Source organism: Mesoplodon mirus, assembly GCF_964341445.2.
Source record: "Mesoplodon mirus genome assembly, chromosome: 3".
Taxonomy (NCBI): Eukaryota; Metazoa; Chordata; class Mammalia; order Artiodactyla; family Ziphiidae; genus Mesoplodon; species Mesoplodon mirus.
This window is the reverse complement of record NC_138978.1, coordinates 175,839,383-175,983,561: the sequence shown is the minus strand read 5'-3', so window position 1 is coordinate 175,983,561 and position 144,179 is coordinate 175,839,383. Positions and strand designations below refer to the sequence as shown.

The window sequence follows — 144,179 nt, the reverse complement described above, 5'->3', positions numbered from 1 at the left end:
TCTTTTTGAATTATGGTTTTCTCAGGGTATATGCCCAGTAGTGGGATTGCTGGGTCATATGGTAGTTCTATTTGTAGTTTTTTAAGGAACTTCCATACCGTTCTCCATAGCGGCTGTACCAATTCACATTCCCACCAGCAGTGCAAGAGTGTTCCCTTTTTTTTTCCACACCCTCTGGCTGGGGAGATTAATGATAACTTACAATGCATTTCAATTCTTCTCCCCCATGACACTCAATTTTCTAAATCAATAACAAACACACTTTCCACGTCAGAGGATTTCACTGTTACTATGACGGCAAAAAGTTACCCCAAAACATGGTGCCTTTGAAGCACAATAATCATGCATTATATAATGTATTATTCCTCACTCTTTCTGTGGTCAGAAATTCAGACCAGGTATAGAATGGCTTCTGATCCACAATATCTGGGGCATCAACTGGAAAACTCCAAGGCTGCGGGCTGGAATCGTCTGAAGGATCATCCATTCGTACTGTATGACAGCGATTGATGCTTGCTCACGGCTGGCGGCTGGCTGCGGCTGTCAGCCAGGGTATCTGCATTGGACCCCTCCCTCTATGTGGGCTGGATTTCCTCACACATGACGGCTGAGTTCTAAGGGCAAGTATCCCAAGAGACAAGGAGAAAGAGATGGAGATTGTATCTTTCGTGTGGCCTAGGCTTCAAAGTCACATATTTAGTGGCATTCTGCCAAACTCCAGTGCTTGAGGCAGTCACAGGTCCCTGTTCAGGTTTATAAGGAAGGAACAGAGATCCCACCTCTCTTTGGGAGAAGTGTCAGGCTCATTGTAAGACAAGCACGTAGGATGGGATAAATGTATAGGTAGAGCCATCTTTGGAAGATACAGTCTGCCCCACTGTGCTTCTAGAAAGTTATCGGAGATTCATCTCCTAGTTGCTACATGGCTTAAATTTTAATATATTTTATTATAAATATAATATCTGCTCATATAGAAAACTTAGAAAAATATGAAAAGAAAATAGTCCAGTCCAGTCCTAATACCCAAATAAGCCATAATTAGAGAGGATTAAAGTGTTTGTGTTGTCACATATACCATTTCCCCCTGTGGTTTCTTTTTTTTTCCTTTCTTAATATTTATTTATTTATTTGGCTGCACTGGGTCTTCATTGCGACACGTGAGATCTTTAGTTGCCGCATGCAAACACTTAGCTGGGGCATTTGGGATCTAGTTCCCTGACCAGGGATCGAACCCGGGCCCCCTGCATTGGGAGCTCAGAGCCTTAGCCACTGGGCCACCAGGGAAGTCGCCCCCCCCCCACCACTGCCTCCACGCTGAGGTTTCTTTCATTGCCTTTCCCTCCCAACTTTTCATGAAGATTTTGAAAGAGTAGTTTCAAGAACATCCATTTGCTCTCCACCTAGGTTTAGTAAATATTAACATTTTGCAATATTTGCTTTATCTTTTTTTCTTGCTGAACCCATAGAAAGTTAATTTCAGATATCACGATACTGCCTCAACATATTGCTATTACAACATGCATCTCCTGAGAGTAAGGACATTATCCTAAACAATCACAACACCATTATCATCTAAGAAAAGTAATAGTCTCATAATGCTATCTAATATCTATTCTATATTAAAAATTCTCCATTTGCTTCATTTTTTTTTTTTTTTTTTTTTTTTGCGGTACACAGGCCTCTCACTGCTGTGGCCTCTCCCTCTGTGGAGCACAGGCTCCAGACGTGCAGGCTCAGCGGCCATGGCTCACCGGCCCAGCCGCTCTGCGGCATGTGGGATCTTCCCGGACAGGGGCACAAACCCGTGTCCCCTGCATCGGCAGGCGGACTCTCAACCACTGCGCCACCAGGGAAGCCCCATGACCATCTTTTATAGCTTTTTAAAAAACAAATCAGGATCCACTCAAGGTTAACATTTGGCCCCTGGGTGACTTTGGCGAGTTTCCTGACCTGGCTCCTGTGCCTCAGTACCCACGTCTGTCAGATATGCACTTAGCGATAAGATCCCTGTCCACCCACGGAGTTGTTGTGAGTATCACATTCATTCATTTCAACTGATATTTATTGGACACCTACTGTGTGCTGGACAGCAGTGCTCTCATGGAGCTCACACTCTAGACAGATGATAGAATAGGCTTTGAAAGTTAACAGTGCTATATAAATATAGGGGATTATCCTTTTAAAGAACTGGAACAAATCTTGAAAAAAAATCTCCTTTATACAAAATAAAATGGATTTGGATTAAAATTAAATTATTCCTGTTCTGTATAGGTGATTGTCAAGCTCAATGAAGAGATTAGTAGCACTGAGCAGAGTGACAACTTTGGAGTTTAGACTGTAAACAGTTTCTTCTGCTTCTAATGAAATAAAATTATGTATATGCATTTCATCACATAATATTTATTAATTTTGACTTTCTCAGTTATTATTTTTCTAAATACTTAATAAGCAAAAAAAACCATATTAGAACATGGAGATGGTGAGACACACAGAGGTTAGAGCTGGAAGGGGCTTTAGAGGTCATCTAACCCAGATTCCACATTTTTACATATGATCTCATCAGTGATCATTTTAGAGGAATTTGCATGAATTTTAAGGCTCTAGACACACATAGTTTCCGTATGTAGAAGCCCAATTTCGAAATCCTGCACATTAGATAAGACAATCCGAATCTTGCATTATCCTAATCTTTGTTCCTCATCTCCCAGTTACATGGATTTTCTTGTTAGTCCTGTGAGAGCTGAATGGTGTGACAGTGTAACAACCGTGGTGCAGTGGTGCTTACCAGTCTGGAGATCTATCTTATGCCGCTAGAAAGGTGATGGATCTTCTTCAGCAATATGGGTTGAACTTAAGCAAAGGTAAAAGAGATCATTTTGGAGCCTTTCCCTGGAACAGCTGACAAGCATTGCCTGTTCCTGTCCTTGGCTCTAAGCTGCTGGGCAATGTGGTTGGCGAGCAGATGCCAACACTTGGGGATTTTGTTCTCCTGGTTTAACAGTTCTTAGCGCTGTTGGCTCTCAGGGAAATTCAGGACAAGCTCCTTTTGTTACTATTGGGTTGGCTTGACTGGCATGAGGGGTCTGGCCAGCTGAGGACAAATTGATGTCATTTGTTCATTCATGTGCTGGTGCCCCTGTATTCAGGAACAGTTGTTCTATGGATGGCAAAAGTGGAGGATTTCAGGATTTATGATAAACCTGAATAGTCAGGGACTTCCCTGGTGGTGCAGTGGTTAGGACTCCACACTCCCAATGCACGGGGCCTGGGTTCGATCCCTGGTCAGGGAACTAGACCCCACATACATGCTGCAACTAAGAGTTCACACGCGGCAACTAAGGAGCCAGCAAGCCGCAACTAAGGAGCCTGCCTGCTGCAAGTAAGACCTGGTGCAACCAAATAAATAAATAAATAAATATTTTTTTTAAAAAAACTGAATGGCAGTCCTTTTGGGACTCCTTAGGGACTTAGCCATGTCCCATGTGTTACACTTACCCTGAGTTTTAGGTTTCTTTATTTTTTATTACTGAGGATATTCTATAGGCTTTCTTAAAATAAACAATCAGCATCTAGATCCAAATTTACAATCTTTGATGATCTTCCAGAACTTAATGAATAAAACAATAGCTAGCAATGCTCCATTAACGCATTTAAATATACTGGAGTGTGCCAATGTCCTCTTATGCCTCTCTCCAAAGGAGGCTTGTGGTTTGAGCATATGATGATAAGGAAACATTCAGTACAGTAGAGCAAACCCAGTATTTAACCAAGATTCCAGGAATGTGACAAAAGCTGGCTATACAGAACCCTTGGAGAATGGTGGTGGGGATGTCTGCCTTCGAAAGTATGACCAAGGCATGGTCAAATCCTTTTCCCAGGTCTTCTTCGGCATCGCTAAGAAAGGCAATAATTTCCAGAAAGAAGTTGCTGAATACCGTTGGGGGTGGATGGGGAGGTGAATTAAACATAAAGAATAAAAGAAACATAACATCACTTATTCAATCATTCATTCAATGACTATTCACTGAGTATCTAGTATATGCTGGAGACAAGCAGTGAACAAACTTTAGAGAAAGCTTGTAGCTTTTAATACCCTTTGCTTTATCAAAAAGGCAAAAACAACTTGCAAAATACAGGGGACAGAAAAGAAAATCTGAAAAGTATCACCTGTGGTCCTTGTTCTCATGGAGTTTCCATTTTAGTGCTGAAGGTGGTACTTGGGAAGCTAGAGAGTAAGTAAACAAATGAGGATGAAATATGTTAGCTGGTGCTATGAAGAAAAGCAGGGTAAGAGGATAAAGAATGAGGGAGGAGGCAGCTTCCCTGGTGGTGCAGTGGTTGAGAGTCCGCCTGCCGATGCAGGGGACACGGTTTCGTGCCCCGGGCCGGGAAGATCCCACATGCCACGGAGCGGCTGGGCCCGTGAGCCATGGCCGCTGAGCCTGCGCGTCTGGAGCCTGTGCTCCGCAACGGGAGAGGCCACAACAGTGAGAGGCCCGCGTACCACAAAATAAAATAAAATAAAATAAAAAAGAATGAGGGAGGAAAAGGTGCACTTTAGGTGGTATGGTCAGGGAAATCCCCTCTGCTGAGGCCCATGGACCTCACTCTGTCCTTTCTAGTCTCAAAGGGCTAACCTAACTTTGCAAGCACCTGGTTTACCAGGCCCCAAAGTCATCACATGGAGGATCCTTCATCTAGAAACCCGTTTTGTAGACACCTTGGGTCCTTGTAGTCAAGGAGCAGTGCTTCCCTGTGGTTGACCTGAGGCTTGCCTCTCAGTGCCAGCTTCCGGTCTAGGAGCCTGTATTCCTAGGGCTATTGTAACAAATTACCACAAACTGGGTATTTATCACAACTCTGGAGGATAGGAGTTCAAAATCAAGGTGTCAGCAGGCCCTACTTCTTCCAAAGCCTCAAGTGGAAGATCCTTCCTTGTCTTTTCCAGCTTCTGGTAGCCTCAGGTGTTCCTTGGCTTGTGGCAGCATCGCTCCAATCTCTGTCTCCACCTTCATATGGGCATCTTGTCTCTGTGTCTCTGTGTTTCTTCTCTTCTTATAAAGACACCAGTCATACTGGATTAAAGAACCCACCCTACTCCAGAATGAAAACATAACTATTTATATCTACAATAACCCTATTTCCAAATAAGGTCACATTCTGAGGTACTGGGGTTAAGATTTCAGCATATCTTTTAGGGAGGACACAATTCAACAAATAACAAAGACCAAGAGACCAGCCAATTTGGGAATTCTCTGGTGGTCCAGTGGTTAGAACTCCATGCTCTCACTGCCCAGGGCCAGAGTTCAATCCCTGGTTGGGGAACTAAGATCCCACATGCTGTGTGGAGCAGCCAAAAACAAAGAGTCCAGCCTATTGTTCCCAAAACAAATGACTAGGCCATGGGTGACTGATATGAAGACTGAATGGGCACAAACGCTGAGGATGTCTTAGTACCTTTGTATGATGACAACTGTATGACAGTACTTTGCATACAATACAAATTGCACACATTTTGTGACAGGAGGATGATTAGGTCAGGCTCTTGGTTTATTACTAACTATATGTTTATTGGTAGTAAACAAGGAGAATCTGGATTTGAAGAAACTAGGGGTATCTATTTAATCTTCTTAAAGTGATCATAAGAATAACTAATACTTCTTGAGTGTTACTACTTGCTAGGTGCCAAGTTCTGTCCTAAAGTGTTTTATGCATGTTAAATCATTTAATTTTTGCAATAACCCTAGAAGTTAAAACTATTGTCTTTTTGTATTTTGCAAGTGAGGAAACTGAGACATGGCATGGTTAAGTAACTTGCCCAAAGCTACTCAACTGGGATGTGACAGAGCCCTATGAGCAACAAAATGTTGGTAACCTTTGCAAATCCCTGTAACTTGGATCTGTTTCTGGATTGGAAACATTATTTTAAAAGGATTATGCATAATCACAAAGGGTAGCAAATCTGAATCTCTTCAGTGATTATTTTTAAACCATTCAAGAGTCCATCTTAGTTATATTCAGACATCAATTTTGTCTTTCTCCTAAAAGATCACAAATAATAAAATAAAGCAAAAGCAAGAGGTGACTGGATAAGGGAGGTGAGACATACTCTCCTCTTAATGCAAAGAGCCTTTCACGTTGAGTTATGTCAACAGCTGATTCATTCATTTGGCTTCCAATAACTGAAACCTAGCCACTTAAAAAATAAAACACAAATGCCACCTCTTCTTATGGTGTGAGATAAAGAAATACTACTTAAGCAATAAATTCTGAAGCTGAACTGCTTAGATTCCCTATACATTTAACTGTTATAAAATGTACCTTTTATACATTTATATTAACAGACCCACAATTGTTGGTATATAATTGATAGTTATATTATATAATAGAGTAGTAATTTGATTTTTTCCATTTGTATGCAATATGGTAAAGACATCACAAGTTCCACTGACCACATACTCAATAGCAAGAACACATAGGGGAGGTGAGAGACCGTTGAGGAGCTGAGAAGCATCCGTCACTTTGGGGAACATGTAAAAATAAGAGCATTCAGCTCAGTCAGGAAGGAAAGGCCATGGTTCAAGGGAGAGCTCTTTAGGAGACGTTAGTCTCACTACTTCTAACATGACTGGATTGAGCCAGAGTTCAAATTTTCCTGCTTTTCTCAGAATTAATTTAAAGAAAATATGGTAATATGGTATTCTTATTTTCGTTTTTATCAGCAGGGTCCTTCTATGTCATTACTCCCATCTTTAATTATTTTAGAGTTCTGGAGCTGCTGTTACTTTTAGAAAACTTTTGCATATGGTTACTGTTTCCCTATATATTATGCCAATATTCTTCTTCTTTTTTTTTTTTTTTTTTTTTGCTGTATGCGGGCCTCTCACTGTTGTGGCCTCTCCCGTTGCAGAGCACAGGCTCCGGATGCGCAGGCTCAGCGGCCATGGCTCACGGGCCTAGCCGCTCCGTGGCATGTGGGATCTTCCCGGACCAGGGCATGAACCCGTGTCCCCTGCATCAGCAGGCGGACTCTCAACCACTGCACCACCAGGGAAGCCCTATGCCAATATTCTTGCAAGTATCCTTTAAGCTGGTGAAAATGAAGGAAGAAAACTAATATTTGTTGAATACCTCCTATGTGTTTGGCACTGTTCTCGGTGTTACATAGCATATGTAATTTAGTTCTCATAACAACTCTATGAAGTAGGCACTACTATTATCCCAATTTACAGATGAGAAAATAGGTGCCTAGAGAGGTAAGGCTTGGAGTCTTCAGAGTACTGAGGTGAATGGCAGGATATAAAATCCTCACCTTCTTGCTTCTCTTTCCTCTGTGAGCCTGTTGCTGGGTTATACTTGCTGGAAAAGTTTGCTGTTAGTGCCAAATTGTGCAACAATAACAACAACAAAATAACAAAACAAACCACTATTTATTGTACACCTAGCATTCCAGGCACTTTACATGCATCACCATTAATTTTGTTCCTATAATAATAGCCCTATGAAGTGGGTATTATTTTCCAATTTTATTGCTAAGTAGCCTGGGCCAGAATGTAAATCAATGCACAGCTTCCTTCATTGAGAAAGTTTTCGTTTGAAAGAAAAAGTCAGTGTGCTTAGTGACATAAATGATTCCATATTCTGGCACTAGTTCCTTATCTCCTTGAAGATTTGTCCAGACTGTCTGAAGATCACACTTGGAGTAGCAATGGCTTAGACAGATCAGGTAAATCACTCACGGTCTCATAGGTAATGGGTGGTAGGGACAGGATTCCAACCGAGGTCGACTGCTCTTTCCCAATACCACACTGTCTTCCCAGTGTTCAAGGAATGAGGTACTGGCCTCTGCAAACAACTCTGCAGAATGCACTCTCTTCCTTGTGCTTTCTCTCTCCCATTCCTTGCCACAATTTCATAGTATATATGTTATATGAGGAAAATAATACCTATTGTAAATGTTGCATTAGAATTATAGAAGACTGAAATTCGTACATAGTAATTCATGGAGGTGAGAACAAGGTATTGCCCAAGAAATTAGAATAAGGGAAATAATAAACAAACAACCCGATTAAAAACTGGGCAGAAGACCTGAGTAAACATTTTTCCAAAGAAGACATACAGATGGCCAACAGGCACATGAAAAGATGCTCAGCATCACTAATTATTAGAGAAATGCAAATCAAAATCACAATGAGATATTACTTCACATCCACCAGAATGGCTGTCATCAAAAAGTCTACAAATAACAAATGCTGGAGAGGGTGTGGAGAAAAGGGAACCCTTGTTCACTGTTGGTGGGAATGTAAATTGGTGCAGCCACTGTGGAAAACAGTATGGAGGTTCCTCAAAAGACTAAAAATAGGGACTTCCCTGGTGGTCTAGTGGCTAAGACTCCATGCTCCCAACGCAGGGGGCCCAGGTTCAATCCCTAGTCAGGGAAATAGATGCCACATGCATACCACAGCTAAGAGTTTGCATGCCGCAACTAAAGAGCCTGCATGCCGCAAATAAAAAAAGATCCTGCATGCGGCAACGAAGATCCCGTGTGCAGCAACTAAGACCTAGTGCAGCCAAATAAATAAATATTAAAAAAAAACTAAACTAAAAATAGAACTACCATATGATCCAGCAATTTCACTGCTGGGTATATATCTGAAGAAAACAAAAAACATTAATTTGAAAAGATACATGCACCCTAATGTTCATAGTAGCATTATTTACAATAGCGAAGATGTGGAAGCAACCCAGATGTCCATCAATGGGTAAAGAGGATGTGTTATATATATACAATGGAATACTACTCAGCCATAAAGAAGAATGAAATTCTGCCATTTGCAACAACATGGATGGACCTAGAAAGTATCATGCTTATGAAATAAGTCAGACAGAGAAAGACAAATACTGTATGTTTTCACACACACATATCACTTATATTTGGACTATAGAAAATTAAAACAAATGAATATATATAACAAAACAAAAAGAGACTCACAGATATGGAAAATTAGTGGATACCAGTGGGAAGAGGGAAGGAGGGGAAGGGCAAGACAGGGGTGTGGGATTAAGAGATACACACTACTATGTATAAAATAGATAAGCAACAAGGATATGTTGTAGAGCACAAGGAAATATAGCCATTACTTTGTAATGCCTTGTTTTTTTTTTTTGTTTTTTTTTTGTGGTACACGGGCCTTTCACTGTTGTGGCCTCTCCCGTTGCGGAGCACAGGCTCCAGACGCGCAAGCTCAACGGCCATGGCTCATGGGCCCAGCCGCTCTGCGGCATGTGGGATCTTCCCGGACCGGGGCACAAACCCGTGTCCCCTGCATCGGCAGGCGGACTCTCAACCACTGCGCCACCAGGGAAGCCCTGTAATAACTTTAAAGAGAGTTTAATCTATAAAAATATTGAATCACTATGCTGTATGCCTGAAACTAATATAATATTGTGAGTCAACTATATTTCAATCAAAAAAAATAAACAAAATAAGGAAAATAAGATTGCCCTCTGAAAATCAAACAGATGAGATCCACACGTATCATGGATAGACTTGACCAACAGTGAGAATGAATTAAGAGATTGTATGAATAAATGTTTCGTTGAGAGGTGTGGAAACACCCAATATACTAGTCATAGTGACCTAGAAACAATCTCAGGGAGACCAGCCTGATTGTTTCATCAGCAAAATCCCGATCTGTTGTACTGGGCTTTGTCTGATTGACCTTGTACTCAGACTGGTGATGGTGAACCTAGTGTGGGAAAGGAAGTCAGGGACATGGAGTTGGGCATGTTTATCCAACACGGACTCTCCTCTGTTGTGAGGCAATTATGAGTCATCAGGCTTCTCAGGCTTGGATGAGATCTGACTCAAAACAATGCTCCCTTCTGAACTTTGATTTTGTGTTCACCAAGTAATCTTTTGATTATTCTGTTTCCCAGGTACCTCACTATCAGAAAAGAGGGTGCTCTGGATATGAGTTACAGGGACCTTAGTTAAAGCAAGAAAATATCCACTATAGTATTGTAATGTATTGTAAATGAATACATTAGAATTTGGGTTTATATATGAGCTTCTTATGAGTGTGATTCCTACAAGTCAGTCTCCTTGAGACAGAGGAGCTCTCTAGGAGTCCTGGCATGGCCACGTTTCTGTACCTCCAAGGCCAAGACTGGAACCAGGCTTATGGTGCGGTCACCCTGAGAGGGTGTGCAGGGGCTGCCAGCCAGGTGCCATCTCTCTCCTCCCCCTTCTTTTCAACTTCAAAAACAAGCACAGTGGTTGGCTGTATAAATGCCAGGAAATACACAAAGGTCAAAGAGGTAAGAAAACTTTTCAGAAGGCTAAAAGTGAGTAAGGAATCAGATGGCATAAGAACTGAGAGAATGATAGGAACTACATTTAAAAAAAAAAGAACCACATGATTCAGAAAAGTGACACAAGGAATGAACAAGCTTTAGAAGAGAATGAAAGTATTGATAAAAACCATGTTGTTGGGAGACCAGAGGAGAATTTCACAGCGTACATGAAGGACTCTATCCTGTCGAGATAGGTGGATCCAGAAAAAATCAGGAAACGATCAGGGTGTCCATGTGAAGAAAACCTAGGTGGGGGAGTGGGGATCAGGAGAGTCAAAAGGCAGTGACATGAGGATGGTGGCCCAACTGTCAACAGGTGGAAGGGTTTAGCATTTTCCATTTTCATTGTTCACTCTTTTAGGAAAGACAGTCAACTGCAAAAAAAAAAAAAAAGAAAAAAATAGCTTAAACACCAACATTTATAGAATTATTGCGAGCTTTAGATTTCCATCACCTTTTTGTGGTCTAAAACATCTCAGGGCACTAAAGATTTGAAATTGCAATAGACAGGAGGACTTCTCTAATTGAAACAAGTCTTCAATCAGAAACTGTCAAGCTCCTCAGCACAAACCATACCCAAGGAGTTCCTCAGGGAGAACTGTGAGCTGCTTTGAAGAGGGTCCAGCAGAAGATCTGCCTCTGCTTGAATACAGTGTCTGGATTGCTGGTTAGGAGGTGGATCACTATGAGGTGTAAATTAAAACCCATCTCTCACAGAATCTATTTTTAATTGATATCATTTATTCAAAAAAAAGTGAATACCTACTAGACACTAGGTACCTTGCTGAGTGTTGTGGAAAAAAGATGTCAAAGACATTGTCCCTGCCCTAACAGAGCTCACAGTGTAGTGAGAAAGATAATTTATAAAGAGTAATCAGAATACAGGGTAGTAGGTACTGCAATGGATCCTTGAACACTTTCTTATTTCAAGGCAGCAAGTTTCTCAACTATCTGCAGATAGCAACATCATTCATTAACTTCCTTTGTCTGGAGTACCCTTTCTATTAACTTGCTGCCAACACATCAGATAATAGCAGCAATTTGGTGTAAGATTTTTTTTTCTGGTTCATTAAGCTGGAAATGTTGTTTCTCTTTCATATCTCAACTGTGTTTTGTTTCCTGTCTAGTTACCCATGTTGATGTTTTAACATGGGCAGGAGAATAGATTTTATTTACATTGCTTGCAGTTGTGTCATAAAGGATAATTTATTTTCTTCTAGTTGAAAAAAATGAGAGACAGGGACTTTGATCAGAGGCAAATGAGAGACAACCTGGGGGTTGCCTATCTAGGTTTGCCCAAACTACACACAACTTTGAGCAAAATTCTTATTGAAACAAGCTGGATTTGGTAACTTCTAAGGGTCCTCTGACTCTGATAATCTATGAAATTATTATTTGATAATATATGAAATTATATATTAGGCAAATTAACATTAAAAAAATCAAGGACCAGCAAATTGAAAAAATCTTAATACAATGATGGAATGTAGCCTGTTATTTTTGTAGAACAACTCATCCAAAAAGACAGAGAAATCTGTTCTATACTGTCACATATTGTTCTTATTGATACAGCTTAAATAAGTCATCTGATGTCCAACAAAGTGTTGGCAATAGCAAATATTTGGTAGAAGTTAAAAATTTACTACATATTTTTACACATAATCCTCACAACAGATGAGGAAACTGAGGCTTGGATAGTTTAAGGTCTTTGTCCATGGATGCACAGATAGCAAAGGGTCACATCAGAGATCAGGATTCACATTTACAACTTCTCCCTCTGAATTTAGTGCTTTTTATGTTTCAACAAACTGCTTCCCAAAGTGCTTCATATATTCAAAGAAATTCTCAGGAGACTGCTGCTTTAAACCACATGCTGGAGGGGTTGATCCCAGTGCATTCATGTTGAGGCTCGTCCAGAATGGGATGCGGCTCACTCAGGCTGATACTGGCCTGTGAGCCCCTGATGGTCTGGGGAGAGTTGAGGGTTGACATAAAGTTGGGAGCTACTGTCTCAGATCTCCTCTTCTCTAGGAGGTTGACATTACGCAGGTTTGAAACGTGCTAGGAAAACTAGCAAAGGAAAGAAATGATTTTAATTAAATAAAATTTAAAAAAGCACTTGGTTTTTAAGGACTCCAACTGTCATGGAATGGTTTATTGAGATTTCATCTATGTTACAAATGGTTTCCAAATCAGCTGGAATTATTCTCAGATGTGCCGAAGTTGGTTTTTACACATCACTTTGTCCTTTTATGTTTCTGCAACACAACTCCATCTAAGTCTTATAGTATTAGTACGACTGCGTTTTACTCTTTGAAATCTTTATGATCTTCAAATTGAAAGACTCTTGATCTTCTTTTCTAATCTCTGAACACTGTAACTCAATAAGACAATAATTCTTACACAATGGTTCTGGTGTGTCCCTCCCTACCCTCCATCCCCCTTTCTGGTTTCCACTGTCTACCCTGCTGACGAGATAGCTCCTCATCCTTATTTACTAAAGGTTTACCAAGTGCCTATTTTTCCAAAAGCTGCTCCATTGATGAGACAACATATGTTTGTCTGAGATAGGATGAAAAGATTACATAATTGATTGCTGTGTCAATCACCCAAAGAATGTAAGAACCTTCTTATGATACAAAAATATAAGTGCTAGGGGAATGTGGGTAACAAGGGTGTGTTTTGTCATTCATTCTTTTAACCAAAGCACTGTATTATAGTTAATATCTGAAATTTGCCAACTGTACTAAACTCTCATGTCTATAATCTGTGACAAAGGTAATGAAGGGTAGTTATCTAACTTTAAATTTAGACCCTTTAAAATAAGAGAATGCAGAATCAGAAGAACAAAAGAAATCTGAGAGATTATAGAGCTGTTGTCCAAAAACGCTCCAAATATAAAAGTGACAAGCCTGCTTTAAAAGTGCCTTTTGTCCAACTGGTGGGAAATAAGTTTGTGATCCAATGAATTCTAGTGAATAAATGGCTTGACCTAAACCAGAATGTGAAACTAAAATATTCCTATGACAAACTAGTACACTGAACTGAGGGTTCATTATAATTATCGATAAGATGCTTAAGAAAGAGTTGTAAATCTCTTTGATTTTAAAGAATTTTTATAAAAATATTTCAACCAAAAAGTAATTTGTCAATTAATTATGTTGTCCTGATTGCATTGCTGAGGGACACAGATATTGGTCTTGCCAAGCTTTGTATCCCCAGAGCCCTAAGTAATGACTAGCCCATGAAAAGCATTCAATAGATATTTGATGGCTGAACAAACAAATGAGTGAATGACAGGGAACTGAAACAAAATAAAACTATTCTGAAAAATACAGGTTGGAATCTTAAGGATGTAATTTCGGTTTCATTGAAGTTCTGTATTGTTTTCTTCACTAAACAAGAATTATGTGGTCTGCTAATAAATAATTCACTTCTAAACCCTAAAGGTCTTTGACATTCAAACTTATTTTCAAGAGAAGAATGCTCTAAGACAGGGGTCCCCAAACCCTGGGCCGGTCGGAGGCCTGTTAGGGACCGGGCCACACAGCAGGAGGTGAGGGGGGGGTGCGAGCGAGCGAAGCTTCATCTGCCGCTCCCCATCGCTCCCCATCGCTCGCGTCACCGCTTGAACCATCCCCCCCTTCCCCCCGTGGAAAAATTTCTTCCACGAAACCAGTCCCTGGTGCCAAAAAAGGTTGGGGACCTCTGCTCTAGAGCATGCTGAACTTTATTCTGGGCATTCCACTGCTGGCTCTCCACTTAGGGCATCCTAGTTGACATCTTGTTTCAATTTTCAGACTTTTCATGGTGAAAAATTGATACCGTGCCACCTATGCTTTTCTTCAATCAAATCTAAGAAGTCTACCTGAAATTTATTAAAATGCCATTCAGAGGACCCAAGAAGGAGTAAAGATAGAAAAGGAAAAAGGAAAAAAATCCCTATAGTCTATAATATAAACCATGTAGAGATATTGTTTTGACTAACAAATTAAAATGCTTCGAAAACTTACGAAGCACCATGTAAACATCACAGTTCATATAGGACGTGCAAGCTCAATGGGATTCAACTAAATTCACAAGAAAAAATAAGACTGAGAATCCACCTAATAAACTAGGCACGAAGCATTGTTAAAATGGGTGACCTATTCCCTCAGTGGAATATCAGACTTGACTTGTTCTCATTTCCATCACTTTCCAATGCTGTAGAGCCAACTTTTCTTACCCACCTGGTTTCCTTAGAGGCAAGATGCTTCAGGCGAGAGACTTGTGACTTGTGAACAATACTTGCAACACCATTGACTAAAAGAAGCATAAAAACTATTATGTGGCCCCTGGAATTTGGCATAACAATGCTCTAAGGCAAGCATGAGTCTTGAGGAATTAAAGGTTGAAAAATGAAAAATGCAATGATATGTGAGTACATAACCTGTAGCTACCCATAGCAGAATTTCAAGATCCATCATTGACAGTGTTCTTTGGGGTTAAGGAACAGAGAAACCATAACCGTGGTATTTTTAGTTAAAACATACAGATTTTTAAAGTAACTTTAAAAGAGGAAGATGTGAAAGAAAGGGAGAGGTAGAAAGGGGAACAATTTTTAAGAAGAAATTAAAATGTGGTACCATGTCTGTGACAAATATTACCAGTGTTCAGAGAAAGAAAGAAAATCTGTGGCATTTTTGGGGTACCATTCATGAAAAACAATTTTCAACTGCATAAAAGACTATATTTTAATGGCAGAAAAATATTTGTATTGCTTTTCTTTAAAAACTTTAGATTTGATTCAATGTCTATTTTTTAAACAAAACAAGTATAATCTGTCCCAAAATATTTGTGGCAAATCATTTGACAATCTGTTTCCCCCTCTATAGAACGAGATGTTTAACCTAGAATATCTCTAGGGTCCCTTTTAATCTAATATTCTATATTTTGCTTTTTGAATGGTGAAATCAATAAATATATACTCATTCACTAAAAAATTATTTTAGCACTTATTTATATGCTGGCCACTATGCCATCACTGGAAATGTAGTAGGGAACATGAAAAATGACTCTTCACTCACCAAGTTTATTGTCAATTGGAGAAATCAAGGTTGGGGTACTCCTTGCTATAAAAAATCATCTCCACAAAATTGATGAAAATGTGGCTGTTGACAGAGGCACCGCTTCTATGTGAGACAGAGAAGCTCCGTTTTGTTGTTATTGCTAAAATATCAAGGTTTTTCCCCATTACTTTGCAAAACAAACAAGATCTAATTCAGAACATTTCAATGAGGTTCCTTTTTTTTTTTTTTAAGATTTTCAAGCCACTCATTTCTTTTTGTTTTCTTTTTTTCCCATTTATTTATATATTTATTAGGCCACACTGTTCGGTATGTGGGATTTAGTTCTCCAACCAGGCATCAAACCCGCGCCCCCTGCATTGGGGAAGTCCCCAGTGAGGTTCTAAATTCTCCGAAATTAGATGGCTGTCTGTTGCTCCCAGGATGCTGGATTGGTACTGAAACAGCGTCTCTTGAATAAAACATTTCAAATGGAAGCATGAGGGTCCACACAAGTCGTTTTCATTTTCTAGGCCTTTTACCAAAATAACAAATGACTGATCATATAGGTAGAAAGGAAATGAAGTTCTTTTTTTTTAATTTAATTTTATTTATTTTTTTATACAGCAGGTTCTTATTAGTTATCCATTTCATACATATTAATGTATACATATCAATCCCAATCCCCCAATTCATCCCACCACCACAACCACCCTCTGCCACTTTTCCCCCTTGGTATCCATACATTTGTTCTCTACATCTGTGTCTCAATTTCTGCCCTGAAAACTGGTTCATCTGTACCATTTTTCTAGGTTGCACATATATGCGTTAATATAAGATATATTTTTTCTCTTTCTGACTTACTTCACTCTGTATGACAGTCTCTAGATCCATCCATGTCTCTACAAATGACCCAATTTCATTTCTTTTAATGGCTGAGTAATATTCCATTGTGTATATGTACCACATCTTCTTTATCTGTTCATCTGTCGATGGGCATTTAGGTTGCTTCCATGATCTGGCTATTGTAAATAGTGCTGCAATGAACATTGGGGTGCATATGCCTTTTTGAATTATGGTTTTCTCTGGGCATATGCCCAGTAGTGGGATCACTGGGTTATATGGTAATTCTATTTTTAGTTTTTTAAGGAACCTCCATACTGTTCTCCGTAGTGGCTGTATCAATTTACATTCCCACCAACAGTGCAAGAGGGTTCCCTTTTCTCCACACCATCTCCAGTATTTGTTGTTTGTAGATTTTCTGGTGATTCCCCTTCTAACTGGTGTCAGGTGATACCACATTGTAGTTTTGATTAGTTTCTCTAAAAATTAGTGATGTTGAGCAGCTTTTCATGTGCTTCTTGGCCATCTGTATGTCTTCTTTGGAGAAATGTCTATTTAGGTCTTCTGACTATTTTTTGATTGCATTGTTTGTTTTTTTAATATTGAGCTGCATGAGCTGTTTATTTTGGAGATTAATCCTTTGTCCGTCGATTCATTAGCAAATATTTTCTCCCATTCTGAGGGTTGTCTTTTCGTCTTGCTTGTAGTTTCCTTTGCTTTGCAAAAGCTTTGAAGTTTCATTATGTCCCATTTGTTTATTTTTGTTTTTATTTCCATTACTCTAGGAAGTGGGTCCAAAAAGATCTTGCTGTGATTTATGTCAAAGAGTGTTTTTCCTATGTTTTCCTCTAAGAGTTTTATAGTGTCTGGTCTTACATTTAGGTCTCTAATCAATTTTGAGTTTATTTTTGTGTATTGTGTTAGGGAGTGTTCTAATTTCTTTTTTTACATATAGCTGTCCAGTTTTTCCAGCACCACTTATTGAAAAGACAGTCTTTTCTCCATTGTATGTTCTTGCCTCCTTTGTCGTAAATTAGGTGACCATATGTGCGTGGGTTTACCTCTGGGCTTTCTATCCTGTTCCATTGATCTCTATTTCTGTTTTTGTGCCAGTACCACATTGCCTTGATTGCTGCAGCTTTGTAGTATAGGCTGAAGTCAGGGAGTCTGATTCCTCCAGCTCCATTTATTTCCCTCAAGACTGCTTTGGCTATTTGGGGTCTTTTGTGTCTCCAAACAAATTTTCAGATTTTTTGTTCTAGTTCTGTAAAAAAATGCCACTGGTAATGTGATAGGTATTGCACTGAATCTGTAGATTGCTTGGGTAGTATAGTCATATTCACAATATTGATTCTCCGAATCAAAGAACATGGCATATCTCTCCATCTGTTTGTGCCATCTTTGATTTCTTTCATCAGTGTCTTATAGTTTTCTGCATACAGGTCTTTTGTCTCCCTAGGTAGGTTTATTCTTAGGTATTTTATTCTTTTTGTTGCAGTGGTAAATGGGAGTGTTTCCTTAATTTCTCTTTCAGATTTTTCATCATTAGTGTATAGGAGTGCAAGAGATTTCTGTGCATTAATTTTGTATCTTGCAGCTTTACCAAATTCATTGATTAGCTCTAGTAGTTTTCTGGTGGCATCTTTAGGATGCTCTATGTATAGTCTCATGTCATCTGCAAACAGTGACAGTTTTACTTCTTCTTTTCCAATTTCTATTCCTTTTTTTTCTTTTTCCTCTGACTGCCAAGGCTAGGACTTTCAAAACTATGTTGAATAATAGCAGTGAGAGTGGCCATCCTTGTCTTGTTCCTGATCTTAGAGGAAATGCTTTCAGTTTATCACCATTGAGAATGATGTTTGCTGTGGGTTTGTCATATATGGCCTTTATTACGTTGACGTAGTTTCCCTCTATGCCCACATTCTGGAGGGTTTTTATCATAAATGGGTGTTGAATTTAGTCAAAAGCTTTTTCTGCATCTATTGAGATGATGATATGGTTTTTATTCTTCAATTTGTTAATATGGTGTATCACATTGATTGATTTGCATATATTTAAGAATCCTTGTATCCCTGGGATAAATCTCACTTGATCATGGTGTATGATCCTTTTAATGTGTTGCTGGATTCTGTTTGCTAGTGTTCTGTTGAGGATTTTTGCATCTATACTCATCAGTGATATTGGTCTCTTCTTTTTTTGTAGTATCTTTGTCTAGTTTTGGTATCAGGGTGATGGTGGCCTCATAGAATGAGTTTGGGAGTGCTCCTTCCTCTGCAATTTTTTGGAAGAGTTTGAGGATGATGGGTGTTAGCTCTTCTCTAAATGTTTGATAGAATTCACCTGTGAAGCCATCTGGTCCTGGACTTTTGTTTGTTGGAAGATTTTAAATCACAGTTTCAATTTCATTACTTGTGATTGGTCTGTTCATATTTTCTATTTCTTCCTGGTTCAGTCTTGGAAGGTTATACCTTTCTAAGAATTTGTCCATTTCTTCCAGGTTGTCCATTTTATTGGCATAGAGTTGCTTGTAGTAGTCTCTTAAGATGCTTTGTATTTCTGCAGTTTCCATTGTAACTTCTCCTTTTTCATTTTTAATTTTATTGATTTGAGTCCTCTCCCCCTTTTTCTGGATGAGTCTGGCTAAAGGTTTATTGATTTTGTTTATCTTCTCAAAGAACCAGCTTTTAGTTTTATTGATCTTTGCTATTGTTTTCTTTGTTTCTATTTCATTTATTTCTGTTCTGATCTTTATGATTTCTTTCCTTCTGCTAGCTTTGGGTTTTGTTTGTTCTTCTTTCTCTAGTTCCTTTAGGTTTAAGGTTAGATTATTTATTTGAGATTCTTCTTGTTTCTTGAGGTAAGCTTATATAGCTATAAACTTCCCTCTTAGAACTGTTTTTCTGCATCCTACAGGTTTTGGATCATCATGTTTTCATTGTAGCTTGTCTCTAGGTATTTTTGATTTCCTCTTTGATTTCTTCAGTGATCTCTTGGTTATTTAGTAGCATTATTTAGTCTCCATGTGTTTGTGTTTTTTATGTTTTTTTCCCTGTAATTGTTTTTTAATCTCATAGCATTGTGGTCGGAAAAGATGCTTGATATGATTTCAATTTTCTTAAATTTATTGAGGCTTAATTTGTGACCCAGGATGTGATCTATCCTGGAGAATGTTCTGTGTGCACTTGAGAAGAAAGTTAATCTGCTGTGTTTGGATGGAATGTCCTATAAATATCAATTAAATCTATCTGGTCTATTGTGTCATTTAAAGCTTGTGTTTCCTTATTAATTTTCTGTCTGGATGATCTGTCCATTGGTGTAACTGGGGTGTTAAAGTCCCCTAGTATTATTGTGTTACTGTCGATTTCCCCTTTTATGGTTATTAGCATTTGCCTTATGTATTGAGGTGCTCCTATGTTGGGTGCATAAATACTTATAATTGTTATGTCTTCTTCTTGGATTGATCTGTTGATCATTATGTAGTGTCCTTCCTTGTCTCTTGTAACGTTCCTTATTTTGAAGTCTATTTTATCTGATGAGTATTGCTACTCCAGCTTTCTTTTGATTTCCATTTGCATGGAATATGTTTTTCCATCCCCTCACTTTCAGTCTCTATGTGTCCCTAGTTCTGAAGTCAGTCTGTTGTAGACAGCATATATATGGGTGTTGTTTTTGTATCCATTCAGCGAGCCTGTGTCTTTTGGTTGGAGCATTTAATCCATTCATGTTTAAGGTAATTATTGATATGTATGTTCCTATGACCATTCTCTTAATTTTTATGGGTTTATTTTTGTAGGTCCTTTTCTTCTCTTGTGTTTGCCACTAAGAGAAGTTCCTTTAGCATTTGTTGTAGAGTTGGTTTGATGGTGCTGAATTCTGTTAGTTTTTGATTGTCTGTAAAGCTTTTGATTTCTCCGTTGAATCTGAATGAAGTCCTTGCCAGGTAGAGTAATCTTGGTTGTAGCTTCTTCCCTATCATCACTTTAAAAATATTGTACTACTCCCTTTTGTCTTGTAGAGTTTCTGCTGAGAAATCAGCTGTTAACCTTATGGGAGTTCCCTTGTGTGTTGTCATTTTTCCCTTGCTGCTTTCAATAATTTTTCTTTGTCTTTAATTTTTTGCCAATTTGATTACTGTGTCTCGGTGTGTTTCTCCTTGGGTTTATCCTGTATGGGACTCACTGAGCCTCCTGGACTTGGGTGGCTATTTCCTTTCCCATGTTAGGGAAGTTTTTGACTATAATCTCTTCAAATATTTTCTCAGGTCCTTTCTCTTTCTCTTATCCTTCTGGGACCCCTATAATGTGAATGTTGTTGCATTTAATGTTGTCCTTGAGGTCTCTTAGGCTTTCTTCATTTCTTTTCATTCTTTTTACCTTACTCTGTTCTGCAGCAGTGAATTCCACCGTTCTGTCTTCCAGGTCACTTATCTGTTCTTCTGCCTCAGTTATTGTGCTGTTGATTCCTTCTAGTATGTTTTTCATTTCATTTATTGTATTGCTCATTTCTTTAATTCTTCTAGGTCTGTGTTAAACGTTTCTTGCATCTCCTCAATCTTTGTCTCCATTCTTTTTCTGAGGTCCTGGATCATCTTCACTCTCATTATTCTGAATTCTTTTTCTGGAAAGTTGCCTATCTCCACTTCATTTAGTTGTTTTTCTGGGGTTTTATCTTGTTCCTTTATCTGGTACTAAGTCCTCTGCCTTTTCATCTTGTCTCTCTTTCTGTGAATGTGGTTTTCCTTCCACAGGCTGCAGGATTGTAGTTCTTCTTGCTTCTGCTGTCTTCCCTCTGGTGGATGAGGCTATCTCAGGAATGAAGTTCTGAGCTGGGCACATACTTCCTTTTAATCTCTGCAACAGCTCTGCAAGGAAAATAAGTAACATTAGCCTTTCTTTTTAGATGAGAAAACAAGCTGAGAAACTGAAGTAATTCCATTAAAATCATGTTGCTAGAAAGTAGTGAAATAGATTAAAACCCTAGTTTGTTTGGTTCCAAATAACCATGTTCTTTCCACTACGCAGTGCTTCCTCCAGTAATGGAAGGCTTTGAAGCCATTTTTACCAGTCCATCCTGTGGAACACTAATGAGGCAAAATGTTCCACAAGCATAAATGGATTCATGCCATGGTCAAGTAACTTTGAGAAATGCCAAGCATGTTAAAGACAGTGAAGTATTACATAAAAGAAATGTTTAATTTTATTTAGTCCCCTTTCCCCCAAACTCATCTGATTACCAAACACAGATTTTTTTTCATTTTAACAGTTATTAACATCTCTGGAAAGTAAAACAATTCGGCATATGCTCAAATCACTGAAAAGAGAAAAAAGGAATTAATGAGAGCTTTAAAGTGGAAATTTGGTTTACAAAGCAACTGAAATAAAAAACTAGCAGTTATGGGCTTCCCTGGTGGCGCAGTGGTTGAGAGTCCGCCTGCCTCTGCAGGGGACACGGGTTCGTGCCCCGGTCCGGGAAGATCCCACATGCCGCGGAGCGGCTGGGCCCGTGAGCCATGGCCGCTGAGCCTGCGCGTCCGGAGCCTGTGCTGCGCAACGGGAGAGGCCACAGCAGTGAGAGGCCCGCGTACTGCAAAACAACAACAACAACAACAAAAACTAGCAGTTATGAGGGAAGCATTAAAAAAAAGTATAAGATACAGTCTGCTCTCATTGTAGCTGGGAGATGGGGGTGCTGGGTGGATGGAGGGAGTCTGAGGCAAAAGGGGAAACAGACATAAAATAATATGCACAGCATATATTCTGTGTGAGTTCTTAGTGATTAATATGTGCTGAATTTGAGAAGATTTGTGAGAGAAAAGAGACTTGAGCTGCACCATTTTCAGTGGAAGACACTGAAAGGGAGAAACATGTTTGGAGGAAAGTGAAGAAAAGATTCTCAGAAACTACATAAGGTAACAAAATAGGACAGGTAGTGTTGGTCCAGATTATAGGCAATCATACAGAAAACATACCAGCATTCTGTCCTAATTATGTAAAGAAAGATTAAAATCTGAAAGGTCATTTTAGAAAGTCAATTAATCTGGATAATAAGTATGATGTGACAGATTTTTGAATTTTACAACTGGCAGGGCTCTTAGAGCAAAGTTAGCAAATGTTTGTCTAATGAATCCATTGAACCTCTAATCCAGCCATTCTTGCTCTCTAAATCTGATAACCGAAGCCCAGAGAGGTCACTTGATTTTCCTAATGTCACACAGATCATTAGCAGCACACCTGAGTTGAGAACTCAGGTCTTCAGACTACCAAGAAGTACAGCACCCATGAATTGGGCATAAAATGGTGCCAAGGAAAGGAAGTGTAGAAAGGGGAACAAAGCAAGGACATGAATTAGCACATCTGACTGCAGAGTAGTTTCTGTTTGAAGAAGTCTAAAATAATTAAGACAAACAACCAAAAACCTTTTTAAAAAAATAAATTTATAAATTTATTTATTTATTTTTGGCTGTGTTGGGTCTTTGTTGCTGCTTGCGGGCTTTCTCTAGTTGTGGCAAGCAGGAGCTACTCTTAGTTGTACTGCACGAGCTTCTCACTGCGGTGGCTTTTCTTGTTGCAGAGCACGGGCTCTAGGCGTGCCGGCTTCAGTAGTTGTGGCACGTGGGCTCAGTAGTTGTTGCTGGCGGGCTCTAGAGCGCAGGCTCAGCAGTTGTGGTGCACGGGCTTAGTTGCTCCATGGCACGTGGGATCTTCCCGTGTCTCCTGCACTGGCAGGCGGATTCTTAACCACTGCACCACCAAGGAAGTCCCCCAAAACCTCTTTTAACTCCTTCTCCACCACAACTTAGCCCAGTACCTTTTGCAAACAAATGTCACGTTCAGAGGTTGCTGTCAATAAAGGAACAAAAATTATGGGGAAAAGGATATTACATTTCTAAAAGACAGCCTTTGACAAAAAATATACGGGAAAGGGCAACAGAAAAGAATAAACTTTCCTGATTAAAAAAAAACGTGGCTTGCTAGAATCCTACCTCTACCTCCCATTATAATTCTTTTATTTGGAATTTACTATTGTGGATATATTCCACACGTTTGAAGAGTGTGTGGTGCTGGGACTTACTTCAAAGATACTAACAACAAATAGAAGAAATTCCACAGTGGAATGACCAAACGATGGAATGACCCAATTCCACAATGGAATGACCATGGAATGGTCACCCAGGCTGACCAAACACGCAACACTGACTTGGGGTAAAATTTTGACTTAGAAGATTAGACTAGACCTCGTGAACATCTCTGGCCGCGAAAGCACGCTCAGATGTTTAAAAATACAGAGGAGAGGGAAAGAAGCGTTTCCCCAAAAGTCAGGCGCCCACTTTAGGCACGGAAAGCCGGAGCAGGGAGAAAGAAAAACACCAAAGGCAAAGATTATCATTCGGCCGCCGGCAAGCGGAGCCAGAAGATAACGCGGCGACTCTCCCGTCACATTAGACACCTGTCGGGATCGCTACGCGGGCGCTACTTCAGGTACAGACTACCACTCCCAACTCCGCGCTGGGCCCAAGGGCTGGGCGACCAGAGCGGTTTAACGCGCAAGGCATTGTGGGTTTCGTAGTCGTTCTTCCCTTAAGCTCTTTGGAGATGGGGAGATCCTATTTTACAAAAAGGACCTGCCCTTCCCCACCCTGCTTCCCTTTCCTCCCTTTCCCTCCCCCACCTTTTTTCGCAGAGATTTTGAAATTCCCGCAGAGCCGGCGCCCAAGGCCGGAACACTCGCGAGAACTCAGGTCCTCGCGCCGCGATCTCTTTTCCGTCTCCCACTTCTCTCCGCCCTTCCCCGCCCCTCCCCTCCCCTCCCCTACTGGTCGTTTGGGACTGTGTCGGGCGGGTGGTAATGCGCAAAGAGGAGCCAGCGCTGCGCGAGCGGAGGAGACAGAGTCGCGTGGGGAAGGGACTCGGGGCCGCGGCGCAGGCAACAGCTGCGTTTTAGTCGCTGAGCGGTCGGCCGGCCTTTTGCCGGCGAAGGCGCTCGCGGGGGTTGTGCGGAGGTGTGCGCGCCCTGCCGGTGTGCGCGCCCTGCCGGTGGCGGCTGTCTCTTGGGAGATGCTGTGACGGACCCGCGCGGGAGGAGCTCTCGCCTAATCTCGCGCCCCCCTTGACTCGGCGGCCGCGGCGGCTCGGTCACCCGCCCTTTTCAGGTAGTGGGAAGGAAAGGAGGGGGTTGGGCCGGGACGGTGGAGGGCGGGTCGGCGCGGCCTGGGCCCGGAGCGGCGGCCCGGCTTCTCCCGCTGCGCCTGGCCCGCCGGGCCCTCCGCGCGCCGGGCCTAGGCCGGGCTTGTGGCTGCTCAGCGAGCAGTAGCGGCCCGGCTCGCGGAGCGGCCCGACTCGCGGAGCCGGCCCGAGGGGGCGAATGCGGGCGTTGGCGGTTGCGGCAAGCTCCAGGGCTCCGGGAGTTTGTTATATAACCTCGGCGGAGCGGCGGCACATGGCGGCGGAGAGGCGCCTCGGGGTCCAACCCGGCTCACGCCCTCCCGGCGGCCTGGACCGCGGCGCCTCTCCTCCACTGTTCTTTGGTGCGGTTGAGACCTTGGCGGGCCTCCCTCCGGGGGAACCTGCTGGTACTTTGAGTCTGTCTTAACATTGGTGTGTGGTCCACAGGCTCCTGGGCCTGGCTGGGGTGAGTCCCGGGCGGAGAAGTTTGCCTCGTGATTTGAAAAGTGCAGTGAATTGGTTCCATAAAGGAGATTTAAAATAACTGTACATCTTGGAGTGGGTATTAATTTGCCTTGCTTGTGCCACCTGGAAACTTGAGGACGATTACTTTTGTTACTCGTGGACTGGGGGGCGTGGGGAGGTTAATTTGTTCTCAAAGCCAACGAGGTTCAAACTAGCCGTTATTATCTTTTTTCAAATGGGCAGTTTGAGAAGATACTTTATAAGAACCTGGGTCCTTGAGGATAAAATACAGGTCTCTTGGAAACTCTAAACTTGAGTGTATTCTTAAAATATCCTAAAGAGCCAGTAGATGTTAAGGACTGTCTTTAGTGAGCTTTCATTAAGTGTGTAAGGAGAGAAGGAATTAGGGTAGGTTTACTTATTTTGGAGGATTTGACTAGGGATGACAAGCCCAGCTCAAGTTAGTGTTTGAGGGATGCTCTGAGTGTGTTAAGCGCTAGGGAAAGTCTACATTCTCCCCGTACTGTAATTTTTGATTCTAACTTTTCAATAACCTAGTGCCAGAATGTCACTGATTTGCAGAACAGCAATAATTACCAAAAAAAAAATTTTTTTTTTCTTTTTTAAAGATTGTTATACAGCAGTTTTGGGATGGACGCATCTCGATACACAAAACATTCTTTCCTAACCATAAAAATTTTCCGGAGATTTTTCGTTTTCTTCTTCAGAATGAAGTCTCATTTCCCTAGGTTAGGTCAGCGGTCTCTACAGTAAATCTTGTCTACTGTCCACCCTCAACTATTCACGAATTTATGCTTCGGCTATTCCAGAATCATCCCCAATCCTGGGCCCATTTTCTTGAAGATGTACTTTAATGTTCCTTTGCTCCTGTCCTTCAGCCTGGAGTGCCATCGCTGCCTTTTTCAAGTTTTCAGCTTCCAAATCCTCCTTAGCTTAAATGCCATCTTTTCTATACACTCTTTCATTTCTCTTTATCCCAGTTCTTTCCTGGGATCTCACAGAATATACACTTTTATTGTAGCATTTATTTTCATGGTTGATTATGTATCTCCTAGAATGTAAACTCCTTGAGGTCAGAAGTAGGTCATCTTTCTGTCCTTGCATTCTCTTCCCAACGCAATGTTTTAAAAGTAGTTCGTGATTGGTAACTGTTTGAATTAAGTTTGAAAGAACAACTGCTAAAAGGCTGGACGTTTCTGGGTCCACGGCTAGTTTACATTTATATCATAATTCTTAGGATTTTTTTTAAAGTAAAAATACATACAAAATGTTTTGTAGAAATGTTCGCTCAGTATATGGTGCATTATAATGATTGAACAACTAGATTAGAGCTTTATTTTCTGTTGTGGAGTTTAGCAGCCTTCTAGGATGTGTGTATTTCACACAACTGATTTTTCGTATTGTGTCAATATCTTTCCTAGTACTTTTGCAAATTTTGCTTCTTAACATTGAAGCAATGTATACTTAAAAATAAGTGGGATCCAATATTAAGCTTTTATTTCTTTTTAAGAATCAATTTTTTTTTTTTTTTTTTTTTTTTCTTTTTGCGGTATGCGGGCCTCTCACTGTTGTGGCCTCTCCCGTTGCGGAGCACAGGCTCCGGATGCGCAGGCCCAGCGGCCATGGCTCACGGGCCCAGCCGCTCCGCGGCATATGGGATCCTCCCAGACCAGGGCACGAACCCGTATCCTCTGCATCGGCAGGCGGACTCTCAACCACTGCGCCACCAGGGAGGCCCCAAGAATCAATTTAATTAATTTATTTATTTTTGGTTGCATTGGGTCTTTTTTGCTGCGCACGGGCTTTCTCTAGTTGTGGCGAGCGGGAGACTACTCTTCGTTGTGGTGCGCGGGCTTCTTATTGTGGCTTCTCGTTGCGGAGCACGAGCTCTGGGCGTGCGGGCTTCAGTAGCTGGGCTTCAGTAGCTGTGGCGCGCGGGCTCTAGGGTGCACGCTCTGTAGTTGTGGCGCACAGGCTTAGCTGCCCCGCGGCATGTGGGATCTTCCCGGACCAGGGCTCGAACCCTTGTCCCCTGCCTTGGCAGACGGATTCTTAACCACTGCGCCACCAGGGAAGTCCCTGAGCTTTTTTTTTTTTATACACTTTATTTTTTAGAGCAGTTTTAAGTTCACAGCAAAATTGAGAGGCAGACGCAGAGATTTCCAGTATACGCTTTCCCTGCTCCTATTCATGCATAACTTCTCCCATTATCAACATCTCCTACTAGACTGGAACATTTGTTGCAGTTGATGAACCTGCACTGACACATCCTTACCCAAAGTCCACAGTTTACATTACTATTCGTTCTTGGTGTTGCACGTTCTGTGGATTTGGGTCAATGTCTAATGGCATGTATCCACCATTATGATATCATTCAGAGTAGTTTCAACACCCTAGAAATCCTCTGTGCTCCCCTCTCTGCTAATTCCTGGTAATCACTGATCTTTTTGTCTCCATAGTTTTACTTTTTTCAGAATTGTCTTATAGTTGGAATTATGCACTATGTAGCCTTTTCAGATTGGCTTCTTTCACTATGTAATACGCATTTAAGTTTCTTCCACGTCTTTTCTTGGCTTGTAACTCTTTACAGCACTACATAATATTCCATTGTTTGGATGTACCACTGTTTATCAGTTCACCTGCTGAAGGACATCTTGGTTGTTTCCAGGTTTTGAAGATTATTAATAAAACTGTTAAAAATACCCATGTACAGGTTTTTGTGTTTTATATAAGTTTTCAGCTCCTTTGGGTAAATAACCAAGGAGCGTGATCACCAGATCATATGGTAAGAATAATGTTTAGTTTTGTAAGAAACTGCCCAACTGTCTTCCAAAGTGGCAGTACCATTTTGCATTCCCAGCATCAATGAATGAGAGTTCCTGTTACTCCACATTCTCACCACCATTTGGTTGTTGTCAGCGTCCGGATTTTGGCCATTCTAGTAAGTGTGTAGTAGTAGGTCATTGTTTGAATTTGCATTTTCCTGATGACATAAGATGTGGAGCATCTTTTCATGTGCTTATTTGCCATCTGTATATCATCTTTATTGAGGTGTCTGTTAGATCTTCGGCCAGTTTTTAATTGGGTTGTTTGTTTTCTTGTTGGGTTTTAAGAATATTGAGTTTTTAAAACTTGATTTTATTTATTGTTCAACATGTCTTTTCCTGTCCCTGCTAGTATCTTGCTATCCTAATACATGACATGTTTAGGACCTGTTAGTTGCAAGACATTGTGACCCTCTGGAATTCACAGGAATAAGGTATGATTTTTGTCTTTTATGAATTCATAGTATTGTGGGGAAGACTGGCAAATACAAATAATGGATTTCAAAAATTATTTTTAGGATTGCTAACATAAATGTGGAAAGAAGTGAGCTCAGAGATGAGATTAAATAGGAAAAGGATTGATCTACCCAGAGCACACTGGGAATCTAGTCCTTAAATGGGGCTTTGGCAGAAGGAGGTAGAGGAGGGAACAGCATAAATAAAAGAATGAATATGCGAGGCAATAGCAAACTGATGAAGGAAGGAGCGTGGGGAGACAAACATTGTAAAGATAGTCTGAGACTGCCAGATTGTGGAGGGCCTTGATTACCTGTGGCTGAAGATGTCAGTTTTTATATTCAGTAAGGGAGTCATTGAAGGTTTTTGTGAAGGGAGTGAAAATCCATCTGTGCTTTATAAAGACAGTGGACAATATTTTCACTGAAATTAGGCACAATGTTCTTGCTCTGCCTATCTAGACCTTGGAAGGATTTGAAACTTTGTAAATTACTTTTTAGAGGTTGCCAATACTGACATGTCAGGCTAGGACTGTACTTAATTTTGTACAGTACTGAACATAGCTGCTTAATGTATTTTTGTGAAGACGTATATATAGGTATGTCTTTATATAAGATGTTCTTTCTAATATAATTTTTAGAAGTTCTCTTCAGTGTGCTTAAAATGTTGAAATTCACACTATAAATATGGGATTTGAAAGGTCTGGAAACCAGAAGCCAGTTTTTGCCCTATACATTCAAAGCCTAACTTCTAAATTTGGAAAACTTTTTCTTTCACTCACTGAACATTTTTTTGAACTCCTGTGTGTCAGAATTGACCCCTTTATTGTTATGAAATGATCCTCTTTATCCCTGGTAATATTCTTTGCTCTGAATTCTACTTTTAAAAATAAATAAATAAATAATTAATTAATTAGACTGTGTCAGGTCTTAACTGTGGCATGCAGGATCTTTGTTGCGGCACGCGGGATCCTTCATTGCGGTGCTTGGGCCCTCTAGTTGTGGTGCGTGGGCACCAGAGCTCGTGGGCTCAGTAGTTGCAGCACTTGGGCTCTCTAGTTGTGGTGAGTGGGCTCTAGAGTGCATGGGCTCGGCAGTTGCAGTGCACGGACTTAGTTGCCCTGTGGCATGTGGGATCTTAGTTCCCCGAGCAGGGATCAGACCCGCGTCCCCTGCCTTGGAAGGCAGACTCTTAAACACTGGACCACCAGGGAAGTCCCGTGAATTCTACTTTGACATTAACAAGCTGCTTCTGCTTTTTTTGATTGTTAGCATGATATATCTTCCATTATTTTACTTTTAACCTCTCTAAGCTTTTTATTTAAACTTTGTCTTGCTTTTTTATCCAGTCTGACTGATCTTTGCTTTTTAATTAGAATGTTAAAGTCATTTTGTTAATGTAATTAGTGATGTAATATGGTTAGGTTTCAATCTACCATCTTCCAATTTTTTTATTTGTCCCACTTGTTCTTTTTAAGGTTTTTTATTTTATATTGGTGTATAGTTGATTAACAATGTTGTATGAGTTTCAGGTGTACAGCAAAGTGATTCAATTATACGTATACATGTACCTATTCTTTTTCAGATTCTTTTCCCATTTGTTCTTTCTCTCTTTTTATCCCATTTTTTGGATTAACTTTTTTTATGTTGATATTTTATCTTTCATTGTTTTATTATATCTGTGTGTGTGGTGTTTATTTTAAGGTTTCTAGTGTACACCTTTAAATTACTGTAGTCTATTTTCAAACAACATAGCATTTCGTGTATAGTGTAAGAACCTTGTAACAATACGCTTCTATTTCTCCTCTGTAGGCCTTTGTGCCATTGTGTCATTTGTTTTCCTTGTAAATATGTTATAAACTCCTCAATATATTGCTGTCACTTTTGCTTTGAATAGACAATTGTCTTTTAAAGAGATTAAGATTAAGAAAAAAAAAGTGTTTTGACCTTTTTTGGAGGTCTGTATTCTTTTACGTAGATCCAGATATCCATCTGGTATCATTTTGCTTCTGCCTGAAGGAATTCTTAAACATTCCTTGTAGTGCAGATCTGCTGGTGGCTGTCTTTTCAGTTCTTCTGTGTCTGAAGCGTCTTTCTTTTGCCTTCATTTTTTTAAATTTATTTTTTAAAATACTTATTTATTTTTTGGCTGCGTTGGGTCTTCGTTGCCGCACACGGGCTTTCTCTAGTTGCGGCGAGTGGGAGCTACTCTTCGTTGCCGTGTGTGGGCTACTCGTTGTGGCTTCTCTTGTTGCAGAGCATGGGCTCTAGGCACATGGGCTTCAGTAGTTGTGGCACGCAGGCTCAGTAGTTGTGGCTCGCAGGCTCAGTAGTTGTGGCACATGGGCTTAGTTGTTCCGTGGCATGTGGGTTCTTCCCGGACCAGGGCTCGAACCTGTGTCCCCTGCATTGGCAGGTGGATTCTTAACAACTATACCACCAGGGAAGCCCTGCCTTCATTTTAAAAAGATATTTTCACTGGATATAGAATTATAGGTTGACAGCTTGCTTTCTTTCAGAACTTAAAATACATTGTTCCACTTTTCTGGCTTGCGTTGTTTTCAGTGGGATGTCTCTTGTAATTCTTTGTTGCTCTGCAGTGTGCTACTTTAAGATTTTCTCTTTGCCCCTTGATTAGGATGTATTAATATTTTGGTGGAGTTTGTTCATGTTTCTCATGCTTGAAGTTTACTGACCTTTTTGATTTATGAGTTAGTAGTTTTCATCAAATTTAGGAATAATTTGGCCATTAGTTTTCCAGATGTTTCTGTCCTCTCCTTTTGGAGATTCCTGTTAGACATATTGGTCACTTGAGGTTGCCTCATAGCTCAGTGATGCTCTCTTCTTTTGCTCCTCACCCCAGCCTTTCTTTCTGTGCTTCATTTTATTTAGATAGTTCCTATTGTGGGTGTTTAAGTAACTAATATTTTCTGTGTCTGATCTGTTAATCCCATCCAATGTATATCTCATCTCTGGACATTTAATTTAGACTTTTTTTATATCTTCCAAGTCTTTCCTTAACATGTTCATGCTTTCCTCTATCTTGTTGGACTTAGGGGCTATAGCTAGAATAACTGATTTACTGTTCTCATCTAATAATTCTAACTTCTGTGTGATTTCTAGGTCCGTTTCTATTTGTTGTTGTTTTTCTCCCTTACTATGGGTCATATTTTCCTGCTTTTTGCGTGCCTGACAATTTTTGATTGGATGCCAGATATTGTGAATTTTACTTTCTGGAGTACTGAATGTTTTTACAATCATTTATATATTCTTGAGCTTTGTTTTGGGATGCAGCTAAGTTTCTTGGAAACAGTTTGATTCTTTTGAGGCTTGCTTTTTTGAGCTTTAGACCAGAGCAGCCTTTAGACAAGGGCTAATTTTTCTCCCCACTACTGAAGCAGTCAGTATCTTTCTGAGTATTCTACTCATTGCCCATGTATTAGGCTTTTTTTCACTCTGGAGCTATACCTGGTCGTGCATACACTTTGGGGATTGTTTCTCCTCTGCTTTTCCAATGATTTATTTCTTGGCCTCTGGTAGTTTCCTTACATGCTTATATTAACCATGTGAAGATTCAAGAGAACCCACTGCAAATCTCTGGAACTCTTTGTTTGTGACCCTTTGTACTGTGTCCTTAGAATTCTAGCTACCTTTGGAATTCTCAACCCTGTCTTCTCAACTCAAGGCAACCCTTGGGCTCTATGTGGGTTCCCTCTCTCTGCTCTGTGTCCTGGATACACGCTATACACTGTAACCTGGGACAGTCCCAGAAGTCATCTTGTTTTTCTTTTCTTAGGGACCACTGTCCTGTGCTACCTATTGTCTGGTGTCTGAACAACTTGTTTTCACATATTTCGGTTCTTTTTTTTAGGTGGGAGAATATATTTGGAATGGAAATTACAATTCTCTTTTTAAATATTGTGACTGTTTGAGCCACTACTTCCACGTCGTAATCTTTGTTTTACATTAAAAAGAGCATAACAGAAAACACATCCAGCCTGAGAAATGGAACATTTATTATATTTCTTTTTCAAAAAATTGATTATTGTGCACCTTTCAGATGAATTTTAGAATCACTTTGTGGAAGTCATCTCATAATTCTGTTGGGGTGATCTTGATTGAATTGCATTGATCATGGAACTTTTTTGCCTAATGTCCGTGAACACTCCAGTGACTATACTTTGGGAAAAGCCACCCAAAGTATACGGAATTTTGGAGGTTTTAGCTTCAGAGAAATTATTTGGGTTTTAAGTTTAATAGGAAAAATGTGTTAACTTCAACTTACCATTACACTTTTTTAAAATCAAGACTAGAGAAGGCCATCAGAGGTGAAACCAACATAATAACAATGTGATTGTGGCCTTTCCTACCTAAATTTGTGTAAAATTTTCTTTGGTACTAAAATACTTAGGAGGAGAGGGATACAATCACTTTATGAAAACATAATGCTTTCAGCATCTAAAGCTTGAGCCTAGGACCGTCATGTATATATAAGATGTTAATATAATTATAAGAGGCTAATGGTCATTACTTCTCACTGACTATATGTTACAGTAATAATCTAATTACTTTATATTTGATTATACTTTTAGATCTGTTTTGGATAAAAAAAAACTTTAACTAGGAAGTCTCAAACACAACTTTTTTTGAGTTTTTTGAGTTAATGGTGACATACATGTTTTTTGAGGTAGTCAATCAGATTTTTGTCCAGAAAATAGCATTCATAGCCTGGACAGAAAATTATAACTCATGTTTTTGAGTAACCTTTTCAAATCTAGTTTTTCTTTTCACATAAATTGGTAGTGAGAATAAGTACTTGCCAATTATAGAATGACCAGAAAGAACAGGAGACTGGAGATCAAAAGACCATTAGTCTAGTTTTTGATAAAGGCTGAGTCACTAGGAAGAGAAATAATGGACTAGAAGGCAGAGGTTTGTTTGTTTTTTTTGTTTTTTGTTTTTTTTTGGTAAAATGGGCAGTTTTTGGTAACCACTTGTATTGCAGGGTAAGGGGAGGAAAAGGAAAGCATTTATTCATGTAGTCAACCAATATTCTTTGCCCCCTCCAGTGTGGAAACTACTTGGATTAAAATAAGTAAGATCTAATCTGTCCCCTAAGAACTTTCTAGTTGGGTATACAAAGAGGAAATTATAGAGTGCGATAAGTACCATCCTTGATAGGGGAAGTACCAGGTTCATCAGGAACAAATAGAATTGTAACTTAACCCGGGCAAGGAAATTTTTTTTTGAAGAATCATTGTTATAACCAAGTCCTCAAAGTTTCTGGGTAGGTGATGGAATCAGTAACAGAGAGAAGAAACAGAAGAAAAGGAACAAATCTGTAGAGAGGAGGGAGAAAGATTGTTTCATTTTGGAAATGTTGAATTTGAGGTGCAGTGGAAGCATCCACATAGGGAATGGTTAGTAGTGTCTGTTACTTTGGAAAGAATATGGTGTTGCTGTCGCACAGTATTTGAAGCCATGGAGTAGCAGGGATCTCTTTCTCCTGATGATCTGGTGTGATGATATGATGATGAGGTAAAGGATACAAGTTTTTACCTGTAGGAAATAAAAATTCTAGAATTACCAAGTCAGAAGATTTGTCTGCATAAAATTAGGGCCTGGGAAATTATCTTCCAAAAAGGCTTTTGGGGTTTATGTTTCTGCAAGAGTGTATAAGCACATGTATTTTCCCTATACCTTTAACAGTGATTGGCAAAAATGGTATGATTTAACATGGCATTTTCTTGATTGTTAGTGAATATTAGGTTGATTTGCACCTTCTTCCCATCTTAGATTATATAAATATCTCCTGTATTTTCAAAGTTTTTTGTTGTTTTAGATTTTTTTGTTTTTAAAAAGTTCTTAATTCATTTTATAAAAATGAAAGACATTAAAAAAAATCCAAGCCATACCAAAAAAGTATAAAGAAAGGAACAAATCACCCCAAATTTGGGTCACACAAAAGTAAATTTTTTGTTTTTTGTTTTTTTTTGTATTTTTTTGTATTTCAGACACCTTTGTAGTCAGATATATGGATAGAAGATTTCATACAGAGACTAGTTTTATGAAATGCAATAGACTATAAATGTTATTTTTTAGAAAATTAATTTTATAAGAAAAAACTAAAATTAAAGGACAGGAATTATTAAGCTTATGATAATTCTTTTTTTTTTTTTTTTTTTTTTTTTTTGCAGTACGCGGGCCTCTCACTGTTGTGGCCTCTCCCATCGCAGAGCAAGGCTCCAGACGTGCAGGCTCAGCGGCCATGGCTCACGGGCCCAGCCGCTCCACGGCATGTGGGATCTTCCCGGACCGGGACATGAACCCGTGAGCCACCAGGGAAGCCCCAAACACCACTTTTATAAAGAAATGACTGATGTGTTAAAAGGTGGCGCAGTGGTTGAGAGTCTGCCTGCCGATGCAGGGGACACGGGTTCATGTCCCGGTCCGGGAAGATCCCATATGCCGTGGAGCGGCTGGGCCCGTGAGCCATGGCCGCTGAGCCTGCACGTCTGGAGCCTGTGCTCTGCGATGGGAGAGGCCACAACAGTGAGAGGCCCGCGTACTGCAAAAAAAAAAAAAAAAAAAGTGTTTTTTTTTGTTGTTGTTGTTAAAGAAAGATCTGTTAAGAGTGGCTGTTAACTATTGTTTTGCCATAGGTTTCAGCTTGATAGTATTGATTTTATTTTCTTAGAATGGCTTGGGCTGAGTGTTACAATTGCAGGTAGTCCCTGCTGGGGAACCATGTACCTAGTAAAATGACTTGTACTTGGTATCACTCTCCTGCCAGGGAGACTCCTTTGGATGTTAATGCCTTTCTCCCAATAAAGCAGCACAGTGCCCTGGAAGATGGCCCTCTGATGAGGTTCAATGGTATGTAGTATGTAATGAGAGGCTTGTAGACCTGGAATTTTCCTAGGGTTATCTATTCACCCTTTTAGTTTACTTCTTTCCAAACTGAAGGATATTAGAATTCTATGGATTTTTTGAACTCACCTTCTTTCTTCTGTATTGTTTCATGATGCACACACACACACATATACTTTTATTCATTTTCTAGATATTAGGGGAGGAGTGTGTAGTATGTGTGTGGGTAATGTGTATAACCTTGCTCTACCAGTGTGTAACTTCTCTGCTGGAACAAATTGTACTGGTAACATTAATTGAATAGTCCATACTTCTGCTCTGATTTGAAATACCCAGATATGCTTATATCATCTATTAAATTTCTGTGGTTCTGTGTCTAAATTATCTGTTTCATTGATCTATTTGTCCATTACTAGCATATTATTATTACAGTTTTAATTATTATAATGTATTGAATAATAGTATGTTTTTATAATCTGATAAAGCAAATTTCTCTTTATTTTGTTTGGTTATTTTTAGTATTTTGCTATTAAGGAAACTTTCTACTAATATATACGTTCTTGTGTATGCCTCTTCCTGTATATGTTTTCAACTTGGATATGTAACAAAGTCTAAAATAAGTCAAATGTCTCTTCCTTCTCAAGACAACAAGAGGATTACAGATGCTTTATTTAAATCCAGTACTTGGCCATTATTATTGTTGCTGTTATGTTGTCCATATTTTAGGTTTTTCCATTTATTTACCAGTACTTTGACACACCATTCTTTTTGTGTCTCAGAAGTTGTGTCTGATCATTATTCTACCTGAAGCCTTCTTTTAGAATTCCCTTTAAGGGAGGATCTGTTTGTGCTAAACTCAGTTTTTGTCCAAAAATGTGTTTTCATATTTGTTTTCGGGGATAATTTCAGTGATATATAAACTATATGTTGAGAACTATTTTTGCTTAGAATTTTGAAGATATTCCAGACTTCTGACTTCCACTGTTGTTGAAAAGTCATTTCTTTTTATTTGACCTAGGATTCACTGGTCTTCCTGATTTCAGAGAATTAGTTTGTCTCTACAAATCTGCGAAATATCTTTTAGAATATTGCCTCCTCCTTGCCATTCATGTTATATTTTGGGGGGATTCTGAATAAACATATGTTAGATTTTCTCCCTGTATTGTCTGTAACTTTTAACTACTTATCTCTTTGTCTCTCTGTGCTACATTTTCTCTCTCCACTGCTTTTCTTATCTTTTGAGTTTGTTTTTATTGACTTAACTTACAAATATTCTTTTGTACCTACTTATGAAGAACAGTGATGCAAGAATACCTATGTACTTGCTACCAAGTTTTAGAAAAAGAAAATTACCGTTACCTGGAGTCCCTTGTGTATTCTTCTCCATTCCATTCCGCTTTCTCTCCTCTCATAGGTAACTACTATTGTGGACTTAGCGTTTATGGTTTCCTTTGTGTTATTCATACTATTGCTACATGTGTTCGTATTCTTAGGCAATATTTTTTTAGTTTTGTAGCCTTTTAAACTTTATATAAATGTAATTCTGCATGTATTTTCTCTACTTTGTTTAATAATATTCTCTGATGTTTGTTCATATTGTTGCACTGTAGCTGCTACATTCTCATTGCTCCTTTGAGGTTTTTTCCCCATTGAGTTCTAAATTTTACTTCAGTTTTTCATTCCAGAAGTTCTTTTTCCCCCCCCCAAATCTACTTGACCAATTTTCACTATAAAGTTTATTCCTCATTAGCAAACTAAGTCTTCGATTTCTTTAAACCTATTAAACATATTTTCTGTTCTCTGATCTTTTCAGTATCTGAATGAAGTCTTTGATAGCCTGATTCTGCTGGCTGTTGATCCTGATGTCCTTGTTAAAGTTTTGTTATTTTGATCGTAAGCTCATTTTCTTTGGAACTTCATCTTTGAGAACTCTTTGAGATTCTAGAGAGTTCAGTTCAAATATTTGGTGGCTTCTGTGGGTTGCTTGGAGCATGACCAACCTGAGACTACTTTATAATATTCTTCGCCTGAGTATTTTCTGGTACCATAGCTTGAATTCTGGCCACTAATTTGTATGAAGGGAAGTTTTCTTTTTCTGTATAGAAACTTTCAGCCATGGTCAAAATGAACAGCTTTATTGCTAGCAGTCCTGCACAGAGGGTGTTTGTCTCATTCACCTTTATGCTGATGATATAGCCCTATGGAGTTTAATGGGGGTTGGGGGGGTTAGCCCTAAGCTTTTTCTTCAGCCTCCGTGGACCTCAGGATGCTCAAAACAAGATCAGGGTCACCAGAACTGGATTTAGTAGCTAACCGTCAAGACCCAAGCCAGCTTATATATTTTCTAGAATTCCTGCTGTTTCCACTTTTGCCTTTGCCAACTCCATAACCTTTCAAGAAGATACTTTTATATTTCAGCCGTCATTTTTCATTGTTTACAATGGAAGAGTCATTTAGGAAATCTACTGTTCTATACATTGTAAATGAAAGATAATTTTAGATTTTTTTTTCTGTGTGGTTAAAGACATGTGCCAAACTCAATTCCTGAGGTTACTGTGGGTTTGGACATTTTTCATGGACTTTCTCCTCTTTTACTGTAGTGGTAACTTTTCTAAAATAATAGCAATTTTTCCTGTTTTGTGTGTGAAACGTTCTTTGAGAGTAAATGAAGCAATAAGATTAATTGCATTGAACCCAGTCTTCAAAGAATGTAGGCACTCATGTATGTCCTTAGGACATCTGGCTTAATGAATCCTTACCCTCCTAAGGCTGTTTGGGAAATACTTTCTTAGGAGAGAATGTCTCAGACCCAAAGCACATAATGTGTAGTTCATAATCAGATTTTAGTTTCAGTTTATTTACTTTTGTATGGTAGCTTCTTCTTTTTCTTTTCTTTTTTCCCTTTCCCCTTGGTTAGAGATAATCAAGTGTCTTATAGTACAAACATATCATAACAATCTTACTTTAAAAACTACTTGCAGTGGGAGTATGCGAGACCTAACGGCACAAGTGACTGTAGCAGCACAATTCCCAGAAGTGACCATCCAAGCCCTTGGAGAAGATGAAATAACATTAGAATCTGTGCTTCGTGGAAAGTTTGCTGCAGGTAAAATAATGTTGCTGAAAATTTAGCAACAGTATTGCTAAATTTAATAAGATTAATAATAAGCAGATATTAAGATAAATAATATTAAGCATATATTGCAGTTCCTTTAGTGTGGAAGAAACAAAAGCAGAACCTGCTTAGAGTGGTCTTATATAAGTATATTACATCTACAACTACATATGTATTAATTTCTACCTACTTGAGCACATTTTCATTGAATCTCCTGGGGTATTATAGTTCATTTTTCCTTTTTGCAATCGCATATATTTTATATCTCTTAGTATTGAGTATCTGCATTTGGAAAGTAGAAATGATACATGGCTGGTTTTCCTTTAGTAAGTTTTATCGGTGATGAGTTTAGATTAGAACCTGAACAGTCTTATGAGTAGAAAAACCTGATTGTAGTGCCCTAAGTGATACAATATATTCTGCAAGTCTTATTTCTTAATTCTATTAATCTGAACAAGATCTTAATAATAATGATATTTAACATTATATAATACAGCAGAGAATTAGACCACAGAAGCCATTCAATTATGGATTTCAGTCTAGTGAAATATGTTGCAGAAAACTCTTCTGAAAATGAATTTTATAGCCATCCTGCCTAGTAGGAAGACAACAAAACATATAGATCAGTAATTTAGCTATTTATAGTGCTATTCTCTTGAATATTGAAGGTAATAACAGTACTACTCTTACATACTAGGTACTGTCACAACTTTTCATTGAGGTAACTACTAGGTTTCTCTAATTAGGCACTATTCTGTGTAACTGAGAATCAAATAGGTTAAGTAACTTGATCCCAGTTACAAAGAAAGCAAGTGGCAAAAATGAGCTTTCAACCCATGCGTTCTTGGTCCCCACTGTGCCATGCTATTTTTTTAAAAACTCTTTAGCCTCTCTCAGCTATAATCCTAGTATATACAGCTATCCATTTGGATGCATGGTAGACATCACAAATTTAGTAGTAAAAATTAACATCATTCATCTAGCTGTTCAAGGGAAAATTCAGGGTCTAGTTCTTGATTTTTCTGTGTTACTCACCTCCCTATGTATTATTCATCAGCAAGTAAATCCTTTTAGTTCTGCCTCTGAGATGAATCTCCAGTCAATCCACTTTTCTCTATTCATGGCCACCAACCAAGCATAGGGTACCATCTCCCTACTTCTGCTCTGGTCCCACCTTATTGTCCATTCTCTGCTTAGCATCTGGACTGACATTTAAAAATGTAAATCAGATTGTCACTGTCCTGCTTAAAACCCTCCAGTTACTTTAGATTGCATGAAGAATAAAATCCAGACATGACTAGTCAGGGGCCAAGAAGGGCTTCTGATATTTCCTATTATTTTACTGGTTATGTCTCGTCTTCTCAGATTTTGAACTCTTCAGTGACAGAATCATGAGTTATACTTTTATAACTCCCATAACACCTAGTTTAACTCTTAAGGTATAATGTAGTAAAAATATGAGATTGGGAGTTAAACAGACTTGCGATCCACTTCTGGCTCTGGTATTCATAGCCATGTGGTGTTTGGGCAAGTCATTCATTCATACAGTTGTATGAAAGTTTAGTTGCCTTATTTCTGTATTGAGGTGTAACAAGGAGTAAGTGAGATAATGTATTTAAGCATATAACATGGTACCTTTACTGAATGGTTACTTTATTATTATTGCATTAGTAGTTGTTCAATTTATTTTACTTATTAGAGGACCACTCTGTTCTGTAAATGCTTAGATTTCAGTTTGGAGATGATGAGCTGTATATTATATATGTAAAAGAGCTAACTGCTATTTAGTTTTGTTGTATATATACAAGATTAAAATAAGCAACATTTTTGTTTTTTTTCTTCTAGGGAAAAATGGACTTGCTTGCTTGGCTTGTGGTCCGCAACTTGAGGTAGTAAACTCTCTAACAGGAGAGCGGTTGTCTGCATATAGATTCAGTGGAGTGAATGAACAGCCTCCTATAGTCCTAGCTGTGAAAGAATTCTCTTGGCTGAAGAGAACTGGATTGTTAATTGGATTGGAAGAAGCGGAAGGGAGTGTTCTCTGTCTTTATGACCTTGGTTTATCAAGAGTGGTTAAAGCAGTTGTTCTTCCTGGAAGGGTAGGTACTGCTTAAGATATGTGGACATTCTGCTTTCAAAACCGAACCCCTGCTGGTTACATGGGTGTGTTCACTTTGTGAAAATTCATTGAGCTATATACATTTGTAATTAGATTACTTTTATGGAAGTTTGTTGCTTTTCATTAAAAAGTTTAAAGAGGTTAAAAATATATTATCAAAGCAACATAACATTTAAAATAAAACTTTCCTTGGACAAAGATGTGTGTGTGTGTGTGTGTACACACACACACACACACACAATGGAATATTACTCAGCCATCAAAAAGAATGAAATAATGCCATTTGCAGCAACACGGATGGACCTAGAGATTATCATACGAAGCAGAGTAAGTCAGAAATATTAGAAAGTCTGATATTTAGACTCTAAAATATTTTAGTGTATCATATTTCAGACTCCACATATGATATCACTTATATATGGAGTCTAAAATATGGTACAAATCAACATATCTGAAACAAAAACAGACTCAGAGATAGAACAGACTGTGGTTGCCGTAGGTGGGGTGGGGGTGGGGGTGGGGAGGGGAGGGAAGGGATGGGAGCTTGATATTCACAGAGGCAAGCTATTATGTACAGGATGGATAAACGACAGGGCCCTGCCGTATAGCACAGGGAACTGTATTCAATATCCTGTGACAAGCCATAATAGAAAAGAAAATATGTGTATATATATAAAGAATATATATCTATGTATATGTATACCTGAGTTACTTTGCTGTACAGAAGAAATTAACAACATAAATCAATGAAATTTTTAAAAAATTAAAATATAACTTCCTTATTCTTGGTTAGAAAATTACAGAGTAAAAATGGTGATGACATGTAGTGTTTTAATGTTTTATATGAAAAGTATCATCTGAGTTTTGTTCTTACATCCAGGTGTGTTTTATGAGGACACCAAAAGTTTATAAAAATATATTCATTACTATTTTTTCCTTGCCTCTGTGTTTTTCTCTTTTAATTTGAGACTGTAACCTTGAAGCAATATGTAGAATATGTCTTTATTACCATTTAAGATGTGAATAATATATTTAAATAGTGAGTTCATTTATATTCACCATTTATTAATTCTAACATATGTATGCCTTGATATGCCAGGTATCTTATCCAGTAGTAATTATAGAAGTTCTTTGAATTCAGGCTGTTTCTTCAGCAGATTTATCACTGCTCTTTTTACATGGTGAGAAGATGTATACACTTACAAATACACACAAAGACAAAAATCATGGAAGAGTAGAATTCTTTTTCTAACAGTGTGAAAGAAGTATGCACTTTACACACAAAAGTATATGTAGGTATGTATGTAATGTATATCGTCATAGAATAGAATTTTTAAAGTTAAAAGGGAGCTTAATGACAAAATAATAATGTTTTTATAGTGAGGAAACCAACCCAGTGGGCTAATGTGGGGTCTGAAGTAATTTATAGCCTGGTATCTTATGTGTACTTGCCAGTGATGATGATTTTAAAGACAGAATTATTTGGCAATTTATTGAGTGCTTACTGTAAATCAAACTATGTGCTAGATTTTGGGGGTAAGTAGATGAATTGAACTTGGTCCATGCTGTCCAAAAAGGCTTGTAGTCTAGTGGGAGAAGACAGATTATAGGATGATAGCATAAATATAATAAGTGCTTTGATAATTTTAGCACTTGGAACGTGGAGAACACCTGGATGATTTCTGTTCAAAAAGGTTGGAAATTTTAGGCAAAGAGACCAACGTGTAAAAAGTCAGAGTATGGAACATTTGGAAAACTAGTCTTATTTAGAATGGTGGGAGAGAAGGGAAGGAGGAAGTGGGTGCCAGAAATGGTGAGGATTGAGATTGTGAATGGCCTTATTTGCAGTTAGGGGCCTCCTCTTAAAATCTGTGGTGAAATCATTTTAAATATAAAGTGGGATTGTAGTGTAAAAAGCTATTTGGTTGGGGTAGTTCAGGTAAGTAAGGATGATGGACTGAACCGAGGAAGTGACATAAGAAATGGAGAAGATGGGACAGATTCAAAGTAGATTCCAGAGGTAACATGGACAGGACTTGTTGATCATTTGGGTAAGAGTAATTGAGAAGGAATAAGAATTAGATAAATTATTGGTTGCTTAATTGGATGAATGGTTGATATCACATGCAATATAGGGGAAGGAAAAGATTGGGAGAGGAGTGATAGATACCTTCAAAAGGAGTTCAGTCAACTAGCCCTTTTTTGACTAGGGCACAGTATCCCCTCTTAAATTTGCTTTTAACTGCCTCACTTTAAAATTAATTAAGGTAGCATTGTCAATAACTTCATGTATAGTATTTATATGAGGAATGCAAACAGATCCCTTACCCTTCACTGAAGGAATTAAAGAGAACATGCTTTAGTATTTATAGACATTACATAATTTAGAAAGTCCGTGAAATTACAGCTTTCAGAATTAGAAACACTAAGGAATGTTTTGTGTACTAATGAAATATTGAGAAAGCCAGGGTTTTGTCTGTAATAATAAATTACAGCCTGAAACAAACTTTAACCTTACATTAACACATAAACCATTGATAGCAAATTGCCTCTTTTCTTTCTAGGGTATTCATCAGTATTATAGTAGAAATCACCAAATACTTAATTATCAAATATCATACCTAATTAATTTTCGTGAATTAATAAGAAACAGAAGGAAAGCTAAGTGTAAGCTAAAATACAGACTATTAGGTACAGACATTTAAAATTTGACTCATGAGATGAAGAGGAAAAATACAACTCCATAATGTAGCTACATTAATGTAGCTAGCTATGATTTTAAGTAATTTCAGTCCTTGTTAAATGTCAGTGATCCAGTTACTGCCAAAGCTTTGTGTGAAGTCCATTATAATGTAGCCCTTTTAAAGAAAGTTAGACCTCTTCAGGCTTTAGCGCATAAAAAGGACCTTTTTTAAAAAGTGTAAACAGTAAATTTTTCTGCAATGATTTATTTTTAGTCTTCCTTAGAGAAGAGGCTATATACTTATACAGTAGCTGGTTAAGAGTTTTAAAGTGAGAAACATCTAGGTTTCAGTTTTATACTTAATGACTGTGACTTGAATAACTCAGCTATTCTAAGCCTCAGGGTGTTTCATCTTTAAACAGGGATAATTATATATAGTCTGATATCAAAGGGTTATTATGAATTGATTAGCATAATGCCTGGAATATAATAAAGTCTTGATAAACACCGGTTATTATTCTAACTGCATCATGTAATTCTTGTTATATCTGAACATTTCATTATGTTATTCAGATTTGCAAGTATCAAATGCAGATTTATGATTCTGTATTGGAAAATGTTAACATCTGTATAACTAATAACCTGCTTTAACCTCAAAATTTGTTGTGTTTTCTCACTTTGTATAAGAAAAGCAAATGATATATTCTGCTTTCTAGGTTACAGCTATTGAACCTATAATTAATCATGGAGGAGCCAGCGCAAGTACTCAGCATTTACACCCAAGTCTGCGATGGCTTTTTGGTGTGGCAGTTGTGGTAACTGATGTTGGACAGATCCTTCTTATTGACCTGTGTTTGGATGACTTGTCATGCAATCAGAATGAAGTAGAGGCATCAGGTAATTAATTAATCATTCTTTGCTTGAAACCAGAAATTAAGCACCTAAGTATTCTGATGCAATGGATTGATTTTTTTTTTTAAATAGTCAAAAGATGTTATATAGAAACTTCTTTAAGTATCTTTTTTAAAAAAATTGTTTGCTCGTATTTTATTGTTTTGGGCACTATGGAGATTTTTTTGCATGAGTTATTCTATTTTATTGATGAAGTGTTTATAGACTAGATCTTGAAGGAGATAGGGATATGTTTCCAGATATACACTTGAATAATATATTCAAGTTATTAAGTAAATGCCAGAAGAAGGGCTGAAAGGTATAAAATCTTGATCCTTATCAGACAGTATAAAATTATCCAACTATGTAGGATCTAACGTAGTGTTTTTGGCATACTGTTTATGTTCCTACAGTAAGCCCAAGGTAGAAATAAAGCAATAAATAACAGTAATTTAAAAGTCTTCCCTCACAAAATAACATCCTAAAATAGAACTAAAGCTACTTAAGTGAAGAGAGATAATTTTCCCCCTTTAATACTAATGCATATATTTATAAATCTACTCCTCAAGTGTTTTTTGTTTTGTTATATTTGTGATTTATGAGACTCTTACTTGATTGGTTTATGTAGGGAGGAGAGCTAACCTAAAAACTTCTAAAAATGTGTGTATTACCAATAAAGTTTCAGGAAAGGACTATTCCTTGAGGACCTTCTTGATTTTTAAAATAGGCCTGTTGGGACTTCTGGTGGTTCAGTGGTAGAGAATCCGTCTTACAATGCAGGGGACTCGGGTTTGATCCCTGGTCAGGAAACTAAGATCCCACATGCTGTGGGTCAACTCAGCCCACACCCTGTAACAACTGAGCTCAGGTGCCTCAACTAGAGAGCCTGTGTGCTGCAAACTACAGAGCCCACGTTCCCTGGAGCCTGTGTGCCACAGCTAGAGAAGAGAAAACCTGCATGCCACAACTAGAGGGATGCCCGTGTGCCTCCATGAAGATCCCGCATGCCACAACTAAGACCCAACACAGCCAAAGATAAATAATATAATAAATAAATAATAAATTCTTTAAAAAAGTCCTGTAATATTAGTGCAGATCTGTTTATTTATGGATCAGCTAAGAAATAGATACAAATCAGTATTTTGTCCCAATTTATAATGAGTATAACTAATAACTGTTGGTATGTAATAAAACTGATTAAAACTGCAAGTGGTGGGCTTCCCTGGTGGCACAGTGGTTGAGAGTCCGCCTGCCGATGCAGGGGACACAGGTTCGTGCCCCGGTCTGGGAGGATCCCGCATGCTGCGGAGCGGCTGGGCCTGTGAGCCATGGCTGCTGAGCCTGCGCATCCGGAGCCTGTGCTCTGCAACAGGAGAGGCCACAACAGTGAGAGGCCCGCGTACCGAAAAAAAAAAAAAAAAAAAAAAAAAACAAAAAAAAAACAAAAAAAAACTGCAAGTGGTAAAAATTATGTTCGACCAGAAATTAACTGAAGAACCAGATTATCTGATCAAAATTTAAATCTGCAAAATATGACATGAAAAAGTTTGATTTGCTAAAAGTAATGGCCACACATGCACTTAAGGAAAAAAAATTCTCATAGTGATGGAAACTATACCTGGAAATTGGATATGTATTAAGATCTCATTGATCTTAATAAAATCCCCAGTAAAGTTGAAATGAAAAGAATTGATTAGTATAAATAACAGTAACTAAAAATGAATTTGTAGAATATTAGAAATGATTTAACTGCTCTTTGTAGAAAATTGATGAAGGAATTAGTCTTGATGGAGTTTTGTTCCAGAGTGTTTTGTAGATGATATTGCTGTAGGTCTAAGGCTAATTAAAATACCTGTATTCATAATTAAAACTCTTCAGATCAAAATAGTAGGGTTGAAACATGCTTTATTTCAGGAGTCAGTAGTTAGTAGTTAAATTCAACACAAGGGTAATTTTATAGTGAAACTCTCTGGATTGTAATCAAAGATCAGAATCCGTTTCTCAATTATGAGAATTAGGAAGCCATTGAATTTTATAGCATACAAAAAGTTGAGTTTTGGGGTTTAATGCAAAATTAATTTTTTGTTTACAGAAGTAATTTATAATTACAGCTATTTAGACTTCACTGAAACACACACAACGTAGAAAATGAAGTTCCTAACATGATAAACATACTATAAATACTATTTTGCAACTTTTTCAAACTTAACAGTATTTCTTATACATCTTTCCATATCAATGCATGTAGAGTCTACTTTATTCTCTTGAATAAGTTTACAGTATTCCATTTATTAACTAGTTATTTTGGCAAAATGTAATCACTTGCTGTTTTCTGGGGGGAAGAAATCAGAAGCAGAATGGATTAGGAGGGTAATCATTCAAGTACAATGTGACAGGATATTTTTCCCCTTCATAACAGCATTGAGGGAATCTGCTCTTGCACAACAGTTATATCAGTGAATGGGCCTGAATTTTTTTTTATTTAAACATTTCAAACATCTTCGAGTAGATAGACCAGTATAAAAATTCCCACAGGACTTCCCTGATGGCGCAGTGGTTGAGAGTCCGCCTGCCGATGCAGGGGACACGGGTTCGTGCCCCGGTCCGGGAAGATCCCACATGCCGCGGAGCGGCTGGGCCCGTGAGCCATGGCCGCTGAGCCTGCGCGTCCGGAGCCTGTGCTCCGCAACGGGAGAGGCCACAACAGTGAGAGGCCTGTGTACCGCAAAAAAAAAAAAAAAAATTCCCACAAACCTGTTACCTAAATTCAAGTTAGTTTTCAAAATTTACCCATATGTGCATCTGTCCTCTTTTATTTCCCTTTTCCCCCCTTCTCTCTCTCTTTCTTTTTTTAATTTTATTTTTATTTTTGGCTGCACCGTGTGGCATGCTTGATCTTAGTTCCCAGACCAGGGATCGAACCCTCGCCCCCTGCATTGGGAGCATGGAGTCTTAACCACTGGACCACCAGGGAAGTCACCCTTCTCTCTTTTTTACTCTGTACTAATCTAAAGCAAATCGATTATTTTACTACAAATAATCTAAATAACGGTTATTTTACTACATAATCATGTAGTAAAATACATAATTTTAAAGCAAATAACGGTTATTTTACTACATAATCATGATGCCGTTTACCAAATAACAGTTATTTTACTACATAATCATGATGCCGTTTACCACTGTTAACGACATTAAATATGGACTTACATTTGACAGTTTGCATCTCATGTCTATTTGAATTTAGAGCCGTCCTCCCTCTATCCTCTCCTTATTCATTTATTTATTTTTAGTGCCACTGACTTGCTGAAGATGTTAGTTATCTGGTAGAATACCCCACATTTTGGAATTTTCTGTGTGTCTTCATGTGATGTCATTTACATTTTGTATTTTCTGCAATTGTAAGTTAACTCATTAGATTGATTTAACACTTGACAAGTATACTTCAGAAGTGCTGGGTATTTCATAATGTATCACAGCAGGAGGCACATGGTGTCTTGTTTCATATTCAGTGATCAGTGGGTTCAGTTGACGACAGCATGATCCATCAACCTTTGTACCAGTGGTTCTCAACTGGTGGTGATTTTTTGCCCTCTAGGTTTTTGGTCATATCTGGAGACATTTTTGGCCATTAATACTGGAGGGAGATGGTGCTACTTGGCATCTGGTAGATAGAAGCCAAGGATGCTGTGAACATCCTATAAAGCACAAGACAGCCCCCACAGCAAAGAATTATCTGACCCAAGATGTCAATGGAGCCAAGGTTGAAAAACCATACTTTGGGGCTTCCCTGGTGGCACAGTGGTTGGGAGTCCGCCTGCTAATGCAGGGGACGTGGGTTCGTTCCCTGGTCCGGGAGGATCACGCGTGCTGCGGAGCGGCTGGGCCCATGAGCCATGGCCGCTGAGCCTGCGCGTCCGGAGCCTGTGCTCTGCAGCGGGAGAGGCTACAGCGGTGAGAGGCCCGCGTACTTAAAAAAAAAAAAAACAAAAAAAACATACTTTGTTTCATCCATTGAGATTGTTGCCTAGGTTTCTTGTGTCATTAGGCTGCAAAAAAGATGATTTTAAAGTTCTGTTAGTCTAAAGAATAATTTTCTGATTAACTAGGGCTATTTGTTCACCTTGAAATAAGTTTGTACAGAAAAGGGAGAATAAATGCTTATATTACTATTTCTTTAAGTACTAATTTTCAGAGTAAGAAGCTGGTACTCAGCCACTTTCAGTGTTTCAATTCAGTAAGGTCTCTTGTAAGTAAGGAGGGCAGGAACTCATGGAGTTTTATATATTGTACTTAATGTGTTTTATTCATTTTCATTATTGTCTTCTCATGCTCAAAAATGTTCTGTTTTTGCTAACGAAGGCACCTTCATGTAGTCTGACACATCCCCTCAGATTTTGATAGCTGCCTAGATTTCTGGCACAGGATGTGCCAGGCTCATCTTATATATTTTCTGCTTCTGACTTGGAACCAGCCGTTCTCCAAGGGGAATATTTAGGTTTTTAGTTCTAAATTTGAATAAAGAAACCATCAGCTTTATTTATGATTGTTAAGGAAATTGTTTAATTCCTTTAAAATAGTCTACTTTAGATAATATTTGATGTGTACTATGAGATTTTTAAGAAATTATACAATTAAATGTACTTTGAAAATTATAGCATTTAAAATAAAGGTGGTTATTTTATAGTTCAGTATGCCTTGTTATCACTAATCTTATTTTAATTGACCCCAGTAGTTTTCAGTTGCTGCTTAAATAATGGGCGACACACTTGCTTTTATGCTGTTTATAGTTTGTTAATCTTACTTGTCTTATTTATTTTTTAGACCTTGAAGTTATAACTGGTATCCCAGCCGAAGTACCACACATCAGAGAAAATGTGATGCGAGAGGGACGCCATCTGTGTTTTCAGTTAGTAAGCCCATCAGGAACAGCCGTTTCAACCCTTAGTTACATAAACCGGACAAATCAGCTTGCTGTTGGTTTTTCTGATGGATATCTAGCACTTTGGAATATGAAAAGCATGAAAAGAGAGTAAGTACAACTTTTTCTCTTCGATTATGTGGTTATTGGTAATTTCTTTGTGAATGTAACTTGTTCTCAATTACTAATATTTAAAAATTAGCATAAACAGGAAAAGATAGGATAAATGATTGAATGACTATGTAATTTTCCATTGCATTAGGTCATAACTTGGTATGATAAAGGAGTGACCTAGCACATGAATTTAGGCTGATTCAGTGTATTTAAAAGGCATTTCAGGGAATTTCCTGGTGGTCCAGTGATTAGGACTCTGTGCTTTCACTGCTGTGGCCTGGATTCAGTCCCTGGTCGGGGAACTAAGGTCCTGCAAGCAGTGTGGCTCGGCCAGGGGAAAAAGAGGCATTGCAGTCATTGTGGTGTTCAATTTGCTAGTAACTATGACTATTAAGATAAAAAACTACGTATTTGTATAGTATGAATTCCTTCAGAAGTACTTTTCTACATAACCATATGTGTAAGGTAGTTTAATAGTAGTAGTTCTCAGTTCACAGAAAAACAAAAGCTTTTTAAAAAAGTTACAGAATACTGTGTTTAAAATTTTTTATGCTGTCAAAAACTTCCCCCAAGTATAATTATATTGATACTTTTTATTAATCTTTATGTTGTTAAAATTGCTGAGGAATTGACTCTTTATTGAGGGAGGTAAGGCACTATAGGTTTTAGGTCTGATCTCTGTTAAGAGTTAAGTAGATACCTATTTGTCTCTTAAGTTGTCAATTTAATATTTATTTATTCTTTTTTCTTCCAAGTAATATTGGAATATTTTCTTGAGTAATTTGTCTTGCAAATGAGTCAACAACATAGTCACCCTTCCAAACTTTCTGCTCAGTTCGTCTCACCAACAAATTGGTACCTACTTGGCTGTGTTTGGTTATAATATTTGCCAAGTTTGAAGTGAAGGAAAAAGAGAGAGGTAGAAAATAAAAAGATTCTCATCTATACCCATTTTTTACTGTTGGGTTCTTTGATGATATTAGAGTGTTACTAGCCCCTTAAGTAAACATTGACGGTCCTTGCACTTCCTCAAAGTCAAATTTTTCTGCAAAGTGCCAGTGATGAAGTGGCAATGCTATTGCCTAGTAGCTCCCTATGGGAAGTCCATCTCAACTCTCTTTTTTGATACCTTTTTATCAGCTCTTGTTTTTGCATAGCTCCCAAAGGAGTGCCTGGAGAACCTGACTTTTACAGTGTTTTCTTTAGCACTATCATCCTTCACTGATCATGCTTTTCCAAAGGGTTTGTGAGAACTCTTCAGATTCTAACTCATTCTGTTGTCGTAATGGGGACATTGACTCTAAACCCAAGCAGCTGAAATAGAGTGTTGTGGCACTATTTCATCTCTTCCTAGCGTACCTGTTATTGGGGAACAGTATATCGTGGCATACGTTTACACGCCTGGAAGGACTAGTTCACACATGTGTATATGCATGTACTTTAGTAATTTTAACCCTTCCCAGTTCTACCTGGGAGATGGGGTGCCATGCTCATTGTCTTGATGTCTTGTACCCTGTGTATTTCTGAAGATAAGATGATGGTATGAACAGCAGTTGCTCTAACCCAAGTTCTTACGTGAGGCATCTTCTTCCTTTTCACGAAATTATAACTTAAAAGTCTGAAGTGGACTGATTTTTGTGCCTATTATAGATACTGCACACAGCTGGAGGGTGGAAGAGCTCCTGTATATGCTGTCACTTTCCAAGAGCCTGAGAATGATCCTCGTAATTGCTGTTACCTGTGGGCTGTGCAGTCCACACAAGATAGGTAAGTGTGATACACGTGGTTTTGAATATGTGTCAGGAATGGAGTAGCAGTTAATTTCTTTTGCAAAGCTTTGTACTGTGTTGTCTCTTTTTAGTGAAAGCGACATAAATTCAGTGAATTAGAAAGTGGTAGTTGAAATGACTTTCAAAGGTAAATGATTATTTCTGCATGTTTGAGTAATTCTGAGATATCAGTAAGAAGAAATTGTGCTTACTTGACCTGTTTAGGTGTTATTTCAGAGAGTAAGCCAATACACATGAGTAGGCAACCTCTTATTCCTTAGGCAGTTTTTATGGCCTTCTATGTTCTCTCATAAGAACATTTTTTCTCTTTTATAATCTCATTCCTTTTTTCTCTTCGTTGTGTATGCCTCTCTCATTTTTATGTATCTGTACTGTGTTCTCTAGTCCCTCTACTTGCCTTTTGCAGTATATTCCTAGGGTTAATTCAGTTAATTTTTCCATCTTTCATAAGCTTTAATTTTATTCCAGCTATAGCTTGTGAGAAATCTTTCCTTTCAATTTAATTTCAAACTGGTTAAGCTTGTTCATTTGCAATGCTAGGACAGTGCAAGTATTGATTTTCTCTTATTTTTCATTGGTGTTTAGTACTTTCTTTGATGATCAATGAAACAGTTAAGTCTGTGGTATAAATGACATGATTTGATAACTGCTCCTAATACTTTTCTCTTCCCAAGTCTGTACATGAATTGTGGTCAACTTGGGTTTTTGTGTTAGATGTCCTCACTTTGAGGTTTTGTCTTAACGCTTTAGTGAGTAAGTCAGTGAAGGAAGAATTGATTTGTCACTTTGTCAATCCTGGAGGAAAATAGAAATAAAAATATAGAGACAGCTATTGGGATATTCCTCATTAAGTGAAATCCATATTTCCATCCATCTGAGTGTAATGTGGGCTGGCAGCAGCTTGAGTAATGTGCCTTGTGAAGGCTTCATGTGGTGAATGAGAAGGGACGTTTATCTGAACAATTTTTATATCCCATTTATTTTTTCTTCCAATATTGCCTAAGTAAAGCACACCTATTAAAGAAAGGGAGAAGGAATATTGGGTAAAGAGTCATAGTCTCAGCCACATAAGATGTCACCTAAAATATGCAAACAACATAAGCTTTAGTTAATTAGAATCAATAAAGAATTAAATCAGTTATTATTTCAAAGGGTTACATTTTGTGAAAACAACGAAGTAAAACTAAATTCTTTACAGTGACCTCAGTTTTGTCACATGCACTCAATATTGTATGCAGATTAAATTTATTTGGACAATAAAAGGTGTTTAATGCATTAATATGATATTCAGTATTTCTCCTTAGCTAATTTCTGTTTCTTTCAGTGAAGGGGATGTTTTGAGTTTGCATCTGCTTCAGCTGGCCTTTGGTGACAGAAAGTGTTTGGCATCAGGACAAATTTTATATGAGGTAAATGGTAATGGTAGTATGGGTTCAGAGTACCATTTTGTTCATTGTTTGCCTGTTTTAAGTCTTTGTTTTAAGGTAGTGAGATATTGAAATGTTATTCTTCTATTCAAGTTAATACTGTATTCGTAATATAATGTAAAAAGTATTAGATTAGGGATCAGGAGACTGGAATTTTACCAAGGTAGCAATCTTAAAATCTTCGGGTATCATTTTCCTCTAAAATGAGGGGATTAGACAAGACAAACTTGTGGCCTAATTGGTAGCCAGGAAAAATAACCCCACTTTCTTGCTCTAAGATAGCAAGCAGTAAGCCATGGGGTGACTTTGTAGTTTTGTTGCTTGCAATTGTAAAAGAGGGTAAATGCATCTAGCGTTTTAGATGACTATTTTTCTGGCTGAATTCTTGAGGAAATAGTGGGGTGCTGCTAATAGCCATATTTGGTTAGCCATCACATTAACTTCTCTAGAACAGGCTTTCTTAACCTAGTGTTTGAGGGTGTGTGGTTGGGTTTTAGGGAATTTGTGAAGCCCCTGAATTATGTGTGGCATCTTTATGATCACAGTGTCCGTGTTGTCCCTCCCCCCGTCCCCCCAATCCTCCAGTTCCACATCTGTGGATTCACCCAATCTCGGATCAGAAATATGCGGGGTGGGGTGGGGAGGGAAATTCCAGAGGGTTCCAAAAAGCAAAACTTGAGTTTTCCGTGCCACAGCAACTATTTACGTAGCATTCACATTGTATTAGGTATTATAAGTAATCTAGAAATGATTTAAAGTATATGGGAGGCTGTGCGTAGGTTATATGTAAATATTACTCCATTTTATATGAAGGACTTGAGCATCCACAGATTTTGGTATCTGAAGAGGGTCCTGGAACCAGTCCCCCATGGACAGCAAGGGACAACTGTATGCATTTTTCTGGGGAAAAATTCATAGCTTTTGTCAGATTGTTACAGGGATCAGCGAACAAAAATTTAAGAACTACTGTTTTAGAGCAAGAACTTCAGTGAAAACACAGAAGTAGGTTTGCTGGTCTAGAGTATACGTATATATAATTTTAATGCTTAGGTCCAGTTTACCCCCCAACCAGTAGTGCATGAAGGTTCCCGTGTTCAGTAACAGCTTTAGAAGATTTCTTGGTAATTATTTTTGAGAGACTAAATTTAGTCTTTATTTGTGTTTTATGCTATATAAAATTTTAGAACACTTTTCAATAATTTGTTCTTCACCTTCAGTCTTTTAACTTTTTTGTTTTCTTTGTATTGTAAGAAAACTCTTTTGGAGAACATTTAATTTTAGAATGACTTTTTCCTAGAATCCTATTAGGATATAGATTGCTGTACATTTTCTATTTCAGGGGTTAGAGTACTGTGAAGAAAGATATACACTGGACCTCACAGGTGGCATGTTTCCTTTGAGGGGCCAGACTGGTAATACCAAACTGTTGGGATGCCAAACTGTAGAGAAATTTCGATCTCATGGTGACAGGGAGGAAGGCATGAATGAAGGTTGGTTAAAAGTACTCTTATTATATATCATGTGAATACTTGATTTAAGATTTATCTTGATTTAAGATATATGACAGGTATTGTTTTCTGTAGTTCATTGGAATACTAATTGTGGAATTTATTCAGGTCTGTATGAGATATGAGGTATGTCTTGCTCTCCAGATTGCCATGTGTAGAACTCAAGAATTGAATAGATTAAGAAAATGAGGAACCCTTGTATTTTGATCCAGCTCTCAAAACAGACAGACATACAAAAAAAGGTCTCTAGTTGTAACTAGTATGAATAGTCTCTGAATAATGTTTACCTCTGTATTTTTTGAGACGTATACGGCAAACATGCTTTGGTTGCCTTGAATTTTTTGTCTCCTTTAGTGTCATTCCTTCTTCCTGGTAAACATCCTGGCATAGTGAAAATTGCATAGATCTTAGAATCCAACCAACGTGGATTCAAGTCCCAGCTCTGTCACTAGTTGTAACCTTTCATAAATTATTTAACATTTGTAACTGAGCCTCTTGTTTCCTTACCTGTGAGTGGAATAATACATTTATACCTTCTGCAACGGGTCGGTTGTGAGGATTGAATGTGATAATGGGATAGGTTTGTTTAGTTCTGGGAATGCTCAGTGGGGCCCTGATTTTGTCGTTCTTATTGGAATTCATTCTCATGGTTAGCTCATTCATTCCAGAGATTGCCTCTGTCCTAGTCCCCACATCTATATTTGTGATCCATTCTTCACATCCAACTAAACATGTCAAAACAGAACTTATCAAACCCTGTCTCTTATTCCCCACTCACTTCTTTTTTTTTTTTTTTTTTTGCGGTACGTGGGCCTCTCACTCTTGTGGCCTCTCCCGTTGCGGAGCACTGGCTCCGGACATGCAGGCTCAGCGGCCATGGCTCACGGGCCCAGCCGCTCCGTGGCATGTGGGATCCTCCGGGACCGGGGCACAAACCCATGTCCCCTGCATCGGCAGGTGGACTCTCAACCACTGCGCCACCAGGGAAGCCCCACATCTTCTTTTTTATATTGCCTGTTAGTTGTGCCTCAGATTTTTACTTTCCTTTTTCCTTCTATTGATCTCTTAACTTTGTTCCTATCCTTCTAGGCCAGCCACCATCCAGGTACCTATGTCCCTCCACCCCACCCGTTACCATATAGCTGGATCAATCCTTCTCAACTAGAATTCTTCTAAAGAATTAAGCCCTAAAGCCTAAAGGCATCCATTTTAAGTATTGATATTCTCTGGTAGCAGTGACATATTGATGGGAGAATTTTCATTCAAATCGTTTTCTACTTTTCTACCTACAATACCTCAAAGTTGCCAATGAGTACTCTTTTTTTTTTTTTTTTTTTTTTTGCGGTATGCGGGCCTCTCACTGTTGTGGCCTCTCCCGTTGCGGAGGACAGGCTCCGGATGCGCAGGCTCAGCGGCCATGGCTCACGGGCCCAGCCGCTTCGCGGCATGTGGGATCTTCCCGGACTGGGGCACGAACCCCTGTCCCCTGCATTGGCAGGCAGACTCTCAACCGCTGCGCCACCAGGGAAGCCCGGCCCCCAATGAGTACTTTTTAATAAGGTCTTCTTGAAATAGAAAAACAGTCAACATACAAGTGAATGAATCTCATAGAATAAATGATAGAAATGTGTCTTGACAAATCAAATCAAATATGAATTAAGCCTCTTAATTTATGAGAAAGTCTTGCTCTTTATTTGGGGGATTTATTTTGAGATTATTTATTCTATTTTTAAAAGTTATCTTCTTTTCTTTTAGCTCTGTCTCCTGACACCAGTGTTTCAGTCTTTACCTGGCAGGTGAATATATATGGACAGGGAAAGCCTTCTATATATTTGGGGCTTTTCGACATAAATCGTTGGTATCATGCACAAATGCCAGATTCGTTAAGGTATGATTTTTCTCTCTCTCTCTATGTATATATGTATGTATTTATATATACATATATAGGAATTTTTATGTGTAGCAGTTCATTGACTACTTGTGTAAAATTTTCTTTTAGATCAGGAGAATATCTACATAATTGCTCTTATTTTGCGCTGTGGTCACTGGATTCTGTTGTAAGTAGGACTTCTTCACATTACATCTTGGATATATTAGTACATGAGAGAAGTTTAAGTCGAGGAGTTCCTCCTTCTTATCCACCTCCTGAGCAGTTTTTTAACCCAAGTACTTACAACTTTGGTATGTATTTCTTTAACATTACCTTTTGAGACAAATAACATGCAAGAGTATGTGTTTGTATTTGTGCTGTGTGTATGTGTGTGTATAGTGTATTGTTCATTTCTCATTGTTATTAGTTAATATATGGATAAGTTAGGAAGTTAACTTGATACATGCACACAAGAAGTTTAGTGTTTATATGTTTTATAGAGAAATTATCACTATTTTGAATTTGCTAGAAAAGATACTAACTTTCATATTAAGTGTACTTGTGATAAGGTTTGGTATCTTGCTAGGATAGAAATATGTGGACAAATTACTTAAAAATTTATTGTATGTAGTAATTCCATACCTTGTCTAAGAATCTGTTATTAGGATAAATTTTATTGTATTAATACCATCCCAAATGTAATATGTAAGTGGATTTTGTTTAATCTTTTTTTTTTTTTTTTTTTTTTTTAGATGCCACTTGTTTGTTAAACTCAGGAGTTGTTCATATAACTTGTAGTGGTTTTCAGAAGGAGGTAGGTATCAAATGACAATTTGGACAGTGTTTCTTCTTGAACTGAAGTCAGATCATGGATTTAAACTTTACTTAGTGTTATTTATATAAACTATTGTATTGTCTTAAAAGGTAGCTTCTGCTAGGTTTATGAGATTAGCAGCTAGTAACATCAGTTACTGATGGCAACCTTCTAGGTTCTAAGGTATTGGGATGTTTTTAGCAGCTTTATATGGATGTTAGCTCCTGAACCCCGGGCAAAAGTAAATCAGTGCTTTACTGCATCCCTTTTTATCCATCCTCTTAATTCTCTCCCTTCTCAGAAAGCTTATGGGTAAATGAAGCAATGCAAAGAAGGTACCTAGCACCGTGGCACAGTGACTGGCCCAGAGTGGGTTATGACTGTATGTTGAAAATACTTTTCCAGGAAAACACAAAGTGGCAGACCCTTTAAATGATAATCAGCTAGATGTGGATGAATGCCATACTTATACTTCATATCAGATCTCTTTCACATTAGACCAAGAGGAATAAACTGCAAGATTTTTCTTTTGTGTATTAAGTTTGTTAAGATCTGTTACCAAGTCTGTCAGCTTTATAGAAGGTAACAGGGTTACCTTACATGTAAACAACTTAAAATACCCTTATCAGTAGTATTATTTGTAACTAGCAAGCATTGGTTACCTCAAGAACCTATAAGCACTTTTCCCTGCAAGAAGTACAGAAATGTAGTCTTCCACAATTTTCATTCAGTGCCCTTTAGTTTTATTCAAAATGTTAAGTGTAAAGTAGGGTGATGAGTTTATTAGTTATTCTTAAATTTGATTATTTGAATTGAATAGTGACTGATATTAATCAATCTATTATAGACTTTGACTTTTTTAAGGAAATCAGGACCATCTCTCAATGAAGTCATTCCTGATAGTTACAATCGATGTCTTATGGCTGGCCTTCTCTCACCAAGACTTATTGATATTCAACCTTCCAGTTTAAGTCAGGTGAGAGATTTTTAACTCTGTTGTTTCTTTTGGATCACATGTTATCAGCTTTCTATTATAACAAAAATCTATTAGATAATTTCTAAAAAAGTAGATTAAGTAGTATAATGCCAATTCTGCAAGTCAGTAGTTGTGGTTCTTGGGTTTGGCTTGAAATTCATACCTGCAGGACCCAATAGGCCTAACTTGTCACCAGGTCTATAGGCTAGGAAACACATCATGGCTGCATCAGGCATGTCATGAGTAGAAGTCATTATAACAGTCGAGGGGCCATTTTCTAGCCCCCAGAGAGAACAGCATAGGTGCAAGAGAATGAGACCACATGAGTGGAAACCATCTTGACTTAGGTGACTCTCACAGTCTATAGCCACAAATTAGGGTTCCCAATATCAGCTTCCCTGGCAACTTAGAAATGCAAGTTAGAAATGCAAGTTCTTGGTTCCTGCCCTAGAGCTACTGAGTCAGAAACTCCAAGAGTAGAGCCCAGCAGTCCGTATTTTAATAAGCCCTTGAGGTGATTTGTGATGGTTTGAGAACCACTGCTCTATAGAAACAAGTGTCTTGTGAAAGCCTCTTAGTGAAGATTCCAAGTTCCTGCAAGGCTGTAATTCATTTTTGTGTGTCATATAAGGTAAAGGTACATTTTTCTTTTTGCCAGATGATTAGTCCAGCTGTGCTATATCATTTGTGAAACAGGACCCATAATATCCTTTTATCATGCTTCTGAAATACCACCTTTATCTGATATTATATGTCCATATCTACTGGGTTCTATTTCCAGGTTTTTATCTTATTTCATAAATCTAGTTACCTATTTCTATACCATTTTAATATACTGCTTTGATATTTGGTAATGCAGTCTCTTTTTAATCTATAATTTTTGGAAGTTCATAGGCAGTTCTTTTTTATTAATTATAAGATGGTTTTATCCAGTGCTCCTGTTGGAATTCTTCTGGGAATTTTATTATATCCACATGTTAATTTGGGGGAGAATTGGCATTTTTATAATCATCTAAGTATAAATGGTATATCTTTCCAATTATTTAGGGTTTGTTTTACATCTATCAGTAAGAGTTTATGATTATTTTCTAGTGGGTTTCTTTCTATTTTTATCCCTAAGTGTTTTGTAGTATTTTTATGAGTAGGCCATTTTTCCTATATTCATTTCTAGATGGAGTTGATTTTTGTATATTCATTTGGTATCTACTTAACTAAATTAGAATCTCTTAGATTTTCAAGGTATGCAACCATCAGCAAATACAGGCTTTCCGCAAAAAAAAAAAAAAAAATAGGCTTTCCGCGCCCCCCCCCATTTTTGTTTATTACTTTATTTTCTCATGGCATTTGGTAGAACCTCTACAAACCATAGAAAAATAATTGTACTAGCAGACATCCTTGTTTTGTCCCTGATTTTAATGTAAATTGTTCTGATGAATCTCCATTTAGAATCATGCTGTTTTTAGTTTTGGAGAATCTTTATCATATTGTAGCTCCCTCTTCCTGTTTAACTTATCTGTTCATATGATTCCTTTTTAAAAAAGTCTTTGCTGCTGTAGTGAATGAAATTCATAGATTCTTAAATGAGATGTATAATGCTTTTTTAAAAAACAGTGTTGTTGAGATTTAATTCATACACCATTCAGTTCAGTGGTTTTTAGTATATTTATGGAGTTGTACAACTATCCCAACATTAAATTTTAGAGCATTTTTATCACCTTCCCCCAACCCCATACCCATTAGCAGTCAATTCCTTTTCCTCCCTTCTCTCTCCTAGCCTTTGGTAACTACTAATCTACTCTCTGTCTATAGATTTACTTGTACTAGACATTTCATACAAATGGAATCAAATAGTATGTGGCCTTTTGTGACTGACTTCTTTGACTTGGCACAGTGTTTTTCAAGGTTCCTCCATGTTGGAGCATGTATCAGTACTTTATCCCATTTTCTGGCTGTGTAATATTCCACTGTGCGATATACTACATTTTATTTATCCATTCTTCAGTTGAAGGGCATTTTGGTTATTCTCATTTTTGGCTGTTATGAATAATGCTGCTTCATATACACTTTTTGTGTGGACATGTGTTTTTATATCTCCTGCGTGTGTACCTAGGTGTGGAATTGCTGGGTCATTTGTTAACTCTGTGTTTAAGATTTTGAGGAACTACCAGACCAAAGTGGCTGTCCCATTTTACATTCCCACCAGCAGTGTATGAGGATTTTCTGCACCATCACCAATGCTTGTTACCTTGTGTATAGCCATCCTAGTGAATCATAATGATTTTTAATCCTTTTAAAATTTGTGTTCTGAACTAGAACTTGCTGCCTCTGTCTCTGGTCACATATCCTTTCTTTTCTTTTTCTTTTCTTTTTTTTTTTTTAACACATGGTTTAGGAAGAACAGTTAGAAGCTATATTGTCAGCAGCAATCCAGACAAGTTCTCTGGGACTTTTGACTGGATGTATCAGAAGGTGGATAACAGAAGGTAAGATTATGATTAAGATTATGATTATGATTTAAAACTACTTTCGTATTTTTAAAACTATCAATTCACTGTTTTGCAGGGGGTTAAGTTAAACTTTATTTTGAGATAATTGTAGGTTCACGTGCAGTTGTAAGACATGTACAGTGTACCCTTACCCCCATGAATGATAAGATCTGGCAAGTCTCTAATATTATATCACACCCAGGACCTCTCTTGTTGCCCTTTCATAGCCATACCTACTACCCCTGGCCACCACCCCATTCTTAATGCCTGGCACCCATTCATTTATTGTCTATTTCTATAATTCTGTCATTTCAAAAATGTTCATAAATGGAATCCTACAGTATGTAACCTTTTAGGATTGGCTCTTTTTCACTCAGAAAAATTTTCTGGGGATTCATTCAAGTTGTGTGTATTGCTCTCTTTATAAACACACACTTCACACACACACACATTGTTTTTGTTCTGACCATTTGAGAATAAGTTGAAGTTGAAGGCATCATGCTTCTTTACTGAAATACTTCAATATATTCCTTCTAAGAACGAGGATATTCACTTAAAAAAACACTTTTTAGTTATAAAAATCAAGAAAGCTAATACTGATGCATGCTGTTGTCTAATCTGTAGACCTTATTGGAATCTCACTAATAGCCCTAATGTCCTTTGTAACATTTTTAGGGAGGGGGAATTCAGAATCCAATCCAGAATGTATTTTGTATTTAGTTTTCAGGTCTTTTTATCTCTCTCTTAATCTTGTATAATTCTTAAGCCATTGTCTTTGAAGCAATTTACATTTTTAAACAATATGGGCAGTATTATTTTGCAGCCTGCCTATCAGTTTGTGTTTGTTGATCTTTCCTCATGATTAGATTCACATTTTACAGTTTTACAGCAGTGTTACATAAATTGATGTGCTCCCTGAAGTTATACCCTGAAGGTACATGTTACCAGTTTGTCTCCATTAATGTTGATGTTAAGGTCGCTCACTTGGTTAGGGTGGTTTCTGTCAGGTTTCTCCACTGAAAAGTTTCTATTTTTTTTTTTTTTTGTAATTAATAATCACTCTCTATTTTTCCCTTTCATATTTACAAAAAAGAACAACCAAATTCTGCTGCTAATTTGCACTTTGTTCTTGAATGGACATGGAATAAAGTGGTTCTCACAAAAGAGGAATTTGACAGACTATGTAAGTAGTATATTAAAAAACTAATCTTGGTTTATGTTTTGAATATATAACAATAATAATTTTTAATCATTTTGAAGTTGCAAACTCTTTAAAGAAGTCCCAGAAGGAAACTATTTCTTTTTACATTAGCGTGACAAGGTTTTTCAACAGATCGTTTATTTTTTTTGTTTATTTTTTTATTTTTTAAATGAGCATGTATTAGCTTTAATAAAACAAAAAAAATCCCACGTTGAAAAATGTCAATTTCATATTACTTATTCATGTAATCCTTTGCAGTCATCATGGATAACTTGAGATGGTCTCTCCTTAAATTCAGCAGATCATTTAAATTGGCAGCATGTTAGATATGTCTACAATAGCAAGTTTCAGAATTATAGCTTAATTATCTTTTGATCTTAGGCACTTAATTTATAAAATATGCTAATGATGGAGTAAAGAGAATATGCCAGTTAACTTCTGAGCTTTATTCATTTTCCATTTAAAATATTTATGAAGCTAAATAGCAGGGCAAAAACTCAATCACCTGTCTTCTACTAACATGTCATTAGTCATTATCTAGTCTTGTTTATTAGTGAATTGTACACTTTGAGTTTTCTTGTATTCTGTGAATATTAAAAACCCATTATGCCCAACTAGTGCAAAAATAATGTTAAAGGTAATATATGATTGCCCTGTACATGAAAATAAAATTTAAGTTTATTTAGAAGTATATATGTATTTGTTATTAGTAGTATTATGTCATGATGAATGAACAAATTGGACTTATTTAAAAAGTTATTCTTAGTAGAGGATTTTTAAAACAACAGAATTTGATAGGAGTACATGGGGTTCTATATAGTATTTTTAGGGTGTACTTAAATGAAATTGTAAACATGAAATAAGTAATTTTAAATATTTCAGTAATCATTGTACATTTGAAGTGTGGAACACCTGATAATTCAGAATCAGGGTGAAAAAAAATTTTTTTTGAGAGGAAAATGTTTTCAGGGCTGATTATGTAAGTTATGTAAAAAAAATTCAACTTGGGAATTCCCTGGTGGTCCAGTGGTTAGGACTCAGTGCTTTCACTGGGGGGGCCTGAGTTTGATCCCTGGTCAGGGAACTAAGATCCCCCAAGCCATGTGGCATGGCCCCCCCAAAAAATTCAACTCAATTCATAAATTGTATGCTTTTATTATGCTTTGAGCATAATGTGGTGTTTCAGGGTTGAACTTGGTAGCTCAACCATTATTATTACTGCTTTGAGCTTTATTACTGGTTAATTTTTTTTTTTAACTAAGAATAATTAAAATACAAAGCATAATAGTTTTTTAAATGTACTGGAAGTAAAGCAAATGATTTGAGGAAGTATTCAGAATTAAAGTATTTGTTTTCTGGTCAAATCACACATAATTATTAATGTAATTAAATCTTATCTAAAACAGTGTAACCAATAGCTGCTAAAATAGCTTCTCCCAAAAGTGCATTTGTAAACTCAACCTTGAGTTTGAAATGAGAGGACAACCGAGTCTACAGTGCATTCATTGTAGGAAGCATGCAATTATATTGTAATAGGTCTCTATCTGAGTCTTAATTTCATTGTCTCACTTTTTTTTTTTTTTTTTTTTTTTGCGGTACGCGGGCTTCTCACTGTTGTGGCCTCTCCCGTTGCGGAGCACAGGCTCCGGGCGCGCAGGCTCAGCGGCCATGGCTCACGGGCCCAGCCGCTCCGCGGCATGTGGGATCTTCCCGAACCGGGGCACGAACCCGTGTCCCCTGCATCAGCAGGCAGACTCTCGACCACTGCGCCACCAGGGAAGCCCCACTGTCTCACTTTTGAAGACTGGCGGTGAAAGAAAGAGTTCTTATCAAATAATAATCACAAAACAACATAGTACATAAAAGATCTGATATAGGGCTTCCCTGGTGGTGCAGTGGTTGAGAAGTCCGCCTGCCGATGCACGGGACACGGGTTCGTGCCCCGGTTCGGGAAGATCCCACATGCCGCGGAGCGGCTGGGCCCGTGAGCCATGGCCGCTGAGCCTGCGCGTCCGGAGCCTGTTCTCCGCAACGGGAGAGGCCACAACAGTGAGAGGCCCGCGTAACGCAATAAATAAATAAATAAATAAAACAAAGATCTGATATAAGAGATTTATTTGAAGGAGAAGCACTTAATGAATATAACTGATTTCTAGTGAAGCTGAAGTTGAATCTATGTCACTTTCCTCTGAGCTCATCTATTGCTTACCTCATTCTACATTTTTATTTTATTATTATTTATTATTATTATTATTTTTGGCTGCATTGGGTCTCCGTCACTGCACGCAGGCTTTCTCTAGTTGCAGCGAGTGGGGGCTTCTCTTCGTTGCAGTGCGCGGGCTTCTCGTTGCGGTGGCTTCTCTTGCGGAGCATGAGCTCTAGGCGTGCGGGCTTCAGTAGTTGTGGCTTGCGGGCTTTACAGCGCAGGCTCAGTTGTGGCACACGGGCTTAGTTGCTCTGCGGCATGTGGGATCTTCCCGGACCAGGGCTCTAACCCTTGTCCCCTGCATTGGCAGGCGGATTCTTAACCACTGCACCACCAGGGAAGTCTCATTCTACATTTTTAAAAAATAAAAATTTGTATTTGTATCTGCCCTTCTAGATTCCTTGAGGGTATCTGTCATTTGAAGCTTGTCTTTGTAGATCTCATATAGAATAATTCTCTGGTTAATAGGAATTTGATATGTTTTGCATTTGTGACTTTAGTTAATTCAGATGTACTGTGTCAAAACTAATCTCACATTTTATCCTTGAAAGGTGCGCCATTATTTGATGGTTCGTGTCGTTTCATCGATCCACAAACTATACAGTCTCTCCAGCAGTGCCATTTACTTCTTAGCAACCTTAATATAGTCTTAAGCTGTTTTACAGCTGAGGCCCAAGAGATCACCGAGAGAGGTGTGCTTTTTGTCTTATATAAATGAGTGTTTCGTTGACTTTTACTTCTTGACTTTGAGAAAGAATACATTTCCTATGTATTAGATGGATTACTGGGCAAACAGGCCATCATTTCTCAAATGCTGGAATTTTTTTTTTTTTTTTTTAATGAAAAGCTGCAGAATGTTATTAGATGTGCCATAAGCCGATGATTAAATAAGGTTGGGAAATTTGGGGATTAAGGATTGTTAAGATAGTGTACTAATGGTAGAATTTCAGATTTTTAAATTATATGTAAGTTTTTATTCACAGAGTTGGTCATTGTAATTTTTCTCCTCTGTTTTGCCATTTAAACAAAATAGCTAGTTTCATCTAAAGGCCTGGTTTGAACAACCTGTAGAATGATACTGTACTAGTTTGTTTTAATGTAAATATCTGACTACTGAAATTAGATAAATGGAAGTATAGCTAATATAGAAGCATACTTACCTAAAGTGTCTATTTTAGTCAATGAGTTAGTTTAGCATTTTGGAGATTATTTGTTCAAGCTAAGTTTGTTTAAAAATACATATTGCTTAAAATCACCAAGTAATTAGTTACTTTTTTTGAAAACTATTGAGTGCTTTGATTTTTCATTTGTGGTTGATAAATTGAAAGCTAACAACAGATTTTTACTCTTTGCAGGTCGTATGAATTTAAGCAATAAGTGTATGGTTACCCAGCTCATCTGTCAATATGCACAAGTGGTTCTTTGGTTCTCTCATTCTGGGCTTTTACCAGAGGGCTTAGGTAAAATATTTACCTTATCTATAAATATTAACATTGGAACATTCTTAAATCTTTATAATTTTGTTGTTCTGTTGTTGTAGGATTCCTTTCTTATACCACCTCACTTATGTTTTCTTGTATTCTTCTTTTCTTACATTCTTCCCTACTTTGTACCTTCAGTGCTTCATCCCATGCCTGATACACGTGTTCCATACATGTTTATTGGGTTAAAAGGAAAGAATACTTGCTGAAACATGGCTTCTGAAGATTGGTTCAATGATATCACCGGCTATAATTTAGATCCATAGACCTATGAATTTTATAATCTAATTTGTCCATCTTTTTCTCTTAAAGGTTCTTTTAATATGGCTATTAACCAATATTATTAGCCATAAGTTAAATACCCTCTTTATCTAATAACTCATCTAATACCAAAAATTAGAGAATTTGACTTACTATATTTGTTTAGAACCAAAGTCTCCAACTTCTCGCATTTCCAGGATACACGGACCTAGAAGTGCTTCTGCCACTGTGCATACTTACTGTTGATCTTATTCTTCTATTTATTTGTTTGTTTGTTTGTTTGTTTATGTATGTATGTATGTATGTATGGCTGTGTTGGGTCTTTGTTTCTGTACGAGGGCTTTCTCTAGTTGCGGCAAGTGGGGGCCACTCTTCACCGCGGTGCGCGGGCCTTTCACTGTCGCGGCCTCTCTTGTTGCCGAGCACAGGCTCCAGACGCACAGGCTCAGTAGCTGTGGCTCACGGGCCCAGTTGCTCTCTGGCATGTGGGATCTTCCCAGACCAGGACTCGAACCCGTGTCCCCTGCATCGGCAGGCGGATTCTTAACCACTGCGCCACCAGAGAAGCCCTGATCTTATTCTTTCATAATTCTCTTAGAGTTTTACTTGAACAGATAGTGAACTTGCTTGCTTTTAAATTATCATTTGTGCCTAAGGGAGTAAAATCATTTTCTAGAATAGCTTTTCCATGGTTTTAAGCCAGCATCCTTTTGTTATAAGACTTTTATGAGAGACTCAGTTTTCTCATTTGTGCATCTATTAATAAAGGTGTGCAGTGTTCTTTTATTACTTTAAGAAGGCTGCAAATTGAACAACATTACAAAATTATAGTAAAATATTAGTGGATGTAACCTTAAGTATTTGGGGGATATTTTGGAAATATTGCTAGCTTTTCTTCTCTTAAAAAACATCTAGATGATGCTGTGCAGTTGTCAAGGTTATGCTACAACTACCCTGTAATTCAGAACTACTACACCAGTCATCGACAGAGGTGTGAGCGTTCATCAAGGTATAGTACATCCAGAACCTTCATAAACTATTTTAGAAGTTACTTGTGTAAGAAGTTAAAGCTTTCTCAGAACAGAATTCATCATGTTATAAAATGATTAAATGGGTGGAATTCTCAGTTAAGTATATGAATTTGTCACCAGCATTACTATTTTAGTTGTAATGTTTGCCTTGACCTAATGGTTACACCTTTATTTTAGAACTTGAGAATAACTATTTATTATTTCCTAAATAAAACTATTTACCACATGATTGATTTATTGGAGGAGATTCTATATTTTAAGCATGTATTTTTCCTGAGAATTCTTACACAGAAAAAGACTAGAAGCAACTGTTTATTAAAGCATAAAATATATATCACGTTAGTTATTTTACATTATTTTTCCATTACTATTTGCATTTCAGCACTTCAACCACTTTTTTCTTTATTTCCTTTATCTCTCTTTTCTTTAAATACATACTCTCCCCTTCCCTTTAAATACATATGGGGTTGGTTCCTTTGAAATAAATATATAGAAGTAATAGAAGAAAAAAGAGTAGTGTTTAGAGCCTTGGCTCTACTTTGGGATTATAAATAGCCTTCTTCTTCAGGTTGGAATGACAGAATTGTAGAACAGCTTAGAACCTTTAGAGCAGTGATTCACAAACCTTGGTTCTGGGTTTGTTGTGTCAGACTCACTTGGAGATCTGTATAAGGGTGCGCATGGCAAGTTGGGGGATCCAGTACTTTAGAGTAACTGATCTACGATAGTGAGCATTGACTTGGGAGATTTATTAGGCATATTGAAAATTTCTAGATCTGTTATTTCCGAAGTGTATGTCCTTGAGCAGGTTGGCTAAGCTTTCTAATCCTATTTGTCACATAAATTATAAAGTTAATATAAAGATGAAATAAAATATTATGTGCAAGGTACCTCTCACAGTGCCTTACTCATAAGAAAATTTCATTCAGTAATTAATAACTGCTCCTGCTGTTATTAATATTAGATGAGGAAACAGACAAGGTCCATATCTGCTTATCCTCTTGTAGGTGCTCAGTAATATAAATTATCAGGGAATTAATGAGGTTAAAAGACTAGTCCAAGTGATGAAACTGAAAATATTGACATTGAACTACAGTATTATTTTCTCTACACTGAGCTGCCATGCTCTTTGGTAGTCTGCTCAAGATGGGAAAAACTAAGCCTCAGGCATTTTGCTGGCTAGACCACATTCTTCCCTGGAATCTGACCTTCACTGACTGACTTGCTGATGACCAAACTTGAAGCTTCTTCAGGGTTTATCTGACTAACTTTCCTTGATGTCTGGATTTCTCATGGTGGGATACTGTCCTCGAATCTCTTCTGCCTTTGATAGTTGAGATCATTACTTTTAAGAGTTTGGTGCTTATTGTTTTGATAATAATAATTTAACATTAATGCTGAATATCCTTAATGTTGCCCTTATTGCAGAGGGAAGTGGAACCCTGATTGCTTGATGATTGATGGACTGGTTTCTCAGTTAGGAGATCGAGTAGAGAAGTTGTGGAAACGGGATGAAGGAGGCACAGGAAAATATCCTCCTACTAGTCTACATGTAGGTTTGCAATAACATGATATCATTTAGTCTCCAAAGTTGGGGCGGGATTTTTCATACCTGGCACGGGCTCGGGAAAACAAGGAGCATAGATGAACGAATATATACAATGCACTAATTTTTTTTTTTAATAGGCATTACTTGACATATACCTACTAGACAACATCACCGAAGCAAGCAAGCATTCTGTTGTATCCTTTAAAATTTTATCAAATAATTCATGTATTACCAAAATCATTCAGTGTCAGACTAGTGGGAACCTTATGCATCTCATCCAATCTCAATTTCACATTTGGATTTGTCTTAAAGGAAAGATTCTTAATCCAGGACCTGTTGGCTGGATTCAGATGATCTGTGGTTAACCTTGAATCTATGCAAAATTTTGTTTTAAGTTTCTTTTCCTAGGGATGGGGTTCATGGCTTTTATCAGACTCTCAAATATGTCCAAGACACTCCCAAAGTTAAGGACAGCTGCTCTAAAACATTGCTAGCAAGTGGTCATTCTCTGAGGTGAATTCATGTGCTGAATATGAATGCATTATAAGTTAGCTTAAATTACTTAGGCATTGTGTTTGAGCCTTGTGGTCTCTTAAATAAGATTTTTGTACTAATGTCAGTTTCTTAGTCAAAATGTGTAGTTTTATTAATAATTTATAAAATAAGTGATGTGTTTGCTTAAAGGCTGACAGGTTTTGCTGGATAACTGGAATTTCGTCTATAGCTTTCTTAAATTTGCTAAGCTACTAACTTCATGAAGAAAGTATGCTTTAGATCATCTCCTTTGTGGTGGTACTTGCTATTGAGAATGAATGAAGTCGGTTGTGGGATTGGCTGTACCCACGTTTAATAAAACTATACTTCTGTAGCTGGACATCCATAATGGCTTTCTGAACACTTAAAGAAGTGTCTTAAGCCTTTTTTCTGATATCTTATGTTGCTACCTATTGCAAATATATACGTAGGAGTTTTTCTTTTTGTTTATTGTCCTTAATCCTCTTTTTTAAAGACTATTTATTTGCTACTTGATATTATGTATTCTTCTCCAAACAAAACGGATACTTCCATTGAATCATTTCCAACTGCCTTTGCCATTTCTTGGGGCCAGGTTAAACTTATTCAAGGGTTGTGGCTGATAGATCATAATGACTATGAGGTAAGTCTGTAGTTCACTTATAATGTAAGCTTTTGTAAATTATTAGAATTTTAGAAAAAATACATAACTGGATTTAAATTTGATATTAAAGATATGACACCAGTCTACTTCCAGAGGTAATTTAAGGATTCAATTTAATCAGTACCTTCACCAAGCACCATCTTAGGCAGTACAAAGATAAAATAGTTTAGAACCCCAGGTTCCTTACTGTCTAAAGAAGGAAGGAAACAAATAAATTATTACTAATAGTGCAAATATAGTGATTGATATGTTAAAGATATGGTTGGTGTGTTGGGTGAACTAGAGAAGGCAGAATTTGGCATTGATGTATGAAACTGGTGATGGAAAGATTCTATATACTATCTTAAAAAGGTCTCAGAAGTATGAGGCTTTTGATAAGGCTTTTATTTAAAATAAAATATATCAATATCATGGATTAAAGTAGATATTTTCAGATATATTTAAATTGGTTTTATCTTGGTTTATGTAGGTTTAGTATATTGCCTTTTTTTTTTTTTCTAAAAGCAAAGCATTATATTTGTACTTACCAATTTTTATGTCATTTTTGCAGAGTGGTTTGGATCTTCTGTTTCACCCAGCTACTGTAAAACCTGTGTCATGGCAACATTCAAAGATTATTGAAGCCTTCATGAGTCAGGGTGAGCACAGACAAGCCCTCAGATATATTCACGCAATGAAGCCAACAGTGTCCGGTGGTAGTGATGTTATCCTTCACCTCACTGTTTTGCTCTCTAATAGGTAAGTACCTGTTTTGAAAGTACAGTCAAACTCTTGGTCATGTGTTAATAAAGTGGAATTGATGAAATAGACAGCAATGTATATTTTGATTTGGTTGCATTACACAATATTCTTATGTTATTCATCTTTTCATCGTTAAGAAAAATGTAAAGCACCTTTTATCTAAAATAAGATGAAGAAAAGAAGTACCTTGAGTAAAAGGGGAAATCAAACTGAGGTTTAAAAATTGTATTTGTTTCTACCTGGCAATATTGACAGTCTCCTGCATGGACAGTTGAAGTTTGATTATGCTGAAAAGCAGCCAGAAATATGTTGAGTTGATAAATTATGCTCTTTGAGGGTATATTCCAGTGAGGGTACTCTGATATTTTTGTTAGTCTTGGTTGCTTGGGTGTTGCAATTCTTTGATTTTTCTTGTTGCATTACAGCAATACACTGTTGCTATAATAATTATATTTGTCATGTATATAATAACTGACAAGTTAAATGGCATGATTGGCAATATAGTAATCTGGTTTTTGGGTTTTCTTAATACCTAGTTAATTGGGAAACTCGTTTGGAGCTGAAATTTCTTAGATTGTAACTATTTTTTTTCAACTTGTATTGGTTTTTTTTCAGTCTTATTGGTTGGGTCATTTTTTATATTTTTTAATATTGGTCACTTTACTCATCCCAAATTGTCGTTTATGAACCATACAGCACTTCAGTGTCAGCACTCTGAAAGTTGTTTTCTTTGTTCTCTTTGGTTAAACAGGATGTATTTCGAAGGAGAGAGGGTTGAATCTTTACGTTTCAGACAGATTTGCAGTTTAATAATAGACTCGTTAGGCATATTGAAACTTACAGTGTCCTCAGAAGTAATGAACTAAGAAGTACTTGTTGAAATAATTTTGGCTAGCAAAAGTATTTGGCTAAGCTGAATAAATTAAGAGTGAATATAAGAACAAAAATTTAAAGAAGCTAAAGGAGATAAATGTTTAATAAATGGGTTAAGAGTTCTAGTACTTGGTAGGCAAGCAGCATGTAAATTTTTTTCAGTTGCATGTAAGCTTCTCACTCTTAAGTGACTTTAAGGAGGTGGTGCTTGCACACTAATGCTTTTACATCAGAAAAGCAGATGTTGGAACACTGAGGGAAAACTTTGAAAGGTTGGTGGTTTTTCCTCTTTTTCATTCCATTGTCCTTTGATTCATCCAGAGTATGTTTCTCTGTTTTGCTAGATTCTCATTTCCTCTCCCTTAGCCATAGCAAACATTATGTAATAATGTTTATAATAATACAAACTTTATATAGTATAATTTCAAAACCTTATTTCTCAAGTACAATAAAGCCTCACTTATCTAGTCCCCAGAACACTAGCATTATTAAGTGTCCTTTACAGTAAGTGCAGGAGTGAAAACAAAGGAACACTCAAAATGCTGTTTGTGAGATAGCATGTTTTCAGATTCAGTAAATGTTTAAGATAATTACTGGTTCTATAACTGGAGAATGACTCGAATGTTAGAGAGGCAGAAGACAACTGTTAAGATAAGTAACAGTGGGGGTTTTTTTTGTTTGTTTTTGTTTTTAAATTGAGGTGTAGTTGACATACAATATTATATTAGTTTCAAGTGTACAACATAATGGTTTGAATTTGTATGTATTATAAAATGATCACCACAATAGGTCTAGTTAATATCTGTCACCATACATAGTTATAGAATTTTTTTTCTTGTGATGAGAACTTTAAAGATTTACTTTCAAATTTGCAACTTTTAAATATGCAATACAGTATTATTTACCATGACTTATTTATTTTATAACTGGAAGTTTGTACCTTTTGACTCTTCATCCATTTCACCCACTCCCCACCTCCCTCCTCTGGTAACCACAAATCTGATCTCTTTTTTCATGAGTTTTTGATAGATTCCACATTGAAGTGAGGTTATATGGTATTTGTCTTTCTCTGTCTGACTTAGCATAATACCCTCAAGATCCATCCGTGTTGTCCAAATGGCAAGATTTCATCCTTTTTTGTTGTTTTTATTGAAAGTAAGAAAACAATGTAGGAAGAGGCTGCTTTAGTTTTTGAACTGATACTTGTGCAGAAAGGCAGCCATGTTTCATTGCTTAGGAGGTCATGCCGCTACATACATATTCTGCACTCCACTTTTATTAGAAAGAAGTAAATGACAAGAAAACAAGCTGATTTTTAGGGACTGATTCAAGAAAGCAAAGCTCTGAGGTATGTCCCATGTTTAGCACATAATCACCTAATTTCCCCAAATGCCTACATCTCTAATCCAACAGAATGATTAACCACAATGTGCTTGAAACATGGAAAAAAGCTAAGCTTGGGAAGTTTGAACTAAAAGTAAGGCTACACAGCGGTCTTGCTAACATCCATATGCCATGATTGCATAGTGATAGTTAAAATAGCTGAAAAAATTTTGATACTTCAACCATCAGAATACTAACCCTCTCCCCAAACTCACCCCATGCTAGATAAGTGAGGTGGTGTTTGGTTTTCCAGCTATTGTTTGAATTTATATTAATGATGATATTATTTATTAATTAATCTATATCTTTAAAAATATAACAATACTGTAATTGCTGCTGATGGTAGCAAAGATGTTAAGAGCACAATCTTTGGACGCAAATAGATCTGAATTTATACCTGAACTCTGCTACATTCTAAAATATGATCAAAAGCAGTTAAATTATCCTTTCCGAGCCCAGGTTTCCTCATGGGTTAATAATGACCACCTTGCAACATTTCGAGGGTTAAATTTTGCAAGCACTATTATAGTTGCAGGTAGTAAGTCATTAGTAAATGGTGGTAGGTTGAATTTTTTTAAAGTTAACCGTCATTGCCATCATTTATTTAACTTTCCAGCCTGACTCCTGACTCTAGCCTCTACCACTTCTTCTTTATTAAGATCATCTTTCTTTAAAACCATTATGATGGTAGCTTTCCAGTTGTATGAGCTTTATTTATAGACATACTGTCACAATTATGGCTTGGCAAATAGGTTTACCTGCAAAGTAATGATGATGCACAGTACACGATAGCCTCAAAGTAACAGCTTTAGATTTTCAGCTGTTAACATTGAGTATTCAGTCTTAGTAACATAAAAGTACAATAGAGCTGGAAAACCTTTTTGTATAGGCGCAATCATTGTCTTTATTCTTTTCTTCCCACTTCCTGTGGGTTTTATTCTGCTGTGCTTTTTTTTTTTAATTTTTTTTAAATTTATTTTTATTTTTGGCTGCGTTGGGTCTTTGTTGCTGCGTGCGAGCTTTTCTCTAGTTCCGGCGAGCGGGGGCTACTCTTCGTTGTGGTGCGCGGGCTTCTCATTGTGGTGGCTTCTCTTGCTGTGGAGCACGGGCTCTAGGCGTGTAGACTTCAGTAGTTGTGGCTCACAGGCTCTAGAGTGCAGGCTCAGTAGTTGTGGCGCACCCATGTCCCCCGCATTGGCAGGCGGATTCCTAACCACTGCGCCACTAGGGAAGTGCTTTTTAACTCAAGTTGTGCTTTTTAACTCAAGTTGGATGATTTCTCATTCTCAACCCTTTATCTTTACTAATATAAAAGCATAAATCTGAATGTTCTGTCTATTGCTGTGGCATCATCCCACAATTTTAATAATCTTTCTGTTCTAAGTATTTTTAAATTTTCATTATGATTTTTTTCTCTTCCTATCAGGTATTTAGAAGTTTCACTTTACAAAAGTGGGTTTAAAAATTATCTTGTTCTTTTCTATCTTAATTGCATCGTGACTACATAATGTGATCAATGTGGTACCCATCCTCTAAAATTTATTAAGACTTGTTGTATTCACAAGTAGTCAGTGTGTTGCTCATTTATTAGGTGAGGTGTCAAGTGTATTTGTCTAAAAGATCAAGTCTGTTCATTGTGTGGTTTTAATCCTTGTGTGTCCTTAATGATGTGTACGTGTGTGTGTGTGTGTGTGTGTGTGTGTGTGTGTGTGTGTGTGTGTGTGTGTGTGGTCTGCTTAATTATTAAGAAAGGTTTGCGGGAGTTCCCTGATGGTTCACTGGTTAAGACTCTGCACTTCCACTTCAGCGGGTGTGGGTTTGATCCCTGGTTGGGGAACTAAGATCCTGCATGCCGTGTGGTGCAGTGAAAGATAGATAGATAGATAGACAGATAGATAGAAAGCAAGCAAGCAAGTTGCCTACTCTGATGAAGGATGTGTTCATTCCTCATAATACTGCTAACTTTTTGTATTTCGAATATTAGATACATAAGAGTTTTTTTAAATGACTTTAACCTTTTATTATTATAGAGTAACCTTCATCATGAGTAATTGTTAATGTAGCTATACCACTATTCTGTTATTTATGTTATATCTTTTCCAAATATTTTAACTTTTACACTAATCACTGGAAACCAGTAGTTGCTTGTTTACCTCTCTGGAATTTCTTTTTTCATTGTGGTCTCCATGATGCATTTCAAAAGATTGTTTATATTCAATCTAGCATTTTTAAAGCTTGTCACAGGAGTGTTTTTCAGGCTGTCTTCTTGCTGTATTGCCAAGAACCCTCATACATTTCTTATTGAAATAACTTTTACTATCAACATGCTAGTTTAGCCTTTCATCAGTTGAAGTGATTTTCTTACTGCTTTTCCTGGCATCATGCCTTTCTGCCATAGGAAGCAGGAGAGAGTGGGAATTTGAGACTTAACTTATTTTAAAACTTATGCACGTGTTGGCCCAACATGGAGCATCAGTTTCTTGTAGTTGGAGATAATTGTGTCTTCTCCTGCTAGGGGAGAAACTGGGAAAAACATTATCATTTGTCTTTTGCTTTCAGGTATGCTCACTGTTACTAGATTAATATTTGATAAGTCATAAATAAATTAATCTTACTCCTACTAGTATGTCTGCTCAACTGGGAGTAGATATCGTACTTTAAAGTGGAAAACTTAAAACATATATCCATGGGCTGAGGGAAGAGGGGCAAGAATATGGCTCTTTCTGTTTTTGAATAGTAAGATTTTACATGCTTTTTTCTAAAGATACAAAGGGATACACAGTGAATTCCTAGCCTCCTGAGCTTCCTCCCATTACCCAAACAACGTTAATTTCTAGTGTATCCTTCCTAAGCTGTTCTGGACCTACTAAGCAAATGTGTGTATGTCATTGCCACCCCTCTCTCCCTTTAAAAAAAAACATAAACAGCATACTGTACATCATTCTGCAATATACTTTTTTTTTTTTTTTTTTTTTTGCGATACGCGGGCCTCGCTGTTGTGGCCTCTCCCGTTGTGGAGCACAGGCTCCAGACACGCAGGCCCAGCGGCCATGGCTCACGGGCCCAGCCACTCCACGGCATGTGGGATCCTCCCAGACCGGGGCACAAACCCGTGTCCCCTGCATCGGCAGGCGGACTCTCAACCACTGCGCCACCAGGGAAGCCCTGCAATATACTTTTAAAGCTAGTTTGGAATTTATTTCATAATAGTACATAAAGAGCTTCATTGTGTGGATGTACCAGTATTTATTTAACTGGCTTCCCTTAGTGAACATTAAGGTGGTTTTAATGTTTTACCATTTTAAACACTGCTGTGTGTGAGTTCACCACCCATTTTACACAAGTGCAAATTTATTTTGTAAGGTAAAATCCTGGAAGTGGAATTTCTGGGTGAAAGGATATTTGCAATTGTAATTTTGATAATGGCATGTTGCCTTCCATGAATGTCATGCCAGTTTAACCCCCTGCATTTATCCATCTGATAGGTGAAAATGGTAATATTAATATGATCTCACTATAATAATTGAATGCATCTTTTCATAAAGAGCTATTTTATGAAGTCAGAATGACCAGTATTTTTATGACTTGTGTCTTTTCCGCTTCAGTATTATTTTTTTTTTTTTTTTTTTTTTTTCTTTTTGCGGTATGCGGGCCTCTCACTGCTGTGGCCTCTCCCGCTGCGGAGCACAGGCTCCGGACGCGCAGGCCCAGCGGCCACGGCTCACGGGCCCAGCCGCTCCGCGGCATATGGGATCCTCCCAGACCGGGGCACGAACCCGCATCCCCTGCATCGGCAGGCAGACTCTCAACCACTGCGCCACCAGGGAGGCCCTCCGCTTCAGTATTATTATTTAATCTTCTCACTGTTTCTATTACCATTCTTTTTTTTGTTTTATCATTTAAATTTTTGATGCATCTGAAATTTATTTTGGTGTAAGCATTTTGTAAGAAGATTCCAGAATACACAAAAAGTAGAATAGTGCAATGGCTATTCCATACACCCATCCTAAATCAAATTCAACAGATACCAAGATTTTATTATATCCACTTCATCTATTTCTTTATATTAAAATTAATGGTGAGATGTTCATTCATCCTCATTAGCTATTTTTCTTTCTACAGGAATGGTGTGCTCATTTTAACATTCCCAGATTTTTGATTTAGGAAAAAAATTACTCTTCTTAGATACTCAGGTTATAACAACTACATTGTCTTGCCTGTCCTGGTAGAAGAAGAAGTGGAAGGCAATTTCAGATGCAGATTTTTAGGGAATACACCACAAATGTTTTACTTATTTGGGTTGTTAGTTTTGTAAGTTCTGTGGAATACATTAAAATATTCTAGTCCCCAAACAATAAAATTAACAGGGCCCTGAACTGCCAACAGTGGGATTTGCTTCCCCAAGAAACTTTGTGTCTAGTGGGAGTCTGGGACAGTGCTGCCAAAATTTCCTCAGATGCATTTTCATTATGAATACTAATTGCTGTAACTTTGTTCACACATTCTGTGTTTCTTACGAGGGTCAGTTATTTATTTATAAGTCCTTCTTTCAGTTTTTGTTTTTATTTCAGTAAAAACTATAGGTAAATCTTTTTAATTAAGATGCCTATTAAAATCAAAATTATTCACTTAAAATCAGGAATGATGATTTTTTTTTAGAAAATTATTCCTATCTGCTTGCCATTTTTTATTCTACCCCCACTTCTGACTTGACAGTTACCAGCCCTTCCAAAAATTCTACCTGTCAGATTAATCATTGTTAATCTTAGTGTATATTTTCAAGACATTTTGTTATCTAAATAAATACATAAACATTTATAGGCTTTATTTACTGATTAATTTTTAGAAATTATAGTTATTCATGCTGTTTTAAGCTTATTTCTACTTAACAGTATATCACGAGAAACACTGCTTCATTTAACACTTTATTGCCCACAGAAGGATGTTTCAGCAGCCCCACATGGTAACTAAAACTGTCTAATTTGACCCAAGTTCTCCAGTCAGATCTTGCTGTAGATCAGCCAAAATCATCTGTTACTAAGCTAAGTCCTTTATTTTCCCATAAATACAATATGTTGTTTCTGTCTGTAGGTCTTTGCTCATTTTCTTTTCCACTCTTCTCATGCTGAGTGTCACCTCCTTAAGAACCTTGCTTTAATCTTTCAGTACTGTGCAGACCACATTAGTTTTTTGTCTTCTTGAACTCTTGGGTACAGACGGTCCCTGACTTAAAATGGTTCGACTAGCATTTTTCAACTTTAAAATGGTGCAAAGCAATATGCTTGTATGAAGTAGAAACCGTACTTCGAATTTTGAATTTTGATCTTTTCCTGAGCTAATGATATGTGGTGTGATTCTCTCTAATGATGCTGAGCAGTGACCTGCAGCTCCCAGTCAGCCATGTGATCACGAGGGTAAATAACTCACATGCTTAAAACCATTCTCTACCCATAGAACAATTCTGTTTTTTACTTTCAGTGCAGTATTCAATAAATTACATGAAATATTCAACATTTTATTATAATATAAAGTCTTTAGAGGTGCCTTATCTTCTTGTTGACAACTACATTATGCAGTGATTAGTACTCAATAAAATTTTAAAGTACTTTTAAATTACATGTACAGAGTATCTTTGGGATTCTTCAGGTGGATTACTTGTTTTGAACATTTTAAATAGCTTTTCTAAAACTAAACTTTGATAAATATTGATTTCAGGTGCATGGTTGAAGCCTGGAGTTTACTGCGACAGCATTCTAATAGGTTGAATATAGAGGAGTTGCTCAAGCACACATATGAAGTCTGTCAGGAAATGGGCTTAATGGAGGATTTACTGAAGCTGCCATTCACAGACACTGAACAGGTAATGACTTATCAGTATAAACTTATATCCAGAAACTCAGGATAAGTTAGTGGCTTACAAATCTATTTTGTTCTTTCTAGGAGTGTTTGGTGAGATTTTTACAGTCCAGTGCCCGTGTTCAGAATCATGAATTCCTTTTAGTTCACCATTTGCAGCGTGCCAATTATATTCCTGCCTTGAAGCTGAACCAAACTCTGAAGATAAATCTTATGGTACAGTTAAACTTGTTTTATTATTGGGGACGAGAGAATAGGGAAAACAGGTGACTTTATTATATGAGAGCTTGTAGTTCGGTAGCCACTGAGCATTGTATAATCTTGAGTTTAGGAAATCCTCTTCTTGGCTTCTGTAGCAGAATTGAGAAACAGGGTATTGTTACTTCTTAATTCTTTCATATATGCCATTTCTGTTTAGATAGCTGCCCACAGTCTTGCCAGACTAACTGCTTCACTCAGAAAACAAGAGGAATTGGTAGAGGATAGCAGTAGGAAATAAATAGTGCAACAAGTATGGACTGTAGGGGTTGGGCTAATTGTTCATTTGCTCTGTGTGAACAAATGAGCACACTCTCTGAACCTTGGTTTCCTCAATTGCAAAATGACAGTATCTCTTTGTGAGGATGCACAGAGGTGTGTGTGAACATGTTGCTTAGTAAATGATAACGATTGCTTTTATCGTGAATAATCAAGGCTGGGAAGGAGAGGCTTGGAATTTAGTGACGGGTAAGGACTGATGAAGCAATTAGGTGTGTGTATGAGGTCCTTGGTTTGGAAGAATGGATATGTAGGAAGGAGGAAGATATTCTTGTGTATTCATAATTATATGTTAAATGGTAAATATATAAACATAGCACTAACATTTTTGAAGATTAAATTTTTACCAGTTATGATATGTTTAATAGAATGATCGTGATCCTCGTTTGCGAGAGAGATCAGTGGCTCGAAATGCTATATTAGACCAATATGGGAAAATTCTTCCTAGAGTCCAGCGAAAATTAGCCACTGAGCGAGCTAAGCCTTACCGTCTGTCAGCATCATCAGTTCGTCGAGAAGGTAGGATATCATTGAAAAATGTCATAAACTATTGGGCTAGAAAAGATATTGAATGATTATCTTCTGAAACCATTGTTATCTTCTGTTTACCTCAATTTTGCTTTGATTCATCACAGTGGTACTTTTTTTTTTTTTTACTGGCTACTCTACCCCAAGAAATCAAAAGCTTTCTTGGAACTTTTTACAGTTTATTTAATACAAAATGACAGAACTCTTTTTATTTCATTTGAAGACTCCTATCTAACTTCTAGAAAACATGTAGAATAATTATTTTACCATCTCCTAAATTTCTGCATAGATGTTGCTAAACCAAATATAACTTTAACTGCTCTTATGTTGTGTTTCGTTTTCTCCAATCACTCTTTCATATTAATCTATTAAAATTCTGGTGTTAGAGATGAAATTAAATCCTACCTTTTTCATTTTACAGTTTCTAGGCCAAAACCATTATCAGCAGTTCCAAAGCAAGCTGTAATAGGGACTGTGTTAACAAGATCTACTTTCATCAGTAATGTGTTATCTAAAATTGGAGAGGTTTGGGCAAGTAATGAACCTAAAAATAGCATCTCTGTCTACAATAGGTATGTTTTTCTTATACCTTTTATAGTCATGCTACTTGTCAATCTTTCCTGGATATCAGCTGCTTTCATAAACAATCCAGCCTTAGAGCTTATTAATGTATATAAAAAGGAAAACTCTTTTTTATGTTGTCTACTTTTCTTGCAAGAGGAATGTTCTTTGTCTTTATATTTAAAACCAAATTATGTTCATCATTATTTGTAAATAAGCAGAAATGCACTAAGGAAAAAAATGAAAGCCCCCTTCTCCCATCTGATCTCACCTTCTTGTAGCATTTGTAATTTAATCCTCCTCATGATACGTAATCAAAAGTTAATTTTTTATTTTCTTTCTAGTCCTAAAATAGAGGAACCATCTCGTATAGTATATTCCCTCCCAGATCCAGAGCTGCCTGAGGCATTTGTTGGAACACCAATTTCAAAAGCATCACAAAAAATTTCTAGGTAAGAATTTATTAAATCACTTTTAAAAGACAATGGTAGATAAGAATTACACTATGGGGCTTCCCTGGTGGCGCGGTGGTTGAGAGTCCGCCTGCCGATGCAGGGGACACGGGTTCGTGCCCCTGTCCGGGAGGATCCCACATGCCGCGGAGCGGCTGGGCCCGTGAGCCATGGCCGCTGGGCCTTCGCGTCCAGAGCCTGTGCTCCGCAATGGGAGAGGCCACAACAGTGAGAGGCCCGCGTAATGCAAAAAAAACAAAAACAAACAAACAAACAAAAAAAGAATTACACTATGATATAAAATTTGTCTTTCTCTATCTGACTTACTTCACTTAGTATGGTATTCTCTAGGTCCATTCATGTTGCTGCAAATGACATTTCATTCTTTTTTTATGACTAATTCCATTATATATATATACCACATTTTCTTAAACTAATTGTTGATTGGCACTTGGGTTGTTTCCATGTCTTGGCTATTATAAATAGTGCTGCTGTGAACATTGGGGTGCATGTATCTTTTCGAATTAGAATTTTCTTCATTTCTGGATATATGCCTAGGAGTGGGATTGCTGGGTCATATGGTAACTCTATTTTTAGTTTTTTAAGGAACCTCCATACTGTTCTCCATAGTGGCTGCACCAATTTACATTCCCAGCAACAGTGTAGGAGGGTTCCTATTTCTCCACACCCTCTCCAGCATTTATTATTTGTAGACTTTTTGATGATAGCCATTCTGACCAGTGTGAGGTGATACACTTAATAATTACACTGTAATTTTTAAATTGTCTTTAAAATTTTTATAAATATTGTTTTAAATTCTTGAATGAGTTTTTAATGCTTGCTGTAAATAAATAATTTGGGCAGTATTATTAGTAATTTTAAGAAATTTTGCATCAGCTGATTGTCTGCTTAGAATTTTTGCTTAATGATTTCAGACTGCCTAGAGAAAAGAAGCAAACTTTGTTTTATTAAAATCATGAGCAAGATAAACTGTTAACTTGCTTTCTTTAATCTCATTGTTGATTGACCCATGAATAAAGCTTATTTTTATAAATCCCAGCTAATCTTGGTTGGCTTCTTAAAGCTTGTTCCTGTGTAACAGAGCCTACTAAAATGTCTTAAGTGGCTTCAGATGCAATAATATTTTATTTCTTAACCTGTGGTATTAGAAAAGTAAATAGTTAAATTGAAATTTTGCATCCAACATGAAATTGTGATTGTGTTTATTTTATTTAAGAACATTGGAGAGTTGAGAAGTGTTCATAATCATCAATAGCAGAGAACAAACAACATGCTTTCTCTTTAATAATATGACCATAATTGTTGGAAATTTTTGATTGTTTACATTTTATCAATGACAGAATGACATAATTTTATGGGAATAAAGTTATCTGAATCAATGATACTAAGAATAAAGTACTCAGAATAAGTTAATAACTTAAAAGCAATTGGGGCCAAAGCTGTTTGTAGTGTACATAATGGATATATTTTCAAATCGTGAAAGGATTTTCCCTTTCTTGGATTAGATTTTATTAGATTGAGGTTCTTTTCCTTTAATTACCCTCAGGAGATGGTAAGAAGATTGCTTCAAATGGATGTCATTATCACTGGCATTCTGTTTTCCTACCAGTAGTTTCGATATTTTTCCCACAAGTCACTTTTTCTCAGTTCCTTTGTATTTTAATAGATCTGGGGTTCAAGAAAGGAGCGATAATAAAAGTGTTTAAGGCTCTCTCTCCTATCATTTGATATGATAAAAATGTCCAGAACACTATAGAAAGCCATTTAGTAGAATCCTGGGATTCTCTTTTGCCACTAACCTCATTAATTTGAGAAAATTAACTTTTTTTTTTGGTTGGTAAGTCTAGTGTTTATTGTGATCAGAACCATAAAGGTAAATAAACCAGTATTCATTATGTACCTCACATGTGGGTGAAAGGAATTTTTATGTTGTGAAAGTGAATTGTAGCAGATGGATTGCTAGGGAAACATTGCCTTGTTTTCTTGAGTATTTAAATCATTAGCAGTTCATCTTCATTTGAAAATAATGCCTGGCACGTAGTAGGGGCCCAGTAAATATTGGTAAAAGGGAGGGAGGAGGGCTAGAACTCCTTTTCAGGGTTGTGGGGGGATGACCAAATTGTTATCTCGAATTCATAATTCTCTTTTTTGCTACTGAATTAATTTTGATTTCTGGAACTAAGGGTGGCATTACAGTAATATACTTGTCTGAATTTATATTTTCATATGGTTACATTTACCAGTGAATATAGAAGTCTGCGTAATTAAATGGGATACTAATTCTTTTGTTTCTTCAGTATAACTCTAGTATGTTACCAGGATTTTTCTGTTTATGTGTATGCTGTGATTACAGACTGCTGGATTTGGTTGTTCATCCTGTCCCCCAGCCTTCTCAGTGTTTGGGATTTATTCAGCAAAGCCCCACAAGATCTCCTTTGTCCCTGGCATCCACCTCATTGCCGGTAAATTCTCAGTCAAAAGGATCACGTCACAATTCTTCCAGGGCTTCAGAATTACATTTACTTGAAACTCCTCTTGTAGTTAAGGTAAGTATTAACATGTCTAGCATTCCTAGTGAAGCTAGGAAGTTCTTACTTTTCAAGTAGCAGAGAGAAATAAGCTGTTTATAATTGATATCTTTGGGTAGTAAGGGGCTTTAAGCCTTTATTTTCCTTTTTTCTTTTCTGTGGATATGTTTCCACAATGCTTACTGTATTTTTATATTTTCAGAAACAGACTTTATTAAATTTACCCTTTGTGGTTAACTGGCACTGTGCTCAAGGTTTACAGTTATATTGCTCTGAAAGTAATGCAAGACTCTGTGGTTACTATAAATAGGCCTTTTTCCTTTGAAAATTGCTTTCATATTCTTGGGTTTGCTTTTTTTTAATGCAGTTTCTGATAGCATTTTGCCATTATTTCTTTCCTTTATCAAATGCTTTTTAATTCTTAATATTTTTAGAAAAATTTATTTTAAAATTCTGGCTTCTTCAATAAATTATAAACTGTTATTCTTTCCTACTATCAGTAGGGAACTGCTTTTTCCTTCACCCTCTCTGATAAATTACTAGCTGAGAAACCACAAAACTAAACTCGTGATGACTGGTAGCAGTGGACTTTTACCCTCCCATTGTCAAATTGTTTTCACATATGTTATCCACAAGCTCGTTGTCCAGTGTTCTGGATTCAGTCCCAGAAGCTTTCTTTTTTTGTTGTTGTTTTTTCTTAATTGTTCTGGATAACCAGCATTTAAAGTGAAGCCAGGGAATTCTTATTTTTCGGGTTGGATAAAAGATACTTTAATAAATGCTAGACCTAAAATAGTTATTAAAAGAAGCTTGCTAGGTTTATTAAGTTCCTGACATTTAATATCCAGTATCATATTTCTAACTTTTTTTCTTCTATAGAAAAACATTCACATTTTATTCTCTAGAGCTAAGTTCAAATGAAATTAAATGAGGGAATAATTTTGTACTTGCTACCAAATGAATCTAGGAAAAAAATCAATATAATCTTGTAACAGATCTAATGGAATTTAATAATCTAATAGGATCCAATAATCTGTTTACTAGTCCTTTAGAGGAGAGGTTAAGTGAAGGAGTTATCAATATTTCTGCTAACTAGTTCCTATGCTAATTATTTGTATTCATTTTAGTAAACCAGTCAGAATTCTTATAAGTAATTCAGTTACTACTGGAGTCATGTGATGGAATTATATTTTTTCTAAAACATTCTTAAAGTCAGTCTGATTTAGATTAGCTTGCTATAATTAAACTAGGTTCTGTTCATCACACACTATCATCTCTTTCACCTAACTAAAGTTTTCTAAGCAATAGTTAAATAATTTATCTTATCTCAGCACTTTATTAAGTTGAACTTAAACCTGGGAATAACCAAGGTCTTTAGAATGGTTATGGATGCAGCTTTATGTTTTATTTTTATAGCCTTATATATAGAAAGCCCTGAGTAGAATTTTGTATTTCCAGTAATGTGTAATAAAACTTTTTTTTTCATCTTTATTGGAGTATAATTGCTTAACAATGGTGTGTTAGTTTCTGCTTTATAACAAAGTGAATCAGTTATACATATACATATGTTCCCATATCCCGTCCCTCTTGCGTCTGCCTCCCACCCTCCCTATCCCACCCCTCCAGGCGGTCACAAAGCACTGAGCTGATGTCCCTATGCTATGCGGCTGCTTCCCACTAGCTATCTACCTTACGATTGGTAGTGTATATATGTCCATGCCTCTCTTTCGCTTTGTCACAGCTTACCCTTCCCCCTCCCCATATCCTCAAGTCCATTCTCTAGTAGCTCTGTGTCTTTATTCCTGTCTTACCCCTAGGTTCTTCATGACATTTTTTTTCTTCTTAAATTCCATATATATGTGTTAGCATACGGTATTTGTCTTTCTCTTTCTGACTTACTTCACTGTGTATGACAGACTCTAGGTCTATCCACCTTATTACAAATAGCTCAATTTCATTTCTTTTTATGGCTGAGTAATATTCCATTGTATATATGTGCCACATCTTCTTTATCCATTCATCCGATGATGGACACTTAGGTTGTTTCCATCTCTGGGCTATTGTAAATAGGGCTGCAATGAACATTTTGGTACATGTCTCTTTTTGAATTATGGTTTTCTCAGGGTATATGCCTAGCAGTGGGATTGCTGGGTCATATGGTAGTTCTATTTGTATTTTTTTAAGGAACCTCCATACTGTTCTCCATAGTGGCTGTACCAATTCACATTCCCACCAGCAGTGCAAGAGGGTTCCCTTTTCTCCACACCCTCTCCAGCATTTATTGTTTCTAGATTTTTTGATGATGGCCATTCTGACTGGTGTGAGATGATATCTCATTGTAGTTTTGATTTGCATTTCTCTAATGATTAAAGATGTTGAGCATTCTTTCATGTGTTTGTTGGCAGTCTGTATATCTTCTGTGGAGAAATGTCTGTTTAAGTCTTCTGCCCATTTTTTGGATTGGGTTGTTTGTTTTTTTGTTATTGAGCTGCATGAGCTGCTTATAAATTTTGGAGATTAATCCTTTGTCAGTTGCTTCATTTGCAAATATTTTCTCCCATTTTGAGGGTTGTCTTTTGGTCTTGTTTATGGTTTCCTTTGCTGTACAAAAGCTTTTAAGTTTCATTAGGTCCCATGTGTTTATTTTTGTCTTTATTTCCATTTCTCTAGGAGGTGGGTCCAAAAGGATCTTGCTGTGATTTATGTCATAGAGTGTTCTGCCTATGTTTTCCTCTAAGAGTTTGATAGTTTCTGGCCTTACATTTAGGTCTTTAATCCACTTTGAGCTTATTTGTGTGTATGCTGTTAGGGAGTGATCTAATCTCATACTTTTACATGTCCCTATCCAGTTTTCCCAGCACCACTTATTGAAGAGGCTGTCCTTTCTCCACTGTACATTCCTGCCTTCTTTATCAAAGATAAGGTGACCATATGTGCGTGGGTTTATCTCTGGGCATTCTATCCTGTTCCATTGATCTGTCTTTCTGTTTTTGTGCCAGTACCATACTGTCTTGATTACTGTAGCTTTGTAGTATAGTCTGAAGTCAGGGAGCCTGATACCTCCAGCTCCATTTTTCGTTCTCAAGATTGCTTTGGCTATTCGGGGTCTTTTGTGTTTCCATACAAATTGTGAAATTTTTTGTTCTAGTTCTGTGAAAAATGCCAGTGGTAGTTTGATAGGGATTGCATTGAATCTGTAGATTGCTTTGGGTAGTAGAGTCATTTTCACAATGTTGATTCTTCCAATCCAAGAACATGTTATATCTCTCCATCTATTTGTATCATCTTTAATTTCTCTCATCAGTGTCTTATAATTTTCTGCATACAGGTCTTTTGTCTCCTTAGGTAGGTTTATTCCTAGATATTTTATTCTTTCTGTTGCAATGGTAAATGGGAGTGTTTTCTTGATTTCACTTTCTGATTTTTCATCATTAGTATATAGGAATGCCAGAGATTTCTGTGCATTAATTTTGTATCCTGCAACTTTACCAAATTCATTGATTAGCTCTAGTAGTTTTCTGGTACCATCTTTAGGATTCTCTATGTATAGTATCATGTCATCTGCAAACAGTGACAGCTTTACTTCTTCTTTTCCGATTTGGATTCCTTTTATTTCCTTTTCTTCTCTGATTGCTGTGGCTAAAACTTCCAAAACTAGGTTGAATAAGAGTGGTGAGAGTGGGCAACCTTGTCTTGTTCCTGATCTTAGTGGAAATGGTTTCAGTTTTTCACCATTGAGGATGATGCTGGCTGTGGGTTTGTCATATATGGCCTTTATTATGTTGAGGAAAGTTCCCTCTATGCCTACTTTCTGCAGGGTTTTTATCATAAATGGGTGTTGCATTTTGTCAAAAGCTTTCTCTGCATCTATTGAGATGATCATATGGTTTTTCTCCTTCAATTTGTTAATATGGTGTATCACGTTGATTGATCTGTGTATATTGAAGAATCCTTGCATTCCTGGAATAAACCCCACTTGATCATGGTGTATGGTCCTTTTAATGTGCTGTTGGATTCTGTTTGCTAGTATTTTGTTGAGGATTTTTGCATCTATGTTTGTCAGTGATATTGGCCCGTAGTTTTCTTTCTTTGTGACATCCTTGTCTGGTTTTGGTATCAGGGTGATGATGGTCTCGTAGAATGAGTTTGGGAGTGTTCCTCCCTCTGCTGTATTTTGGAAGAGTTTGAGAAGGATAGGTATTAGCTCTTCTCTAAATGTTTGATAGAATTCGCCTGTGAAGCCATCTGGTCCTGGGCTTTTGTTTGTTGGAAGATTTTTTATCACAGTTTCAATTTCAGTGCTTGTGATTGGTCTGTTCATATTTTCTATTTCTTCCTGATTCAGTCTTGGCAGGTTGTGCATTTCTAAGAACTTGTCCATTTCTTCCAGGTTGTCCATTTTATTGGCATAGAGTTGCTTGTAGTAATCTCTCATGATCTTTTGTATTTCTGCAGTGTCAGTTGTTACTTTTCCTTTTTCATTTCTAATTCTATTGATTTGAGTCTTCTCCCTTTTTTTCTTGATGAGTCTGGCTAATGGTTTATCAATTTTATCTTCTCAAAGAACCAGCTTTTAGTTTTATTGATCTTTGCTATCGTTTCCTTCATTTCTTTTTCATTTATTTCTGATCTGATTTTTATGATTTCTTTCCTTCTGCTAACTTTGGGATGTTTTTGTTCTTCATTCTCTAATTGCTTTAGGTGCAAGGTTAGGTTGTTTATTTGAGATGTTTCCTGTTTCTTAAGGTGGGATTGCATTGCTATAAACTTCCCTCTTAGAACTGCTTTTGCTGCATCCCATAGGTTTTGGGTCGTCGTGTTTCCATTGTCATGTGTTTCTAGGTATTTTTTAATTTCCTCTTTGATTTCTTCAGTGATCACTTCGTTATTAAGTAGTGTATTGTTTAGCCTCCATGTGTTTGTATTTTTTACAGATCTTTTCCTGTAATTGATATCTAGTCTCATAGCGTTGTGGTCGGAAAAGATACTTGATACAATTTCAATTTTCTTAAATTTACCAAGGCTTGATTTGTGACCCAAGATATGATCTATCCTGGAGAATGTTCCATGAGCACTTGAGAAAAATGTGTATTCTGGTTTTTTTGGTTGGAATGTCCTATAAATATCAGTTAAGTCCATCTTGTTGAATGTATCATTTAAAGCTTGTGTTTCCTTATTTATTTTCATTTTGGATTATCTGTCCATTGGTGAAAGTGGGGTGTTAAAGTCACCTACTATGAATGTGTCGCTGTCGATTTCCCCTTTTATGGCTGTTAGTATTTGCCTTATGTATTGAGGTGATCCTATGTTGGGTGCATAAATATTTACAATTGTTATATCTTCTTCTTGGACCGATCCCTTGATCATTATGTAGTGTCCTTCTTTGTCTCTTCTAGTAGTCTTTATTTTAAAGTCTATTTTGTCTGATATGAGAATTGCTACTCCAGCTTTCTTTTGGTTTCCATTTGCATGGAATATCTTTTTCCATCCCCTTACTTTCAGTCTGTATGTGTCTCTAGGTCTGAAGTGGGTCTCTTGTAGACAGCATATATATGGGTCTTGTTTTTGTATCCATTCAGCCAATCTGTGTCTTTTGGTGGTAGCATTTATTCCATTTACATTTAAGGTAATTATCGATATGTATGTTCCTATTCCCATTTCCTTAATTGTTTTGTGTTCGTTATTGTAGGTATTTTCCTTCTGTTGTGTTTCTTGCCTAGAGAAGTTCCTTTAGCATTTGTTGTAAAGCTGGTTTGGTGGTGCTGAACTCTTTCAGCTTTTGCTTGTCTGTAAAGGTTTTAATTTCTCCATCAAATCTGAATGAGATCCTTGCTGGGTAGAGTAATCTTGGTTGCAGATTTTTCTCCTTCATCACTTTAAATATGTCCTGCCAGTCCCTTCTGGCTTGCAGGGTTTCTGCTGAAAGATCAGCTGTCAACCTTATGGGGATTCCCTTGTGTGTTATTTGTTGTTTTTCCCTTGCTGCTTGTAATATGTTTTTTTTTGTATTTAATTTTTGACAGTTTGATTAATATGTGTCTTGGCGTATTTCTCCTTGGATTTATCCTGTATGGGACTCTCTGTGCCTCCTGGACTTGATTAACTATTTCCTTTCCCATATTAGGGAAGTTTTCAACTATAATCTCTTCAAATATTTTCTCAGTCCCTTTCTTTTTCTCTTCTTCTGGAACCCCTATAATTCGAATGTTGGTGCATTTAATGTTGTCCCAGAGGTCTCTGAGACTGTCCTCAGTTCTTTTCATTCTTTTTTCTTTCTTCTGCTCTGCAGTAGTTATTTCCACTATTTTATCTTCCACGTCACTTATCCGTTCTTCTGCCTTAGTTATTCTGCTATTGATCCCATCTAGCGTACTTTTCATTTCATTTATTGTGTTTCTAATCGTTGCTTAGTTCTTCTAGGTCCTTGTTAACTGTTTCTTGCATTTTGTCTATTCTATTTCCAAGATTTTGGATCATCTTTACTGTCATTATTCTGGATTCTTTTTCAGGTAGACTGCCTATTTCCTCTTCATTTGTTAGGTCTGGTGGGTTTTTATCTTGCTCCTTCTTCTGTGTGTTTTTCTGTCTTCTCATTTTGTTTATGTTACTGTGTTTGGGGTCTCCTTTTTGCAGGCTGCAGGTTCGTAGTTCCCGTTGTTTTTGGTGTCTGTCCCCAGTGGCTAAGATTGGTTCAGTGGGTTGTGTAGGCTTCCTGGTGGAGGGGACTACTGCCTGTGTTCTGGTGGATGAGGCTGGATCTTGTCTTTCTGGTGGACAGGTCCACGTCTGGTGGTGTGTTTTGGGGTGTCTGTGGACTTTTTATGATTTTAGGCAGCCTCTCTGCTAATGGGTGGCGTTGTGTTCCTGTCTTGCTAGTTGTTTGGCATAGGGTGTCCAGCACCGTAGCTTGCTGGTCGTTGAGTGAAGCTGGGTGCTGGTGTTGAGATGGAGATCTCTGGAAGATTTTCACTGTTTGTTATTATGTGGAGCTGGGAGGTCTCTTGTGGACCAGTGTTCTGAAGTTGGCTCTCCCACCTCAGAGGCACAGCACTGACTCCTGGCTGCAGCACCAAGAACCTTTCATCCACACGTCTCCTCAATTTGGGATGAATTGTTGTCTATTCAGGTATTCCACAGATGCAGGGTACATCAATTTGATTGTGGAGCTTTAATCCGCTGCTTCTGAGGCTGCTGGGAGAGATTTCCCTTTCTCTTCTTTGTTCTCACAGCTCCCGGGTCTCAGCTTTGGATTTGGCCCCGCCTCTGCGTGTAGGTCGCCGGAGGGCGTCTGCTCTTCGCTCAGACAGGACAGGGTTAAAGGAGCAGCCGCTTCGGGGACTCTGGCTCACTCAGGGCGGGGTGGCGGGGTGTGGGGGGGGGGGCGGGGCACGGAATGCGGGGCGAGCCTGCGGCGGCAGAGGCCAGCGTGACGTTGCATCAGCCCGAGGCGCGCCGTGCACTCTCCTGGGGAAGCCGTCCCTGGATCCCGGGACCCTGGCAGTGACGGGCTGCACAGACTCCCCGGAAGTGGGGCGTGGACAGTGACCTGCGCTCGCACACAGGCCTCTTGTCAGTGGCAGCAGCAGCCCCAGGGTCCCACGCCCGTCTCTGGGGTCCGCGCTTTCAGCCGCGGCTCGCGCCCGTCTCTGGAGCTCCTTTAAGCAGCGTTCTTATTCCCCTCTCCTCGCGCACCAGGAAATAAAGAGGGAAGAAAAAGTCTCTTGTCTCTTCGGCAGCTCCAGACTTTTTCCCGGACTCCCTCCTGGCTAGCTGTGGCACATTAGCCCCTTCAGGCTTTGTTCACGTCGCCAGCCCCAGTCCTCTCCCTGCGTTCCGACCGAAGCCCGAGCCTCAGCTCCCAGCCCCACCCGTCCCGGCAGGCGAGCAGACAAGCCTCTCGGGCTGGTGAGTGCCGGTCGGCACCGATCCTCTGTGCGGGAATCTCTCAGCTTTGCCCTCCGCACCCCTGTTGCTGTGCTCTCCTCTGCGACTCGGAAGCTTTCCCCCTCTGCTACCCACAGTCTCCGCCCGCGAAGGGGCTTCCTAGTGTGTGGAAACCTTTCCTCCTTCACGGCTCCCTCCCACTGGTGCAGGTCCCGTCCCTATCCTTTTGTCTCTGTTTATTCTTTTTTCTTTTGCCCTACCCAGGTACGTGGGGAGTTCCTTGCCTTTTGGGAGGTCTGAGGTCTTCTGCCAGCATTCAGTAGGTGTTTTGTAGGAGTTGTTCCACGTGTAGCTGTATTTCTGGTGTATCTGTGGGGAGGAAGGTGATCTCCGCATCTTACTCTTCCGCCATCTTCCCTGGAAGTCTAATACAACTTTTTATTGAGATTTTTATTGGAGATGAGAATATAGCCACCATTGTGACTCGCTTGGCCCTGTCTGTCCTTGTGTAGGTGCGTTTTACAAACACTAATGGTGAATTCCATTTGCTCTTTGTCATAGAAAGCTAAGACTTTGGCAATGTCAGTTACTTCCCCTGGATTTGCCGAGTTCACTCCTCAATCCATCCTAAGGTCTGGTCTTCGAACAACACCTTTAGCGTCTCCCTCTTTGTCACCTGGAAGGTCTCTTACTCCTCCTTTACGACTTAAAGAAACTAGAATTTCATTCATGGAAGAAGGCATAACCACAAAATGGACTGCTGGAGTAAGTTTGATAATAGTTGGAACAAAAGGATTTAATAAGAATATATTAGCTCTTATAAGTAAAAAGTTAGATAAATTGATTTATATAATATCACTATAGATTTTTATATACAGACTTTATATACAGACTACAGGTAGTCATAAAATCAGAAGACATTGGTTCAGAAGGCAACTTTAGGGCCTTGGCTAAGCCAAACCCATCACTTACAGGTGAAGAAAATAGGGCTAGAAGCACCAAGTCAAATTATCTATAACCAAATAGCTATTTGGTGGTAGAAATGGGACTAGAATTGTTTTGTTTTGTTTTTTTAAATTTCTTTGTTTTTTAACCCGTATTGTACTGCTTCTCTTATTAAGTTCCTACTTCGTTGTCTATTTAGGGAGGGTATGTCTTCAGAGCTCCACTGTAGGTTAATAGGAGCTCATTGGTGCTTATTGGGCATCTTCCCTATTCTGTGTTTTAGTCTTTTGGGATTAGTGATCTATTACCAGTTAGAGAACCATTAACAGTCATTAACTTTTAATCAGCAATCTGAAGAGAATGGATTTAAAATAAGTGAATTTTGATGGGTAAAAGAATTTGGAGAAAAACGGAACGTGGAAAGGGTGGGGTGGGTATGATTGGGATGGATAGCTTAGACGTGACTGATTTTTACTAGTAAAATTATTTTTCTCCAAACCTTTTACTTAACAGGCTGCAGATGACAGCAAAACAAAAGCATTTATTACTGCACCTTTCCATAAATGTGCAGTTCCAGCAGAAGCTGAATGGCTGAAGAATAAAGATAAGGCAACATCTTTTCCCCTGAATAACCCTGAAAAGGACCATCAGGAAATGAATGTGAGGTCACAGGATACAACTTCACAAAGTTTGGAGAAGCTGGATGTGAGCATACAAAATAGCAATATTTCAACCAGATCAGACCAGACTACCTTGGAGTATCAGGATGCTCCATCACCAGAAGACTTTGAAGGTATTTTCATGGCCTCTAAGCCAGTGACACGCTCTTCCACTGAACAAATTACTAATTTAACTGAACAGACTGAGAACAGTGATAAAGATACATTTGAATTGGAAGTAACTCCTCCAGACCTGGAGAAACAAATGGGTAAGAACTCATCCCAAATATTCAAAATGGCCATTGATACTCTTCAGTAAAATTTGTAATAGAGGTTTTTCTGTCATAAGAAAAGCATCGGGGTTAAATAATTATATGGTCACAGCACAGTAGGTTCTAGACATAATACACATATCTTAATTCTTTCCACTTACAAATATGGCTTACTTATATTGTTACATTCATTATAAGTAGGTATGAGATTTGAGGAGAGGAGAACTTAATGTGTGTTCTGTTTTCATTTGGAAATGAAATTTGGAAAAGAACAGTAATGGTTAAGGAAGAAATGTCAGGTATCAGTGTGACTTAAGGTCTTCCTATAGCTATGAGAAATAATAATACTACCTTTACAGACTAGGTTAACTTATCCATACAGCAGCCTCAACTTTCTAGAAAGCTGCTCAGAAAACAGGAAGTTCATTCTACTCTCCATCCCTACCTCCAAAATAATCACTGGAAACTGAAAAGTAATGTCCAAAGACCCATGAATTTATTGTCTTTATATTCATTTGTCAAAAAATTTTTGAGCCCCTAATTTATGTGCAACAGGTGGGCTCCGGCTTTGTGTGTGCTAAGTGTTAAGTGATAAAGTAATAAGTAGACATAGCACCTGCCCACATGTAATTTTGAACCTAGTGGATTATATCAAACAAGCACGTACAATGCAGTTTGATAAATGCTACACTGGGGAATATAGAAAGGACCAGTAGAACACCAGGAAGGGGAGAGATTTGGCTTAGAATTGGTGGATCAGAAAAGTTATTCTATTTTTATGTTTCTTACCCCTGCATAGATTTAAAGGTAATTCTTAACTTTAAATATGTAAAACCCAATACTTATATAAAAATCTGTGTCATAGTGGTTTCTTTGGGGAAATACGTTCTGCTTAAGCTGAACTAAGGTTTCTCAAAATGTGAATGCCGTGAAGTTTGGGCTATGATGTCTTTATTTAATAAACATACACATTATTAATTGCTCTAAGGATTTAACACTCTCTTTATAAATAGCATATGTTTAGAAGTTTACATTACTCTTTTGATGTGCTGTGTTCCACTAAAATATTTGAATGGTAAATGTTCGACAAGGATGTTCATGGCAGTGTCTTCATTGATTAGTCCTAAAATGATTAGACAGTCTCAGATAGAAATTTTTATTGTTTTTGTGGGGGATTATATAGCACAAACTTTAGAGTGAAATAAGCTAGATTTGAATCTTACTAGCTCAGCTAGTTACTAGGTTTGTGATCTGGGATAAGCAGTGTAACCATATGCTTCTGTTTTCTCATCTGTAAAATGGGAGTAATAGTACTACCTCTTTGGATGTTGAGGATTAAGAGAGTTCTTAAATGTAAAACACTTGCAACAGTGCCTGTTAAGCCAAAAGTGTGAGTGGTAGATGAAAGAGAGGGGGTTGGGAGGGGGGCTCTTGACCTAGGCTCAGAGAATTAGAAGGAACTTGCAGTCTGATGCCAGTGGAGTAAATCTAAAAGTACAAAAAGCAGACCCAACAACTTATTAAAAAGTAATAGGCCAGACCGTGAGTAATCGCTAAACATTTAGCATAAATAATTATGAATGTCCTTAATTGTGTGATTTTTAGGCACTTTAGAAGATGCAGAAACAAAGGATCTCTCAGTTGCAGAGGGGGCACTTTCAGAATTAAATACCTTAAGCCCCATTCAAGGAGTTGAAGCTTCTCTTTGTATACCATCAGTCTGTGAAGGGTAAGTTTATAGAGAAAATTTCAAATATTAATAAAGTTTAATGAAACTGTGAAGCAGTAGTAAATATTGATATTTGTTCTATGCATAGATTAGCTCTTATTTTGATCTTCGGCATTTCCATTTTGGTAATGTTTTCTGTTATGAAAGAAGTTCATTTGTACAACTGTGTGTTATTTCATAGTTATTATGAAATCTGAGAATGATACCAGATGTTTCCTAAATATATAGAGACATGATAAATTGAGGCAGAACTCTTTAATATTCTTCGGTGATTCTATTTTTGTTGAAAACCGAAAGTGTCACTCACAGCCACGCATCCCTCCATGCCCTCCCATTTTCAGTGGTTTTAGGATGATCAGGTATGTATCCTATAGCACCAAGACAGAGCATAAGGGAGATGGTTCAGAGGCAGTAGTGTTCCCTGCCATTTGATTGATACAAGACTCTAGCAGTTTTTGTTTTTCAGTGACTGCTTGAACTGTTATGCTCCCAATTATTCCGTTTCATTTAGCACTTAACACATTTAGCCAGTGTACTAGATGATGTATGGCAGTGCTTCTTAAAGTGCGGTCTGATAAGATTGATGCCAGTTCCCAGTTTATGGTCTACAACAAGATAGCAGCTTCTGTTAGAATATATATCAGTAGCCTTTTTTGAAAGTCAGCTGAGCTAATCAGTGAAGTAATTGATTGATTGACCTTCTGGCATAAACTCCTTATCTCACTGCAAGACTGGAAACATTGTATATCAGCACTTTGAGTAACACTGTTGCAGAGCAGGGGTCTCCAACCCCCGGGCTGCGGACCGGCTGCGGACTGGTACCGGTTAGGAACCAGGCCGCACAGCAGGAGGTGAGTGGTGGGCGAGCAAGTGAAGCTTCATCTGTCGCTCCCCATCGCTCGCATTACTGCCTGAACCATCCCCCTTCATCCATGGAAAAATTGTCTTCTGTGAAAGTGGTCCCTGGTGCCAAAAAGGTTGACTGCTGTTGTAGAGAATACCAAAAGAGTTGCAGCTTCAGTTATCAAGAAGTAGTAAGGGTAATTTACTAAGATCAGCCCACATAAAATGTGATAATTTAAGGCATTGTAAATGGTTCATTACTTTATAAGTCTTGAGAGTGACTTCACAAACCACCCACAAAAATCAGTATCATGATAGTCACCTCTCTGTCATACATTGAACTCAATCAGATGCTTCACTTCTGGAAGAGAAATCCTGATTAACTGTGATCTTTGCCAGGCCTTCATGGAAAAAGAGGGAGAAACAGTACAAAAGGATTATCAAGATTGTTTTGTTGTTTAATTCTAAGGTTTTTTAAATTTTAATGAAAACTAATATTTATTGTAATGGATTTGATGGATAATTACAACAATGGCAAATCAAAAGAGCATTCACTTGACCAGAAACTTTGTGGTCATCAGTAACAATCTAGGTGAATATTCACCATCCTTGGCAAGCTAGTTCCTTTTTAAATGTAAACTTATTTGGTTGTGGGTTCTTAGTTATCCTTACTATAAGTATTGTGATTAAGTTAAGTCTTACAAATATACCTACAGATAAATGTGTATATATTCCAAATACATACTTTTTCTTGAATTTACTTTGCAGTTTGTCCAGTTTAAAAAAATCAGCATGCTTTAGTTGGCTTTAGGGAAAGGCCAGCTCAGAATAGAAAGGGACCACTGTCAACATCTTTCCAGAACACTTATCAAGTGAATTAATGCAGGTCACACTGGTCTCCGATTTTGAGTCATTTATCATGTGCTTTCCAGTTAGCATTAAAATATTGAATCTGATTCTACGGAGTATATGGGGGAAATGTCCATAATATTTGATAGATTTATTTGAAGAATGTGGCCACAGATAATTAAAAATTGTCCTAAGTGTAATTTATACTGACCAGCATTTTTAAATCATTTTATTTGTAGTTTAAGGTCATGCCATTGTATTCAACAAAAAAAATTTAGAAAATAGGAAAAACAAATACAGCATTACTTGTTTCTAAATTCACTTGTAAATTATTTAGTAGTATTGTGGATGAAGTTGCATGGTATTTTCTCTGAACCTCAGTTTTCATGAACAAAATGAAAAGTAAGAATTGGGTAAAGCAGATTAGAGCAGATGGAATCTTCTTACACACTAAAGTATATATTTCTATTTCTAAAGGAAAATCCTCACCCCGAAGTCCAAGGAACCTGTTTTAGACGAAGGACTGGTATCTGTTGAAAGCTGTACCTCTACAATTAGAGCAGGTAACAATAAATGTATGTATTATTTTGACTTTAGAATGATTTCATTTTAGTGTTGTGTCTAAAGAGTGTTCTATTCTTAGGACAAAAGAATCTGGATAATAATCCAGACTTCGTTATCTCAGTTATTCTCCAGTTGTTTCCCCAGCTAAAAATAGAATTCTGAGGAGGTGTGTCAGCTGCCAAACAGTGGGTTGTTTATAAAACACTCTGTGGTTCTCATAGTGGAAGTCTTAGAATGGTTTTTGTGGATATATTTAAAGAAGAGCAAAGTGAATTACCAGTCTCCAGCCAGACTGCACACCTGCTTTTTGATCTTCTGAGATTCAGTTATATATACAGGGAAACTTCCATATTTGTTCTGTGTTTGTGGTAACATATAGCCAAGATTGGCTTATTATTATTAGAAAATAATCTCAAATGACTGAATTTTTTCCAGGGAAAATGGACAGATACATGGAATTTGTTTTTTTTTTTGAGTGCCTCCTCTCAGTTAGACCCTGACTATACAGAGACGAGGAAGATATATTTTCCTCATTGAACTCACAGTTGGGTTTAGGGAAAGCAGACACCTTGAATGCCTGTGCCTAGAACTTGTCTAAGCATTTCACGTGAGGACTTGTCTAAGCATTTCACATATGGTGTTGACACTGTCTGGCTCTAGAGCTCATGTTCTTAACCGTTATATCCTCCTCCTGTCACATTATGAATAGGGCTTAGGACAAGCTTGAGTATACCTGTTCTCCCCCCACCCCCCCACACACCCCGCCCATTAAGAATGTAATATATATTTACTGTAAAATAATCAGGAAATCGTAGTCTCACATATAAAGTAAAAATCCCCATAACCCGGTTACCCAGTTTAAGAATCTATTATTAAGAAAGTGTCTTTTCCCTGAGTTTTTTTCCTGTGCATTTTTTCCCAATATGTTGAAAGAGGAGGTTAAGTGTGGTGGATAGAGAATACCAAGGATTTAAAAAGACTGCTTGGGTTCATAACCCTGTTCTGCACTTACTATGTATAAGACTATGAGCTATACCTCTGTTTCTTTGTCTATAAAATTTAATAGCTTTCACTGTTAATAAAAGCTCAATAAATGTTAGCTATTATAAATTATTAACAATTAAATTTATTATAATCAAAAACAACTTTCTTTTTCACTTAACAGTATATTTAAGATATTTTCCCATGTCATTAATACAGATTAATTCTGTTCTTTTTAGTGGCTATAATAGTATTTCATAGTATGGATGTTCTGTGGCGTGCTTAACTAATTGCTGATTGGTGAACAGTTTGACCTGATGACCATTTTTGTTTGTTTTGCTGTCTCATTTTTGCAGTGAATATTATTGTGTATGCATCTTTGCACAGTCTTTGTCAGTGTTTCTTTTGAGCAGATTCCTAAACTTGGCCTTGCTGGGTCAAGGAGTGTGCACAGATTTTTAATATTTTATTGTTTTCGCCAGTAAAGGTTGTTTAAAGAGGAAGGTGAAAGATAAGGAGAAAATTTTCTTTATGATCCCCCCCAATTTATTTAAATGGTAGACTATGTGGCCATTTGGATGCTTTCTGCCAAAAGGGAAATATCTAGTCCTTTTCACAAAGGACTAGATAATTGATCTAGCCAGATCAAAGCCCAGATTGCATGTCCCTCATGTAACTCTGTAATGGCTCAACAAGGATAGCTGGTTGTCTAGTAGTCACCTGGTGAACATAATTTTCAGATTAATAAGGAACAAACACATCTGAGCTCCTCAGAGCAGTTTATCATCATATTGAAGTTTCACAGTAAGGGCAAGAATTATATTCTAGTTGAGAAAAACCAAAGTTGTCATTTTTAAATGTAAAATTTATCTACTGTGTTTTATTTTTGTGGAAAGCAAATATGTATTGTTTAAACTGAGTGATTGGATACTGATGAAACAGGAGTGATACGTAAATCCTCATAGGCTTTTCCTCTTTTAAGATGTTAGAAATTTTTTGGCATTATGACAGTTTTTCAAGGAAACATTAAGTGCAATGCAGCCTTTTCCCTTCTGTTTGCTTCCCCAGTTGTGTATATATCTTTTTTGTTTTTAGTTTAAAATATGGAAGATTAACTCTCATTTTTCTTTCAGCTATGGCTGATGTTCTTGGTGATAGTGGAAGCTCTGGGCTTGTTGTCTCTGAAGGCCCTATTATCTCTGAACATAGGCTTGACCAGGAAACAGCACTGAACTTAAAAGAAGATCATGAAGTAGAAGTTGATATACTAAAAGCAAGTGTTGACTTACCAGAAGAAAAGCCTCCAATTTCTGATGATTCTCCTGATACTCAAGAAATTCATGTAAAAAAAATAATTTTTTATTTCTTTGTCAGTCTTTCAGTTTTGGTTTAGTTCAGTTTCAAACCATAGTTCAAATCTGATGTATTCATTTATTTGACTGCTATATGAAAACCTCTTTAAAAAAATCTGCGTTCAAAAAAGTATATAAATATATTGTGGAATTATGGAGCACATCCTTTAAGAAATTGTTTTTCATGAAAACCAAAAGGCTGTGTTAAAGAAGTCACAATTTTAATAATTTAATTTTTGCTCAGTATCCGGTTCAAATGAAAGTTCTTTTAGCCATAAGAAAACAGCTATTGGTTACTCTAGAGACATGTATGACATCGAAACTATCCAGAGCTTATATTTGAGAATAATCGAGTACAGTTAAATAGGATTCTTCCCCCGCCCCACGCCCCCCCCACCCCCCCATTCATACTTGTGGGAAAATTCTGTTCTGCTGGCTGGGGTTTAACTTCTTAGACGCTCCAGAAAGGTGGGGACTTTTTTTTGTATGTGTGTGGGGTTGGTATTTAATATGACTTACATTTCTTAAAATTCCACCAAATCTCTTTTATTATCAACAGGCAACTTTTATATGATAAATGAATTTAAGATGAAGAAAAATCACCTCTTCTAATTATTTATAGAGATGTGATTGTATAATATTTGGGAGGTTTAACTCATAGAAATGTCATGGTTATCCATATTCAGTTTCATGAGTATTCTCACCGTGAGTTAGAAGGATAAAGTCCCTGTTCCTTCAGCTGGGAAGCTAACACAATTTGTGGGCATGGTGTAAATGGGAATCCTCATTTCTGGGTATTTCCAGTCTTTCATTTCACTGAATGTTTGGGGAGTGGGAAAATGTCATTGTTTAGGTGGGTGGTAATGTTCTACCTTCTTGGTCAGGAGATCTCTCTGTTACTTTCTGCCTCCTCCTTTTTCTCCCCTTCCCTTACCAAAAGGTAAATGCAAGGAGCATTCCTTCTTCCACCAAACCCTTGCAAGAGAGGTACTGAACTTGAAAGCCTTAGGAATTTCATGGTTTATGCAGCCCCAGCAAAGGGAAGAGGATTGAGTCTAGCCCAAGGGAGCTTATGTAGGTGAATTCTTCTTCAACCTTATGGGGATCATGCTGTTTAGAAAAAGTGTGGTTAGTTAGGTAATTTGGGGATTATCATTAAAACACAGTTTGGGGGTTGTTTCTTTTTCTCCGGTTAATTTTTCTTTCCTTGGGTGAGAATAGAGTAAGTCCTTAATTATCACAACTGTTAGTTAGCATCATAATAATTTTTTAAGGTTTTGTTAAGACTGTCTTTTTTAGCCAGGGAAATGTAGAATTCTACTTTTAATTCCATTCAGAATCTCAATCTTTTTCTATCTAGTTATTTTGACTGAATGAGAAAGTCTGATTGCTTAAATGGATATTTTATAAAGTAAACCCATAAGTATATGCCATATCAGATGTAGTTTATGTTTAACAATTCATACACCAAGGGAGAGGTGGTCATGAAAAAAATTTATGCTTTAGGTTAATGTAAATGTATACATTAACAGTCTCTTATCTTTAATTCCTTTTAGGTAATTGAACATGAAAAGCTTGAAGTTCAAGATTTAGGACAAGAGGCTAGGAATCTTTCATTTAATGAGTTGTATCCCTCAGGAACTCTTAAGCTTCGATACAATTTTGATACCATTGAGCAACAGTTTTGTGACTTACCTGATAACAAAGACTCTGCTGAGTGTGACATTGCTGAAGTAGATGGGGAACTTTTTGTGCCACAGAGCAACTTTACCTTGATTTTGGAAGGTGAAGAAGGAGAAGTAGAGACAGGTGATTCTGCAGCATCTAATGTGCTAGCTAAAGCAGCTAATGCAGCCACTGAGGAAAAACATATATACAGTGGGGAAAATGATAATCACGGACATGTTGCAAATTTGCCATCTGTCATAACTAGTGATCAGGAGTCCCAAAGGGTAGAGACATTACCATATGTGCCTGAACCAATTAAAGTAGCAATCGCAGAAAATTTATTAGATGTAATTAAAGACACAAGAAGTAAAGAAATTACTTCAGATACAATGGAACAGTCCATTCAAGAAAACATACCTTTAATAAGCCAAAAGGTAATGTGTTCCACCAAGTTAGCCAAATCTACATTTAAGACTGTTCAGGAAACAAGTACGGTGACTATAAATGTCAGCGAAGTTAATGACATGATTTCCTCCAGAACTCGCAAAAGAGGACGTGTCCAAAACCTGAATGTCAAATCGGCACAACAGGAAGAGTCATCAGATGTTGCTACTCCTGAGATGCTGGGACTTTCAGTTATGAAGAAAACTAGGAAAACAAAAGAAATTTCGGGGGCTTTTGAAAGTGCCTGTGCCTGTTCTGATGATAAAGGAATATCTCATAACCAGCAAATACCTCAAAATTCTATTACTCCTAGGAGAGGAAAGAGAAAAAAAGAAATTACTCAAGACACTTTAGAAAATATTAATTCTGTGGAACCAGAATTACAGGTTACTCCAGGTAGGGAATTAAGAAGGTTAAAATCATCTCAGCTGTGGGAACCAGCAACTGAAGAAACTTCTTTTAGAAAAGAAGTTAAGCTTTCATCTGTTACAAAAAGGACTCCTAAACGAATTAAAAAATCTCTCGAAAATCAGGAAAGTGTTGAAGTTATAAATGATCTGAAAGTCACTAAAGTAGCAAGTCCTAGCAGAAGTACCAGGAAATTGAGAAGTGCTAATTTGGAAACTTCTAAAAATACAGGATATAAACAAGATGGGGAGTCCATTGAAGATCAACTGCCTCTTCAACATAGTAAAAGGGTTAAAAAGAGGGAAGTTAGTGCGTCAGATGTAATAGAAGATTCCAAACTTGGTTCATCCCAGTTGACTCTTCAAGCAGAATTTAATACTCCTGCTACACCTAGGAAACGTGGTAGACCAAGAAAAATTAATCCATCTGAAGATGTAGAATCTAAGGCTGTTAAGGAAGCAAGAAGTCTCAAGAAGAGAGAAGGTCTCAGCATCCAAAGGAGATCTACAAGAAACACCCCAGCTAAAAGTGAAAATGCTGATGTTGGAAAACCAGCTTTAGAAAAATCAGTTTTAGTGCCAAATGAGGAACTTGTTACAGCGATGAGCTCTAAGAAGAAGCTTACAAAAAGGACTGAAAACCAAAGCCAAAAACGTTTATTACGCTCAATATCAGAAAAATGCATAGATGAAGAAATGACAGACAAAGAACCAAATGACCAAGAAGAAAAATTGCTTGCCACAGTTGCTTTGGCTAAATCTTCCCATAGCACAAGGACTAGATCTAGCAAGGCCATCTTGTTGCCGGACCTTTCTGAACCAAAAAATGAGTCTTTTTTATTTTCTTCTGTGTCAAAGGTTCCAAGGAAAGAGAAAGGTACTTTTATTTCTTTTCAAAGCATAATTTTCATCTCATTCAAAGTCTTCAGTTTAAAAAAAATTCTGTTGGTTCAAACATGATTAGATTTTGTGTTAAGGCACTAATGGATTATTTCTCCTAAAAATGATTTGTAGTTACAGGGAATTCCTCCCCCTTCAAAAAAACAAAAACAAAAACCAATTTTGATCTTTTGATGGTAAAATTTAAATATTTTATATTTTAAAGTTCATTTTTAGATTCAAGAATTTCTGTTTCACCATGATTTTTTAAATCCTATAATTCACTTGACATAGGTTTAATTTTTTTTAGAATAGTATTATTTCTCTTCATTCTGCCCTTATATCATGTGACTTAATTTTGGTTTCTCCCCAGATAGAACCATCATTTTTGGCTCATATCCCAGGTGATGTCCACAACTTCAAATTGTTTTGAAGGGAAACAGCAGTAGAATTCTGTTGATTACAATACAGAAATTATTTAAATCCATATTCCCTATTGTCTATGAACTGGCAAGGCTACATGCCCAACCTCCCTCACTGATGATAAATGAGCTAATGATTGTACTGTTTGGTTGGTATAGTTCATACCTTCTCAACAGGAGTGATGTCTCTCCCAAAAGGGTGAAAATATCTTACTCTTTTTTATGTATAAGGCAGAGATATACATAAAGTACATAAACAGATATACAGTATTATCTGTGCTATTAAGACTTCTTGCAGGGGGAGGGGAATTCAGTGAGGGAGACAGTTAAGGAAAACGGTCTAAAAAGGTGCTGATAAAGATTAGGGACTTGTAAGTAAAGTAGGTGTCTTTGTTGTTCTACTAAACTTTTTTAAACTGTTGCGTGCATTTTTTTTTTTTTTTAACGGTATGCGGGCCTCTCACTGTTGCGGCCTCCCCTGTCGCGGAGCACAGGCTCCGGACGCGCAGGCCCAGCAGCCACGGCTTACGGGCCCAGCCGCTCTGTGGCATGTGGGATCCTCCCAGACCGGGGCACGAACCCGCGTCCCCTGCATCGGCAGGCGTACTCTCAACCACTGCGCCACCAGGGAAGCCCTGTTGCATGCATTTTTAAATACATTAGTGAACATCCTATATAGTTGCTTCCTGACTTGGGGAAGGCCAAGAGAAAGATAAGTCATTTAAAAATCTGCAAACTGAAATTTTCTGTCTTCAACATTCACTGTGCAAAAACCTCTTTAAGTATATTGTGTGCATGAAGTCCAATTGTTATATTTATATAGCACAAGCCCAGGAAAGGGCCCTTTGCCATAGAATTGATCATTTGACCAAAAAATGATCTGTAGTTATAGGAGATTTTGGTAGTACTGTATAATCCAGTTTCTTCATGCTGTTGGGAAAGTGTGGTTATGCTTATACTTGGCATGGAGGAAAATGAAATGACCAAATGTGTGAGATTTTAGCTGACTTTACTAAGCTGCTATTTTAGATAAAAGTTAAAATGAAGAAGAACAGTGAGTGGTAGAAGAATGTCATTAACAATTCTTTTATACTTTTCTAATGACTTTTAGAGTATAGTAAATGCAAAATTGGGGGGTTCTTTTGGTAGAGCATAGCCAGACATCTCAATAATTCTGATATTTGTTATCTTTACATAGTCGTCATCTGTATACATGTTAACTATAATTTTTTTCTGTAATAAAAATAGTATATGCCTGCCACAGAAAATTAGAAATTAGAAGTATTTAATCTAGTCAACTAGAGGACCAATAACCACTGTTCACATTTTCTTGTATATCCTTCTAGTTGAATATATAGTTTGTTTTTTATAAAACCCAACAAACTACGGTTTGTGTATAGATATATATACTGCTCCCCCCACCTCCTACTTATTTCATGAGCATTTTTCCTCAAAACCCTGAGTGTTTGTGGTTTTGTTTTTTTGTTTGTTTTTTACACATTGATAGAGTCCACGTGTGGCATTTCATCTCACTTATATGCCGCAGATCACTCAAGCATTCTCCTGCCAGGTATTTGAATTGTCTTCAGATTTGCTGGTATTAACAATAAGCATCTTCTATTATGAGGTTAGAGGTGATAAGAAATTTGGGACTGAGATTTCTCACTTCTGCCACGTACTAGCTGGGCAGAAAATCATTTAACCTTTCTGAATCTTGTTTTCTCATCTTTACAATGTGGGTAATAATGCCTACTACATAGGGTTCTTATGAGTATTGAGTATTCACTACTTCAACAAAGCAATTAACACCATCATTAGTTTCCTTTCTTATTTTGCCCTCAGATTATAGTTTCTACACTCTTAGAATACCTTCTGTCCCTTGTGCCTATTTAACTTGCATTAAAAAAAAAAAAAAACTCCTTCAGGGAGGGGTGGGAGGTACAGAGAAGAGTGGATACAGAAATATTATATGATTAGAAAGCTGGAGGCCATCCTCTGTTTAACTGAAACATGTCAAAGAAATGGATATCGTAGAATCACTAACTAAAAAGAATGTAAAGCTTTACATTTCAGTAGATTTTCTCAAATTCCATTACTCAGCAGCAGATATTTAAGAAGGGTTTGCTGTATACCTGAGGCTATACTAGGGTATACATTCACCAGTTCATTTGATTCTCAGTATAACCCACTGTAGTACAGGTACTATTGTTCCTTCTTTCCACAATGAGGAAATTGAAATTCAGTGAAACTGAGCACCCACATCACCCAGGTAATGAATAAATAGTGATGTCTTGGAGCCGATTCCTGCTGGCTAGTGAGAGCCAGTTGTTAAATATTTAGGAATTTTGTGAGCCAGCCATGGAATATTCATAGCACAGAAATAAGTAAATGCTGTAAATCAGAGTTGTGGGTTTTTTTGTTGTTGTTGGTTTTTCCTTCCCAGAAAGCTGTTTACCAGTACGTTATTGGGTTTGAATCTATAGGACTATTGAACTTCTTAGGCCTTAAGTAGCACTGGCCACCAAAACTTACCCTCAGGAAGCTTACCGAAGTACGCAAGGAATTGAAAGTATAATAAAAGTCTTGTCTGGCTAATAGAAGCGTATGGAAGGAATGGTGGGGCTGAACATTTTTGTACGTGATAATGTATTTTTGTATTTCCTTCTTTATTCCTTTGAGTGTAGTGGGGAACTGTAGGTGAAAAATATGAGCTGGTCTTTGAAAAGCCAAAGAAGCTGTTGCTCCTGGTAGCCTGGAAAAAGAAAAATAGAATGTATCGTTTTCATAGAGCATAGATTTGTTTGTCTGTATCTTAACTGCAAAAGAAAGGAGTTAGCACCAGTGCCACTTAGGCCACTTATCAGCTGGGAGCAGAGATGACTTTTATTTCTGACCCTCACCCCTCTTTTTTCTTTTGTTAAAAATCACATGCTTTACAGAATTTGATATCTTATAGAACTCTTGATTGTCCCAGTAGGTGAAATATCATTGAACTATAATTTGGGAACTTTATTCCAAAGATTTGTAAATTATATTCTTGAAATAATAATATTGTAACATGCAAACATCCATAAAGCACTTACCATATACTAGCATTATTCTAATCTTTAATCTCCACAGTAACTTTAAAGGTGCCATTTTGAATCTCATTTTATAGAAACTGAGGCACAGAGAGGTTTAGGTAACTTGCTTTTTGTCCCACAGCTAATAAATCCAGAAGCTAGGATTTAATTTCTGGCAGTCTGGTTCAACTGCACCATGCCACTTCCATAATTACATTGCTAACTGCCATTAATATGGAGACCCTATAGTAAAAACAGGGAAAAAATCTGAGATGTGTGTGATAAATATTTTTAATTACATACTTTCAAGTAATTCTTAATTAAACCATTTCTATTTGTCTATGGAAAATCTTCCTATCAGCCTGTTTTTCTGTATTGTTACTTTCTCTGCTTGCTTTTTTCCTGTTATGCTGTGGACTTTTCTGTTGTTCCCCTTGCGTGGAACAACTGGCTCAGAATAAGCTGAAAGGAAAGAGGGTTTGAGTCTCTTCTTTGTAAATAAAATTACTTTTTAAAATAAAAACCTTGCCTCTGGAAAAGTAGGAATTATGAAGCAAAGTAGCTCAGGTTACACAGGGCAGGCATACCTGGGAGATATTTGCAGATTAGGTTCCTTACTATCACAATAAAGCAAATATCACATTAAAGCAGGTCACGCAAATTTTTTGGTTTCCCAGTGCATGTAAAAGTTATATTTACACTATACTGTAGTCTTTTAAGTGTGCAATAGTATTTTTTAAATGTTCATACTTTAATTATAAAATACTTTATTGCTAAAAACGGCTAATCATCATCTGAGCTTTAGCGAGCCTAATCTTTTTGCGATAGTAACATCAAAGATCACTGATTACTGTAACAAGTATAATAATAATCAAAAAGTTTGAAATACTGGGAGAATTACCAAAAATGTGACACAGAGACATGAAATGAACAAATGCTATTGGAAAAATGGCACTGTTAGACTTGCCACAAACCTTCAAATATGCCATACCTCTTTTTATTGTGCTTTATGTTATTGCCCTTAACTGCACTTCACAGATCTTGCTTTTTGTTGCAAGTTGAATTTATATGTCTATATATATAAAATAGATATATATATAAATAGATATACAGTGTTTTGTTCTTTCTTTCTACCTTTCTTTAGCTAAAAAAATAGAGGCTCCTGTGCGGCTGCAAGAATTAGTTTCGGATTTATCTTCTCAATTTGTCTTCTCACCTCCTACTTTAAGGACCAGGCAGAAAAACACATCTAATACATCGAAACTTGTAGATGAACTGGTAAGAAATGCATGATTTTATTTGTATGTGTATTTAAACATGCTTTTTATTTTTTTAAGCAGTGCTTCCTAGATAAACTTCTTTAAAAAAGAGCAGACATTTATACTGTTAAGTCCAGAATTGTCTTTTCTGCACTTTTGGGGATACTACCTTTAAGACAGATTGGTATGTTACTCATGGTTTATTATTGGCAGCTGCAGTTTAAATTACCTATTAGGGGAAGGGTTTTTAAATTGTAGTGTCCCACCATAATTATCTGGATGTATTTATTTAAAATGTAGGTCCCTGACCCCGCTGGAGTGTCATCCACAGGCCACACTTGGAGAGAGAGTGTTTCAGAGCTGACTAGTTGCATGTAATTCTAAAATAAAAATAGTTCAGGGATTGAATGTGAGCATGATACCCTTACATTTACCAGTCTTAATTCATAAGCATGTCTTGAATTATCTGCTGTGAGCCAGTTACTATACAAGGACAAAGGCACAAAAATAATTCAGGCAGATTCCTTTTTTTTCAGGAGTTCAGTTTAATTGAAGAGGCAAAAATACAGATAATTATTTCACAGCATGATAAGAATCATTTATACCCAGATGACCCTGTAGACCCTGTAGGTAAAGGAGATGGGCATTGCTGGAGGAGAAGACAGTAGATGCAAAGGCACAGAAGCCTGGCGATGCATGAGGAAGGGGATGGGGCTGTTCACAAACTAGCAAATAGCCATGTGCATGCTTTAAGTAATTTCGGTGAAAAGGGAATTCTAGGGAGGAAAAATAGTTACTGGTGGCCTAATTCTTATGCCATGAGAGCCTGGATTTGGACAGAGTCAATGAAACAAAAGGGCAGGGGACAATGGAAACATTCCAGAATAAAATTGATAAGACTTGGAGATAACTGAATGTGTGGGGATAAGGGATAATGAGCTGTCCTAGATGACCAAGGTTTCTACCAAAAAATATAAGGAGTCCAGTTGGGAGTCTGCCTGCCGATGCAGGGGGCGCGGGTTCGTGCCCCGGTCCAGGAGGATCCCACGTGCCGTGGAGCGGCTGGGCCTGCGCGTCTGGAGCCTGTGCTCCGCGACGGGAGAGGCCACGACAGTGAGAGGCCCGCGTACAGCAAAAAAATATATATATAAGGAGTCCATTTGATATTTGTTAAGTTTAAATTCATTTAGCACTCTTCGGCTATATTCCTTGACTCAGGATGGAACTTTTTAGATTTCAATTGTTTAATTACATAAGGTTCATCTTTTAAAATTTTTAACCCATAGGAAGATGATGCTCAATCAATTGAAACTTTGGGAAAGCAACAAGTGAAAAGAACCAGGACTGGAAAAACAAAACAAGCAAGCAAGTAAGACTTCTTCTATGCTATTATTTTTTTCCGTTTTGTTTCTTAAAATTAGAGAAGACTCTTAACTTAAAAAGAGAAATTAAGCTCATCAGAAAAGGGTAATTCTTAGGGGCATTTATATGCACTGGCTCTGTGTAATTGTTAGATTTCACTGCAGAAGGTGGCTTTCTTTTATAGCATGAAAGCCCATTCATTCATCCTTTTTAAAGAAGGGTATCACCTCACACCAGTCAGAATGGCCGTCATTAAAAAACCTACAAACAATAAATGCTGGAGAGGGTGTGGAGAAAAGGGAACCCTCTTACACTGTTGGTGGGAATATAAATTGATACAGCCACTATGGAAAACGGTACGGAGGTTCCTTAAAAAACTAAAAAAGAACTGCACATGACCCAGCAATCCCACTACTGGGCCATATACCCAGAGAAAACCATAATTCAAAAAGACACAATGCACCCCAATGTTCATTGCAGCACTATATACAAGAGCCAGGTCATGGAGGCAACCTAAATGCCCATCAACAGAGGAATGGATGAAGAAGATGTGGTACATATATACAACAGAATATTACTCAGCCATAAAAAGAAATGAAATTGAGTTATTTGTAGTGAGTTGGATGGACCTAGAGTCTGTCATACAAAGTGAAGTAAGTCAGAAAGAGAAAAACAAATATTGTATATTAACGCATGTATGTGGAATCTAGGAAAATGATGTAGATGACCTTAATTGCCAAGCAGAAATAGAGACACAGACATAGAGAACAAATGTATGGATACCAAGGGGAAAGGGGGGCAATGGGAGGAATTGGGAGATTGGGATTGACACATATACACTACTGATACTATGTATAAAGTAGACAGCTGATGGCAACATACTGTATAATACAAGGATCTCTACTTAATGCACTGTAGTGTCCTAAATGGAGGTGATACATGTATATGTATGGCTGACTTACTTTGCTGTGCAGTAGAAGCTAACACAACATTGTAAAGCAACTATACTCCAATAAAAATTAATTAAAAAGAAAAAAAGGTTAGTAGTAGTTGAATACCCACTGAATCTTTGCTTTTACAATGAGCTGGGGGAGGGGAGTGGGATGTTTCACCTTAGTAAAGATAGCTAACTATCAGTAAAAATCGTTAAAAACTTTTTAAAGTCCTGTGATTATTTCACTATTAGCCATTAAAATTTCATCCATGGGGAAATTACTCCATTTCAGATATATTTTGCTTAAGTTGAATTTCATAAAAGTACAAAGTAATCCATTTTATCTTACTTTAAAAATGATTTAATTTAAAAATGATTTAATGATTTAATTAATGATTTAATGATTTGACTATAATAACACTACATATAAATAGGCTTTGTGTATATGTGGAAAATTTCATATTATGAAAATATATACACAGTTGCTAATTGCTGGTATTTGAGAATTGTCATTTCTCATACATCTCATTATGGGCCTGCTGGGCTCTCATTCCATGGACTGGCTACTGGTACTTGACCCCTCCTTGTAACCTAGCAGTATTTACTAATACATATGAAACATTTAAATGAAAATTCAGCAGTAATTGTTTTGAGTATCCCAATCATAAAGAAAATTTCTATCATGTGAAACCTTAACTCTGCCTCTGATTAGTTTATTTGACTAAAGTTTTATTTTGCTTCTTCTTTATAAAATAAAGCACTAGAAAAGACTAAACCCTAAGATTTCTTTCAATGTACTGGGAAGCCAATTACATTTTATATTATAACATGTTTATTGTTACTTAAATTAAATCTTTATTTCAGAAACACAGAAAAAGAAAGTTGGTCACCTCCTCCAGTAGAAATTAAGCTGATTTCCCCCTTGGCAAGCCCAGTTGATGGAGTAAAGAGCAAACCAAGAAAGACTGTAGAAGTAACAGGAAAAAGTCTTGGAAGGAGCAGGAAGAAATTGTCTTCTTTTCCAAAGCAAGTTCTACGCAGAAAAATGCTGTAATTTTTTTCCCAGTTTTTAATGTACACCTATTTGTAAAGTCATCAGAATTATGTGGATTATTAAAAATCATCTAATTTGGAAGAAAATAATTTATATAAATTATTATAAATTTTTGTAAACAGAATGTCTTCAGTAAGTAAAGTAACTCCATATGGAGTGTGATTCTTTTAGTCCAGGCAGTTTTTTCTATTTTATATTAAGACTTCATACATTTATATAATATGTCAATATGGCTTATTATTGGAATGTTAAATAAAGTGTATACTTCACAGTAGTCTGTGTGTCTGTTAGATTTTTGAGAGGGGATTTCTGTTTTATTAATGATTTTATATGCTAGTAGGTATTGGTTCCATTTTCTTTCTCTGTGGTTAAAAGTATTAGACCAATTTTAAAATGAAGATGTTGAACTTTTTTTTAAGTTGCTGTTTTATAATGTATGCACTTTGCTTCTGTGATTAAGATTTCTAATCATAAATTGGGAAGGCTGTTACTGTGTAGAAATTGAATTATGGGCATGTAATTTTGCCACTTTTTTGTAGTTTAACATATTTTGTGCATTCTACCTCAAATTAGTAATTTTCCAAGTAATGCATTGGTTAAATATAATGTTGGCATTTCTTGTTCAGCAAGCTTAAAGGCTGTTATCCTTAAAGTCTCTTAATTATTCAGAGACTGATTATCCAGGTTAGACTGACCGGTTCACTGCTCACTAGCAACTTCTTAAAAGGGTTTGAGTAGTCAGAAAGGAAATGTAAAATACACCTGTTGCGTGGCTATTCAGTGCACCTTGTATGTGCCTGATATTCATAGAATGAGAAGTCTGATCAAATTTTATAAATATTCTTGCTGTGAAGGAGCTTGCTACTGAATCGCAGAAATCCCTTAATATTCAGGTTTTAAAATGACAAACTCTCATAGGACCTCAGGCACAGAATATTGAGGATGGGTAAAGAGTGTGAGTAAATGTGGAAAAAGGAAAAGAAAAACCACTGTTCTCTGCAATGTGTCTGTGTGCAATTAAGTGGTGGTGCTTGATGTGGGCTATAAAATTTATCAAATAAGTATTGTACAATTATAACAGGTAATTGATAGTGTGTAATGAATGGACCATTAATAATTGATTGTCTAGAAACAGCCTGCTTTTGTTGGCTAAGCTTTCAGTGTTTCAGTGTGAAGCATAAGCAGTGTACTTTCTACATTATTTTTCTACCAAATAATACGAATAATGGGAAAATGATGAAAATGCCTATGCCAAGTATTGACAGCGTGAGAGTGGCAGTCCGAGTGCAGCCTTTTAGTCAGGTTAGTGATAAATGTTACATTGCCTTGTTGAAAGTTTGACTATGACTTTCACTTTATTAATTTTTAAAATAATTATCAAACTTGTATTTAAGCTGCTTGTCATTTACCGAATATTAAATTTATTTAAATTAACTTGTTAAATGGGTAATTTAAAGATCTAAACATAATTCAGAAAACACTTCATTTCATTCATTTGAGCAAATAGCACAATAAAAAAATTGACAAGAAAAACGTATTGTCAAGTTAATAATTTTTTAAATCAGTGCAGTTTGGTGAATATAGACATGTGCTATGTATTTTTAATAATGTACTTTTTGTCCCTCAAAAACAATAGGTCATAAGCAAACAAATTCCCAGTTCTGAATGAGCTCTGCATTTTCCAAGCTTTTATGTGTAATGTTATTTATATAACTTTACAGAAACACCAGTTGTTAAACAATTTATGGATTATACTCATTCTGGGACCTTTAGCAATTGGCCTATCTTTGATTATCAATGGAATAGTTGAATCTTAAGATAACTGTTAACAATTGACCCCTTCAGCAGAGTTTTGATTGTTTTTTGTGGCTCAAACGCTGAACTAGAAACTGAGGATACAGTGTACTGTCTACGTATGTTAATAATTTATAGCAGTATGTACCGTGGTAAGGTAAATCATCTTGGCACCCAGAGAAAGATCAGGTATAGTTCATTCTGCCTGCACAGAACTTGAAGACTTCTGGAGCTAGAAGCATTTGTGATGATCATAAAGGATAAGTAAGATTTGGATAAGAGTATGCTAGAACGGCATGCAAAGGTTTATTTGACAGTAATTAATTCTGAATGGGATACAGTGTAATGATGACCTCATATTACATCTTTTTTCCCACTTGTACAATTTGCTGCTTTTTCTTTCTTGTCCATTAAAACAAAATACTGCTTTGCACATTTTCAGTTGCTATCAGTTCTGTCCTGTCCCTTGGCATTCCTCTATATTGCAGAAAATATTTTAGCAATCAGGCAGATATATGATTAGATAACTTTATAGGTATAACTAGACAACTTCAAGTGTAGCAGATATTTAAGGTTTCTAAAGTGGCATAGTTTCTCGGAACAGATGCAGAAAATGTCAAAGAATTAACTTGTGATCAGTAAATTAAATGTTTTGGCCAGAAAAAGGGAAATAAAACCATTTTATGACCTAACCCATCAACACATTGAAATTTATTCCAGGGGTATTTTTCACTGGACTTAAATATCACTAAACTAACTGCAAGTTTTAAACAGTTAACAAGGATATAGAAATGGGCAGTAAAGCAGTTACATAATTATACAGCCTTTAGGTCCGTTAAAAGTGATTGCATTTGATTCAAATCTACCACCAAAGTTGGTTATCTTAGACTAGAATAGTAGCAAGTAGGAAAGAGAATGAATTCAAGAGGTGGTTTGGGGGTAAAGAGTTATGGATCACACCTGGACAACTGTTACACCGCCTTGGTGACCTAGACCCTGCCCGATTTTCTAACTTCATATCCAGTCTTTATCTTCACTGTGCGATCAGAGAACCAACATTATGAGACTTCCTTTGTTGTAAGAAAAAGGCCATCAGGAGCCTTTGAAGTCGAATGAACTTGGGTTCAAAACCTGACTTTATCACTTACCCACTGTGTAGCCTTCACGATTTTAAGCTCTGAGCCTTGAATTCCTTACGAGTAAAATGGAGATATTGGTACCTCACAGGGTCACTGTTACACTGGATGAAATGATCTGTAAGTTAGCACTGTGCTTAACAAGACAAGTAAACTTAATATTAACTGGTATAGTTATTTTCACCATAATATCAATGGGACATAGGGACATAATATCTTTCAAATGGTTTTATTGAAATTATTTATATTCTATACATTTAACTCATTTACAGTGTATAATTCAATTTTTAATATATTCACAGATAGATGCAACCATCACCATGGTCAGATTTATTGATAGAATATTTTTATCACCTCAAAAAAGAATGTACTCTTTTTTTTTTTTCTTTTTTTTTTTTTTTTGAGGAAATTCTTCAGGGTCAAACACAGACCAAAACAAATAAAAAACAAAAGATAATGCAGGTAGCAAACAAAAATCATTATCATCGTAGTTAATATTGTCAGATAAGTAAGAAGATACTGAATCATGACCCAGAAATAGAACGCTAGGAACAAAGTTAATTAGAGAACAAAAGTGAGTTCCTACATATTTTTTTAAGATTTTATTTTTATTACCAAAGCAAAGGCATTGATAAGGCAAATACAGTCTGCAATAATGAATACATCTGCAATAGATGCTAAATATTATTAAAGTATATAATTAAGTAAATCTGGTTAAATATGGTCTATTTTTGCTTCTTTCCAATAGAATACATTTGATCACATTTTTTTATTATACAGCAGGTTCTTATTAGTCATCAATTATATACACATCAGTGTATACATGTCAATCGCAATCACCCAGTTCAGCACAACAACACCACCACCACCACCCGCAGCTTTCCCCCCTTGGAGTCCATACGTTTGTTCTCTACATCTGTGTCTCAATTTCTGCCCTGCAAACCAGTTCAGCTGTACCATTTTTCTAGGTTGCACATATATGCGTTAATATACAATATTTGTTTTTCTCTTTCTGACTTCCTTCACTCTGTATGACAGTCTCTAGATCCATCCACGTCTCAACAAATGACCCAATTTCGTTCCTTTTTATGGCTGATTAATATTCCATTGTATACATGTACCACATCTTTATCCATTCATCTGTCGATGAGCATTTAGGTTGCTTCCATGACCTGGCTATTGTAAATAGTGCTACAATGAACATTGGGGTGCATGTGTCTTTTTGAATTATGGTTTTCTCTGGGTATATGCCCAGTAGTGAGATTGCTGGATCATATGGTAATTCTATTTTTAGTTTTTTAAGGAGCCTCCATACTGTTCTCCATAGTGGCTGTATCAATTTACATTCCATTAACAGTGCAAGAGGGTTCCATTTTCTCCACACCCTCTCCAGCATTTGTTGTTTATAGATTTTCTAATGATGCCCATTCTAACTGTTGTGAGGTATACCTCATTGTAGTTTTGATTTGCATTTCTCTAATAATTAGTGTTGTTAAGCAGCTTTTCATGTGCTTCTTGGCCATCTGTATGTCTTCTTTGGAGAAATGTCTACTTAGGTCTTCTGTCCATTTTTGGATTGGGTTGTTTGTTTTTTTAATATCGAGCTGCATGAGCTGTTTATATATTTTGGAGATGAATCCTTTGTCAGATGCTTCATTTGCAAATATTTTCTCCCATTCTGAGCGTTTTCTTTTTGTCTTGTTTATGGTTTCTTTTGCTATGCAAAAGCTGTTAAGTTTAATTAGGTCCCATTTGTTTATTTTTGTTTTTATTCCCATTACTCTACGAGGTGGATAAAAAAAGATCTTGCTGTGATTTATGTCAAAGAGTGTTCTTCCTATGTCTTCCTCTAAGAGTTTTATAGTGTCTGGTCTTACATTTAGGTCTCGAATCCATTTTGAGTTTATTTTTGTGTATGGTGTTAGGGAGTGTTCTAATTTCATTCTTTTACATGTAGCTGTCCAGTTTTCCCAGCACCACTTGTTGAAGAGGCTGTCTTTTCTCCATTGTATATCCTTGCCTCCTTTGTCATAGATTAGTTGACCATAGGTGTGTGGGTTTACCTCTGGGCTTTCTATCTTGTTCCATTGATCTGTTTCTGTTTTTGTGCCAGTACCATATTGTCTTAATTACTGTAGCTTTGTAGTATAGTCTGAAGTCAGGGAGTCTGATTCCTCCAGCTCCGTTTTTTTCCCTCAAGACTGCTTTGGCTATTCAGGGTCTTCTGTGTCTCCATACAAATTTTCAGATATTTTGTTCTAGTTGTGTAAAAAATGCCATTGGTAATTTGATAGGGATTGCATAGAATCTGTAGATTGCTTTGGTTAGTATAGTCATTTTCACAATATTGATTCTTCCAATCCAAGAACATAGTATATCTCTCCATCTCTTGGTATCATCTTTAATTTCTTTCATCAGTGTCTTATGGTTTTCTGCATGCAGGTCTTTTGTCTCCGTGGGTAGGTTTATTCCTAGGTATTTTATTCTTCTTTTTGCAGTGGTAAATGGGATTGTTTACTTAATTTCTCTTTCTGATCTTTTGTTGTTAGTGTATAGGAATGCAAGAGGTTTCTGTGCATTAATTTTGTATCCTGCAAATTTACCAAATTCATTGATTAGCTCTAGTAGTTTTCTGGTGGCATCTTTAGGATGCTCTATGTCATCTGCAAACAGTGACAGGTTTTACTTCCTTTCCAATTTTCATTCCTTCTATTTCTTTTTCTTCTCTGATTGCTGAGGCTAGGACTTCCAAAACTATGTTGAATAATAGCGGTGAGAGTGGACATCCTTGTCTTGTTTCTGATCTTAGAGGAAATGCTTTCAGTTTTTCACCATTGAGAATGATGTTTGCTGTGGGATTGTCATATATGGCCTTTATTATGTTGAGGTAGGTTCCCTCTATGTCCACTTTCTGTAGAGTTTTTATCATAAATGGGTGTTGAATTTAGTCAAAAGCTTTTTCTGCATCTATTGAGATGATCATATGGTTTTTATTCTTCAATTTGTTAATATGGTGTATCACATTGATTGATTTGCGTATATTTAAGAATCCTTGCATCACTGGGATAAATCCCACTTGATCCTGGTGTATGATCCTTTTAATGTGTTGTTGGATTCTGTTTGCTAGTATTCTGTTGAGGATTTTTGCATCTATACTCATCAGTGATATTGGTCTCTACTTTTCTTTTTTTGTAGTATCTTTGTCTAGTTTTGGTATCAGGGTGATGGTGGCCTGATAGAATGAGTTTGGGAGTGTTCCTTCCTCTGCCAGTTTTTGGAAGAGTTTGAGAAGGATGGGTGTTAGCTCTTCTCTAAATGTTTGATAGAATTCACCTGTGAAGCCATCTGGTCCTGGACTTCTGTTTGTTGGAAGATTTTTAATCACAGTTTCAATTTCATTACATGTGATTGGTCTGTTCATATTTTCTATTTCTTCCTGGTTCAGTCTTGGAAGGTTATACATTTCTAAGAATTTGTCCATTTCTTCCAGGTTGTCCATTTTATTGGCATAGAGTTGCTTGTAGTAGTCTCTTAGGATGCTTTGTATTTCTGCGGTGTCTGTCGTAACTTCTCCTTTTTCATTTCTAACTTTATTAATTTGAGTCCTCTCCCCCTTTTTCTGGATGAGTCTGGCTAATGGTTTATCAATTTTGTTTATCTTCTCAAAGAACCAGCTTTTAGTTTTATTGATCTCTGCTATTGTTTTCTTTGTTTCTATTTCATTTATTTCTGTTCTGATCTTTAGGATTTCTTGCTTCTGCTAACTTTGGGTTTGTTTGTCCTCTTTCTCTATTTCCTTTAGGTGTAAGGTTAGATTATTTATTTGAGATTTTGCTTGTTTCTTGAGGTAGGCTTGTATAGCTATAAACTTCCCTCATAGAACTGCTTTTGCTATATCCCATAGGTTTTGGATTGTTGTGTTTTCATTGTCATTTGTCTCTAGGTATTTTTTGCTTTCCTCTTTGATTTCTTCAGTGATCTCTTTGTTATTTAGCACCATAGTGTTTAGCCTCCATGTGTTTGTGTTTTTTACATTTTTTCCCCTGTAATTCATTTCTGACCTCATAGCATTGTGATCAGAAAAGTTGCTTGATATGATTTCAATTTTCCTAAATTTACTGAGGCCTGATATGTGACTCAGGATGTGATCTATCCTGGAGAATGTTCCATGTGCACTTGAGAAGAAAGTGTAATCTGCTGTTTTTGGATGGAATGTCCTATAAATATCAAATATATCTGGTCTACTGTGTCATTTAAAGCTTCTATTTCCTTATTTATTTTCATTTTGGATGATCTGTCCATTGGTGTAAGTGAGGTGTTAAAGTCCCCCAGTATTATTGTGTTACTGTCAGTTTCCTCTTTTGCAGCTGTTAGCAGTTGCCTTATGTATTGAGGTGCTCCTATGTTGGGTGCATATATATTTATAATTTTCATATCTTCTTCTGGGATTGATCGCTTGATCATTATGTAGTGTCCTTCCTTGTCTGTTGTAACATTCTTTATGTTAAATTCTATTTTATCTGATATGAGTATAGCTACTCCAGCTTTCTTTTGATTTCCATTTGCATGGAATATCTTTTTCCATCCCCTCACTTTCAGTCTGAAGTGGGTCTCTTGTAGACAGCATATATATGGGTCTTGTTTTTGTATCCATTCAGCAAGCCTGTGTTTTTTGGTTGGAGCATTTAATCCATTCACATTTAAGGTAATTATGGATATGTATGTTCCTATGACCGTTTTCTTAATTGTTCTTGGTTTCTTTTTGTAGGTCCTTTTCTTCTCTTCCATTTCCCAGTTAGAGAAGTTCCTTTAGCATTTGTCGTAGAGCTAGTTTGGTGGTGCTCAATTATCTTAGCTTTTGCTTGTCTGTAAAGCTTTAATTTCTCCATTGAATCGGAATGAGATCCTTGCCAGGTAGAGTAATCTTGGCTGTAGGTTCTTCCCTTTCATCACTTTCAGTATATCATGCCACTCCCTTCTGGCTTGTAGAGTTTCTGCTGAGAAGTCAGCTGTTAACCTTATGGGAGTTCCCTTGTGTGTTATTTGTCATTTTCCCCTTGCTGCTTTCAATAATTTTTCTTTGTCTTTAATTTTTGCCAATTTGATTACTATGTGTCTCAGCATGTTTCTCCTTGGTTTTATTCTGTATGGGACTTGCTGCACTTCCTGGACTTGGGTGGCTATTTCTTTTGCCATGTTAGGGAAGTTTTTGACTATAATCTCTTGAAATATTTTCTCTGGTCCTTTCTCTCTCTCTTCTCCTTCTGGGACCCCTATAATGTGAATGTTGTTGCATTTAATGTTGTCCCAGAGGTCTCTTAGGCTGTCTTCATTTCTTTTCATTCTTTTTTCTTTATTCTATTGTGTGGCAGTGAATTCCACCATTCTGTCTTCCAGATCACTTATCCGTTCTTCTGCCTCTGTTATTCTGTTATTGATTCCTTCTAGTGTAGTTTTCATTTCACTTACTGTATTGTTCATCTCTGTTTGTTTGTTCTTTAATTCTTCTAGGTCTTTGTTAAACATTTCTTACATCTTCTTGATCTTTGCCTCCATTGTTTTTACGAGGTCCTGGATCATCTTCACTCTCATTATTCTGAATTCTTTTTCTGGAAGGTTGCCTATCTCCACTTCATTTAGTTGTTTTTCTGGGGTTTTATCTTGCTCCTTCATCTGCTGCATAACCCTCTGCCTTTTCATGTTGTCTGTCTTTCTGTGAATGTGGTTTTTGTTCCACAGGCTGCAGGATTGTAGTTCTTCTTGCTTCTGCTGTCTGCCCTCTGGTGGATGAGGCTATCTAAGAGGCTTGTGCAGGTTTCCTGATGGGAGGGACTGGTGGTGGGTAGAGCTGGGTGTTGCTCTGGTGGGCAGAGCTCAGTAAAACTTTAATGCACTTGACTGCTGATGGGTGGGGCTGGGTTCCCTTCCTGTTGGTTATTTCGCCTGAGGCAGCCCAACACTGGAGCCTACCTGGGCTCTTTGGTTGAGCTAATGGCAGACTGTGGGTGGGCTCACGCCAAGGAGTACTTCCCAGAACTTCTGCTGCCAGTGTCCTTGTCCCCATGGTCAGCCACAGCCAGCCCCCACCTCTGCAGGAGACCCTCCAACACTAGCAGGTAGGTCTGGTTCAGTCTCCCCTGGGGTCACTGCTCTGTTCTCTGGGTCCCAATGCGCACACTACTTTGTGTGTGCCCTCCAAGAGTGGAATCTCTGTTTCCCCTAGTCCCGTTGAAGTCCTGCAGTCAAATCCCACTAGGCTTCAAAGTCTGATTCTCTAAGAATTCCTCCTCCCATTGCCAGACCCCCAGTTTGGGAAGCCAGACGTGGGGCTCAGAACCTTCACTCCAGTGGGTGGACTTCTGTGGTATAAGTGTTCTCCAGTCTGTGAGTCACCCGCCCAGCAGTTATGGGATTTGATTTTACTGTGATTGCGCCCCTCCTACCGTCTCATTGTGGCTTCTCCTTTGGATGTGGGGTATCTTTTTTGGTGAGTTCCAGTGTCTTCCTGCCGATGATTTTCCAGCAGCTAGTTGTGATTCTGGTGTTCTCACAAGAGGGAGTGAGAGCATGTCCTTCTACTCAGCCGTCTTGGTTTCAGGCCCAGGATGTCTGTACTGTTTAGCTGTCATCCTTATTCCCCCAGTCCTAAACAACCATTAAACTAATCCCTGTTTCTGCATATTTCCCTGGTCTGTACAATTTGTAAAAATGGAATTATATAGTCTTTTATGACTGCCTTCTTTCACTCAGCATAATGTGTTCAAGGTTTATCCATATTGTAGCATATGTCAAAAATTCATTTCTTTATGGCTGGATAATCCATTGTATGGATATACCACATTTTGTTCATCCATTCCTCAGCTATTTGGTGTCAGGGTTTTTCCCACCTGTTAGCTATTATGAATCATGTTGCTATAAACATTTGTTTACAAGTTTTTGTGTGGACACGTTTTCATTTGGTTATATACCTAGGCATGGAACTGCTGAGTCATATAGTAACTCTATGTTATCATTTGAGGAGTTGCCAGACTTTTCCAAAGCAGATGCACCATTTTATATTACTACTAGCAGTGGATGAAGGTTCCAGTTTCTCTAATTCAGGCTAACACTTGTTATCTTACTTCATTATAGCCATTCTAGTTGATGTGAAGTGGTATCTCATGGTTTTGATATGTGTTTTCCTGATGACTAATGATGTCATACATCTTTTCATGTACTATTGCCTATTAGTATATCTCCCTTGGGGAAATGTCTGTGCAGATCCTTTGCTCATTTTTATATTGGATTATCTTTTTATATTGAACTGTTCTTTATATATTCTAATACAATTTCTTACTAGATATATGATTTGCAAATTTTCTCCCAAAGGGTCATCTTTTCATCCTTTGAAACACAAAAGTTTTTAATTTTGAAGTCCTTTTTTTTAAAATTGTGCTTTTGATGTTATATCTCTCTTTGCCCAATCTAATGTCATGAAGTTTATGCTTTCTTTTTTAGTTTTAGCTCTTACATTTAGGGCTTTGGTCCATTTTGAGTTGATTTTTATATATGATGTGAGGTAAGGATCCAAGTTCATTCTTTTGAATGTGGCCATTGAGTTTTCCCAGCACCATTCTTTCTAAAGGCTATTCTTTCTCCATTTTGGCAGCCTTGTTGAAAATCAGTTGATCACAGAAGTTTGGGTTTATATCTGGATTCTCCACTTCATTACATTAGTCTGTATGTCTGTATCATGCCAGTACCACACACACTTGATCACTGTTGGTTGTACTGAATTGTGAAGTTGGTGTGAATCCTACTTTTTTCTTCTTTTTAAATATTGTTTTGGCTATTCTGGATGCCTGGCAGTTCCATATGAATTTTACAATCAGCTTGTCAATTTCTACAAAGAAGTCAGGTGGGATTCTGAAAGAGATTGCATTGAATGTACATCAATTTGGGGGCATTATCTTAATAATGCCAAGTCTTTTGATCTATAAATGGGGTGTTTTTCTAATTTTTAGAAACAATGTTTCTAAATTCCCACAATGTTTTGTAGTATTCAGAGTATATGTTTTGTACTTCTTTTGTTAACCTTATTCTTAAAGATTTTATTCTTTTTGGTAGTATTAGAAATGAAATTTTCTTACTTTCCTTTTCAGATTGTTTAAAGTGTAGAGAAATACAGTTGATTATTGTATATTGGTTTTACATCCTGCAAACTTACTGAACTCATTCTAATAGTTTTTAGTGGATTCCTTAGGATTTTCTAAGATCACATCATCTGCAAAGAGCAATCATTTTACTTCTTCCTTTCCTATCTTGATGCCTTTTGTTTCTTTTTCCTGCCTAATTGCCCTGGTTAGAACCTCCAATACAATATTGAATAGTGATGTCAAGAGTAGAAATCCTTGTCTTCGTCCTGATCTTAGGGGGTAATAGTCAGCCTTGACTATTAAGTGTGATATTAGTCATGGGTTTTTCATGGATGCCCCTTATGAGACTGAAGAAGTTCCATTCTATTCCTGATTTGTTGAGTGTTTTTATCATGAAAGGGTGTTGGATTTTGTCAAATGCATTTTCTGCATCTTGAGATGTGTGATTTTTTTTGTTTTATTCTATTGATATATATTACATTAATCATTATTTTAAAGTGTATCCAAGATTTGTTTTACTCAGGTATAGTAAGTGACAGATTTAGTGACAACTGCCTTATAATTCTCAAGAGAAAGGAGCATTCCACGCAGCCACATGGGGGAAGTATCAAAGTTGGTGAGAAGCCTGGAGAAAAGAATGCATGGGGCTTCCCTGGTGGTGCAGTGGTTGAGAGTCTGCCTGCCAATGCAGGGTACACGGGTTCGTGCCCCGATCCAAGAAGATCCCACATGCTGTGCAGCGGCTAGGCCCGTGAGCCATGGCCGCTGAGCCTATGCATCCAGAGCCTGTGCTCCACAATGGGAGAGGCCACAACAGTGAGAGGCCCATGCACCACACACACACAAAAAATGCATGGCTCACAGCCTTATGGTCGTTTCCACAGGAAGGAATGGGCAAGGCATGGTAGGCAAGTTTGAGCAATCTTAGGATTGGACAGTTTGAGTAGTTTCCATGTGTGAAGCCTACTTTTCAGGTACTTGGCCCTGGGGTGATGTAAGGTGAGGAAAATATTGGCTTGGTGTGTGAGTTAGATGAAGGAGGTGTTTGGGATGTGGACTTTGGATTGGTTGGTTTGCATGAAAGGTAAGTTTTTTGCTATCTCTACAAATTCATTAGCCCTGGGAGGGACAATCTCTCCAGGCCCCAGGGATGTAAAAGTTCATAAATATAGAAAATAAAAAACATGATCAATAGAATCATTTTCAGATGTTAAACCAACCTTGTATCCCTAGGATAAATCTCATTTTGTTACGGTGTATAATTCTTTTTATATGTTGCTGGATTCACGTTGGTAATAATTTGTCAGGGATTTTTACGTCCATATTTATAAGAGATATTGGTCTGTAGTTTTATTTTCTTGTGATGTCTTTATCTGGATTTAGTATCAGGGTAATACTGGCTTCATAGAAATAAGTTGGGAGTATTCCCTCTTCTATATTTTAGAAGAGTTTATGAAGAATTGGTATTAATTCTGTAAATGTTTGATAGAATTAAGCAGTCAAGCCATTTCTTCATGAGTAGTTTTATTTGTTGTTTTTTTACTACCATCTCTTCATTTGTTATAGGCCTATTCAGATGATTGTCTATTTATTCTTGAGTCTGCTTCAGTAGATTGTGTCTAAGAATTTGTCCATTTCATCTAAATTATTTAATGTAATCAATTGTTTATACTATTCCTTTATAATCCTTCCTTTAGTTCTTTAATCTGGTTTCCTTTATTTCTGTGATTATATTTATAATTGTTACTTTAAGTATTTTTCTGATAACTCCAGCTTCTGGTTACTTCTGTTGCTTTTTTTCCAATGTGTAGGTCTTACTTTCCTATTTCTTTGCATGCCTCACAGTTTTTTAGGGAAACTGGACGTTTTAGATAATATATTGTAACAAGTCTGGGTACTGGTCCTCCCGCCCCTCTGTAGCTTGTTATTGTTATTTGCTTGTTTATTTGTTTAGTGATTGGCTGCATTATTTTTGTTAAGTCTTATCTTCCACCAGGTTCTAGGTACTTTTGCTGTAAACTTCTTTGCCACAAACATTTTCACCACATAACTAGTTGGCCATAGGATAATTTTGCCATAAAAAAATAAAATAATGAAAAAGAAAAGAGGGACATTAAAAGACTATTTCAAAATACAAAATATTTGATTGCATTTAAGTTATGTGTAGATTCTTAGCAATACTGCACAAATAACTGATTTTATTTTATGGCTTGTATGTAAAGCACTTATCTTTGAAGTCTTTCATTTATAGTATCATGCTTTTTTTTTTTGCTTGTTGATTAGTCTTCTCATTTGGCATTGAACTTGTTTCTTTTTCACTAAAATTTCTTCCTTCATTAAGAGAGGTATCAGCTCCAAACACTAGGATACGTATTTGTAACTGAGCTTTGGTGTGTTGTGAAAGCCTCTACACTGTTGTTTGTTCTTGGCATATTGTCACATGTCCTTTGATGAGTATTCCAAAGTTCTCTGGGAAATGTTTCAATTCTGTGCCTTTGAGGCCCTCAGCTTCTTTCTTCTCTAATGTAGTGCGTTTCAAAATAAGAAAACAGGGACTTTCCTGGTGGCACAGTTGTTAAGACTACACACTCCCAATTCAGGGGGCCCGGGTTTGATCCCTGGTCAAGGAACTAGATCCCACATGCATGCCACAACTAAGAGTTTGCATGCCACAACTAAGGGCCCCCCTGCCACAGCTAAGGAGCCAGCAAGCCACAACTAAGGAGCCCACCTGCCACAACTAAGACCCGGAGCAACCAAATAAATTAAAATTTTTTTTTAAAAAAGAGAAAATCAAACCCTAAAACGGTGGGGGAGCACAAAAAATTTTAAATACCTTATTAAAAAAATAAGAAAACAACTCTTGGAGCAAATAAATATTGTCACTGGAGTTAAAGCCTTCAGTAACGTGGATAACAGGAAGAAATGCTAATGCATTTAAACCAATTGAGAGCAAACTGTCAACCAGTTAATTTTATCTGGCATGGCAGAATTGCTTTATGGCCAGTTAGTTATGCACCAAAAATGTTTGTGGTGAAAATGTGTGCAGCAAATATATTTATGGCAAAGAAGCTTAATGGTGAAAATACCAAACACGTCCCCCAACCCCTACTTTTTTTGTTGCTCCTCAAGGTGACACAGCTTTGGGTATGCCCTGGTTACCCTGGGGTGGTAACAGTTTTTGTAGGGCTCCCTTTCCCTCTTGTCCACACCAAGTCTGCAAACTCCACTGATTGCTGATTGATTGCTATGTTGTTTTCAACAATGACATTGGGCATAAATTGCTCTACAAACTAATTCAATCAAATTCTGGTTCTTTTCAAAAGTTTAACTTCTGAGATCAGTGTTTGATATTGTTTTCAGTGTCCAGGTGGGTTCCTCCCCTGTAAACTAGAGGGCCTGTACTTTAACCTGTTTCTTGAATCTCCCAATTGCCTTTCATCACAGCCGCCTCTGTGCTTAAGAGCGCCCTTAGGGTTGAACTTCTCTAAGGGGGCAAATGAAGTCAGTCCCTTTGGGAAGAGATTAGGTGCTATCTGCCCAGGGAAGATCTCTAAACCAGGGCTCTGGATTTGTGGATGGGGACAGCAGCAAGCTACTCTGTATGACACCCCTGCTCTAGAAGCCCAGCACTTGGTGAATGTGGAACAGCAGCCTGTGACCCTCTCAGTTTGTCTCTTTTGGTATAGAACCACTACCTCAGGGGCCAGGGCAAGGGTGATCAGCACCCCAGTATTCTCAGCATGCTGCAACCAAAGTAGAGTCTCCGTTCCATGAGTGGAAACTAGGTAGAAGAAGGAACTCTCACCTCTCACCTATACTTTCCTATACTTAGCCTCAGTCACAGGTAGATGGGGGCAGGGTGGGAAATGCTGACATTCTCCTCCTAGGAATAAATCCCTCCTACTGAGATCTGGGGAGAAAGGGAACCCTGTGTTCTTAGCTCCAGCAATCTGAAGTCATCTCTGCTTTGCTGAGCTGGCAATGGAGAGGTAAGGAATAGTCTTGCTTAACACAAACTCTCCTTTCTTACCAAATTTTGATAGATTTTATTGAATAGATCTTTCTTCATTGGCTGTTTGCTTTTAGAACCATTTCCAGAGGCTTTAAAATTTTTCATTTTCCTTTTTTTCGTTAATAATTTTCACCAGTTTTGCTGGGGAGTGGGACAGTGGAACTTCTTACATTGTCATGTTGGAAATGGATCTCTGATGCTATAGTTTATGCTATTAGTATAGCTGTGTGTTAGATATGCTATTCTCAGAAATTTAATATGACTAGAGACAAGCCTTTTAAAATTTCTGAGGTAGTATAAGAGCAACTGTTGTCATAATAGCTGCTAAGAATAACATAATTAGAGAACAAAATGAATAAATGATAAGTTATTGGCTTAATATCTTACTAGATGTAAAGACCTGAAAAACAATCAGATGATAGAAAAACTGTAATGATTGACTCTGAATTTGTAATTTGACTATAGAGAGAGAAGAATTCTGGGAGCAAATGTGTGATTTCCATGCATTCCAGGACCACTACCATGATACAAGACCCTAAGAATCCAGAACATATGAAGACATTTACTTTTGACCTGGCATACTGGCCTCACGATGGATTTCAAAAGGATAAGGATGGTGTGTTTGTTTCAGCTGATCCTAGCAGTAAATTTGCAGGCCAGGTAAATTAAAACAACTTCAATGGTAGGGTTTTTTTTTTAAATAAAGTGTTAACAATATACGAGTACAATTATTTTTATGCAAGCGTACTACAATATATGCTTCCATATGAGAGTTTGGTTTTAAATTTATTCCTTTTCATGTTAAACATGAGGTCCAAAAGTGCAGCTATTGCCTAAATAAATATTTAGACACTCAAGTCAGTTATTTTCCAATGTACTGACGTATTTTGAAAAAGGAATGTCAGTCAAGTCAATTATATTTCCTTCTCTGAGATGAGCAAAATAAGCAAAATTGCATGGCACTCAGCATTTGAGAACTTTGGTTTATTGAGTATTTATCATATGCCATGCACTATTCTGCCTTAAAGTTGCTCACAATTTGCTGTAGGGAGATAGGCAAAAAAGTGCATTCAAATGTTACAGTTTCTGTGATAAAAAAATATGTATGGGATACAACAGGGTACAAAGGAAAAATGGTCATTTCCATCTGGACAGAGCTCATTAAGCTTCTTGAATCTGTGGGTTTGTAATTTCCATCAAATTTTGAAAAAATTTCAAACAAAATTTCTCCAAGTATTTTTGGTCTCTCCTATTCCTTCTGTGACTCTAGTTACATGTGTGCTTGAGATTGTCCCATAAGTCACTGAGGTTCTTTTTTTGGCTTCTTTCTTTTTTTTTTTTAACATCTTTATTGGAGTATAATTGCTTTACAATGGTGTGTTAGTTTCTGCTTTATAACAAAGTGAATCAGTTATACATATACATATGTTCCCATAGCTCTTCCCTCTTGTGTCTCCCTCCCTCCCACCCTCCCTATCCCACCCTTCTAGGTGGTCACAAAGCACTGAGCTGATCTCCCTGTGCTATGTGGCTGCTTCCCACTAGCTATCTATTTTACATTTGGTAGTGTGTATATGTCCATGCTACTCTCTTCCTTTGTCACAACTTACCCTTCTCCCTCCCATATCCTCAAGTCCATTCTCTAATAGGTCTGTGTCTTTATTCCTGTCTTGCCCCTAGGTTCTTCATGACATTTTTTTCTTAGATTCCATATATATGTGTTAGCATATGGTGTTTGTTTTTCTCTTTCTGACTTACTTCACTCTGTATGACAGACTCTAGGTCCATCCACCTCACTACAAATAACTCAATTTCGTTTCTTTTTATGGCTGAATAATATTCCATTGTATGTATGTGCCACATCTTCTTTATCCATTCATCTGTTGATGGACACCTAGGTTGCTTCCATGTCCTGGCTATTGTAAATAGAGCTGCAATGAACATTTTGGTACATGTCTCTTTTTAAATTATGGTTTTGTCAGGGTATGTGCCCAGTAGTGGGAGTGCTGGGTCGTATGGTAGTTCTATTTGTAGTTTTTTAAGGAACCTCCATACTGTTCTCCATAGTGGCTGTATCAATTTACATTCCCACTAACAGTGCAAGAGGGTTCCCTTTTCTCCACACCCTCTGGTCTCTGAGGTTCTGTTCACTTCCTCCCAACCTTTTCTCTCTGTTCTTCTTGTTTGCATACTCATCTTTAAAAATTCAGCCCAAATATTATAGCCTTTGTCAAACCACCCCAAAAAATACTCTCTGTCAAATAGTTCTAACTTCACAAATGCACTGAAAGGATTTAAAGGATCTCCTGGGAATGCACTTTGAAAACCACTGCCCTAGAGCAATGAATAAAAAAATCAATCAACAAAAATATAGCTAATGAGTCAAGTGTGGAGAAATGGAATTATGAAACAAAGTCAAAGTGTGTCAGGAAAAGAGGGAGAGAAAAAAACAAAGAGGAGATGATACAAATAGAATACAAATAAGAAGATGGTAGATTTAATGCCAACCATTGATTATTTCATCAAATGTAAATAAACATGCCAATTAAATGGTACAGATGATCAGATCTGGTAGGAAAAGCTGGATCCAACTACATCTCTTTACATAAACCCAATTTAAATATAAATAAATAGATATCCATGTAAACACTAAGAGAAAGAAAACTGCAGAGGCTATATTTACATCACACAAAGTAGACTTCAGAATAAGGAATATTTCATAATGATAAAGTAATCAGTTCACTAAGAAGACATACTATCCTAAATGGGTATGTACCTAATAACAGAACTTCAAAGTACATGAAACAGAAACTGATAGAAATTGAAGGAGAAATGGACAAATCTACAATTGTGATTGGTGATTTCATTACTTCTCTCCAAGTAACAGAACAAATAACCCCAAATCAATAATATTATAGAAGACCAGAACAATATCATCAACCTAACTGACAATTATTGAACAATTCTGCTACCCCCATTCAACCACAGCACTACACACTTTTTTTGAGTGAACATGGAAATTTCTTTATGATAGATCATATTCTGGATCATTAAACTAGTCTCAATAAATGTAAGATAACTGAAATCATACAAATTATATTCTCTGACCACAATGAAATTAAACTAGAAAGAAATGACAGAAAGGTATTAGGAAACTCCTCAAATATTTAAAAAATAGCAGATTTCTATAAAATCCATAGGTCAGGGAATAAACAATAAGGGAAATGAGTAAATATTTTGAACAGAATGAAAATCAAAACATCAAAATTTGTGGGATGCAGCTAAAGCAGGGCTCAGGGGAAATTTTATAGCATTAAATGATTGTATTAGAGAAGAACAATCTCAAATCAACAGTCTAGGCTTCTACCTAAGAATTTAGAAAAAGAAGAGTATAGACAAAGCAAAAGAGGAAGAAATAAGAAAGATTAACTTAAGACAGTAAAATAATAGAGAAAAATCAATTAAAAGTTGGTTCTTTGAAAATAACAATAAAATTGATAAACCTGTAGCCAAATTGATCATCAAGAAAAAAAGATACAAAGTACCAAGATGAGAAATGAAAGATAGATGTTACTGCAAATCTTACAGGCATTAAAAATATAATAAGAGGGGCTTCCCTGGTGACACAGTGGTTGAGAGTCTGCCTGCCAATGCAGGGGACACGGGTTCATGCCCCGGTCTGGGAGGATCCCACATGCTGTGGAGTGGCTGGGCCTGTGAGCCATGGCTGCTGAGCCTGCGTGTCCGGAGCCTGTGCTCCACGACAGGAGAGGCCACAACAGTGAGAGGCCCACATACCTCAAAAAAAAAATATATATATATATATAATAAGAGAATATTATGAACAACTTAATGCTGATAAATTTAAAAACATAGGTGAAATGGACACAGTCTACTGAAGTTCACACAAAAAGAAATAGATAACTCAAGTAGCTCTATATCTATTAAAGAAATTGAATTTATAGTTAAACTTCTCCCCTCAAAAACTAAGCCCAGATGACTTTTCTGTGAATTCTGCTAAAGGAAGAAATAATGAGAATTATGAAAAAAAATCTTGTAGATGATAGAAGGACCATACATTTTCTGAGGCCAATATTACACCAAAACCAGCCATATACTACAAAAACACTACAGATCAATACCCTTCATAAACATAGACACAAACATTGTTAACAATACTTTAGCAAATAGAATCCAACAGTGTATTTTTTAAAAATCATCATTGTCAAGTGGAACTTCTTTTCCTGGGAATGTGATCAGATGCAGAAAAAACAACTGACAAAACTCAACACCCAATCATGATAAAACTCTCAGCAAACTTAAAATTGGAGGGAGCCTCCTAGAAATAGAACTTCCCTCAGTACATAGGTAACATAACATTTGATGGTGAAACAATGAGTATGTTGCCCCTAAGAATGGGGACAAGGCAAGGAGGTCCAATCTTATCATTTCTATACAACATCTACTGCAGGCCCTAGCCAGGGCAGTATGTCAATTAATAGGAAGTGAATGATATGCAGATTGAAAATGAAGAAGTAAAACTATTTGCAGAAAACATAATTATCTATGCAAAAAACCCTAAGGAATCTACCCAAAAAGGGAAGAAAAAGCTATTACAGTGAATAAGTGTGTCTAGCAAGGTCAATATACAAAAATTGATAGTATCTCTCTATTCTAGCAGTGAACAATTGGAAATTAAGATTTTAAAACATTTACAATAACATCAAAAGCACAAAATACGTGCAAAATCTGTACACTATGAAACATTACTGAAAGGTAGACTTAAATGAATCAAAAGACTCAACATTAGGGCTTCCCTGGTGGTGCAGTGGTTGAGAGTCCGCCTGCCGATGCAGGGGACACGGGTTCGTGCCCCGGTCTGGGAAGATCCCACATGCCGCGGAGCGGCTGGGCCCGTGAGCCATGGCCGCTGAGCCTGCGTGTCCGGAGCCTGTGCTCCACAATGGGAGAAGCCACAACAGTGAGAGGCCCGCATACCGCAAAAAAAAAAAAAAAAGACTCAACATTATTAAGAAGTCAAATTGATCAAAGAAATCAAAATGTCCGGAAGTAATTTTTTGTAGAAATTGATACACTGTTTCAGTAATTTACATGGAATTGTAAAGGACCGACAATAGCCAAAATTATTTTGAAAGAGAATAAAGTTGAAGAACTTAAACCCACTATAGATAGACCTACAGTAATCAAGACATTGTGGTATTGGCTAAAAGACAGAGATAACAGATCAATGGAACAGAATACAATGTCCAGAGACAGATCCTCATAAATCATCGATTGTTTTTTACAAAGGAGCTGTAACAGGTTGAATAGTCTCCCCAAATTTATGTCCACCCAAAGACTCAAAATGTGACCTTATTTGGAAACAGGATATTTGCAGATGTAATTAGTTAAGATGAGGCCATCCTGGATTAAAGTAAGTCACAAATCCAGTTCTTTTAAGAGGGCAATTTTGACACACAGATACACAGGGAGAATGCCATGTGACAATGGGGACAGAGATTGGAGTGATGGAGCTATAAGCCAAGGAATGCCAAAAACTGCTGGGAGCAACCAGAAGCCAGGAAGAGGCAAGGAAGGATTCTTTCCTACAGCATTCAGAGAGAGCATGGCATTGCCAATACCTTGATCTTGGACTTGTAGCCTCCAGAACTGTGAGAGAATAAATTTCTGTTGTTTTTAGTCACCCAGTTTGTGGTAATTTGTTATGGAAGCCCAAGCAAACTAATACAGGTGACAATGTTCTTCAAAACTAAAGTCTTTGAACAAATGGTGCTGGAGATATAGGATATCCATATGGAAAAATATGAACTTTGATCCTTTCCTCACACCACATACAAAATGAACTCAAAATAGATCATAGACCTAACTTTTAGAGGTAAAATTATAAAACCTCTAAAAGAAAGGATAGGAGAAAATTGTAGTGATCTTGATTTGGCAAAGATGTCTTAGATAGAACACAGATCATGAAAGAAAATATTTGATAAATGAGACCCATTAAAAAAACATTTTGCTCTTTGAGAGATACCAATAAGAACATGAAAAGGTAAGCCATAATGAAAGGAAATATTTGCAAAACATATATATGATAAAGTACCCAAAATATATAATGAATTCTTACAACTTAAGGGAAAGGAATGGAGGAAAAGTCAATTTTTAAAAAATGGCAGGGAATTCCCTAGTGATCCAGTGCTTAGGACTCAGTACTTTCACTGCTGAGGGCCTGCGTTCAATCCTTTGTCTAGGCACTAAGATCCCACAAGGCACACAGTGTGGCCAAAATAAAAAGAAAATAGCAAAAAATTTGATCAGAGACCTCACCAACAGAGATATATAAATTACAACATATCATAAAACCAATGAAAAAGTGTCCAACTTTATTAGTCATTAGGGAAATGCAAATTAATACCACAGTGAGAGAATACTACACATATATGAGAAATGACAAAAATTAAAAACAGACAGTATCGAGTGTTAACATGCATGAATGGAACAACTGGAACTCTAATACAGTGCTATGGCCATGTTAAAGATTCAGTTATTTTGGAAAACAGGCAGTTCCTTTAAAATTTAAGCATATATTTAACATACAACCCAGCAATTCCAAGAGAAATAAAAATATATGTTCTCACAAACACCTATATACAAACGTCCACAGTAACTTTATATGTAATAGTCCCAAACTGGAAACTCAAATATCCATCAACTTGTGAATGGATAATAAAATTATGATATATTTATAAAATAGAATACAATTCAGCAATAAAAGGAATTAATGATTTTACACAACAACATGGATGAATCTCAAAGCATTGTAGTAGGTAAAAGAAGTCATATACAAAAGACTGCTCACTATACAATTTCACTTAAATGACAATTCTAGAAAAAACAAAACTATAGTTACAGAAAGTAAATCATCAGGGGCTGAAAGTGAGAAGAAGGGCCTAAGTGCAAAGGGGCACAAGAGAACTTTTAAAAAACCCTGATTGTGGGGCTTCCCTGGTGGCGCAGTGGTTGAGAGTCCGCCTGCTGATGCAGGGGACATGGGTTCGTGCCCCGATCCCGGAAGATCCCACATGCCGCGGAGCGGCTGGGCCCGCGAGCCATGGCCGCGGAGCCTGTGTGTCCGGAGCCTGTGCTCCGCAACGGGAGAGGCCACAGCAGTGAGAGGCCCGCGTACAGAAAAAAAAAAAAAAAAACAAAAAAAAAACCCTGATTGTGGTGGTTGTCACATGGCCAAATACATATGTCAAAACTTATGGAACTGTGTGCTTTAAACTGATGAATTTAGTGAATATTAATTTTATGTCAATAAAGAGTTTTTCCCAAGAAGAATAAAATACCAAGGAATAAATGTAGCCAAAGAGGTGAAAGACCTGTACACTGAAAACTATGACACTGATGAAATAAATTGAAGAAGACACAAATAAATGGGAAAGATATTCTGTGCTCATGGCTTGGAAGAATTAATATTGTTAAAATGTCCATACTATCCAAAGCAATCTACAGATTCAATGCAATCCCTATCAAAATTCCAATGGCATTTTTCAAAGAAATAGAGTGCACAATCCTTAAATTTGTATGGAACCATAAAAGACCCTGAATAGTTAAAGCAATCTTGAGAAAGAAGAACAAAGCTGGAGGCATCACACATCTTGGTTTCAAACTATATTGCAAAGCTACAGTAATCAAAACAGCATGCTATTGGCATGAAAATGGACACATAGGTCAACAGAGTAGAGAGCCCAGAAATAAACCCATGCATATATGGTCAATTAATTTACAACAAAGGAACCAAAAACATACATTGGGGAAAGGACAGTCTTTTCAATAAATGGTGTTGAGAAAACTGGACAGCTACATGCAAAAGAATAAAACTGGTCCCATACCTTACACCACTTTAAAAAATGGATTTAAGACTTGAATATAAGACATGGAACCATAAAACTCCTAGAACAGAACATAGATGGTAAGCTCCTAGACCTCAGTCTTGGCAATGATATTTCGGATTTTACACCAAAAACAAAAATAAATAAGTGGGAGTACCTCAACCCAAGAAACTTCTGTACATAAAGAAAACCATCAACGAAATGAAAAGGCAACGTACAGAATGGGAGAAAATATTTACAAATCATATATTAATAAAAGATTAATATCTAAAATATATAAAGAATTCATATAACTCAATAGCAAAAAGAAATCTGATTTTAAAATGGGCAGAGGAATTAAACAGACATTTTCCTCAAAGAAGGTATACAAACAGCCAACAGATACATGAAAATGTGCTCAACATCACTAATCATCAGGGAATGCAAATCAAAACCACTATTTGGGGACTTTCTGGTGGCTCAGTGGTTAAGAATCCGCCTGCCAATGCAGGGGACACGGGTTCAAGCCCTGGTCGGGGAAGATCCCACTTGCCGCAGAGCAACTAAGCCATGCACCACAACTACTGAGGCTGTGCTCTAGAGCCTGCGAGCCACAACTACTGAGCCCATGTACCGCAACTACTGAGCCCATCTGCCACAACTACTGAAGCCTGCATGCCTAGAGCCCGTGCTCTACAACAAGAGAATCCACCACAATGAGAAGCCCGCACACCACAACAAAAAGTAGCCCCTGTTTGCCCCAACTAGAGGAAGCCTGCACGTAGCAACAAAGACCCAACGCAGCCAAAATAAATAAATAAATAAATAAATTTAAAAAAACCCACAGTGTGATATCACCTCACACCCATTAGAATGGCCATCATCGAAAATGACAAGAGATAAGTGTTGGTGAGGGTGTGGAGAAAAGGGAACCCTTGTGCACTGTTGGTGGGAGTGTAAATTGGTGCAGACACTATGAAAGGCAGTATGGAGGTTCCCCTCAAAATTAAAAATGGAACTACCATGTGATCCAGCAATCCCACTTCTGAGTGTTTATCCAAAGAAAATGAAATCACTATCTTGATAAGATATCTGCACCCCTATATTCATTGCAGTATTATTTACAATAGTCAAGACATGGAAACAACCTAAGTGTTCATCGACAGACGAATGGATAAAGAAAATGTATATATACACACACACACACACATATATATATATATATATATATACACACACACACATACACATTGGAATATTATTCAGCCATAAAAAGAAGGAAATCCTGCCATTTGCAACACACGGATGGACCTTGGGGGCATTATGCCAAGTGAAATAAGTTGGACAGAAAAAGACAAATACTATATGATCTCACTTACATGTGGAATCTTTTTTAAAAATGAACTTTTAGGGCTTCCCTGGTGGCGCAGTGGTTGAGAGTCTGCCTGCGGATGCAGGGGACATGGGTTCGTGCCCCGGTCTGGGAGGATCCCACGTGCCGTGGCGAGGCTGGGCCCGTGAGCCATGGCTGTTGAGCCTGCGCGTCCGGAGCCTGTGCTCCACAGCGGGAGAGGCCACAGCAGTGAGAGGCCTGCGTACCGCAAAAAAAAAAAAGAACTTTTAGATACCGAGAACAGATTGGTTGTTGCCAGAGGCAGGGGTTAATGTTGGGTGTCGGGTTTGAGGTGAAATGGGTGAAGGTCATCAAAATCTACAAACTTTCAGTAAGGTAAATAAGTCCTGGGGATGTAATGTACAGCATGGTGATATACAGGCAGACCTCATTTTATTGTGCTTTGCTTTATTGTGCTTTGCAGATACAGTGTTGTTGTGGATTGTTTTCTTTTTCTTTTCTTTCTTTCTTTCTTTCTTTCTCTTTCTTTCTTTCTTTCTTTCTTTCTTTCTTTCTTTCTTTCTTTCTTTCTTTCTTTTTTAAACAAATTGAAGGTTTGTGGCAATCCTGTATCAAGCAAGCCTTTTGATACCATTTTTCCAATGTTGCTCACTCCGTGTCTCTGTGTCACATTTTGGTAACTCTCCCAATATTTCAAATTTATCTTTCTATTTCTCATGGTGATCTGTGATCAGTGATCTTTGATGTTACTATTGCAAAAAGATTATGAAGGCTCAGATGATGGTTAGCATTGTTGAGCAGTAAAATATTTCTAAATTATGATGTATACATTGTCTTTTTAGACATCATGCTATTGCACACTTAATAAATTACAGTATAGTGTAAACATAACTTTTATATGCATTGGGAAAAACAAAAATTTTTTGTGACTCACTTTATTGCATTATTTGCTTTATTGTGATGGCTTGGAACTGAACCCAGAGTATCTCTGAGGTATGCCTGTAGTTAACAATACAGTATTGTATATTTGAAAGTTGCTGAGAGACTAGATCTTAAAAGTCTTCATAACAAGAAAAAAAATTAAGGGAATTCCCTTGCAGTTCAGTGGTTAGGACTCTGTGCTCTCACTGCTGAGGGCCTGGGTTCGATCCCTGGTTGGGGAACTAAGATCCCACAAGCCACACCACATGGCCAAAAAATAAAAAAAAAACAACAAAAACTCTGTGAACTAAATTTATTCTGGTAATCATTTCTCAATATATACATATATCAAATCATTATGTTGTACATTTGAAACTAGTATAATGTTATATGTCAATTCTATCTGTTTTTTAAAAGATAGTTTTAAAAGACTGCAAGAACTGTGCTGTAAAGAGACTTGATTAACTTTGTCAACAGCTTTCCCTCTCATCCTCCCTATCTTTTGTTGATCACCTATTAAGATACTGCAGAATTATAGTTTTACATACTGTATTGTAGGAAAATGTTTCATGTAGTTGATTATAGGATGAAGAATAGGAAGAAACTAGAAATGTAGCTCTGTGACTTCTTGGCTTACCTAATATGCAAATCACTGACACCCAAAAGAGATTTCAGTGGAAACTATATAGAAAACTCTACAGCTAACAAAATTTACAGAATGATTCTATTCTCTAAGATTTTGTTTATTTAATAAAATCCTATGTTGCTTGTTTGAAGTTTTCTATTCATAAAAATTGTCAATAAAAGCATTTCCCCCAAATCTCCAAATAGCACAGAGGAAAAAAAGATAGCAAAAACAGTTACTTTACTAAGCTTAGTGAGCACTCCTTAGGTTCAGCTAATAGCTCCTAAGGTAGAGTGGATATCTATTACATAAATACATTTTTTTCTGGTAAAAGCATGGTCTCAATGTTCTGGGAAACCACTGGCCAGATTCCACATTTTAAGCCTAGAGCTCTCCTAACACGTATAGTGTAATACTATTTATTCCTTTCTCATGAGAAATGAATAGTGTAAGAAAATTGGTTATTGCCTATTGTCCTTATATAAATCACACTACGTTGGTATGTGCATCTTTCCCAGAAATAAAAATTATATAAATTACACAAATGTATATATTGCAACAAATGGAGTGTATAATGCTTACTTACTATTTTATTGATATTAGAGAACAGAAAAGAATATGCACTTTGAAACAGCCTCAAATAAGAGAATTATTGCTGGCTATGGCAATAACAGATAATATCTCTCATATTATAGATAACATAATAGATAATAATAGATAATCAGATGATAGATAATAAAAGCCAGACCGCATCTTCTCTTTCAAGCAATTGTGGGCACAAGTGTCTGTGTCTGCCACTTACAAAAAAAGGGTGCATATGTGTATGTGTGTGTTGGCTTCAAAACCACTAGGTCTTGTTAAAAAAAAAAAAGAAAGAAAGAAGGTTCAGCAGCAGTGAGTTAAAATTAGTGTAGGAATTTTGTGATATTGTTTGGATTAAAGAATACAGAGAAAGCAGAAAACACTTTGACTGCTCTGTGTCCCTTGGTGCCTTGAAATTTTTGTCTAATTGCTGAATTGTAAAGACCTAGCCCATGTTTTGCCAAGGCTATAAAATACTCCATTACTGATGTATACTGGCTAGTTGAAGATACATGGTGATTTGTGGTGATCAGTGTTTTCCAAACTGACAAATCCCTTTTTGGTTGCCAGCTTTATTTCACTGGTTCTAAGACAGCATCTGAGTTATATTTCAAGTAAGTCATATGATACTAATTAAGGTGGAACTCACTAAAACCAGAATATTAGATTTTAAGAGTATTGTGAAAAGTCAGTGCTGAACTTGATGCCTGTGGTCTTTTTTGCAGAGAGGTGTTTTCCACGATCTTGGCAGGGGAATTCTGGACAGTGCCTGGCAAGGCTATAATACTACTCTCCTGGCTTATGGCCAAACTGGCTTTGGAAAAAGCTATTCCATGATTGCGTTTGGGGCAAACGAGGGTATCATTCCAAATGTGTGTGAAGAACTATTTCAAGCAATTGAGAACCAGGAGAAAAATCAAGAATACCAGGTATGTATTATTCTAGAATCCCTTATTTAAGGAATTTTATTTTCATTTTGGAAATTATCTGCCCCCAATGAAAGTTATCATTATCTCTATTTTAGGATAATGTTAATTATCCTAAAAGGATAGTCTCTTCAATAAATGGTGTTGGGAAAACTGGACAGCCACGTGCAGAAGAATGGAATTAGACCACTATATTACACCATACACAAAAATTTACTCAAAATGGATTAAAGACTTGAATGCAAGTTTTGAAACCATAAAAGTCCTAGAAGAAAACATAGGCAGTAACCTCAATGAAATCGGTCTTAGTGATGTTTCTGTGGCTCTGACTCCAAAAGCAAGGGAAAGAAAAGCAAAAATAAACAAATGGGACTAGTAAAACAAAAAACCTTCTGTACAGAGAAGGAAACCATCATTAAAATGAAAAAACAAATAAAAAGAAATGAAACTGAGTTATTTGTAATGAGATGGATGGACCTAGAGTCTGTCATACAGAGTGAAGTAAGCCAGAAGAGAAAAACAAATACCATATGCTAACGCATATATATGAAATCTAAAAAAAAAAAAAAAAAAGGTCGTGAAGAACATAGGGACAAGACGGGGATAAAGACACAGACCTACTAGAGAATGGACTTGAAGATATGGGGAGGGGGAAGGGTAAGCTGTGACAAAGTGAGAGAGTGGCATGGACATATATAGACTCCCAAATGTAAAATAGATAGCTAGTGGGAAGCAGCCGCATAGCACAGGGAGATCAGCTCGGTGCTTTGTGATGACCTAGAGGGGTGGGATAGGAGGATGGGAGGGAGGCTCAAGAGGGAGGGGTTATGGGGACATATGTATGCATATGGCTGATTCACTTTGGTGTACAACAGAAACTAACACAGTATTGTGAAGCAATTATACTCCAATAAAGATCTATTTAAACAAATGAGGGCTTCCCTGGTGGCGCAGTGGTTGAGAGTCCTCCTGCCAATGCAGGGGACGAGGGTTCGTGCCCCGGTCTGGGAAGATCCCACATGCCACAGAGTGGCTAGGCCCGTGAGCCACGGCCGCTGAGCCTGCGTGTCCAGAGCCTGTGCTCCACAACGGGAGAGGCCACAACAGTGAGAGGCTCGCGTACCACACACACACACACAAAAAAAGAAAAGGCAACCTACTGAATGGGAGAAGATATTTGCAAATCATATATCCAATAAAAGGTTAATATCCAAAGTATATAAAGAACTTATACAACTCAACAGCAAAAAAAAAAAAAACCCAAAAAACCCTATTTAAAATGGGCAGGGGCTTCCCTGGTGGCGCAGTGGTTGAGAGTACGCCTGCTGATGCAGGGGACATGGGTTCGTGCCCCAGTCTGGGAAGATCCCACATGCCGCGGAGAGGCTGGGTCCGTGAGCCATGGCCTCTGAGCCTGTGCGTCCGGAGCCTGTGCTCTGCAACGGGAGAGGACACAACAGTGAGAGACCCGCATACCGCAAAAAACAAACAAACAAAAAGTTTAAATACAAGCAGTTCTTTTCAGCTTTCGCATAGAGAAAAGACAGTCATGAACAGCATTTCACAGGAGAGCTAACTGAATGGGCCAATCGACAGTGGTGAGATGGTCCTCGACACGCGCCGTGTCCTACGTGGTCTGAGGTCCCATGTGGCTGTCCTTTCACCCACCGTGTTGGGGGAAGATGAACCAGAATGTCCGGCCCTGTGTGTCTGCCATGCCCCCGCTGACCCCCCTGGATATGAGGCTCCTGGTGGGAGAAAGCGCAGCACCTCAAGTCCTTCTCTTTGTTCTCAGGTGCGGGGACAAGCCCTCTGTGGCCCGGATGCCTTGGTGAAAGCAGGCACTGGCAGGGGCGCCCCCTCTGAAGCAGCAGAAGAGGAAGGTCGCCGTCACCATGGAGGTGAACCTCTTCAAGAAGTATTTGCCCAGGGGAAGTATTCTGCACAGGTGCAGCCACTGCGCAGTTGTGGACGTGGGAGTTACTGGGGCACATGTTGTGGGAAGGATGCTCCACACCAGGCAGGGTCAGTGGCTCGAGCCCGTGGCAGCACTGCAGCCCTGTGGTGCCCTGCCCGCTAAGATGCCATGTGAACCTGATCACGTGAGTGTGTACCGCACCTGATCTCAGACATGTGTGCTCACTGCTGACCCATCACGTGCCTGATGTCACACACACAGATGTGCTCACCTGCTCACTGCAGGCCCGTCACATACACTTCATCACACGCCCACTCACTGCTGCCTGTTGCCCCCAGTCCACGTGGGTCGAGTCCTCTAAGGAGCTCAGGGTTGCCCTGCTGGACCTCATCAGCTGGTCCAGTGCTGCTGCTGCGAACGGGAGCCTCACACAGGTACTTATTGGTGTCCTTCACACTCGGGTCCTGAGCCACACTCTCCTGCCCAGTCAGTTTCCAAGAGACCAGGCAGGCTCAGACCTCTTCGAGGTGCTGGCTTAGGTAAGGGGCTTGCTTGTTTCCTGGGCAACATTACTCTTATCTCAGACTGAAGGGTGATTGTGTACCCCACAGGGAAAGAGGCATCCATGTCCTAAACCCAGGGGCTGTGGACATGACCTCATTTGGATGTAGGGCCTGGTCGTGTAACTAGGTGAGACAGGGGCCTTAGGGTGGTCCCAATCCTGTGTAACTGCATGCTTATATGATGAGTGCAGAGACAGACAGAGAGGGGAAGCCACATGAAGATGAAGGCAGAGATGGGAGGGATGCAGCCATAAGCCAAGGGATGCCTGGAGCCCTAAGAAGCTGGAAGAAGCAGGAAGGACCCCCCCCCCCGGAGCCTCAGCACTTTCCACCTAGACAGTTAGTAGGAGTGGGCCTGAACTGAAGGCAGCACCGTGGTCCCTGACCAGTCTGTCTTGCCCGCTTGGCACGGTGGGGAGCAAGTCTCACGAGACGCTGTCGAGCGAATTGGCTTCCCATGAGACCGTAGGATGCTGGTCCTGTAAACAGGCAGGCCCAGCTCACCCTTCCTCCTGGGCTCTAGTCACACACAGCTACTGTGCACCGTGTGGGGCTGGGCTTTCAGCCTCTTCACAGGACCCCTTGGTGTTGGTTCAAAGTTCAGCTTACACCCCAAGAATTACGGAAGGTGAAATCCTCATCAGCCCTGTGCGCTGCAGGCAGGAAGACACAATTATAGAGTTAAAAGCAGAGAGGGTAAGGGTGACTCCGCCATGGAAAAGGAGTGAAGCACTGATACAGGCTATGATGTGGATGAACCTTGAAAACATGATGCTCAGTGAGAGAGGTCAGACAGGAAAAGACAATTAGTGGATTCCACTTACATGAGAGGTCAAGAACAGGCAAGCCCACAGGGACAGAAAGTGGACTGGGGGTGCCGGGGCTGTGGGAAATGAGGGGTGACCTCTAAATTGTGGGCTTCTGTAGAGATGATGGAAATGTTGTCAAAGAGATTGTGCTGGTGGCTGCACAACCCTGTGCATATGCAAAACACCACTGAGCTTAATACTTAAAATGGGTTGACTAACTGTGTGGTAAAGAAATTCAATCTCAATAAAGCTGTTACCAAAAGTGAAAACCTGGAGGCTTCCAGGCCCACCTCCAGAAAGTGACCCCAGAGGTGTAGGGTCGGACAGGACCTGCATGTCTGAAAGCCCCATGTGTCCAACCAGGTGGTCTGAGGGCACCTTGCGAAATTCTCCCTGTGGCATCAGAAGGGTGGGAGGCTAGTGTGGCCAGGCCTCAGGCAGAGAGGCTGGATTCTGTGGCCTTGCTGTCCTCTCTTAGGGAGTGTGGCATCGTCTCTGTAGAAGGAGATGAGTCAGCTTGAAGCCTGGTTCCCTCTTCTGCATGTTTCTTCTTTCTCTCCCAGCAATGGTGCCGGCCGAGCTATGCCAGAGCAACCAAGGCAAAAGGGTCGTGCACAGAATGACTGAAGACTCTGACCACGTGCTGTGGGCTCCTCAGAGGCAGTGACCCAGGACTGAGGTCCCAGAGCCTCCTTCTGAGTGTCATGGCCCCGGTGCCCCTCTCATGGGTGTTGTTGTCAGGCTTGATGGTTGAAGCAGCCATGGTATCGAGATTTCACTGGTAGAAACTATTCCTGTTCTTCACTGGGAGAAGCAGTTCTCCTTCTACTTTGTTGGGGAGACGACCTTTTTAATAAAGAATAATGATAAGCTGTAAGTACATATTAAGGATTAGGTTATATACATGTAAAGGATACTCATAAACATGAAGAAACAGAACCTGATAAGTGGACACCCAGGAGTACCCTTCCCTCGTTCCTGCCTCCTCCCCACCATGAGGTAGCTGTTCTCCTGATTTCGTGTCACTGACTTGTCCTCATAGCTTATGCCCAAGCACACACCCCTAAACAACGCAGCCCAGCTTTGCCAAGTTCCAAAGTCTGTAAGTGGGTGTACCGTGCTTGCTGCTTTATTGCTCTTGATGGCTCAGCATTGAGTCCATGAGATTCTTTCATCTTGTGAATATAGTATTTTTTTAACAGTAATTTTTATAGTTTTACTACCTTTAAAAAATGTACTCCAATTGCTGTGGAATATTCCTTCATAGGAGCGTGCATGGTTCATTTCTGCATCCGCTTGTGATGGCCTTCAGTTTCTTTCAGGTTTGGCTCCTGTGGCTGCGGATTCCATGTCCGTGTGTCCTGGTGCAGGGCTGGGGGGTTTGTGTTCAGCTGGGAGGAGCACTGTGGGTCTGTGTGCACGGACTTCACTCTCTGAGGCCTGATTGCTTCAGAAGTGGTTGCACCCCCCGCTGCGAACCAGGCATTGCTCCACGTCCTGCTGATATTTGATACTGTGTCTTCATGTCTGCCATTCTGGTAGGTGTGTGCACAGTAGTTTTTTTATGGTTTTAATCCCTCGGTTGTTAGTGAAGTTGTGCATCTTGTGTTATTCATGGACTATTTCCTGTTCTTTTTAAAAAAGTTTAAAAAATTGTGGTAAAATACACATAACTTAAAATTTACTATCTTAACCATTTTTAAGTGCACATTTCAGGGTCAAGAAGTAATTCGCACTGTTGTGCCAACCTGACCGCCATACTCCTCCAGAACTTTTTCATCTTGCAAAATTGAAACAGTCCCCATTAAACACTCAGTCCCCATTGTCCCTCCCTCAGCCCCTGGCACTCAACATCCTACTTTCTGTCTCTATGTTTCCGACTGCTCTAGGGGCCTTGTATGAGTGGATCAAACACTGTTTGTTTTTTGTGTCTAGCTTACATCACTGAACATAATGCCCTCAAGGTTCATCCCTGCTGAAGCCTGTGTCAGAATTGCCTTCTTTTTAGACTGAAAAACATCCCCTGGTATTGACGGACCATGTTTTGCTTCTCCATTCATCCATTAGTGGACACATGTAATATCTACATTCATTTCTCATGTCCTAATATTTGTGGAATAACGTCAGAAAGTCCTATGAATCAAAAGTCAGTGGCCATTAATTTTTCTTAAACTTTTTATTGTGAAAAACATCAAAGCTAAGAAAAAGGGGAAAATACATGTCAGCTTCACTTGTGTTTAGGAATTAATGTTTTACAAATTCACTTTATTCCCTATGTGTGTGCTATGCGTGTGCATGTGCCTGATGCATACATATGCTGTGTATTTGCAGAAGTATGTGCACTTGCACACGTTAATGTGGGCATGTGCATATGTGTGCATGTGTGTTCATGTGCTAGTGAGTGAATATATTTGTGCTGTGCACCTGCATATGTTTGTGTGGGTGCTGTGCCTGCCTGTGTGCTCAACTGTGTGTTTGCTGGAACCACTTGCAGATATATCCACACGCAGCTGCTCTAACAATCCTGCGTAGCCACGTAAAGGTCACAGATCTCAGGGATTTAAATGGATGGAGCAGGATGTCCTGACACAGAGTCTGTCTTCCAATGACTGTTACTGTCTCAGTAACATCCTTCACACCTTCTTTAAGCCCCATTCAGGGTCCAGGTTAGACCCCCATTACATTCAGTCACCTGCCCCAATTCCCCTAAAGCTACAGTGTCACAGTTGGAGAACCCAGCCAAGGCTGGGGGTGCCCCTCCTGTTGGCCTGGCCTCCAGGCCTTTCACTTGGCTCCTGTGTTCCCATCTCACAGCCAGGCCCCGACTTGGATGGGACCGCCACCTCTTTCCTCACAGGGTCCCATCGACCAGTCAAGAGGGTTCATTCTCCCCAAACTCAGTAACAGGAGTGGGGGCATGACAGCCCCACTGGGTCTCCTTCATGTGAGACCTTGTGCTTTTGAAAGAGCAGGCGCCCTGTCCTCGGCAGTGGGGGGCTTGGGGGTGGGATGTGGCCCACGATATGCAGGCGGGTCACCAGGTGGGGCGAGCCAGTGTGCAAGGAGTTCCACGGTGGGTTCTCCTCTCCAATGGCTTCTGTGCCCCTACCTCTCCCTGTGCCTCCCCTCGAAGACAGCGCGGTGCCCGGGACGGGAGCCATGGGAGCCGTCAGCCACTGCCCCCTCTACACACACACACACGCAGATGCGCACACACACGCACAGGCTGCAGGGAAGCAGGACCTGAGCGCCCCGCCTGGAATTGACCAGCGGAATGGACAGACCAGATCTCCCAGCCCGGACCATGCAGAACTGTCCTGCCTGGGCTTCCAGTGTGGCCGCCTCCTTCTGGAAGCCTGGGAGGCTGGAATCAGGCCACTTCTTGTCTGTCCTGGCAGCAGACTGGGCTGCACTCTAAGAAGTTTGTGGCTCACCCGTGAATCCTGACCATCAGGTGGCCAGAGATATTGGTAACATTTCTGTTTTGCCTGTTGAAATGCTTAATGACAAACATTTTGTTCAGTTTCCAGATGTGTGTGTCCAAAGATGAGAGACCCATGTGTGTGACCTGTACCTCCTATGAGATCAGCCCTAAGCTAGTTTAAACATGATCAAGTTCTGTCTACATGGTAGATTTAGACCTCTCCATGTCCTGTCTACTGTTTATGTTTAGAGCTGACCATGTGTTGTCTATAATAAGAAGATTTACACCTGACCATGTTCTGTGTACGTTAGGACTATGGGAACCTGGGTAGAAACCTGTCCTGGCCTCAGTACTGGGACGCTCCATGCCTGCATCTGAAG

At 37.9% G+C, this 144,179-nt stretch overlaps 2 protein-coding genes across 4 annotated transcripts; both read left to right on the top strand.

Annotated features, from left to right (window-relative positions):
• The first annotated feature begins 24,084 nt into the window (after positions 1-24,084).
• On the top strand, positions 24,085-109,985 carry AHCTF1 (AT-hook containing transcription factor 1). Of its 3 annotated transcripts, none has more exons than XM_082615034.1 (36): positions 24,085-24,393; positions 38,024-38,148; positions 40,003-40,256; positions 43,676-43,856; positions 48,675-48,882; positions 50,536-50,652; positions 52,000-52,084; positions 53,442-53,592; positions 55,366-55,498; positions 55,610-55,791; positions 56,233-56,294; positions 57,142-57,270; positions 59,663-59,753; positions 60,850-60,939; positions 63,715-63,855; positions 64,519-64,623; positions 65,821-65,914; positions 67,365-67,488; positions 67,623-67,679; positions 68,495-68,641; positions 69,213-69,400; positions 77,375-77,519; positions 77,600-77,731; positions 78,421-78,571; positions 79,002-79,152; positions 79,486-79,593; positions 81,968-82,160; positions 90,588-90,791; positions 91,485-91,764; positions 93,508-93,631; positions 95,801-95,898; positions 98,002-98,210; positions 99,777-101,616; positions 106,247-106,380; positions 107,648-107,730; positions 109,522-109,985. In XM_082615034.1, exons 2-36 carry the CDS (start codon positions 38,031-38,033, stop codon positions 109,709-109,711), a joined length of 6,699 nt encoding a protein of 2,232 aa, XP_082471160.1. In that variant the 5' UTR covers positions 24,085-24,393; positions 38,024-38,030; the 3' UTR covers positions 109,712-109,985. The 3 variants fall into 3 exon arrangements, with proteins under 3 accessions (XP_082471160.1, XP_082471159.1, XP_082471158.1); XM_082615033.1 differs by having other exon boundaries at positions 91,485-91,899; positions 95,801-95,886; XM_082615032.1 differs by having other exon boundaries at positions 91,485-91,899.
• A 121-nt stretch (positions 109,986-110,106) lies between these two features.
• On the top strand, positions 110,107-138,687 carry LOC309799318 (kinesin-like protein KIF28P; the record flags this gene model as incomplete). Its single annotated transcript, XM_082612269.1, has 4 exons — positions 110,107-111,013; positions 125,257-125,451; positions 136,885-137,088; positions 138,622-138,687. The coding sequence occupies exons 1-4, from the start codon at positions 110,810-110,812 to the stop codon at positions 138,685-138,687; spliced, it is 669 nt and encodes a 222-aa protein (XP_082468395.1). The 5' UTR covers positions 110,107-110,809.
• Positions 138,688-144,179: the final 5,492 nt, after the last annotated feature.

Excerpts from the sequence above, each read along its gene's own strand:
- AHCTF1 (XM_082615032.1), top strand. The coding sequence starts at position 38,031 with ATGCGAGACCTAACGGCACAAGTGACTGTAGCAGCACAATTCCCAGAA. Across the intron at positions 64,624-65,820 it reads GCTTTTACCAGAGGGCTTAG|ATGATGCTGTGCAGTTGTCA; the intron begins GTAAAATATTTA and ends AAAAACATCTAG. Across the intron at positions 65,915-67,364 it reads AGGTGTGAGCGTTCATCAAG|AGGGAAGTGGAACCCTGATT; the intron begins GTATAGTACATC and ends CCCTTATTGCAG.